At 41.3% G+C, this 144,179-nt stretch overlaps 2 long non-coding RNA genes across 4 annotated transcripts; both read left to right on the forward strand.

Moving 5' to 3' along the window:
• The first annotated feature begins 2,483 nt into the window (after positions 1-2,483).
• On the forward strand, positions 2,484-84,928 carry LOC135309456 (uncharacterized). Its single transcript, XR_010369719.1, has 4 exons — positions 2,484-2,662; positions 45,414-45,469; positions 76,050-76,490; positions 84,037-84,928. It is a non-coding gene; the product is annotated as an uncharacterized LOC135309456 (long non-coding RNA).
• A 33,817-nt stretch (positions 84,929-118,745) lies between these two features.
• On the forward strand, positions 118,746-137,116 carry LOC135309041 (uncharacterized). Of its 3 annotated transcripts, XR_010369346.1 has the most exons (7): positions 118,746-118,777; positions 118,901-119,033; positions 119,439-119,522; positions 120,981-121,367; positions 122,603-122,658; positions 132,640-132,768; positions 137,051-137,116. It is a non-coding gene; the product is annotated as an uncharacterized LOC135309041 (long non-coding RNA). The 3 variants fall into 3 exon arrangements; XR_010369347.1 differs by lacking the exons at positions 132,640-132,768; positions 137,051-137,116 and adding an exon at positions 125,025-131,184; XR_010369345.1 differs by lacking the exons at positions 122,603-122,658; positions 132,640-132,768; positions 137,051-137,116 and having other exon boundaries at positions 120,981-122,583.
• The last annotated feature ends 7,063 nt before the right edge of the window (positions 137,117-144,179 follow it).

A 144,179-nucleotide genomic window follows, 5' to 3' on the forward strand; every position in this document is an offset into this window, starting at 1 on the left:
ACTCAGCAGAAAAGAGGCCAGAGGGAGGAGGTCTCAGACACTTGAGGTTATGCCTGAGGATGGCATGAGTCAAGGAAGGGTTGTAATGTGAAGGGCAGATGTGGAGCTGAACCTGCTCATTTTGGGAGCAAAATTCCTCCTAACACAGTCATTGTTACGCTGACAGCTCCTGCAGAGATCACCTCTGGAGCAGTCTGGGGTTCCCATTACTAATTCTGGGAGCTCAGGGCATGCAGTGTGGTGCAGTAAAGAACAAAAATAAAAGGTCTCAGCTCTGTAAATGACTTCAGATGGTGTGGGCCAAAATAGTACTAGAGAAATAGTACTTAGAATAGTGCAGCTGTTCTGAACAATGCTTACATGGATGAGAGAGCTGCTCTGACTTCAACACTAAGAAAGTTTGCAAACTTTCTGTTTCCTGTTTTGACATTGACATGGTTATTAACAGCAAAACAGACATGAATTTAGGGCAGACATGAAACAAGGCCTGAACATATAATATTCTTTTTGCATTTTACTGAGATAAGACTCCAAAGAATCTCATCCCTCTTCCTGAGGGATGTTCCTCCCTTTTTATTTCTATTTAGCTTGTTAGCAGAAGAATGGGACTGAATTTGGTCCTTCAGTGTAGGCATACCCTGTTCAGCCTGAGAAGCATGTAGATCCATTGTGGGAGTGGGACCCAGGCATTCCACATGATCTGTTTGAGATGGATGAAATAAACTCTATAGAACAGGGAGAACCACAACAATTGCCAATACTGAAATTTAGTTGAGACACCAAAATTAATTTTCTTACTGTTGTGAATAACATCAAAGAAGGCATGCAAAAAGGAAGAAATGAGAATTTTGAGGATTTCCTCCAAAAAAGCAAAATAGCTCTCTTCTCTGTGTTGGGCAAAAAAACCTCCCAAATCTGCCCAAGGAAGACAATCTACAGAATCTCAGGTAATTTCTTGATGGCCCTTGATCCAGCCATTAAATAGGCCTGACATTGTTAATGTATAAGAGCTGGTGTTTTTGCAGCTTGTAGTGGCATGGCTGGGAGCCATATATAGAATTATATAGACAGGATGAAATGTTTCCAAGGGAAAACATGCACAATGAGAATATGCTCTGTTCTTCCCTAAAGCAACAGGCACCGTTGCCAAGCTATGCTCAGTCAAGCTGCTGTACGTACCAGGAAATGGGCTGTCTTCCAATGTAAAGCTATAAAACACGACAGATAAAAGGGGTTGAAATAAAAATAAAGGGAAAGTGGAAACTTTTTTCCTTGCTTATATTTCTCCCTAGACATGGCTAGCCCTTGGAAGATGCTGCCATTATTATCCTCACCATGGCATCCATGAGCTTTCACCAGGCTCTGGCTCCAGTGGCCTTGCCCATCTCCTGCAGCTCAGCAGGTGACCTCCCATTCCACATGCCTGAGTAGCAATTTGCAGGTGGCTCACAGCAGCATTGCTGAGCCAGTACCTAGCTAAATGGGAATGAGAAATTACTCCCCTGGAACAGACCTCTTTTATTCCATGGCCTTTCATCAAGTTCTGAAGGGAAAAAGTGAAAATATTGAAGAGTAGCTATAGAAGGATCGTGTCCCCTCCCCGTGCTTAGTTTCCCCATTATGTGTCAGGTGCAAATATTTCACCCCAGAGCACTGCATGGATGGAACAGTCACTGAGTGCACAGCTCTGTCATCACCACAGGTTACTAACACATCATTGCACATATTGCTGTGTCTTCCCTCAGCCTTGATTGAAATCCAGGATGAAGTGAAGGGACACACACACTGCACACAGACATTCATTCCCTTCCGTCAGAGCTTAGGTGTCAAAAATTGCCATTAACTGCAACAGGTCCAGACAGTGAAGCTGTTTTTGTATGGATGATGATGCCATTAACAACGGGGATGGAGAATGGATGAGGAAGGACAACATTTCTCTATTCCCCCCCAGTTAAAAATTCCATTTGAAAACACCAAAAATGGCATATTTTATCAATGTTAAAACATTATTCTCAAATATTAAATGTAATAACATAAATATGGAATAGAAAGTATCAATACCCATGGTACCTTATGCCCAAATATAAATGTAAGCTGGACAAAAACAAGCTGTGAGTGAACAAATTGAAAAACTTGGAACAAAGTAAGATTTTCTTGCTGCTGTAGCAGCCTGACATTTTTCAGTCACAAATTTACTCAGCGTCACATGTTCCCAAGAAACATTTTGCCTTGAAATGTCCCTTTCCAATGGAAAACAGCTTCTGTCACAACTTTTTTTCAGCCAGCTTTGACTGTGGCCAGCAAGGGCCCATGGGGATCCTCTGGGGATAGCTCAGTGCATTTGCTTGGGAGTACAGCATGCCCTCAAAAGATGGTGCTACAGATTAAGAATAGACAGCATGGGACCCAACATCTCTGCAGCAAAAAAATGAGGAGGAGGAGGATGATTTTTTTCATTAGCTTTTATTCAGCACAATGCCAGGATATTCTGAGAACATGTGTCAGCACTGCTCTCTAAACCTGAAGCACTGGCGCACATGGGCTCATACTGAGGTCTGACATCTCAAGAACCAGCACAATCCTAGTGGAACTGAGAAGTGTTAACTAGAACAGAAGAGGTTTTGAGCCATGGAATTGGCAAACTCAAGGACATGAAGCTCTGGTAAGGGAGATTACTTGAGTTCTGTTTTGTTTAAGGAAGTGCAGACCTGTGTTGCTCTTATCTGTGTCTGGGACTTTCTTGAAGTCCTGTCTCAAGCAGATTTTCTGACATCAGTTATGGTTGTGCTCCTTAACAACCTGTCTTGGGGGATGACTAAGAACATATTCTGGATTTTGTGCTGTAAAAAGCTGTAAACATTTGACATTTCCACTCCTTGTCCCTCCCCACTATAGCACTAAGGAGTTCTCTGGAGATGGACGATAGAAAGATTCGTGTCATACTTAACCTTTGCCTCCCTGCAGATGTGTGAGCAACCAGAATGTGCAGAGCCATGACTCAGAGTGAGGGTAGCCAGTGGAGGGAGATAAAGTTGGGGCCATTTCAACAGTAGAAGCAGGAGGCAGTACAAATTCAGTGAAGTTTTTTTCAGGGGTAAATTATAGGAGGAAATAAGGCCTGCCCCTTCTCAGCAGGACTTCCTCTGCTCTGCTCAGTGTCAGGCATGAAGTAGATGAGAAGTGGGGATGCCTCTCCAAATTGAAGGTGTTTTTAAAAGCCTCAGAGATTTCCAACTTTACCTTTGAAGCAGAGGAAAGAAGGTGATTTGCTCAAAGTCTTCTGGTGAAGGTTTCCCTTGGAAATCCAGCTCCAGCTGGCAACAGCCAAGGTGGCCCTTTGTTGCCTGATCTGCAGGTGAGGGAAAACTGGGCAAGAATCCATTCAAAATCTGGAACAAATGGCCCTACTATAGTGAGCACAGTGGTGTGTCCTCTCTGAGGTTGGTTGGAAAGTGATAAAAAGCACACAGGAGGAGGTGTAAAGCTGAGGATTCCTGTATGCTGATGGTGCAGGCACAGAGAAAAGCACATCAAAAGACATTCATTTGGTGGAGCTGCTATAGGTTTGGGCATGGGGTTATTGCAAAGATATAATTTGCATTTGGAAAATAAGAAATGCACATGCCTGTGGCTTTCCCACTTGCACCTGTGCTCTGCTACTGTGGAAGGTTGTGTGGTAACTCCTTTAACAGGTTTGTGAACCCTCTACTAGCACTTAACATCTCTCATTTTTGAAGCTTCTGGGAGTAGGACAGCAAAGGGGAATTGGGAAGGTGTTTTCTGGGCCAGATGCACACCTGACATTTCTTGCTTGTTCATTTGGCTATCTAAAGCCCCAGCATGCACTTGTAAATGCAGGTGAGGTGCCAAGACTGGGGGTGAGAGGCTGAGCTTTGCTCTCTATGAGTTTGACTTTTAGCCTGATGTGATTATGAAGGTTTATTCAGTTTGTTCAGTTTAATCTGCCAAGCCCCCCCTCCCAAAAATGCCCTCAGACCCTCAAATCTGCCTACTGTTGCAAAATCAGAGCTTGTTATGATACTGAAAGACTACAGAAACAGATGTGAACCCGTTATGAGGGAAGGGTGACGGATGGAATTTCACTTAGGAGTGACTGAATCTGTTAAAAAAAAAAAAAGAAAAGAAAATAAGAACTGCTCTAAGAAAATGCAACCAATAATTAATACAGGGATTGAGCTTGCCTGAGGCTACCTGGAGGCCCAGTGCTTAGGAGAGAGAAAAGAGGATTAGGTACTTCGCTTGTAAGAACAGCACCCATCAGCTGCAGCAGATAAGATAATCGTGCAAGAGCCCTGTGCCTCCTGCCTGGTGGCATTGGCTGGCGGCGTGACTCAAGTTACGTCCACACGCCCACACGGGAGCACAATTAGCGAGGTGCTGCAGGCAGGGCTGCTTTCCTTGGAAAACAGAACTGATCCCTGCAGGTGGAGGCCAGAAGCTGGGAGGTGAGTCTGCTCCAGCAGGGAAGCTGCTGCCATGGAAGGGTATGGCACTGACATTGCCTCCACGCCTGCACAGATCAAAGGGCGTAAGAGTCTGGGGACAGACGCCTTTCAGTGACATGAAGTAGCAACATGAGATTTACGTATTTACTCTGTCCCATGTCCATCAGACCAGGGACAGAGTAAATACGAATAAATATGCGTGTGTGTGTGTGTGTGTGTGTGTGTGTGTGTGTGTTTAACACAGCGTAAAGGCAAACTCAAGAACTCTGCCATGGGATGTAGCTACAAGAACATTTAGCCAGGTTAAAGGGAAAACAGAAAGTCTCTGAATTTTCTGTTGAATACAAGTTTTTTTCGCAGTAACTGGAATGAATTGTCATGATTTTGAAAGAGATGTAGACTCATTGATACCTAGTGTAGGCCAATATTGATTATTAAATAGCAGACAATGACCTAACTTAGGATCTGAGTTTGTTTCATCCCATGAGGGTAAATTCTAGCATTTTACTCCTTTCTGGGGCTCTCCTGGTGCTGCTTACTGTTTGAACCAGGACATGGCAATAGATAAACCTTAGTTCTGCCATTATGTGTGATCCTATGAAATAATCTCCCCTATCTCTCTAGAGAAGTCTGAACTGCATCATCTAGGGCATATGATATGTCTCAATAGTCTCTCCCCAGGGAGCTTCTTACATTTGTCTGGCTCTGCATCCCCAAGACACATCACTGGTGGGAATTCTTCATCCCACTGACAAAACCTTTCCTTGATGTCATGGTGCTTACTCATTGCTTGGAAACCTGCATATGCTTTGCCCTCCTAATCAATTTTTAGAAGTGGCTTGGTGCCATTTGCCCTCCCTTGATCTTTCCAAAAAAAGCAATTCCTTCCAAGCTGGGCAGTGCTGTCCCCCTTTGTCCAGCAAATTATTTATTTATAATTTTTTGAGGGCACAGAAGTTCTCCATCCAGATCCTTGGAGCTATATATACTTGGTGTGCCTTGTTCTCATATTAGGGCTTGCAAATAAGGAAAACATCTTGCTGTGCTGGATCAAGCATTTCACAGCATCGTGCCCTGGCTCCCAAGACAGTTTGTGTTACTGGCCAGCTGCCTCTGCACATGGGTCCAGTTGCATCAGCCCCTACTCCTGCTCAGTAGTCAATGGGCCAAACTCTGCCCTTACTTGGATCCAGGGACAATCTTAGTGGAGCTGCAAAGGTAAAAACAAAATTAGAATTGTGCCTCCTCTTCTGTTCTCCTTCTCCAGGGAGGAGAGGCAGAAGATTAATGGCAGCTTGCTTTGCCCGGTGTTTTCCATCTGTGCAAAGTTATTCACTTGCTGGGATGGTCAGCTCAGGACTGCTCAGATAATTTTGGCCATGCCGATGCTTCCCAGAAAAGTTTATTTTGCATATGTGTATGCTGAAACACCAGTCTTTTAAAAATGCATGCCCCAAATGCTGGTGCCACTAGGTCACACGAAATACTGGTGAAGATGGTGAGATTTGAAAGTTTATTTGAGCTCCTCCTGCAATCAGGAATGTCATAATGAATTTCCATTTTTTATTGGTAGCCCACATAGCTCCAGAAGAATCCTTGGAGGAAAAAATAAATCTTTTGCAGCTTCAGCACCAGCAGGCAAGTAAATCTCTTTCTGCCAAGTGTATTTCTTCTTGAAGTCCTATAGGCATTCTCAGAGTGAAATAATTTTGGTGTCCAATCTATCTGCTTAGTTAAGAATTTACTAGCATTGCATAAGCTTCCCGTAACAAGGTAACCAGATACCAGTTGACTGGTAAAAATAGCTTTCCTGTGTTAGTCAATCCCTAGTTAACTTTCTTCAGCTGTCTTCAAAGATGATATTTAAATCCATCCATCTTCTGGAGGCACGGAGGATACTGATACACAGACAGAGGTACATGTCAGCTCATGATAGTTTGTATTAATTACTAGGCTATATGAGTGTTTGAACACAACTCTGGGAGTGATGGGAATCAGCCTCAAGGGAAGAGTTTGACATCAGGCTTGTCCTGGGATTCTTGAGAAGAAAAGGAAGATAAGCTGAGATACTGAAGGGAAGTTGTTGGAGGGGCCTCCAAGATCTTGTCTTTGCAATGCCAGTAAGTTGAGAGAAAAAGAAATGCTGTGTGTCATACGGGAACTAGATTGCTTTGCAAGGAAAAGGCTGTTCATGTAGACCACATTCTGATCCAGGCCAGAGTAATGTCCCTGGACACAAAAAGTCATGAAAACTGTTTCTTTTTGGACTTGTTCTCAGTATTTCACTTGTCATTCCTTACGATGCAACAACCCTCTCCCTGCTGTATGACTGCTTGCCATGTTTGTGTTCTATAGCCCCTTCATCAAATCCTCTCTTCTTGCTAGATCTTAGTAAGTGATCACACATCTATTTTCGAACTCAGGACCTTCTGTCCAAGCGCAATAAAGAATTGCTGGGAACACACTGCACACTGTAGCTTTTCACTTGTCAAGAGAGGATTAGTCGGCCTCTAGCTTCTATAATCTGCCATTGTTAATTGGGAAACATAATGTCTTAGAGATTATACTGCAGTGGTTGAAGATTCTTGATGGAGTCAGATGATCCACATTGAAGCATAATACAAAAGACAGTAATTTTGAGATCATTAAGATGATATCCTTTTAGAAGGCAAGGATACAAGTATTAGGCAAACTTGGGAACTGAAAGACTAAAACATGGAAAACAATGACTCTGGAAAGTGGTTTGGAACAGTTATTTGAATAAAGGTACCATTTTTTTTTAATGGTCAGGGGAGTAAACCCAGGGGATGCTAGGAAAAAATATCATTGAGGCAGCCTAGGGGAAGGGTATGATCTGCTTAAACTCTAATCTACCACTGCTTACAAGTATGGCTTTTGCTTTAGTTGTCCAGACTTTAAATAGAGCCTTGGAGAACAGAAAGTATTCCAAGTGAGTGAATTGGATGGGCAAAGAATAATGCAAAATCTTGAAAAAACTCCTCTATGAGACAAAGTCACTTTTTTTATCCCGGCATTTCTTGGGTCCTCTGCTTGTTGTCTCAGAGGGTCTTGCTGTGGGCTCGGATCTTTTCATGGTCACCTCTGGCATATTCAGCCAGCACCTTGTTTTCACAGCACAGTTCCTGACTGTCCTGACCCCTGTTTTCAGATGGGTTTGACTGAGACAGCAGGAGGTGGGCAAAGTGACTTTTGGAAGGCTCTGCAGGGTGACTCAGCAGCTTGGCTCGGGTTACATGACCCAGAATCCACTTGGCACAAAATCTGCCTCTTCTCACTGCTGGTCTACTGCTCTGCCTGCTGCAGCACAGCTTGTCCTCGCCCTCACTCACCCTGACCCTTACTATGGGGCTCTGCTTCATCATCCTTTCTGTAGCCACCAAGACAGTTCTTAACTTGGCCAGGGCTTTCCCGTTTCAGCTCCTCCAGGTCTCATTGATCCAGATAAGTCTGAGCTCTGGTCCTGTCTGAAGACAATAGATGGAAGGTACTTTTGCCCCACACTGCCATGTTGCCCCTGGCTAGTCATACACTTCCCACCCCCATGCTCCTGTTCTGCATCAGCCCTTTGGAATTCTTTTCATCTCCAACCCTTGCAACTGACTGCTTCTTCCTGTCTGGATTGAAGTTGAAAGCTCCATTTGTTTAATTTGGCTTTTAATTGACCTCATCCAATGCTTGTTGATGTCTCAGCTAATCTGTGTTTCTCCTCTGCTTATCTGGTGCAGTCCTTTGAAGTCCCCAACACGATAAACTGTCCTGTAAGAGAGAATGAAAGATGAATGAGACAAAATTTCCCATGTAGCTCTCACTGTCCAGTTGATATTTTAGTAGTCCTTCAACTCTGAGGCAAGAAGGAGAAGGAGGCTTCCAAAAGAATATAAAACAATTTATGTTCATCATCACTTAGCTGGAAATTTTTGTGACAACCTCTGCTAAATAGTCACATCATTCACCTCTCCATTTGTCAATAAAAATAGGCACCATGAGCCTGCTCTCCACAGAGGTATTGCAATGCCTGCATCTCAGCATTTGTGAACTGTTCAGACATTGCTGGGGAGGATGGGAGAAAATATGTTGCAGCCAGTGCTGTTTGCTGTTACCTGTTTTGTCTAGGGCAGCTGGGGGAGTCAGATATGAAAATGCCACTGAAATGAGAGTGGGGGAGAAAAGATGAGGGAACATCATGGAAAACACCTCAGGCTACCTCTTCACATAATCAAGCAGAATCACAGGATGGGTGAAGTTGGAAGGGACCTCTGGAGGCTATCTACTCCAACCCCCTTGCTAAAGCAGGTTCACCTACAGTAGATGATATAGGATCATGTCCAGGTGGGTTTTGAACATTTCCAGAGGAGATTCTGCAGCCTCTGTGGGCAGCTTCTTCTAGTGTTCTACCTGATGTTAACTAAGACCAACACCTTCACCTGCCTGTGTCTGCAGAGAACAAATTGGTTTTGTCAGACTTGCTTGCCAGAAGCATGAGCTAAAAAGCCAAGTCAGGTCTGGCTTCTGATCTGAATTCAGACTTTTCAGATAAATGAATTTCTGAGGTCATAAAGCTGGCTGGGACTTGGGGTCCCACCTTAAGTGCAAGTGTCACCATCTCAAGGCATTTGGTTTGCTCTGAACTCCAGGACTTCTACTGGAGGCAGCACAAACATATCTGGAGAGCTCGGATTTAAAAAAGAGGCTCAGCCACCTCAGACTGCTGCTAAAAGCAGTGTTTAGGAATCTGACCTTGGTACCTGAACAGCTAACAGGACTTGGGCTCCTAAGTGGTAGAATGTGTTCTTGCCTTCAATGATAAATCCTTTAAAGCTTCCAATTTTCAAAGTCGAAAATAGCAAGACAAATGCACCCTTAGTGTAATGGATACAGTCCTCATTGATTTCAGCTTTTGGGGCATTATAGTTATGAAAGTGTTCTGTGCAAAGTTTGCAAAGGAATAAAAGACTTTGCAGAGGCACAGCAGGGAGCATTACAAATCAAAGGATAAGTTCTGCAAAGCTATTTGCTCATGAGTCACTGCATGAACAGAGTCCAGGACTCAGAGGAAATAAAAGGGTCTTACTAAAAGCAGCATACCATTGAGTGCGTTTGTATATATGTGCAAAGCCCAGTCTTAGCTCCAGAGGCATCACAAAGACTGAAAAAGTCCATGGCAGGAATTTAACTTGGTTCTGTCAGATACAAGCCTGTTATTTTCATCCTGAGACAGTGAGCTCCACTCTTCACTGCCCAACCCAATTCTGAGTTCAAGAGCTTAACATTTTGAGCTATTCATTGTTAATGTTATTTACTCATAAAAATCACTGTCTGAGAATGCAGAGAAATGCGTTAAAATGTGTAATGCAATGGAAGCTTTGGATCAAACTCAGATCTGTGCCAGCAAAGGAAAAGATCCCATCCCCAGGTACTCTCCAGATGTGCAAAACTAGGCAGTTATATGTGGAGACATAAACTTTTTAACCTTTTTTTCTTAATCTTGAAGTTCCTCATGCAAACTTTTTAATAAAATTGCAGCATAAAAATCCATTGCCAAAGGGCAGAGTGAAATGTTTCAGCTGAAAAAAAAATATTCTAAGAGCTGGTGAGTCACTTAATGTCCAGTTGAGGACTTAGAAAAATTTAAAGAACTGTATGGATATAGAACCATGCTAATCACCTTTGCAGAATGAATATTGGTATCTCCTGTAACAGGTCTTCTCAAAGTGGTCCTCTTTCCAAATTTATTTGCAATGTGTTTCTTGGAAGAAAAAGAGAAAAAGTAATCATGTCTGTCTCCATTCCCCCCTCATAGATACCATCTGGATTGCAGACGAGTCACCCAAATGAAAATTAAGGTTGGTAGGGAAAAAAAAAGCTTCTCATGTGTCTTTCTAAACTGATATTTTCACTATTTGCATTTTGCACCATCTGAAACAACACCAAATTTTCTGGTAGCGAGTGTTTGTTAACATGACTTCTATTTTATTAAGAAGAAAAAAATAATCATGGCAGTCATTTAGCTGTAATGGCCAAGATATAAAATGTCAGTTTTATTTATGGCAAGTAGCTGGGTAGAAAATATGTTCTGGCATCACTTGAGATTTGAAGAACTTTGTTTTTCTTTTTCTCTTACTGCATGAAATAATGCTGTATTCTTAACAAACAAACAAATCAAAACAAAGACAGAAACAGCCCTCCCCAGCAAGAGGGATCATGTTCTTCTCCCCAGACAATGACCTTCAGAGTGAGGGGACCTGCTATAGATGCAAGGACATGAAAACCAAATCATATGCAACAGGGACTTAAACCCATGCTTTCCACCTCTGAATTTACATGGCAATCACTGGATAAATGGGCACTCTGGAACTGCTGTTTTCGGCTCTGTTTTTGAATAAAAATTCCATGCTTGGACGTGAAACTGTTCTTGTCCTAAAAAAAAAAGTGTCACTGAAGTCAGTCCACCCTTGCCACGTGTGCAGCTGTCAATGAACCCATATTTTCCGACAACAAACACTTCCATCGGAAAATTCCTCCACAGTTCTCAATGATGAGCACTAATTTATTCCTTTTCCAAGTACCCAGAGCTGCTCCCAGAGTCAGCAATACCCAGACTGTGGCTGGGAGGATGGCAGCCACTCTGGGACTCATGCATGGCAGCAATCTGGGTTTGTGTTACTGCTACATGAGAGTTACACTGGTGTTGCTCCTGACTTGCATCTCTGGTGAGCCTATGCAGAGGTCTTTAAATCGTTCAAACACCACCTTAATCATCTTCATAAGGAGGTCTGACCAAACTGAAGAACCTAGGATTTCTGGGGGCATATTTTTGCATATAGTTTCATTCTCTCTCTGCTATAATTGATTTCCCTGTGGTTTACCTTTATTTATCTCTTTTCTCAAAGAAGCTTCCTTACAAGGCCACCATGCCACTGACCACAGACAGCTAAAAAGCTGCCCTGGTATGGTCCTCTTACTTGGATGTGAAAAATGACATCAGGCAGAGCCCTGCCTCTTCTTACACTGGTAAATTAGACAAGTCAGGTTCTGTAAGCACTTTTTTTTAGTGCTTCAAAGAGACACTATCTGTCCAAAAAGAGCCGAGTATGGATTTCCAAAAACAGACTTAGATCTTTCAGCCAAGCACATACTGGAGCTCTGGTTCTTCTATCCCATGACAGCAGAATTATAAAAAGCAGGGCAGTCCCTGCTACTTTTTAGCTTCTGCTTCTACTGGCATCCCAGGGTTTCCTTTTCCAATCCAACAGAATTTTGGGACATAGGCCAGAAAATGGATTTTCAAAATCTGGATCTGCACAGCGTGTAGCCCCAGTTTAAATCATCTTTCCCCATTTCTGGACTGGTTGTTCCGGGAGGCTAACGAGGCTTTGTTAGCAGAAGGGTACAATGGTTCTTCTGAATGCTTTTGAGTGGGCAGGCCCTACTTCCAAAAATAGCTTGCTTTTTCTTCTGTTAATTAATGTAGTGTTAATTGCTGCATTTTCCTTAGACTGAGAATCCTCATCTGCAGCATTTGCCAGACATCGTGTGCAAGGGCTGCATGAGCCAGGCATTTTTAGCTCCTCTGGAAATAAAGGTGTTTGAATAAGAAGTGCAACATCCAGAGCAAAACTGTTGGATGGTTTTGCTCCTCCTCCCAGAGGAGCCAGGAGCCCACCTGCTGTCAGAGTGGATTATGAGTTGAGGGTTTTTGAGCATTTTCTATGTAGGTGTCTGTCAGTACCATTTAGGAGAATGGCTCTGGAGGATGTGTGTCTGTGAGAAGGTGGACAAGCAAGCCCCAAAGACTGACAAGCAGGAATCTTTCGACACCCAGGACAGAAGCCCAGCCCAGCACAACTGTATTGTCTGAGGTAGGAGTTCTTCCATGTAGAGTCACCACAGCATCAAAGCTGTTGAAACACATAAAACTCCCTGAAGCATAATGAGATTTCTAGCTTGCAAAGCCATGGGGGAGACTGCAGGAGGTCTTAGAAAGGGCTCAGGCAGAGTGGGTCTTACTTTAGGGTTGGGAGATGGCCTAGGAATTTCTTCCACCTCTGCCTAAAGTGCTTTATTTATAGAAGACTTTGATCTACTGAATGAAGACCTTACTTAAAATACCGTAAATGAATGACAAATCGAAGAAAAATATAAACTGAACATTTTTTTAACAGCAGAACATTTTATCTATTTATTCATGGCCTTGGTTGTCAGTAGCCTGATGCACAAGTCGGGATAACATGCTGACAGATATGTGGTACTCAGTTATAAGCTTGACACAGGATGCGTGAGGTCTATTGGAGCTTATTTTTGATCTTTGAGTGGATTATTGACTTGAATTAATTCATTGCTGATAATGGGACCAAAAAGAGATTGTAGCAGTGAAATATTAGAATAGATGCACTGTGGAAGCCAACTTACCTCTACTGCAGAGCACAAAAAGCACGGGAAAGTGGGATGAGAAGAAAATGCTCCTGTTACCACTTCCTCTCTCAAAAGCTGGACTAATCATGTCACCCTTAAACTTGTGGACCTTAACTGGCAAGGTTGTTCTAAGTAATCATCTAGCAAAACAAAACCCCCCAAATCTCCACATTTCAACCACAGCTGATGTCCAACGAATGCCTGGAATATTTACAAGAACTGAATTTGTACTGCAGCCTTCACAATTTTGTTCCTTGGTATTGCAGTCACATTTACCATGGCAAATGACTGGCATTTACCATGGTAAATGAGTGAAAGAAGAATTTCTAGGGTCATAAAAATCCTGAATGTTCATGTTACGCGTGGTGAATGGTGGGGAGGAGCAAGTACATTCTCTGATGTTACCCCACCAGAATATCACATCCCAGTTTCAAGGACTGATTCAAACTAATTGAAGGCCTATTCAACATATCTGTCCAATAAGTACAGAATATTAATAAATTTAGTGGCAACATATGGGAATGCATCTTGGTACAGAGGGTGTATTAAGAGCTATAATGTGCCAAAAACTACTCTAAATTGTACTGTGTTGGTCTTGAACAACTGCTGAAGTTACTCAGATTATGCTGCGGTCAGAATTGATCATAATACTCAAAGTACAAAAATTAGCATTCCTTGTTGGGCATACACTTACATGTTAAACCAAACTGAAAAATATCTGGGCTAAAGGGTTGCTGTCAGTGTTGCAGACTCATGTACTGTCTCTTCACTGCTGAGGGAAGACATTTTCCTTGAAATTTTATTTTGCGGCTTGAAAAAGACTAAACTCATCCCTGTCCAAAGGCTGCAACACAAACTATGTTGAATATTTTTTTATTTAGAAAAAAAGTGTAAGAAATATAATTCTGGTACCCAGAATAAGGGTCTTCTGTGTTTTTTTCAGCCGAAGAACTGTCATAGTTTTAAGGCCTTATTCTCCTTCTCAGGTTTCTGGTTTAGTAAAATGTTTCAGCACGTGGTTAACTCTAATCACTTAAGTCATCCCATTCAAGTCAGAGCTTAAACACTTTGCTGAATTGTGTTTGAAGTGGGGTATGAGAGCTTGAATTTTCAAAAGTCTCTAATTGCAATTAGCTATGCCAAGGGTAGTTTTTCATCTTATTTCTGTATTTGGTGGACAGTTTGGATTAGAAAAGAAATGGCTGCAACTCCTGTTGTATATACAAAACTCTTCAGACTACATGATGGGAGATTGTAATGCAGAACTTTGTCTTAGAATAGTTTTGTCCTGGAATTTATTCCAACTTTTTAAAATAGAAACAGAAGTTATCTCAAAATCCCAATCTGTTTTGTGAGAGCCTTAGGTCTTGTAATTAAGATACTGTGGCTTAACAAGTTACCAAGCATCAGCTAAGCTGAGGTAATTGTCTGGATGCAAACCTTACAGTAAATACTTAGCCTAAATGCTGAGTCAATTTATCCCTGGGCAAATGAAGAATAATGTAATTTAACACTTCAGACTAAGCTGAAATGAATCACAGTGTGTTTGCCACAGGCAAAGAGAAGAGATGTAGGGAGTTGCCCAAGCTGAGAGGCATGGTAACTCTCAACTCTGGCCACTTGAGAAGTTCAGGCATTTTCACACTGATGGGAATGGAAAACAACTAGTACTTAGCAGTTCTGCCACATTAGTCTACAGGTGTTTAACCACTTACTGGTCTAAGGAGGGAGTTCAAATGTAGCACATTCAGTAGTGACTGAAATGGCCATTTAATGATATACAACAAAGCTGATGGTTCTCAGCCCATTTCTGAAGAATATGTCCATCATAGAAATTGTTAATGTGAAAAGTAGATCTTTGAAAAAGTTAAAAGTAGTAATCTGTCCATCTGTATGAAGCTGATGAGATGGCCAGGAAGAAAAGACAATCAGGGAAAGGTGTGGTAAAAATCTGTATGAATATCTTTGTAAAGATGAATAGGGAATGATTTCTCACTGTCTGTTTGCATTCAAGAACTGGGGTATACCAAAAGAAGCTAAGTGGCAGGACAAAGAAAGGAAGAGAGGATGTGTTTCCACGTGTTTTGCCATTCAGCTGTGGAACTTCATGCTGCAGTTTTATGTGGTTGGGGAAAGTTCATTTGGGTTCAAAAATATTTAGACAAATTCACAAGAGTAAAATACATGAAAGGTTTTAACAAAAAAAATAACATTTTGGCTGAGGAGGTTAGTGAGCCACAAATTTTTTGGTCTTGAAGTACCTGAAAGAGTCTGACAGAAGCTGGATCCACAGGCAAGTGATCACACATGTGTGTTGATGGGGGCACAGTGCACATGAAGTGTGGGTATACAATGATGGATGAATGGAGAAACTCTTGCAACCCTTAAAGCTTTTGGAAGACATCAACTTGTGTATAAAATGTCAGCCTCAGCAGAGAACAAGGGCCAAAACTGGGCCACGGGGGTGAACTCATCTGTTGCTTTAAACCAGAGGCATTTTAAGGAAGTGATTTCTTCAAAGCAAGGGTAAAGCATTCTGATGTGGTGTGTGAAGGGGGGTTAATCTACTGGGAATTTGGCATGTTCAAGTGTGTACAATAATCTTTCAGGCCTCTGGGGTTTGGATTTGAAGGGGGTAAGAGGCAGCTGTATGCAGATTCATGAGGAATGAGGTCAGGAACTGAGGCAATTCTTACCTTTGCCTGGTGATTTTATTACAGCCATGTAAGCAACCAGGGGAACTTAAGACATTTATCAGGAATCATTAGGTTTGATCTATAGACAATAATGACTGCACATAAGATACTGAAAGTAGCAGGACGCTTATTAAATATTCATTTACTATTCAGAAAAGGAAGAGAAGTTGTCCGGTGTGGTTCAGTAACAGACACAGCCAATCCTTAAAATTATTATTTTTGTAAAGAGAAGGAACTGATTTTAAGCCCATGGAAGTCAAGGACATATTGAGTTATGGGAAAGTGCCACGTTTTTTAAGTCTATGGGAAAACAGCTGGAGAACAGAGCATGACATTCAAGCACCTTTTACAATGGTCAAAAGGTTAAAAATGAGTTTAGCTTGAACCTTGAGGATTTTAATGCTCTATCTCAACTGTTGATGATGAGATGGAGACTCAGCAACTTGCAGAGGTCTTTCCCAGTTGCAAGAGCAGACTGAAATAAATATGATTTCCTTCCACAAAGACAGGCGTAACATTTTCTGCTTCTGAAGGAATATTCAATGGCTCAAGAGGGTACTACTCAAGATGGAGGAATAAATGGCAAAGCAGTAGTTCTGCATTGTTCAATATGAGATTGAGTGGGTGCAAAATGGACCAGACAAAATGGGAAACAGGGTTTCAGGTTGCACTGAAAAATGGGTGTATGAAGGAGGACATTGCCTTGCAAAGTGTCCAAAACAATAATCTCCAATTCAGCATCAGTGAAGTGGGAGATGAAGTACAGGGCCCTCACACTTCAAAAAAGGGACAAAGCAACTGGTGAGATCCAGAGAAAAAAAGAAGAGGCTGAGTGTCTAGAAAACTCTAAAGGAAAGACTGAAAACTTTAGTGTCCAACTCACTCTCTACCTTCATGTTTTAAAGAGGAATGTATGTAGAGAGGAAGATGCTGAAGAGCTCTTGGGTTCTGTGGTGCAAGAGAGACTGAAGGCTTGAAAAGGCATGGGAAATGTCAGTTTCGCACTGGGAAGATAGCAAGGGGAGTGAAGCTCTGAATTCTCTGCCTGGTAATTTGAAACATCTCCACAGTGGAAGGATTAAAATGACAAATTAGACAGCTATCTGTGATACAGGCTGAACACAGCTACGGGCAAGGCATGAGCACTTCAGCAACCTTCTCATGGAGAGCTGCTCACTGTGACCTTCCTTCCCAAAGGCCTCCCTGTCATGAACACTTCTCTCTAGTACCCTTTGTAGTGGAGCAAGGGTTACTTCTTGTCTAAGATGCACTCACACCATTCTAGTCCAGAAACCATGCACATACTGTGAGATACCTCCAAAGATTTATGCAGCTTTTGGTCCAATGCCAGGACAAAGAAAAATAACTGCTCAGTGGGAGAAAAGTGCAATTTTTTTTCTGCCAAGTTAACATTTTTAAACTTTGTAATCAACTTTCTGCCACATCAGAGGTCTTTTCAGAGTATCTGATTATTAGAACACTTTTTGATTTACCTTTGTGTCACTTCCTTATTTATGTGATTTGCTGAAGGTTTCAGTGGTTTCAGAGGTGATATATCTAAACCATCCCCAGTGAAAAGTGCCTGGATAATTATAAGTCTCTTTAAATCACCTTCTGTCCTTGGGCACTATGTATTCAGCTCCATAACCAATGTACTGCTTCTGTGTTCTGCATCTGTAAATCTCTTGGTGTCCATGGATCGCTTTTTTTACTGTTTCTTACACAGGGACAATGTTATCAACAAGACTGCTAACATGAGTTGTAGATTCTCTGATGGAAACTCCTTGAGACTGGGGATGTGAAAACAGATCTATGTGTCCTTCTCTAACTCTGGATTCTTATACTAGGATCAGAATCACTGTAGACATTCTGTGCATATGTTTAGGAACAAAAGAGAGGTGCTTCCTAAGGAATACAGGTCTAAGACCAAATTTTAAATGTTAATATCACTCCACAGTCCAGGTAGGGATCCCCACATTCATGACATGGGTACCTCTGTTTTGGAGCTTCTTAGAGATGAGATGCTGAATACAGGTTCATGCAATGCTTTAAGGAAGTTAGACTTCTGTTTGTTTCCTGTTCCCGTCACATCACCTGGAAAGATCAACTGTGTCAGTATACTCTCTCACATGAAGATCTTTCCTTTTAGAGCTTGTATTTCTCTGGCTCCTTTGGGGACAGTATAAAAAGACTTCCCAGAGACCCAACATATTTTCCACTGGGTTCCTGCCACCTACCATTCCCATGAAGAAAACTCTGTGTTTTCTATGTGTTTGGTGAAAAATCTATCAGTCCTTCCAGAGCCTGGGATTGTGGAAGAATCATTGTAAAGTCTAATTTTAATCTCTAATGAATGAATGCAGGCAGAGAGTAACACAAGCAGTAGAGTGGTGAGCAATTTCTGGTGAAAGAGGAATCACAGAGGAAAGCAGAGCAAAGTCACATCTGTATCAAATGTCATCAAGCAAAGACCTTCACTTTTTTTGTTCCTTTACCAGAGGAAATGAGAATGATCTCTCAAATTTCTCTAAAAGTCACAGCTTACCTCCAGGATATGCCAAAACTGACCTTTGGGGTCTAGAGATGCCAAACTCTGTCTATATTGTTTTGGGGTGTCCTGGTGTTAAGTTATTAGAGGAACATTCAGTTTGACCACCCCACAAACTTTTTTGTGTTCAGAAAGCATAGAAGTTGTCAGGTCTCCCATCTGTAGAGTTCCAACAGATAAAAATGAATGGTTATATCTTTCAAGAGGCTTAATAAAAATATGTTTTATTTTTCATCCTTTGAGATGCCATAGGGATAGCATAATAAAAGTTCCTGGGCCATTCAGTTTGTGGCTATGATGGAAAACATATTAAAAATTCCCCCCATGATGATAATATTCACTGGGTTCTCCAACCCCTCTCTTCCCTGCTGTCAGTCTCTGGTGATGAGTTCAGGTGCAGCAGAAACTCAGAAAAAGTAGTGTGACAGCAGGTTTAATTTCAGTTGGGAACTAAGATGAGGTCAAGATCATTGAAGGTGATTTAAGGAAGGTGGAGTTGAATCTGTCACTGGAGTTTCAAAATGCTCTGTTTTTCTTAATGTATGATTACGCTGGTCCCTATGGATCAACACTGGATTTATGTTTGCATAAATGCTTGGCTGTAAATTACAAGATGTTTTTGAGCCATGCTTCACTAGCTGTAAGACATAGATTTGCAGTCCCTGCTGAGCCATCAACCATCCTAGGGGAGATAAGCCAAGAAGAACTTGACTCTTGGGCTCAGAAATAGTGGTGAAACATGGAGGACTGTCAACGTTTCTGGAAGACATGATGTCTCTTTTACAGACTAGCTGTTTTCCTGTGCTAGGGCTGGAACAAAGAAAGAGGAGGCATTTAGTTTCCCCAGGTATCTGCTCTTGTGGTTAAGAGAAGAGCATGACTAAGAGTGGATGGTATTTGAATTTGTATGATTAGAATTGAACCTTGCTCTTGCCTGTTGAGTGAGGATCTTTTCCAGAGGGCACAATTTCAGGCTTGTTGTAGGTCCTGCAAGCTAGTGTGGCAGCTGCTGCTGGATGGGGTGCTCCTTACATCTGTCTCTCAGGCTACAGAAACTAATGCCTAACCATGCCACCCCAATCATCTATTGAGCCTCAGGCAGACCTCTGGGCTATTTGTTCAGCTGGGGCAAGTTTTCCTTCTTAATCTTTTCAGCTTGGCAGGAGCCCTGCTGAGCACACAAGGAAGCTCATCAGCTGCTGGCTCAATGTTTGGACAAGGGGATAACTCCTGCTGGGGCTGGTGAACTCCAATCCTGTCTAATTTACATTGTTATTTATTCTGCAGGCATTCCTGTGCTTCCTGAGTACAAGCTGGCTTTTCAGCACGTTTACCGCCACACTCCCACAGTGAGCTCAGCAGTGACAGGCAGCTACACACAGAAGCAATAGCCCCTTGCATGATGGAGAGCAGTGCTTGTAAACCAGCAATGAGGCCGTCCCCTGCTGTGGAGCACTAAGGAATCTGATTCACCAGCTTCCATCTTCTTCAGGTTCTGGGGCCCTATATTTTGTTTAAATTGCTGTAGTTGTCAAGTCAGTTTTCCAGGTATGCATCACTCCCAAGCAACCCTGAAAACTACAAGGTTGTTTACTCTTCATTCTCCACATGATTGCCAAAGTGACTTGGTCAATGGTATGTGAGCAAAGGCACAATGCATTGGCTAATGTGACCATTGGGTCACTCACAAGTTCAGACCTGCTTGTTCATCTGGAAAGGGCTGTACAGGGTAGGTCTGCATGACAAAATCCTGTGCAGCATCTGAGTGCAGAGCTGGGTGTGTTTGCACCAGCTGGTGCATGGCAGGAGGTCACCTGTAGGGACTGTCTCCACACCAGGATGCAGCCAAAGTCTCTAATCTCTAGACCTGAGAATAAATGCCTCCTCTTTAGGGCTGATGTCACATCTGAAGTTTGATTAAACTCTAAGGAGTAAAAGTCATCTCTCCATGCCAGAGTTAACTATCCAAAAGCAGCATAATAGATTCTTCATGGCTTGAGCTCAGGGACCCTGCCATGATCTCTGTTGCCTGGGGCTCAAGGTAGAGGGAAGAGAAAGGAGCAGCTGTGCCATCCCTCCCACTGGAGCAGTTGTTTCAGCCAGACCTTCAAGGTAATGGGATTAGGAATTTGCACCCCACCACAATCATACATATACTATCTGAGGTTGGACTCCTGCTGACCAGGGGAGGGAGACATATGAATAGTGGGTCCTGGGGTGATGGAAGAGTAGCACTTTGAGAGATCTTTATCTCATAATCTGTACCCAAAGTATCAACAAGCTAGTCCTTGGTTTCTCATCTGTTTGGTGAAATTAATGTCACCTCAGGAGGTGTTCTGTACATACAATCTATTTGCTGTCTCAAAGTACTCAGAACCCTGTGGTGCTCTGCGGTTATTTGAATGTCTGTTCTGACCAAGACATTCTCCTGAAGGAACAAAGAGGAAGAAAACATCACTGTAGACTCCCTCGACCTGTAAACTGTATCCTGGAGAGCCTGATGCCTGTGACACAAACTTACACTTTATCCTTTCACAGTCACTGCCTCCTCTTGGTGCACCCTGCCCTGCTCCTGCAAGTCAGAAATTAACTTGGGGCAGCCACAACCTCTTGTTAGTGTGAATGCAACTGAAATGTGCCACTCACTTTGAGAAAAAATCAAGTCTGCTGGGATGGGTCAAACCTTGGCAAGGACGAATGGCTTTGGTGTCTTCTTTGACAACCAGCTGCACCTGTCTGAAGCATTCCTAAGGCAATCAGGAAGTGGTATATGAAATATCGCTGCATGGACATAGCCTGCTGTAAGAAAAAGCTGAACAAAAATGATGTCTCTTGCAACAGCAGCTGCACTGTGGTCTTTCCACTCCATGCTGACTGCCTCCTGGACTAGATCTGCCTGCCACGTAGTGCTCCTGATGGGCACAAGTCTCAGACTAGGAGGTGCTGCTCTCAATAGAGCATCACCTGGGAGGTGATGAAGACAAACAAAGGCAACTCTAATTTTTATAGCACCACTAAGCCCTTTCTTTTTAAGGGTTGGATTTAGCTGGGAGCCCATGGCTGCCTGATGACGTGTGAATGGGATCTCAGTGAGGAACTGACCTTAGAACTGATGACAAGCTGTACTGGCAAGAACTGGTGTAGCTGAGTGAAGGCTGAAACCGCGCAGCAGAAAAACCAAGGTAGGTTTGGCACAGAGTGGAGGAAGCAGGCACAAATATGTGGGATGGCAACTGCAGATTAACATAGAAGCATTATGTCACAGAGATGATTAGGGCATGGGTGGCTCAGGAGAGAACAGCATCTTAGAAAAAAGCCCCACCAAAATCAAACAAACAAGGTATGGGACTGTGAAAACCAAGCTGAGCTGCCACATGTGCTGTCTCTGTATCACAGCCCTAATTAAAGTGAAATTTACAACAAGAATTATGCTTTTCTCCTTCCTCCCCCTTTTCTTATGGAAGTACTTGTTTTCCTTTACCTGGGAACAGAGGACATCCTGTCTGTAAATCTTTATGGCTTTCCAGAAGTTTTATATTACTTGTGTAGCTCTGAAATACCCCAACTTGGCCCTGCCTTCCCTCAGGAAATATTCTCATGTTCAGATTTATATTCAAAGTGGCCCCAGCACTTCAGGAAGGCAAAGACTATGCAGCTTCTTAAATCCTTCCTGTACTATGGGCAAGGATTTTCACGTCACCTAGAGAATTCATTTATGTGATTAGATATACATGCACATGGATCCATACAGTCATTTGCAAGCAGGCAGGCAGGACATGTTTTGCCTGCACTCCAAACTGGTCCAAAAGCTATGGAAATGCAATCACAAGGTGCTGAGTGGCAACTAATATAATCTACTCCTCAAAAACTGTTATTAGCTGGGCTCGGCAATGCACTTAAATGACTGCTTTAGATCCCACATGGAGCTGGCTTGTGTTGGGTCAATTCAGAGCACAATATTTCATGAAGACAAGTCTGACATTTCATCCGATAGTGGTCTGACTCCTTTTAATGATGTTTATCAGATTCAGATAGAAAAAACAGAATCACAGGAACAGAAAGGTCTCCATGGACCACCAGCCTGGACATCACAGCTGAAGAACCTTTCTGTAAGGACTAGCAAGACCCCAAAATGAAGTGAACAAGACTGATGTTGACAGTTTATTACAGTTCTTGGCTGGATTAGTGAATATACTTTTTTCTTTTTTGCAAGGCATTGTGTTTTAAGCCAAAAAATGCTGTGATTTATATATCATATTAGTTTTGAACCAAGAGCTCATTGATGTGTTTTCAAAGAACTGTATTGTTCTGGAGCTAGAGCATGTCACAGAGAGGTGTCTGTCTCTGACGAGTACCCTGAGTCAGGGCAAGTAAAGCCAGCATAAATTTTCAGGGGTAAATCTACCTACCCCACATTTCTCCCATTCCCTTCCCTGCTCTTATAGCAGCAGAGGCATCCCTGTAGTCTCATGATGAATGTGGTCAGGGAACTGATCTGGTTGGAGCTCTGCATGGAGACACCAGGTGTTGTCTTGGGCTGTGCCCTGTTATCGTCATGTCACCTTCCTTTTTCTGTCCTTGTCCCCGATCTACTGCCAAATCACTCTTCCCTCTGAAAGAGTTGATTTTCTGGGTGGATTATTTTTCTTTGTGGGTTTTTTTTTGTTTGTTTGTTTTTTGGTTTTTTTGTCTGGGCTCACCTCTGAGAAATTCAGCAGGGAGAGGGGATACTACAGATGACTGTGGGGCAGCACATGAGAACAGGGTTAGTGTACAGAAATACCACATTACAAGACATTTCCAGCACAAGTCCTGCAGGAGAAGTTCTTTGTAGAACAAAGATCTCCCAACCCAATTGATCCAGAGTTTCCGACTCCTCTGACACCCATGTTGTCCTAACCTTTAAGTCCTACAAGTCCTACAGCAAGGGACAAGGAGAACAAAAAGCTTGAAATTTAGAACACATTTTGTAGGCTATGGAAACCTAATTGTTCTTTTTGGCTTCTTCAAGAACTTCCTTCCTGACATTTTCCAAGCGTGTAGCAATGCTTATTGACACACTCTCCTCAGTATTGCTTCAACCCAGGCCTGTGAAATGGGGACTCTGTGGCTTTTCTTCTTTTACTTGTTTGTCAGGTCAACTTAGATGAGAAAAGTGTTTGGAGGGTGGAAGAGGAACAACAAAAAGCAGTTCAGCTTGAAAGGATACATCCAGATGGAAAACCTGAACCCAAACATTCAGCCTTGGCAAAGTCATAAACAACTGAAAACAGCATGTGTTGTAATAGAAGCCTTGTGCAAGTGGCCAGTGCTGCAAAGTCCATCGCCAATAAAGTCACTGTGTTTCCTGCACATCATCAACCTGACTCTTGCTGCGGCTTTCCAGTGATGGTCTGATGCCACTACAACAAACTACAACAAACTACGGACAGAAAAAAAAGCAGATTGGAGAGAAAAGATTCTGCATCTTGATAGTTTCAAGCCACTATGCAGAAACCTGTAAAGTCAAAAATCATCTTCAGAATTGGTGTTTTTCTCCCAGCACAGTCTACATGTGTGCTTTTGAAGTTTAAGATCATGTTGTAAAATTCTGAGGGGATGTGAGGACTATCACAAACTCAGGGTGACAGCATAAAGTGTACTCCTGGCGCCTTCCCTTTCAGAGAGAACTTTATTATGATGAGAGTCCTGAAGAACTCTCTATGTCATAGGGAAAAGCAAAATATCTCTAAAATAATCCATGCCAGATCTGAGCAATGGAAAAAAAAATATTATTCAAAAAAAGCCAGATCTGGCAATGGGATTTATCTGGATGGCATGAGAACCTCATGCCTGCTGGGCTCCAGGGGAAATTCTCACTACTTCTGGCACCACCAGTATGCTTGTCCCACACCCTGTCTCTAGTTACAACTCAGCTGGAAAGCACTGGGAGAAAAATGAATAAAATGGGACAGAAGTGTCCCTATCAATCACAGGAAATAAAATCCTCCATTTTCCTCTGTCTAGAGGATGTGAATCCTCTACAACTCTGTAAGCAGCAATGAAAATAGGACCAGCAAAGTGTCAATAAACCACTCTCATCATCCCTTGCAGGAAGACCCATGCATCTCCTTATCCAACTCTTTCTCTTAACCCCGGGTTTGCTCTGATACTGCCACAGGATCCTAACTTCATCAGAGTGGTCTCTGAAACCATACACCTTCCCTTGCAGAAGGCTGTTTTGGATAGGCAGGCAGGCTTACAGCTGTAAGTGTTTCACTGCTTGTTTAGACTGTCACTGACCAGGAAGCATCTGCAATGACTTTGTATGGATGAGGCTTGGCAGCAGCATGTTACCATCTGACCTGATGTTGTGGTTGTTTAGCTTTTTTTCCTTACTGTTTTTTTTTATTTTAAACTTGATTCTCCAAGGAGATCTGGGATCCGGGACACGTTAAACATTATTTTGCTGACTTTAAATTGCTTTGCAATACTGCAGTCAGCTTGGATGCCAAACTTAAGCCTGTAAACTCTATTTTTAGCCTTAAGTTTGTCAGTGCAATGGACACTATCATATCAAAGTATTTAAGGGTTTGTGGTAAAACTTCCTCAAAACAGTTTTTGCTCAGATGAGAATAGTCTTACTGGAAGCCTATACAGATATGAGCTATAAAAATTTGGTTTAAAATTGAATCAGGCTGCAGGAAGAAAACAATCCTTTTTTTACCATGGCAGCATAAAAGCAGGCTGGTTTTGGAACACGGATTGGTTTCGTTTGTAGCAGACACACAACACTAGCCTAACTCCAACGTGGTCCTGAAAGGATCCATGTGTGGAAGCTCCTGTTCTGCAGAATGGTGCTGTATTCATGTAACAGAGCTGCTCCTTGTCAGCTAAACCAGTGTGGTTGTTTACCTTCCTGTGCCTGGAGAAATGAACACACACCAAGTTATATTTTGAGTGCCTTTGTGGCAAGGTTCCATTGCCTTGAGAATTATGAGAAGAGAGGCTTACCCTTAGGCAGGTGGCTGGCTGGGCTCACTGTGGGTGAAGCCAGTGTTGGACATCCCACACGGCTCATGTTGGATGTCTGGGAAGCAGGAGCCACGTGGGCCTCTGTGTGTGAGCCATGAAGAAGGGTCAGTAACACCTGTCTGTAAAATGAGGCAGAAGTTGATTAGCTTGTAGGTATACAGAGTGTTCTTCATGGAGACATTGATCTCTCAACTCCTGAAACCGAGGAGACAACTGCCTGTGGTGCAGGGAGGCTGAGTGCAGATGGACACCTGGATCACCCCCAAGCAGACACCCTCTGCAGCACAGCAAGCACACGCTGCAATCATTTCTCTCAGGAGCCCAGGTCTACTCTCCAGGAAACTGCTACCAGAAATATGAAGCCCACGAAATCCCTGAGCTGTCACCACAGCAGAGTAAAGCTGACAACTGTGTTTGAGCCTATGGATGCTTTAGACAGACACTAGAGGACCAGAGGGTTGCATGTTCTTCATGTCCAGGAATATCACTGGGAAGATTGTTGGGGAGTACATTTATTTTTGTTTGTTGGCTTGGTTCTTTATTTTGTTGTCCCTTCTGCAGTGAAACAAACAATCTATGGAATTAGAAAACTGTGGAAGAACAGATTTAACCTGACAAGCCCAAAGCACCTTTGTGAAATCTGATGGACACTCCTGGACTTGTCTGAAAATCAGGACATTTTTCATGGTAAATGTGCTGTACCTACCTGAGAATGAAGAATATAAATGAGTCTCATATGATTACAGCTGGGTGAAAAAATGAGACATACAGATGAGGTAAAAAGACATTACTGATGAAAAATTACCTTTGAATATCGCAGCAATTTACTACCTACTTTAACGGTGGAAGACTTTCCAGATGGACAAAAGGATCTGCCATTACTAGATTCTTATAGACTATCTTTTAAGGAAAATTATGAACTCAAGGAAAAGATGTTGAGATCATGAGTAGCAACCTGAAATGACATGCTAAATGCTCATTCCCTCAGGCTTTCATTAAGATAGGCAGATGATGGATTGAGGTATGGTTCAGCTTCTCTTGGTGCTGCTGGGACTGCAGATACTCATCTTGGTACCTTAGAGAGCTTTTAATTGCCCATTGGCTGGTGAGCAGCTTTCAGCTTTTCCCGTATACTCTTTTGGCTATATCTCCACTGTTTTAACACAGAGTCCAGAGAACAACCAGGACAATATTATTCCTTTCACCCACATGGCTTCCTTGTGGGCACACTGCAGATTGTACCTATTTCTGCCTTCCAACTCACTAAATCACCTCATGGGCTGTGGTGGCATCACTAACCTTTTTGGTTTACAGTGGTGCTTGGTCTAAAACCCACTCAGGACTTGTTGGTTTCTTGTCTGAGGTGACACTCTGGCCCTGCAGCGAGCACAATATTTCAGGAGAAGACGCTAGTTGAGAGTTTGTAGCATAGATGCAAATGCTTCTTGGGAAGCAGCTGACCCACTAGAAGGAAATGCAGCAATTAAAAGATCTTACCCTGAAAAGACCCATGTGCAGAGCACACTGTGCCCAAACCCACATTTTTGTGCTTGCGAACCGTGCTTACGCAAGAATGTGCTTAAAACCTGGCCCAGGTCAAGTCTCAACTGGAAGAAATTTACTCAAACGATCCATCTGGAGGTGTTCAACCACCAGACTTTGCTTCTGGAATATAAGCGTTCCGGGCTTTGGGCACTCATTCCCAGGCAAGGCTAATGGTGCACAGCTGCATCTCACCCCCATGGGAACAGGGCTCACATCTCACATCTGGACACCAGTTTTTCAGACCCACCACCTTGCAGCCTGGTGCTGCCAGATACACCTTTCCCAAGTTTTCACTATTCAATGACTTCTTGACTCACTCTCCAGCTACAGATGACACAAAAAGATGCATTTCTACATGTTTGTGCAATGGCATGCACTTTTTCTGCCCAATGAAACGCCCAACTTCAGTCCTTTCTCAAAAGAAACTGAAAAATGACCATAGGAGTCATGCCTGGCTCCTACTCTGACAACATCATGCTTTTCTTCATTGGATTTAGGCTCACCAAGTGGTGCTTAATCAGCTTCCAGGATGTGTCTGGTTTATAGCATCTGGATTCACAACAGTAAAAGTGGGTCCCATTATGTGTGGTGCATGATAGCCATATTTAATTTTCATACCAACACCAGATGCCTTAGAAACTGGACAGTTTATGTAAGTGTTGAACCTCTTCTTTTCTTTAACTTCACCACAATTTCATCAGCATCAAACAGGCTGAAGCATTTCTGAGAAGTGACCAATCAAACCACATTAATTATTAAAAAATAAAAATAGACAAAGTGTGCATTTTTTTGTTGCGTCTACTAAACTAAGTGCTAGAAGGAATTTCCACCCCCGCAAATGAAGATTTATTCTTTGAAAATACTTAAATAAAAAAAAAGTCAAAAGACAAAAATAAACACTTTTCATCTTTCCAAATAACATTGCCTTTGAGTAAATTGAAAATAATTCAGTTGTTATAACTTCAGCTGGAGGTGATGATAACTGAGAACTCTTATTTGTTTGTATGGGTCTGACTGCAGGGTCCCAAAGTCTGTATTGCAACTTTCCTATAGAAATGTGACTTTTACTTGTGAAGGGAGAGGGCACAAGTAGGCTATATGGACATATCCTTAATTGCTCTTTTGTAAATAAGGGATTTCAAGAAAGAGCTCTCATTCCTTCTCCTGTTAAACAAGCTGCAGTGATTTTCTTTGTAAAGAAAATGACCTACAAACAATGCTGGGAAAACACTGTTGGAAACACATTCAGCAGGAATGGATGGTCTCCTTTGTAGGACTGTCATTATTAGAGGGGTCCCCTAGCAGGGGTTATTGCATTTAGGCTCTTCAGGTTAATACACACTCACAGGAGAGCAAAAACCAAAGAGAGATGCAGATTTTGGTGAACAGTTACAAAAACTGTGATCACAGTTTTGGAAAATTTGTTATGTGGTTAGGCAGGATCTGAGAATCTTTTCCCAGATTCATAGCAGAATTTCCACAGGATCTGGGAATAATCTTTATTCTTCAAACTCAATAGCATATGGGGAAGTGAATGCTCACCAACAGGACACTGCTGCCTCTGAGATCTTAAAGTACATGCTCCTTGTGAGGTACAGTCAGTCTTTCATAACCTTGAATCCAGACCTTCCTTTAAGAAATTCAGACAAGTTTGCATGTGATGCCCTAAACCTGTGTCCTGTATGGGCTTCCAAGAAACTTCAGCTGATCTGCAAGTATCAGATTTTCAGATGATGGGTTTCAATTTCCACGAGTTGAAGTTGCAGAGAGTTAAGATTCATGATCGTACACCACAGATCAGTTGGATATGGAACAGGCAAACACCTGGGCAAATATTTTACACCCAGGGGAGTTTTCATCTGGATCACTTCCAGAATAGGATACTAAATATGCTACTTTTGCCTTAAAGCTCAAAATATTGGTTTTTTGATTCCCCACCACAATAACTGAATTTAAGAAGATGTGTTTGCTTTCCTCCCTAAGCATAAGCCATTGGAAAACAAAAGAGGTCATTCAGTGAGCATCCCTAGCAGGAAGCATCAAGAGAAAGGGGAATACTACAGACATCAGCAGTGCAAGAACAGAACTGCTCCTGACAAGCAAACATTGCAAGATTTACAGGAAGGCATCAACTGCTTTTATACACTCCTATTCTTCCCTTATGTTTTCTCTTCACTTGGTCACAGAAATCCCAATCCATTCTCTCCTTTACTTTTCACGTCTCTCTGAGGTGGGTGCTGGAAATTTGCTTGATGAGGCACTTTCTATTATTCTCTTTCTATTTTTCCTAAGTTATCTTCATTTTAGTGTGGAATGTGCTCTAAATTATGGTGCTTACAGCCAGTTGATGGTCTTTTGTACAGGTCCCAGGGCTGCCTGCAGTTACTTTCAGTATGAATGTTTAAGTTTTATGGGGAGGAGAAGAAAAATCCTGCTTAATTTTTCTTTCTGTCCTTGCTGCAAGACAAATGTATAGCTGCCTTCCTGTTGGCAGCATTCAGATAACCTCCAGAATATGTGGAAGGGTCGCCAGACTCCTATTACCAGGAATTGCAAATCTAATTCACTGTTGTCCTTCCTAGAAATTTGGCTCCAAATGTTCCTTAAAAAAAAAAAAAAAGAGAGAGAAAACAATCCACCCATTTATGTTGGATTTATGTTGTTAATGTTTTTAATTTGGCTCTGAATTTCCAAGTCTGTGTCATGAATATTGTCCTGTCCCTTCATGTGTTTTCCAATAAAGTAGGCAGATTGAAATTTTACCCTCCCTGACCTACTTGGGAATTTCAGTCTTGTTTCTATTCCTGCTTCCTCATCAAGTTTGCTGTGGGTCTTATAGCAAACTGCAAACTGACCATGGACAGAGGGAAATACATTGAATAAGCATCTGTCCCAGCTATCCAAACAAGCTGTCCCTTTCCCAGCCCATGCTGGGAGCCTTTGGGTTTGCCCACTGAGTACAGGCACTCTTGTGCTCTATTCTGGTTGAATTTTCAGTGACCCAAAGTCTCTTCCAGTGAAAAAATCAGAGAAAAACAGACAGCTGGATGTAGTCATAGGCTAATTTAGAGGATGACTGAATGAGGACATGGTGCAATGTGACATAAAGTAAGTGTGTTTTTATCCCTGAAAAGTTCTTGGCCAAGTGAGCTTATCACTAGGGATGTCAGTGTTTTTGCTTAGGCCACCCTAGCAAAACCATCCTGCTCTTTTTTTGACCCGTATTTCTGAAGTTTAGAACAGAGAAGGGACTTTAATCTGGACTACAAAGGGATAATATGTAAAGATACACCACACAAGTATTACTCCATCAGAAATCTGGAGCTGGATCAGGACCACAGCATTAAGGTGCCTTGTTAAAATGACATTGTTCCACAAGCTCCTCCTCTACATCAGAGCTCTGATCAACACTGTTCACATGCTGCTGGATATAAGGCATTGCTATCTTCAAAACCAGTGAAGTATTAAATGATCAGATTTCTGACTGAGTTCCTTTACTGGGACCATTTGTAATTCTGTCACCAAAGCAGCTTTAGAGTAATGATTAGTTATTTCTCAATCCTGTTGACAATGATCTACCAGTTCAAAGTAGTGAGGCTGAAATAATACTCATTTCTCTAGATAAAAATCCAAACAACCCAAAATCAAAAACCCAAGGAGCTGTCCTGCTGACTGTTCTCATCTGACTTCAAGCTATTGGCTTTGGCAAGTGAAGTGGCTTTGGCAGGCTGCTCTCCTTGGTCATCCTTATTAAGAAGCCACTTCTTAGATGTGTGCTTGCATCTTTGCTTCCTTGAGAAGAGAAATGGAGTTTCTACAACCTCATCCACCAGGCTATATCAACAACTTGTCATAAGTTGTCATGAATTATATTGGATATATTCTTTTTGCTACTGTTACTTGCAGATTCCAGTTCTGAATGAAAATGCTCTCAAGTTCTTTTCCTTCATCACTGCAGTTAAAAAACCTCCTTTGATTACTAGACTCCATATTACTTCTTTTCATTCATGGCATAAAACTCATTAGGCATTAATGCTTTTGGCTACCTAGACATTGACAGGAACTTTGCCATCAGAAATATATTCCCCAAATGCTTTTGTGGGCATCAGTCCTGGAGAAATTAACAGCAATGTAGGAATGAGATTCAAGCCTTAAGCCCAACAATCTTAAACAAGCCTAAGGATTTAGATGACCTTTGTCTAGACTCACTCATCATTACTTAGTTCCTTATCTTGAGTTTCCTCAGACTTTTGCTACATTCTTAGTTTAGGTCTGGGTCAGTTGAAGAGTGTGACAGTAGAGTCCCCTTGGACATGGTACTTTCTAAGCCCCTCAAAGACTGGCATTGTTTAGGCTGTCTGACAAGAAAGAACATAAAAATCAAACATGTAAGCACAGCCCATGAGATAGACAGTAGCAGCATAAAATGGTCACAGACCAGAGAAAAACAGCTTGCAGACAGACAGGACTGTTGGCTGCAAGGGTTTTCAATGGAAAAATGTTTCTGTTCCAACTTTCTCACCACATATCATTTTACAAAAGAGCATCATTATAAAATAAACTAAATCCAAACATTCAATAAAGGTGGGTTTCCCAGCTTGATGGTGAAATTTCTAATCAAATGTAGATTGTTTCAGTTCAGAATAGCTGCTAATATAGGGGATACATGTCTTGGAATAAGTATGACCTGGTCTCAGCTATGAGGATGATGATTTGGGGTCTCATTCATAAGCATAAAAAGTTGAAAGATTATCTTAGGCTTGTGTTGATTTCATGAGAGCAATGGCTCCTTTGCCAGCAGATCTCTGCTATTTTAGTCAGCTGATTCTTTTCCAGAGAGAGATAGTCTTTGTTTGTTTGTTCGGGGAGAAGAAGGAAAGAGAGAGAAAAAGCCCCAAAAATCCCAACTAAATGAACCAAAACCACTACAAAAGAGTTTGGGTTTATACTGTGGTGGGACATGAAAAAATTCTGAAGTCTCAGAGAGCTTCACAGGATGAGAAAACCATTATCTGCACAGATTTATTTGCACAGAAACATTTAAGGAAAAAAAAAAAGGAATCTGAATTAGCTTTTTTCCAAGCAGATTATTTAACTCAAAATAACTTGGAGAAGTTCATTTGTCCCTAAGATCATTGCAATTCTATCCTGAATGCACTTATTTTCCTAAGATTTAAGTCATCAACTTTGTTCCCAGAGTGAATTAGGGTAAATCAAACTGAAACCACATTAATATCAAATGAGATAATCTAACCTGGGGTCCAGTTTAGTTTAAACATCAGCTTCATATTCAGCCCCACAGTTAATTGCATTGAACAATGATGCACACCCCTGTGTAGGCAAAGCTGTGACAGGAGCTTCCAACAGTCTGTGAAAGTCCAAAAGCATCCTTTGATGCTAACACCCTGTGAGGAATGCGCTCTGGAGCCAACACTAGTAAATTTTCAAGTAGTCATCAGGATCACCTCAGAATCTTTTTGAAGCCACAGTTCTTCTGTAAAGGCAAGATGGTGACAACACTTTTGTCTTTACTCAACTTTTCTGATGATTTCTTGATCACTCTTCGGCATGCCATCAGACCTGCTTTACCTTTCATCACTTTTTCTTTAGGATATATATGCCTTGCCAGATTTATTTAGGGTATCTATTAAGTTTATATATTCTAGAGAACATGAGTCATGAACATGAACACTGATATACTCAATAAAAGATTTGACATGTTCAGTAGAAGCTTGAGTATCTGGGATTGTAACAGTTAATTTTAAACAAAAAATAAAAGACATCCTACAACTGTAGGATACAAGCTATTCTGACTATCCAAAGCCTTCACATAACCTATAAATTTTGTCATGGGGTTTCTTGCACTTATCCTAGAGCAGCTGCCACTGGTTAGCATCATCAGACAGAGCAGTCCTCAGTATCAGCAGCTTTTTGTTGTGGGTGAGTGGCCTGTCTTATTTCATGTTCAATGGTAATGCTTTAATTATGTGCACTAGCACTTTATGCGGCACATCTTGGAGGAACGGCCTGTTTGCAAAGGCACATGAATGAACTTGAGCAGTCTCTCACAGGTCTGATCACAGGCTCAGACATGCCTTCCTTACATTGCCAAGTCCAAAGGCAATCAACTCAGTGCCTTCATTGCTACCACAAGGGAACACACTTCCCACTTTTTATTCATAGACTCTTTTTTTATATTACCCCAGCAGCATGCTCTGCTCCCCTCATCTACCCTCCCCTTATTTAAAAGCACAAAATTTGGTCAAGATAAAAGCTCCTCTGGGCCTCCAGTATCACATCCAAACCTTGTTTAACAGGGATTTGACACCTGACTATATTAGCAGAATCTTTGGGAAAAGATGTGTGTTTCTCATGTCTTGGTTACTGTACAATAGTCAGCATATTTTCATGGCTTTTCAGTTTTTCCCAGGTGTAATGCACTTCCTGCTGACAGGGCAGATAGGAAGGGTCAACTCCCGGTCTTTTATTGGGGTTGGATGTGGGATATCCAGACAAGATGTTGTCAGTTTTAAGAATTCAGGCCTTTGTTGGCTGTCCAGGGAATGGCCATGGGGTGTACAGAACCTCAGTCTGAACTGTAGAAAGAGAAATGTCATCCACAGGTCCCAATTGCAACACTTCTCTCTTTCCTAGGAAATTTACACATGTGATCCAGGCAGGGTTAAATAAAAAGGGGATTGCTCTGTAGTAAAAAAGAAAGTTATTAGATGGAATTGTCCACTTTGCTAAACTATATCAGATAAAGACTACTATTTCAAAATATAGAACAAAGGGAGGAAATTCTCCTCTGCCTAAGCTTGCAGACTGTTTCACTGTTTGGACTGTAGGTCCCTTGGCTCTCAGAGGTAATTCCAAGCATCACAACTAGAGTTGAGAAGAAATTATGAATCTCCATCCCAAGGGAAGATCTGACATTTGAAAATTTGTTTTAGGTTCCAAACATGAGGTTGAAGAAAAAAAAAGAAAAAAAATTCCAGAATTTCTAATCTGCAGAAAATGTCAAAAGTGTTTTTTATTAGTAGCAAATGTCAAAACATCTTGTTTTGACATTTAAAATGTAAATAATGGAAGCACTTCATATCTGAGACAGCCTGCAGAGGATCCCTTCCTCTGAGGTAATTTTAGCACTTAGTTTCAGCTTCACCAACCATTATGTTGCCTCCTGGGAATGGTTGTCCAAGCCTGTGTTGTCTTCTATAAGCTAGTAACCAGATTGACTACATCTCCCATTAAACTACCCAAACAGGAGTGGCATCAAGTGTCGAAAAAGTTCCAACTTTTGTTTGCCTTGGGGGATATGTAGTTTTCTAGGAAATCTGCAGTCCTAAGAGGGAGAATGAGCGCCTGATCTTTGCAGAGTACCATAAAGACACACATCATGATACAGATTTAGAAATAAAACACTTTGAAATCTTGTAAGGAAAAACACATTTGGGGTGGAGTTTAGGCAACTGAAATCTAATGAGATTTTCCTCCTATTCTAAAATGACATTTTTCTTCAGAAAGTTTTGATATTCCTGTATACCAGTGGAAAATCACCTTAGCCAGTACAGGTAAGCTTTTGCTGCAGCAGGTCACACCTTGTGCTAGTAAAGCAGGGCTATTGTTCAGATTCTTCTGGTCATCCACTATATAAACTGGGGGCAGCAGAGGGGAAGTGAAGAAGATCTCTTGAGTTCATTCCTTGAGTCAACACTATGATTTCAGTAGTAATGAAACAGTGACATGAAGCAACTTGCAGTCACATACTAAACCTTGCCCCTCTATTGCCCTTCAGCAGAACTTGCTGCTTTTCTAGCAATTGCTCTAATACCTCCATGGTGCTGGGAGTCCAGGGTTGATACAGCCCAACACTTCAGAGGTTGTGTGTTCTCCTCTAGCTTCTCTAGAGCCCGTTTGAGGAGAGGGTCTGTGTGTCTCAAACACCCTCACTGCCTAACCCCTCTTGGGGGCTCATTGCCTCTCATGTCTGGCTGACATGCAGTTTTGCTGTGTGGCCTAAAGTCCTGGGACAGTGATGTCTGGGCTTCAGGTCTTGCCCCCACGCAGGAGCACACCTACAGCTGCACATAGAACCACTGGCTTTTCACAAATATGTGTGGTGGCTGTCTCTGCTCTCCAGGACAGGATTACATGCTCAAGGCATGCAGAAAGCAGCTCCAGCACATGTGGATCTCCCAACACTGCTCAAGGATCAAAAGAACACATAGGTGGAAACCACAAACCACAAAGATAAAGTTAACCAAGACAAGGTTAAGAATCTCCTGAATTTTAGTGTACACCTGGTCTTAGTGTTGCTATTAGTATTGTGTTCTCCAAGGCTTCTTCTCACCCAGGAACACAAATGCAGTTTATAAAAGGTAGAAAAACCAAGGCCCATAGAAGGAGAAGGTGACTTAGCGGAGGGAGTGATCCAGTTCAGCAACCTAGTGACAGGGCACAGAGTCTGGAAAGCTGGAAGAGGGAGTCCCAAAATATGCCACATCTACACATCTGTTTTCATGGTGTGAAAGATTAGAGGAGAGAATGCAAATTCTTTGTCTGCAGTAAAAAACAGGGACTAGGCAATTTTCTCCTTTGAGTAACGTTAACTGTGAAGGAAACATGTCAATGGATATAAAAATTAATTCAGAAAAAGATATTATTCCTTGATGGATTTGGATAACATAAAAAACGTGGGAGAAAGGCCTTTTTAGAGCTTGTCTGTTTTAGCTGGCACGAGCTACTCACTAGTGAGCTGTAGGATTGATTTGTGCAGTAGTAATGACTGTAGAAACACCACTGCATGGAGGTTGGGTCTTCATCCTGTGTGGATCTAAGTGGGATGAATTTAATGAAAAGGCTGAAGATTTCAGCCCAGCTCCCCACGTCTCCATCTGTATGCTGGAAAGAGAAACTTCATTCCCAGAAGGTGCCAAAACCAAAGTAACATAGAACACTTGAGCTAGGTAGAAAATGTAGATGGGTGAAGAAAGGAGATGCCTTGAGCAGAGATTTATTCGTCAGTGGTCTCAGCTGCACTGCAGATGACTGCGCCACCAGCACTTGACATAGAGTTGCTGTTGAAAACAAGTGAATGAATATGGCTTGTAACCTGGAGCTCTTCTTTTTGGGGCTGGGGGAATGAGAGCATTGCAATTGTTCACACCACCTCTCTGTAAAACGAAGAAACCTTTCCCTGTTCCTCAAGCAGTGCCTGAGAACCTCTGCTGGCCTGCTCCAGCTGCCCTCCAGCAGGAGGCCGGGCCACCAGAGGCCTGAAGAGCGCTGGCGGCTCTGAGCCCTCCGCCAGCAGAGCGAGCAGCCCTGGCCTCGCTGGCCGGAGTGCAGAGCAATAAACATCCCAGAGATGCTGCCGAGCGGGTCCGCTTCCTGCACGCAAGCTGCACATTGTAAAAACCGGGGCTCGGGTTCTCTTTCCTGTTTGCACTGGAGCAGACCGCAGGAATTGCACAATCCTCCAGGCCAGGCCCAAGGTGAATCGTGGGATGATGGGCTCCAAGGCAATATTTCACTCTTGTTGAAAAAGTGATACAACCCAGGGGAGAGGGCTGTAATTAGGGGGAGCAGTGACAACGCACAAAGTGATTCCATAAGTAAAGGAGGGGAAAAAAGCTTATTCCAAAGATTCTCACTTATGTGGATTCTCTAGTGTTCAATAAAAGGTGTGATCCCTGAGTAAGGAAGTCTTTCTCCTTTCTCCACTTGTTTATTTTGATGAAATATGATAGTCACAATATTTTTAGGCATTCTTTCCTGCCTGTCAGGTTACAAAGCTGTTAGCTGGAAGTCGTACAGGCTGACACATAAACAGCATGATCACATTAAACTCTGTTTCCCAGGAAAAGCACTCTAGAGTAAAAGTTTTGATTTGGTGAAGACATCTGCAGAGATGGTGGAGAGGAAGGTAACAACTTTCAGATGAATAACAGTAGGGGCTTGAGAAGAAAATAAAGTTTCTTTTTTCTGTCTGTAAATGTCTTCTGAAGGAAATTTTTCTTGCTTTAAAAAATATTATACTGGAAAAGAAGAAGGCAAATCAGATAAAATCAGCAAAACACTCATCAAAGTGTCTGGTTATACATTTCTCATCAAATATATATAGATAGAAAGATAGAAAGATTAAAAGATGATAGATAGATAGATAGATAGATAGATGGATAGATAGATAGACAGATAGATAGACATATGTAAGTATTTGATTACAGCAAAGAGACAACTGTTCTGTGGGACCAATGGTGTCATTTACCTAGCATGAAACATGAGAACTATAAACCCAGCAGTTTATTCCTGGACACAGGAGAGATAAAATTTTAACATAAAGAGAGAAAAGATGCAAGTTATGCCAATAACTGGAACTTGCTTAGGTGAACAGTAGATTGACTCTTGTGGAGGTGGAGACAGTGGACAAGTCTTGGTCAGATGACATTTGTCCATCTAATCAAGAGTGACCCCATGCCCTATGAGAAAATGACTCTGCTGGTGTTCAGGCCTTTTGGTGTGGATCAGGAACAGACTACTAGTAAAACAACAAGACCCCTACCCTAGTTTTTTAGCTAAGGTGTCAGAGCCATCACTGAATACTGTGGCTAAATGGTTGAAGCTACCTTGATCTTGAAATGTCACTGTTTTTTTCTCTTCCTCTCACTCTGGAAAGGGCAGACATCCACAAATCTACTTGGGGATGAAGCAGCAGAATGACTTTAAAAGTTCTGTTTTATTACCACCTTTGCCTCTTTGACTCAGCGGCTTGCAATACTGCTGTGTCTCCATACGCATGTCTACCCATCCCTCTCTGCAGCTCTAACTCCACTTTGCAGATGCAGAGAACCAAAGAGAAGATCAAGGTCTCTTCAAGGCAAAGGACATGTATTCCTCCCAGCCTTGGGGACTTATTTCTGTTTCTTCCCCTTATGCAAGTCTCACCTGTCCATTTTGCAGGGACTGTGTGCCATTCCATGCGCAGGGACTGCAGGGACTGGTTTCCAAGTCCCAGAAGAGAAGTCATCCTGGAGAAAGGTTTTTTGCATGCCTTCTTTTAAACATTAAGCATTCAGCAATGTCAAGCCAGAAATGAACACATGAAGGTGGAAACAAAACTGGTCTAGCACCATACTCAAGATTAATTTCAGAAGTTTTTTGTAACATGAATGAATGGACTTCAGAAGATGTATAGAGTTATTGACTAAGGCTTGAGTGTAACTTCAGTTCTAGGCTAAACTTTTCCTCTTGTCACCTTTGCATGCAAAAAGAACAACTTCTACAATTCACTTTTATTTTGAAAAATCTGTATTTGGCAATGTAACAACAAGAAGTGACTCTATCTCTCCATTGCAAAAAAAACCTAGGAGCAAGCAAAAGCAGTTTCTGCAAAAAAACATGATGAAAAGGAATCTTATGGACCAGATTGCAGGAGCCTGAGAATAAAATTACTGCCATGGACAAGTCTAGTCTCTGAAAAAAAAGGGATTATGGTTGACCTACACAAGAACCAGAGTTTCTAGTATCAGACTGAAAACTGGAAACCTTTTTGACAGGGTCAGTGAAAACTTTCTCTGGAGAGGCGATGTAGAAAAGAAAAGCTGACGCCTTATGTAGCTTCTCCTCTTGAAGGGGAGAGCTTCCTGATGACTAAGGCAACACCTATCAAAAACAGTCATATGGTATCTCTCAAAAAATGTCATATTTATTTCCTTTTACCCATCCATAAAGCCGAGCTATTTTGCAATGAATATTTTCTTGCAAGGGTGCATTGCTAGAAATAAGTAACAAATTTGTAATAGACAAGCCAATACCCTGGCTCCACATCTCCTTTCCAAGATTCAGTGTGAACATAAAACAGATGTGATCCCAACAAAGAGGCATCTTCTGTTGTACCAGATGGGACTCCTGCATCCCTTTCCCATTGGCTAAATATAATTGGAGGGAAACAATAGTACACAGAGCACTGAGGTTGGGTGATATGAGGCAGGATTGTTTCCTTTTTCCTAGAACCTAGTCATTAAGTAGGAAATAAAAGTGTAAATTTCACCTTTTTCCCCTTGTCTGATTCTTCTTCTTGGGCATTATGCACTGCAAAGTATTTCCTAACTTTGTTTTTGTTTTGAATTGTAATTTTCATCCCCCTTTCAACCTTAACTGCCGTTGTGGGCCTTTGCTACTGTTGTATTGTAGACAACAGCAGCAGCACTAAGAATTTTAAAAATAGAACAGGAAATTTAACAATTGTATAAAATTCCTTACTCTGGAGAGTCATTGTTTATACTCCTTCATATATGCTAGCAATAATTATACTAAAGTCTGTATGGAAAAAGGGTCCATTTTACATCACAGGACAAAATGCAAATTTTTTTTTCTTCTAAACTGAATACAAAGACTGTTTCATTAAATGTGGCTTTTTGGTAAAAAAAATGGAACAAAAAGTCTACCCATAAAAATTCCCATTTAAATAAAGTCTTTTCCATCCAAAAATTCAAACAGCTGAATAGAAAATGTGGATCTCTTCCTCAAAATGGGGGAAAAAATCCAAGTTGACCTTAGTTTTCTCTCTGTTATACAGAACTGCTGGTTGGGAGACACCCCACAGACACACCACATACTTAACCTCCTGCATGTGTCATCCAAAGCAGGAGTGCCAGGCTCATCTCTCTCTGGTCTGGTTTCACTGATGAAATTACAGGTTTTTTGTGAATATACACCAGTCCTGGTGAGCATGTGCCCAGAAATAACAGTGAAGCAGTGGGAGGTCTCTGGCTTGAGTGATACAACACTCAAATACAACAGGCTCTCAGACCCAAACTCATCTTTAATGTACCTTCTCAATCTAAGGAAGCTTTTCCCTATCAGGCTGGCTGATCATTTTCCAGCATTTCAATGGGAACTTCATGGGATTGGTTCTTCTCCTCTCATTTCACAGACAAGTTTCACCCTTCTGCAAGTCACAAGACAGAATTTTTCATTGCCTGAATTGAGCGGAAGTCTTCACCCAACATAGCAACCTCTCCTCTAAACCCTAAATGGCTGCCACAGCAATCGTGCAATTAGGTTCTACTTTGGGTGGAATGATTCATGCTTCAATAAATTCAATTTCAACAAGACATAATTATGGTGAGTCACATAATCACAGATTAATCACAGCACCTCCCATTTAGCAGTCAAAACAGTGGAGGATTCCAAATGCATATGATACTTCTCCTCAGCTTTTGTTTCACTTCATTTCGTTTCTGTTTTTTTGGTCGATCCTATACAAACTCTAGGGGAAGGCTTCTGGGGCTGCACAAAGATCTGTAAGGCAGGATGGTGGCCAACTTTTTTTTTTTCCTCCTTTTTTTTCCCTTTTTCCGTGTGCTGAATGAATCTGAAAGATAATAAATGTTGACAGGATCAACTATTTCAGTAAGAAACTGATGGCCTCTTATTTGCTACTGACCTGCCCTTGACACAGTGAATTGCTAGTGGGATTGAAGATATCCAGTGTCTTCTGCACCTGAGACCACACAAAAGGGGCCTCATATTGTGAATTCTTCTGCTGAGTTAGTTCTTCAGAGATGCAGGGGGTGAGAACCTTCTTCATGCTTGTGTCTGGGCTTTCTGTTTCTATCAGCCATCTATTGAAAATATCTTTTAAGGATTCCCTCCTGCTCACTGCTGATCTTAAGCATCTTGTGTCTCTTCTGGGTCCCCCCACAGCTGATGCGTGGAGCTGTGTCTCCTCCCCTCTTCTTACTCCATTTTTACTGTTATTTAATGTGGAGACTGAGAAGGGGTCAGTCACTCAGCAGAAGTTGTGCTCAGCTTGTCTTCTTTGACAAGCTTCTCAGCCTCATGTACGCTTGCCACAAACCAGTGAGGGGGAAATTCCTTCTTTGTGATCAGACAATTTGTGGCTGCCCTTTACCAGACCTCGGGGAGGAACGTATGCAGTGGTTTTTCCAAATATTATAACCAAACTTATTCTGTGAGACCAGCTTATTTTGAATTGCAGTTGGATCATTTTATGGAATTGTTTTGCTTTCAAAGCTTTCATTCTCCAAAATGGTTAGAAAGGGGGCTATTTTATTTTCCTTTTTTTTGCTTTGAAGGTGAGGGTGGTGGTGTGAGAGAAAAACAGGAGGATGTGGGTTTTGACAAGAAGTGAGAGGGAAGGTTGTTCTTTGAGATTTTGTTTTACTCTACCACTAATCAGTGTAACACTTGACAAGCTGAAATTTACTTCTCTGTGCATCTTGTGAGTTTTCCCTAGAATTCAGTTTGGCTTTAAAAGTTGGCTAAAGTTTCTGTGGAGTAGGTAGGGTGTTGAAGGAGATGCCAGTAAATTAACATTGTCAGCAAACTCATAAAACCTTTAAAAGAAAAGCTTTTGAGGGCAAAGAAAATTTTTTTTTTATCTTTTCTTCTTTCTCCCTCCCTTGCTCCCTTCTTTCCATTTTTCTGTTTTTCTTTCTTATTTCTTTTTCAGAAAAGGTTACATTTTTTTCCCTGTGCACAACAGGATGGCAAACACCAGGGGATACCATTTCTGGAAAATTAATAATGTTCTGGCAAACAGCTGGTGAAGGGGAATTGACAGGAGCTGTGGGGCTGAGTGATGCAAAGACAAGCAAGGGGAACACCAAGCAATACACATTTGTCTTGTACGCCCCAAGAAGTACATGAGTGAGTGTGCACATGAGGCAGGGTGGTGAACAAAAGAGAGGAACTTTGTAAAGGAACTGATGAGAATGTGGGCTCTGAGGGGGGCTGGGCAGTCCTTCAGCCACCTGGCAGAGATCAATCTCTGCTGTCATGATGGATGCTCTGTGTCCCTCCTGGGTTTGCCCAGCCCCACAGCCCTGGAGGGCCTGGAGTCCTGGCACAGCTTCAGGGCAGCCAGCAGTTTGCAGGCTTCTCTGGAGCCATGACTATGATGATGACTTTCAGAAATGGCCTGCATGGTGGTCACTGCTGGAGGTGCCATTGGGTACCTCCATACCCAGGATTTCCAAGCCGAGTGGGAAGAAACCAGAGGAAGTTTCCAACTGACTGTTTATCCTCTCCCGCCAGCAAGCGCAGGGTGCGGTTTGGAGTGGAGAATGTTGCTCAGGACGAGTGCAAGCCCAAAAAGCCACATTTATTCCATGGCTCAAGTCTGTATCCACAGTCCCGGGAGATTATATTACTCACAGAAAAAACTTATTAAAATCTCCCATGCATCATAAGATATGCCACCCAACAGGAGATGGTGATTATGTTTCAGTATTAGCAGCATCTGAGTTGTAGAGAAGAGGCATCCCAAAATGACTGGATTGTTACACTCCCAGAGGGACATTCTGATTTTTTTAGTATTTACAGGATACCAGAAGAGACCTCCAGGGAGAGGCCTGCAGCCTCGGTAATTCTGTGGACACATCCTTCTCAACAAGTACTGTCTAAACCAAAATGAATGCCAAGGTGCTTTTGGTAGTACTGTGTAACTAAGAGTTCTGATGGTCCTTGAAAGACAAGACACTTACCTTTTTCAAACTAGAGCTGCAATGTCATTCCAACTGAGCTGTGTGCATTCCATTATAAAAGTGCCCTTTGTGCACTCTGCTGTACTCATGTCATGGGTTATGCCCCTTTATTTCTTCCTAAATTATTTCCTGGGTTTGCTGCACACTACAAACACATTGCATTCGGCCTCCAACACAGCCAGCTCCTAGCTGCATAGGGATAGTGATGCAGAGACCCCTGCTCATCAGGGCATCTACTCCCACTGATGTCAGATCAGTTTGGCTCAGTTTTGCCTGACAGGACTTTTGGCCTGTAAACATTTCGGGTCTACTCCCAAGTCACAGGTTCATAAGTACCATTCCCAATACCCCTGGAAGTGTGCTGAGGGTGGTTAGAGTCACAGAACCAGCTTCACAGCCTAGTATCAAAAACAAGAGCAGACCTGGAAAAATATTACAAAACTCTTCCACTGGCACCAGCAGGTCAGTGTCATTATAGGCAGCGGTGTTGTTCTCAGATACTATTTCATTGGCTTCCTTGTCCTTTTTCCTCTCCCTCTTCTGAAGCACATTTTCTTTCCCTTGTATTGCACGGTAGGGTTGTATCCCTGGAGATTCACAGTGATGAGGAGGAGTAGGCAGAGATCAAAAGCACTTCTAGCTTTGAAAAGATTATTCCTGGCTGCAAACCAAGTACGGCAAGCTCCAATCCATCCATCTTATTCAAACAGTGTTTCAAAACTGGTCACCCAACCCTCTTGGATTCTGCTTCCCTTTCAACTTTATATGGCACACAGAATTCTTTGATTTTACCTTTTAAAGCATGGCACTGAATTATTTTCTAGCACAACTGACTGCTCATATTTTTCAAACCTGAGGCTACAGGCTTCTGTGGTGTTTTCAGTCATGTTCAATGTCTTTCAGGGCCAAAAACTCATAGTTTCTTCACAAAACAACTGTGCAGATTTTACCTTGCCTTATTGACCTTTCCAGAGAAATAAAGCAAAAAAATTTCACTCTGTTACTTTGGAACATTCTCCTCTGACAATTTAAAGTACCAAACCAACAACAAAAGAGCCAATGATAATTGCAAGAAATTGGCCAAAGAATGGATATGTTCTTTTTAGGAGAATGTCAAGATCTAACACATTTGGCTGAAAGAAAATGTAATTTGAACAGCTGGGTGAAGATACTAGTGTTAATAGCAGTAGATGTATGCATTGAATATCCTTCTAGTATGTATAAAATATACTGTATTTTCAAACAACTTTGAGATTGGCAAGATGCATATCGTAGAGGAAGAGATCAGCAGACCTAATCTGAGTAGACAAATCTTGTCCATCTCCAAATTACAAGCTCTGACATTCATGAAAAGGCTCCAGTGTTTCAAAGTATGTTCACTGGCTGTAAGCTATGAGAATTTCTGAAATCACAACTTGGGCGTTTTGTGTGTTAGAAGTATTCTTATCTCTAGACATCCCAAAGTCTACTTGTCCATATCTGACTGCTGTGGATGATAAAAATAAGGAGATTTGACTGGTTAGTTTTATCTGTGTATCACAGTGCATAAACAAGTGCTAATGGAAGATGTGTCTTAATGTCACATCTGCAGGATAAAATAGCAAAATGCATCCTAAAAACTATTCCAGACAGACAGGTCACAGTCTGACCATGCACTGGTGTACTTGGAAAATGAATGATTATCCAACATTGCCTAGTTTTTGGAAAACAACCAGAAAAAACTAAATTGCTCAAGAAAACAACTCCTCTCTCAAATTCAAAATGTTCTGAATGGATTAGGAAGGAACAACATCAGTGAAATCAGTCATTTTATTTCTCTCATATGCCTTGGAAATTAGTAGGTCATGAATAACACTTTGAGGATATTAGGGACAGGGTGTGCGCACACATCTTGGTATGAAAGTTAAAGAAACTCTAGAGAATACAAAGAAAATTTTCAGTGGTAAAGATAAGTCCATCTAATGTGGCTTCTCCAAAAATATTAGTGTATTGGAAAAGAGGAGTGTCTGTGGATATGGGCCAAGCAAACATGGTGATTTTAATGCAAGAGTATCAAAAAGGCCATTCACTGTATACAGCTTTTCCTGCATGACATAAATCCAAGATATTCCTCCACTGCAGGAGGTTACTGTCAGGATATACATACAAACATTTAGCTAAGAGAAGAAGACAGACAAACAAATATTGTCTAGATAGTTGCCACTGAAATTTCTGATTATTTGGTATTGGCTTTCATCAACCCAAAAGAAGACAAACCAGTATTTTCTATGAGAAATTTGCCTTACTAGCATCAGATAAAAACTAATGTCAATAAAGGTGCAGTTTGGCTTGATTTATGACTGCAGTCCTGTATGCCAGTGACGACATGAATTCTATTACAGGAGAACCTGACTTGGTGTCATTTCAGACTTGTTTCACCTAGAAATAAGTAAAAAGAACATATAAATAAGTATTAGTTGTACTAGATAACTTTGGAAGGTTTGTCTCAGCCTGTGACCAGTAATCCAATCAATATAGAGGCGACAAACTTTCAACTAATGCCTATTAAATAATATTTTCCCAAGAGGATTATCTGCAATAGGCAGAAGATGAATGCAATTTGTTTGAAATGCTATTGTGCTATGAAACATCTCACATAGCCCTGATCAGTACCAGTCAGTTCTTAGTTCTAAAGTTTCTGAATCTAGGCCAGAGCATTGGAGTTATCTGCTCTGACTGGTTCATCAATCCTAGGCGCAGTTTTTCTCCTGGTCACCACCTAATAAAATCCATTAAAAATGCTCAGTAAAATTGTACTTTCTAGAGAGATGCGCAGGTCTTATTTGGAGAAGACAAGGCATAGAATCATGAGAACAAGAGAACAAGGCATGTTCTTTGTTTCTACAAGCAGATTACTCTAATTAGCTGATTCTTATCCCTTCCCAGTTAAAAAATGTGCCAAGTTTTAAGTCAACTCCAAGCTACTGGTTCATGTTCTGCATTTCTCTGCTGAATTAAGGATGTCTTTAGCAACTGCTATTTTTTCCTTGAGAAGGTAATTATAGAGTGATCAAGCCACCTCTTGTCTCCCTGGTTTCTTTTATGATTTGTTAAACAGATTGACTTCTTTAACTCTCCCATGGTGAGGGGGTTTCTGCAGAGCCAAAACAACCATGTGGTTCTGTTATGCTAAATATTGTGGTTTTGTATCCTTTTTTAGGTGTGGATTCAGAACAGGATGCAACCAGCTGGCATCAATAAATGTCATCTGCAGAGGTAATAATGTCATCTGTTAGGTTATTATTTCTCTTTCAACATATCCTATGAATTCATCAGCCCTGTTTAGCATGTATTCATAACCAGAATGAACAGCCTTTTTGCTAAACTCTATCTTAAGACATCTGTGGTGCTGACCTGTCATTATAAAGGTATGATGAACTGCCGTTCTCTTAAAATTTTTTTAAGAAATATTTCATTTGAATTTATCAGTTGAATGTTTTGATTATAGATCATTGCTCCAGCAATGCTTATTTCACAGAGTAACTTTTATCAGCAGGGATTTTGTACCCATTATTAAGTTTGTGAGGAAAGTGCAGATCCAAAATGAGCCTCATCCTAGATCAGCAGCACTAAAAATACAGTCATTCAGGCTTTTCCTCTGATTGAAATTTTGAGATGTCTGTCAGTTTTTAAATAATTCCTGCTTTATATAATGTTCAGTGATCATTTGCTTTAAATCAAAACATGAAGCCCTAGAAATTCAGTGAAACTAATGACAGTAATCCAAACATACAACATTTCTAATGAGCTCTCTAATGAGCAATGTTTCATTAATGTTGCTAAGCAGTAACTGGATAGTGATTGCTGGTTTTGGAAGCCATACTAACTTAGAAGTTCGGATAAATTTTTGAAGGATTTCTGTGCCCTCAATGGAAACACAGCTCCTTTCTTAAGATGGGGAAGTGTGTTGCATCAATACCTATATTTTGGAGGTCCCACAGCCTAGCCTCCATGACCATGCCTGGCTCTTAATTGTGTTAAATACCAAATCATAAATCTTTGCCACCATGCTCTAAAAAAGGGTGTAGGATGGCAATGAGAGTTTAGGTGGGTGGGAATATTAATATTTTTTCTGCTAACTTTACTTATGCCTTAGAGTCAGAGTTGAACAATAGCCTACTTTACAGAATGACATCAAATTTGTTTGACAAGACCTATTGTCTGAAGTGTGTCCAAGGTTTGCTTTCAAGATATTTCTTCCACATTTCTTTAATCAGGCTACTTTATATATAACTTCTCTTATTTTGATCAATATTTATTTAGTGAGTTAATAGCCATCTGAGGGCAAACAGAAGGGTTCAAACAGGTTCAGGCAGCTCATCACTAGGAGGATCCAAGGAAGAAAGCTATCAGTTCAGTGCCTGCACATGAAAAAATGCTAGAGTATTCAAGTTACCTTATGAAAGGTCGCCATACCTCCATTGGAGATGAAGTATCTACCTTAAAAAATGTCATAGCAAAACAAATTATAGTAATATATTAGCACTAGAAAGCTCTCAAGCAAATGTTATTCAGAATTTTAAAAGTCCTTGTATTTAAAGACTTTGAATAGTAGAAATAGAAAATGACAAGAATATTTGTGGGAAATAATTCAGAGGAAATTGAACAGAGTCACTTCTGGATGCATGATTTCATAAAGTGATTGTAAAGCCTAAGGAATGAGGATAACTTAGCCTACACAGTAAAAAACAGTAGTGGGAAAAGGGGTGTTTCAGGTTTCTCATAATAGTTTATTCCTTTAGTTTTTAGCAAACCCTACCAGCTTTTAGCCCTGGATGTGTTGCAAGCTGTACCAGCTGCTAGAATGAGAGGCTGCTCAAGGCAATCCATGTCATAGATGAGAACAACAAAATCTAAAACTCCCTCAGGTAGCAGCAGGGAAGACAAAGTCCCCTCCAGATTTGTCTTCATGGTAAGAGGTGTCTGCAGAAATAATTAGTTCATGTTGTGGGAGTTAAGTTGATGTTGATCAGCACTCATTACTCAAACTGTTGAAAGACCCAAAAGTGAAAATAGACACTGGGGAGGATGAAACTGGTAATGATTTCTAGGAAATTATGAGAAAGAGTAGTCTGATTGCCAAGACAGCCAGACCCAAGGATACTGTCAGGTGAGAATGTAAGGCTTACTGTGTAAGAAAATGGAAATTGAGCATGCTTCCTTGCAAAGAAGGATGGAGAAGGCAGCTGTAAGTGATCTAAAGGTGAAAGCTGACACTGTGGCAAGCTTCCTTCCTACATGTACTAGAGCTCTGCTCCCTGCCTGCCGCTGTCCCACACTGCCCATCGTCTGCTCCTTGTGCCATTCTCTACTGATAGACCACCTGCTTCAGATAAGAGGGTGGCTTCCCATTAGAAACCATCATGGGAATGCAGAATTACTGTTGGATGAAGGAGACAGTGACTGAGTTCCACTCCATTTCACTCTGGAATTGAAGGACAGCCTTCTTTCAGTTACTACCATGGCAGTGTAAGTGCTTGCTGAAGGCCAGTGACTTCTTTAAAGGTAGCAAACTTTCCTAAGTGCCTTACCATCTGTTCAGTGCTTTTGACAACGTGTTTATGTTGTCAGTCACGTGGGGGAAAAAATCAAAGCACTTCGTATTTTTGTTAATGGAATATGTTGAGAAGACATTAATCATACAGACAGGCACCTCTCTATATGTAAGTGAATGTACGAGTTAAATACTAGGGCTGTTAAATGGCCCCTGTTTCTGATCATTGCTGTCATAAGTGATAGCAGGCCTGAGGCCAATTAAACCACTTTTCACATTTTTCTCAAAGCAGGAGAGTGCTGGGAAGGGATCCTGGCACTGGCAAGAGCGCTGAGGTGAGGGGCTTAGCACCATTGTAAGGTGATCTCTCTGCTCAGACATGCCTGTGCTCCCTCCACCACATCCTACCCAAGCTCCTGTCTGGAGTCTGGACAAAGGGTTGGCATCTCCAAAGCAAGGTGAGGACTGAGCAGGCAGGGACTGCCAGCTATCAGTAACCTCAGCTACTGATGAAGACATCAAGGGATTCTCCAGTTTCAATGTTCCACCTGAATTTTCCCATTTGCGGTGGAAACCTGAAGCAGAAGCAAAAGTCCTTCTGCTTTGGAGTACACTTGCAGTTGGTCCAGTTATCAGGGAAGCATTTCCTCATGAGATGCTTGGCATGTTCTGAGTTTCTGACTCCAAGTACCCCAGGGCATGTGCTACAAATCCAGACTTGTTGTTCTGTGCAAGAATTTTTACTTACTGGCCAAATTCTCTCTTTTTCCTCATGAACAATATTGGCAGTGAGAAACAAGACAAGATGCATCCAAAGAATCTTAAAACAATGGTCAGCCTGAATTTGTAAGGTCCTTGCATGTAGCTGGCAGTAGAAGACAAGCTATTTTTGAATCAGCAGGAATTTAATATAAGTGTATCTGTCCTCTAGCATAGACTGTGTTTGGATGTAGAAAGCATGGAGCCTCACCCAACACACAATGTACTCTTCAAAATCTCTGCATATTGTTTTTCTGTCACATCTTACCTCAAAATTAAAGTATCTTGAGATGCTATGTCTGATAGACAGCTCTATGGATCCAGGCACCATTTTACTGTCTTTTGTCCTTGCCCTTTACCTGAGGTAAAGATTGTATCTGCCAGGCAAATGCTGAGCTGGGGTGGTAGTGTTTCAGTGGTACCAGGAATGCTGAATTTTTCACTGAGTTGTGAAAACTGAATTTCTCGCCAACTTTCCTTCAAGATTTTAGACCCATATTTGTATTTCTTTTCTGTTTCAAGTGAGGAAGAGATGAGGCAGGCTAGCTAGGGCCTTGACCTGTTTGTAATCCCTGTGGCCAAGCAGGATACCAGGCAAACACAGGAAAATGGTGACCGTCACTTTCTCATGTCCAGCTCCTCGATCTGCATTTCTAACTGTAAAATGTAAGTGTAATATAAATCAAATCAAATAAAACAACAACAGCAAAAAAGCCCTAAACAACGAGAAAGTTAAATAGATTAAAACCATTCCAAATGTTTCATTATATTATGATATTGGGCAAAAACAAATACTGTGATTTTTTAATGTGAGATGTGCATGGGGTTTGTTTTACTTGCCTTCCACGTTCAGAACTTGAGTTTGTTGTTTGAACTAATATAAACTGTTTCTCTTGTGAAGGTTTTACCCCCAGAGATCTTCCAAATCTATTGCAGATTTGAAGAGCCTATTTAACCTTTTCTGACATTTAAAAGAAAACAGAAAGCAAGCCCTGCCAGCTGAAAAGTGAGTTAAAGGAAGCAGTCCAGTTTGTGTCCAACTGGATGAAGAAAGGATAGTCAAATTCCTTCCATTTTACACATAGTTAGTCATGAAATTGTACAAGAGGAAAAAAAAAAGACAATAAAATAGCCATATTGTAACAGCTGAAACAAACCTTGGGTAACTGTCAGCAGTGAAATGTCCAGAGAGCATTTGTACCATTCCATTTCATTAAGCTGAAGGGTGGGATTGCAGACTGTAAAAGATTATAGCAGAGCTCTTTAGAAATTTACAGCTTGCAGCACAGTGAAGCACAAGGGAAGTCTCCCTTTCTTGTGTACTCAGCGGGGAGCCTGGGTTTTGTCTCTTCGATGATGATGTGTAGGGGAAGAAGGTTGCCAGAAGCACCAATGAAAACTGAAATGTGCTCTATGTGCTCTCTTTTTTTTTTTTTTTCCCTTTCCTGTGATTTACAAAATGCATTTGCACAGTCGGCTTTTATTCAATTCCCAAGCTCTTGACTTTGTGGGCTGGATTAGGACAGGGAGCCTTACGGATGGTGTTTAGGGCAATACTGAATGCACTGCGGGTATAATGGATAACAGGAACAACTGCAATGAATACCACAGGAGAGGGGACTCTTTCTCATTTCAAACTGTTTAAGCAGCAGGAACTACTTTGTTTTGTACCCACTGGGGACCTGGCCCCAAGACGATCACTGAACTGCAACAGGAAGCTCAAATTTTGGCTGAAATAGGAACATGTGTCTACTGCAACTGCAATCTCTTGCTCTGTAACAGAGCAAGTACACTGGGAAGAGCGGTTCTCTCTCAGAAATGTCTTTGGTTTCAGTGTCCTCTCTCTTTATATGACAGAATCATCCCCTTACATCAGTGGAACTCCTGCTAACGTGCTGTGGAGTAACACAACATTTAGCAGTTATCTGTCAGCAGAAAAGACACAGGGCTCGCAGGGAGAGGGTGAGAAAGAGAAGCCATTCTAGATAATGAACCACCCTAGGTATTTTTACTGGTGACATTTGGCTATATCACCTAACTTCCTGTGGCTTCTCTGTTCCCGCCTATGTTGATTCACCAAACTCTGGATCGTCCTTGTTGGAGAGGAGGAGGTATCTACCAACAGCAGAGACGGTGCAAGGCTCCAACAGGAATGGCAATTTTCACCAGACTGATTTTCCAAAGTGAAGAATATTAAAAATCACAGTAGGAATGATGTAAAATTAGGTGTTGCAATCCAAATGAAACACAACCCAGGTTCATAAAATAATATTTTTTCCTTTTATTTATACAAAATAATTAGTAGAATGTTCAGTCTTGGTTCACCATGGCATTGAGCTTAGTTTCATTATTTGAGCATTGCCTTGTGGAAGTTTTAATTGGCAACTTTGTTCTCTCCACTATGGACCCATAGTCCTTTGGAGGACTCGCCTCGCAAGAAATAACATGCACTTGGCTTGGCTGGAACTGTGTACTGTGTTTGGTACTCATGTGACTCTAGTGCTGCATGAGAAATGTAATTTGGACAGAAAAGTTTTGTCTGTAGGGAAGCCTGGGGGTTCTGGCCTTTTAACTAAAAAGTCAAAATAGAGACCCTCACAAAATATGAAGTCCAGTATTAATTGAATTTCAGGCAAATGGAGCATGTGTGTAAAATCAAACAAATAAAAGGAAACATTTCAATATAGGTAGTTATCCATTATAATTTTTATTCAAGAATAATTGATGTATTGGCAATTCTTTACAGAAATTATAAGAAATTACTTTTTTTTTTGGTGCAAATTTATTATGTTGAAAGTACTTGCTTCAGCTTAGAATAATAAGTTTTGACACGCTGGAAGTTCCCAAGGAACAGGAATTCCAAATTTCTCACTGCTGCAAGTCCATGTTCATTAATTTTCATGGGTTTTTATGTGCAGGCTCTCCTCTGTGGGTTATAAAGGCTTTAGCAGTAAAGCCAAAACCTTTACTGAGGATTTGTACATGGGTACTTGAAGGATTAATTCTTAAAAGTGGAATTTTGCTCAGTTTGGTTTTATAACCAAAAACTTTTTATATAAATTGCACAGGTCAAAGGAAGTGTTCTTAATTGTGCTGAAGTGATCCCACAAAAAGCAATGTAAGTGGACAAAAGAACCAGCAAACTCTGTAACGGAACAGAGTTTGGACTCCTCTACAAATTTTTTTGGTTTTATGCTGCAAGTGATTAGTGGCACTGGCTTCTCATGCAAAATTGTCGGTTCAGACTAGTTTCATGACTAAATTTTTTATATATAAAGAACATTTTGTGTGTGCAGTGTTCTAGGACTTTTGCTCTCTTTTGCAAACATTGTTTTACTTTCCCCTCAACAGATCTGTTTCCAAATGGCAAAAGTGACCCCCTTGACTCCAGAGAGTTCAAACAGCCTTGGAAATTGATTCCCATTTAGCTTAATAGGAGCTCACCTGCAGATTTCATTTTATGTGAGATAACCTTGATTTCAGATCAGTCCTCTGGAGAGGGAGGAGACCTTCAGAAATGCAGCAATGGACACAAATTTCATGACAGTAGATGATCTACCTATGGGTTCCTTCTTTTCTGCAAGGGGAGTTAAAGGACTTTTGGAGTTGTAGGATCTGATCTGCCTTCCAGCTCCAATCAAGAATTTAAATCATGGAATAGGAATTAAATTATTGAGAAACTAGTAAGAAAATAAAGTTCTCTAGTTCTCTCCCAGGCCTCTCATTTTACTAGTCTGAGTTTTGGGTATGATAACAATCACAGTTTAGAAGACACTGAGGACTAAGTGGTGAAGCAGTTGAACAGGGGAACTGACCTGCAATCAATTATTTTACACACCTTCAGCTGGACTTCAAGAACTGTGCAAGGGTTCCCCTTCACAGCTTCTCTTGGGATACTGTGAGTAGTGACTGTACTGAGAAGAACGGGAAAATTAAAAAAACTCTGAAAAACTAAAAGACTTGAGGATTCTTTTGGATGAAGAGGCAATAATCAAGACTATAATGTGTTTAAGATGTCATGCAGTTCTCTGCACAGGGGTGAAACTTCTAGACCTAGAAAGTCCAAACTTTATTCTCAGTTCATGATGTAAAGAGAGAACATAATTCAGTGATTCTCATGAGGTCCCTAGAAAGAATCTGGCTCAAGGTGGTGCTTCATGTCGTAGTAGGGGCAGAGACAATGACCAGCCTAAAGCAAACACAGGAGATCATCCACCCAAAAAAAGTAGAAAGAATATAAACATTTTTCTCCTTTCTGAAAAGCGAAATGGGTTTTTTGTATACAAAAAAACATGTTAGTTCTTCTCAATCCAGGAAGCATTCTTGTTGGTGCTTTCATCATAATTTTGACAGAATCAAGACAGATGTCCACTTTTTACTAAAGAAGTACATGTGGGTGAAAGCCACAAATAAATATATTCTCCCTTTCTTTTTCAACAGGTTATTTTAAAATCAGCCTCATGGAGTTGCAGATGACAATGTCAGGTCCTTCAGCCTGATATATGGGAAAAGCGCTGTCATTTTGATCTCCCTTCAAGCCTTGTTCAGTCTTGATGGCTGCAGCCATCCCTGCACCTTGCACCTGAGATTTCTCACAACTCTTCCTACCATAAGCCTTGTTCTGCTACAAATTGATTGCCTAGGGTAGGGTCTTTTTTCCTTCAGTGTGAGCAGATTAGAGATCAGTATTCATTTCCTATGTTGTGGGACAAGTTTGATGTACAACCATCCAGAGACCAGGCAAATAATTCTTGTAAAAAAAAAAGCCCTGTTCCTGCTGGCACCTATATTTTGTAAAAGACTCAGTGGGACAGTAAGAGCTGGTGGGTGAAGAGCTCTTTGTTGAGTTAAATTTCTTTCCCTGCAAGAGAAGAAGAAAAAATAGGGGTATTGAGTTTTTGGTGGAAAACAAAACAAAAACATAACCCTGACTCTGCTAGGCCTGGATCCAGCCCTGAGATGGTCTGTTTTTTTCCACTGTCTCTCAACATTCATGCAAAGAATAAGGCAAAGAATGTAACTGTTCTCTTGCAGTTTCTGATCTGAATATGCTTCTAATGAATTCCCCTTTTGAACCCATCTAATTGTCCACCCTTTCCCAGCATTCCCTAGGCCTTTGACACACCGGAGTTCCCAAGACTCTGAGGACATAAAGCCAGTGCTAAATAGCATTTCACATTCCAGGAAGCTCCCAAAGAGCCACCAATTTCCCCTCACCCCAGGAGGCTTTGCAGAACCCAAAGAACAGCTCCCACTTTTCTGGAGAAACAGATCAAACCACAGCACAAACAAGCATGAAATTGGCAAATATTTTCTTTTTATCTTGGAAAATAATAGTATTAAATAATAAAAACACTTCTAGTTTTTCACGACTGTCACATATTTGTAATGCCAAGGGGAAGGGACACTTTTCTTCCATTAATAGAATAGTACCGAGACATCAAACCTAGTGGAGCATTTCCAGTCCCAGCAGGGAGCATAGGATGAAATCCCATTGTGGGAAGAAACCAGTTGCCACATTCAGGATGGGGACAAGGTAAAGCAGTCAGATAAGTAGCTAGTTCAGGTTCTATTTATGGTTTGGGTCACCTCAACAATTTTCCCCCCATTTGTATGTGCCAACAATATGCTAATATTTCTTTTAATTCCTCTACCATTCCATCCTGGCCTATCTCTTCCTTTTTGTCCCTCAGTGGAAAAGGATTTAAAGGGGAAAAAGAAGACTAAAAAGGGGGACTTAGACCAGATTCTGGATCGCATGTATTAATGAGTGACTGGGTGCATCATTGGCTAATAAGTTAAGCCAGGACTTCTTGCACTCTGAGAAGTTGATGTGGTCCTCAGTTTGCTACAGAACATGCTGGAGACACCTGCCCCTTCCTCAGTTGCTGCTGATCTTGCTCTGATCACTTGCCAGTCACACCATTCCAGCACTGGGCACAGCTCCCTTGTAGGTGTCACCTCAGCCTTAACTGCAAGGTCAGCCCGAGACCCTGGAGAGAGGGTGGGCAGCTGCAAAGGAAAGAAGCTGTTGACAGAGGCTGAAAATGCTTAAGTAAGTTTGTAATACCCAAGAACAAAACAATTTTATTGAGACTTCAGTGGGGTCAGATATCATGCCCCAAGTTACTCCATTTTCCTACCAATGAAAACATTGCGTTTCTAAGTCCTTGTCTAGATGGAGTGCACAAGCGGGGCAAGAAATCCTCTTAGTAAAAGAAAAAGAAAAATGCATTAGTTCAGGCAATTGACTTCATTTAGCAAAACTCTGTGTGTCAGATGGCTTCTGGATGGGGGCTGAGCCGTGCCTGTCACAAGCAGAGACACTGTGGCGTGGAGCAGAGCACAAGTCCATGCCCCTGTTTAGAAAAGTGCCCCAAGTGCTTGCAATGAGCATTGCCAATCATTGTTTTCTCTGGTGAGATGTATCAGTCCCTTACTAGGAAAGTCACCCAGTCCCTCTTTTTCTCACGGACTGCAGCACCGGTTTGCAGCAGTAGAGGGGCAAGCAATGTAGTTTCAATTAAGGCCCACTAAAAACAGCTCTTACTATGTTATAAATTCTATATTTATCCTGAAACACCAGACCCATCCTGAGCCTTCTCCCCCTCCTTTAATTGTTTGCAGATAATTTTCCATTGTGTTTTCTTTTCCATTTTTTAGGACCAGTATTGCAATATAAATAGTCTTTTTTTCTTTTCTTCTCTCTCTCTCTATTTTTGCTAATAGTTGGTTTCTCTACTTGGCTGAATGTACATGACTCTGAGGTTTTGCGATATAATTGCATGATTGCTTCCAAATTTTCCGACCAATGGGGCATCTAATCAGTTGAAAAATTTCATTATCCACTGATACATGCTGGAGGGAAGACAAAAATATAGTTTCTTCATGTATAATTTCTTTTTCTCTTCTCTCCTCTCCGCTATTTAACCTTCTGCCCCCACACCTGGAGCACAGACAAGTCAACCCAGCTGCAAAAGAAGTTCCTGTAGACCTGTTCAGGAGGTTTGGGGTTGTGTCATGCTCCTTCACATAGTGATAACCCACTCAAACTGGACTCAGGGGCAGTCCAATTGAAGAACAGCCAAGTGTGATTTGATGTGTGGTATGGAGACAGGTATTGCCCCTATTCCTTATAGAGTTTGAATGACCAGTCTCTGGCTTGAAATGCCTGATTTCAACAGATTTGTTTATTTTATCAGCTTTGCACTTTCACACAAGAGAAAGAAAGAGACATTTTTAACTCTTCCTCACCCAATTTTTCCTCTTGGACTTGGTTACTAATCTCTTTAGCCCTGAATTAGTTTTAATTACCACACGAGGACACCACAGGGGTGCCTGCAATCCTTTCACATACCATCATTTCTTTTGTGAGATCTTTGACTTCAAGGCTCTGCTATTGAGCAAATCAGCTGAGGCCACAGGTTAGGAATAATAGAGGGGGAAAAAGGAAGGAAAGTCATCCTCATCCTTCAACCAAAATAACTTTCAGCTTACTTAAGATATTTAAGTATGCTTGGTGAAATAGAAAAGCAAAATCTCATCTCTGCCTCTCTTTTTGTAATTTAGATAGTGAGCTCTGGCTTTGCTCCTCTTAGGATCACTGCATCCTTCTCCTTTTCCCAGGTTGTACCAAGGGTCTTGCATTTTTGAAGGGGCAGGAACCCACCATCCTTTTTTCCTAGGCCCTCATGCTCTGGCTGGTGCAATGCACAATGCACAAAATCTCTATTCTCATCAAATGACTATTTAAGGATCAAAACCTGAGCTCACATTTTCAACTGGTTTGAGCAAAATACCTAAATGAAATGCTCGCTACCACTTCTAAGAGCTCATAAGTACCAACATTTGTACTATGCTTTGAACAGCCTGAATTATTTCAAAGTACAGAAATCTAAACTTAAAAAAGGAAAAAGAAATCCAAACAGAAAAGCATCCCCTCAGTTAATCTCTTAATTGAAAGCATCTAATGAAAACTCAGTTTTTTCATGTACAATTAATTTGGCCCTTCCTTTCCACTTTCATACAAAAGTAATTCCCTTCTGAATATTTAAGACAAAAATTCTCTTCTGCTCAGCTTCTCCAAGGAGTTTGAAAAATAATAACCAACTTTTTTGGTTAAAGTTAAAAATCTCTCAAAATCTTACTTTAAGTCATCAGCATGTTTTATATGTTTCTCATTTGTGAGGAATGAGCTCAAGTGCATTTATCTACCTACAGTATCAAGGAGTCATTTACAAACGGTCTTTCTAAACAGAACTTTTTTATTTAAATATTCCTTGCAGACTGCTCTTTGGAGTGCCCTGGATCTCATTAGAAGTGTGGTATTTTCCTCTTTCTCCAAAATGAAATTTAGTTTCCAATTAAAATCTGGCCCCTCTGACAGACACTGTGTTTCACTTTCAGGTCCAGATTTCTTACCATATTGACCCTACCAAATACCTCCAGTGACTTGTAAAAATAATAAGTGTTATGCACAGCTGCACAGATCACCACGCCCCTCTCCCTCAGCATTCAATTGCTATCATGAGTCTTTTATCAATCTGCTCTAGAGTAGAGAAGCAATTTTTCACCCCATGAAACTGAGATTTCATAAATGTTCCCATTCCACATTAAGGTGGAAAAAAAAAAAAAGACCTTTCAAAGTTTTTGGGTTTTTTTTGTACAGACAGACTTCCTCACCACAGGGAAGCACTTTCCAGGCAGTTAAGATTCCCCTGGGGTGTGGAATAGCAGCAGGGGCAGGATTTCCACCTTCACTACCAGGCAATGTGAAATGAGAGTATGACTTCAGGAGATTCCTGTTCCTTTGATCCATCTCAGACCTCCTGTGTTATCTTGGGCCCGTCTCTTCAGCCTCCTGTCCCAGCCTCTACACTCTACCTTCCCTCATTTTCCTTTTTTCAGGTGATCTGTACAAGTCCAAAAGGAGAAGTTAAACCAAAATTGTGGGCAGCTGTCACCTAGGAAAAACATAATTTCCAGAGCATGAGTTTGTTCTGGTTACCAACAACAAATCCATGCTAACAGCTACTGGCTTCTTAGTAAACTAGAAAACTTTAATTCATATGTAACTGAGTGGTTCCAGTTACGTATTAGAAGAATACTAGCCTGTTACATAATTGCAAAAGCCTCAGTAAATGTGGTTTGAGTTATTATGCAGTACTTTATTAATGGGCAATAAATACAATGTAAAATATAAATAAAATACTTAGCCTGTAGGAGCTATCAGAATGTGTCACTGATTAACTGAAGTAAAATGTCAGCATGTTTCAAGTCATGTGACAAAAATCCTAGTCCAGATGTTGTTTCAGATCTTGTTCAAGAGACAAGTGGAGGAATGTCCTTGGAGAACAGCTTCTTACAATACAGCTTCATCTGTTGCTCACACGTTTTGTCTGAACATTTAATCCCCACTAGCACATAAGTAGTCTGGAGGTCACTTTTGGGCAATATGCTTGGGAGGATCTCAGAAAACAGTCAGATGGTGTGACAGCATGGTGTTATTTCTAGCTGGATGACCACCCACTTCCTCCTATAAGATCCTCTGAACATAGGAAACAAAACCAGATGGATTTAAAGCCAAGAAAGAGGGAAGTTATTTAAAAATAAAAGTCTTAATTGGGAAAAATAAGATGTAAATTGCTATTTTCCTAAAACCAGATGATCATGAGCCCTCCTAAGGATGCCCTACCTCAGTGCCTTACTCTAGGAAATCAAACAGCATTGTGCAGAGAAAGGACTTTCCTTTCACAGTGGCTGGCAAGGCAGCTCCAGCCATTGCTTTCTGCTGATAGCTCCTTTTACAAAAACTTATGAATTTCCATTTCCACAACCTAGGGTTCAATTATTGCCATCTGGTACACCTGGGTCAAAACCAAGAAAGACAGGGAAATTCTAAGTCTGCACAAAGAAATTAGTGAATAAACCAAAGGCTTATATGAAAATGTAACTGATCTTTCCACATAGACCCGATTTCTAGATTTCCATGTGCTTTAGAAATTTCCTCCAGGCTTCAATTATGCTGGCAGGCAAGGAAGAAGGGACAGAATATTCTTCAAACATTTACTCCCACTGAATTGACTGACTTTGAAGTGCATAATGATTTTCTTTTCTTTGTACATTGGTAGCCTGGCAAGAGAGAACAGTGGCAAAACCTGCAGGTATTCCTACTGGCTATTTGTTCCAGTGCAGCTTTCAGGAGCGTGTCTATTATAGCAGTAAATCTTTACAGGTTACAAAAGATTGCTCTGGTTCTTTAAACGTCCAGAGAAATCATGTAAGCTACACCCCTGGAGAAGGCTGGCACAGATAAGAAATGGTTCTTTAACTACCTAAAGAGGAGCAAGAAAGGAGGCTTCATGTTTAGATGAGTGGAGACTCTACATGGATTTATAACATCAGATAAGTATCTACTGGCTCAGCAGGAGGAGTGGAATACAGGAAAAAGGCTAAAAGCTGGAGCTGGAGGACTGGACTTCAAGGATTCAGAGCTACTCTTTGTAGGTAGAAAGAGAGCATCAGAAAACCAGCACAGACAGCAAAGCCTCCTGGAATAGAATTTTAACAACTGATTTAGAAACAAAGTCTGATTTTGATTGTTAGTTCTACTAATTTAGACCAAATTGTCCTTATCTTGAAGATAGGGAGAAACCAGAAGCCATATTGACACTTTGGTGTTCAGGGGGAGGAGAAAAGGAGAACATGACTAATGGGTAAGACTAGAGAAATGAAAATGTGCATAGAGGAAGCAAAAGCAGAACAAGTGTATAAATGCAAAGTTATACCCCAAGCTCAATTCTGAGACAGTGAGAGAGCTATTGTAAACAAAGTCAAGTAGCAAGATTTTTTAAAATAACATTGACAGCTTTGCAGGTTCATAAGTGAAGAAGGGAGGGCAGGTGGGCAGAGGTGAAAGGCCCTGCAGCTGAGCCATTCTCAAAGCTGCCACAATATAGGAGTTGTTACAGTGCGTGTACACATGGCTGATGGGAAACTTGAGCGAGATGCAAAATGGGCTCAGCAACACTGGGTTTCAAATATATCCAGTGAAATACCTATATTTCAAGGCTTTCTGGCGCTCCTTCCTCCCCCTGAAAAAGGAATCCTTGTATGGTCGGGGCAATACATGCCTAAGAGTGTCTCCATCCACCTTACTGTTGACTGAATGCCAAGTAAAATTTAAATAAAATTTGGCTAGAGGTTAGTGTTTAAGTAGAATCAGCGTCTTCCAGTAGAAATACTGGATATAGAAAGTAATTCTGAATACCAGACATGCAAGATTTATTTTTTGCTAATATGTAGAGGATGCCATTGTTTGAAGCAAAAGAAAAATTTCTTCAGCCCTAGGTTTGTAGGGAGATTGCATGCCAGAGACTGTCAGCCAGTAGAGCTTGTATTAAACATTAAATTTCTGTCCAAAGCCTGCTGTTTAGGAAGGAAGACATTCAGTCTGTAATGCTGCTGTCCTTGTCACTTGCAGTCGATCACATGCAGGTTTGGAAGACATAATTTCTTGCATATTTTGAGCTCTTAATGATCTGATAGGGAATTTACTAAAATGCAGGCTCCTTTTTATTTCTATATACAACTGACATGTCCCTGGCAATGCTTCAAGGCATTAAAATCAGTGTCACAGCTCTTTTCCCTCAGTCCACCACGATCTTTGTCTCCTGGGGAAACTCCCAAAAATGTTTGTATATTATTGAGGATGCTGCTGGCATGAATGGAACATTCGTGAAAGAAGCACATGTTCACATGCAGTAGGAAGGGTTATAGCAAACAGTTCAGGAAATGCACAAGGCATTTTCACTAGGGATCACTAAAGAGCAGTTACAAAGGAGTGTGGAAAGAAATCTGTATTGGTATCCACAGCCTGGTCCAAGGCCTTGTTGAAGCAGATAGGAAAATCCAAGTGGCTTCAAATAAGGCCCTTACTCTAAAAAAGAGCAATAAGTTAGGAAATTAAAGGAAAAAAATTCAAAAGCCAATGAGAAAGAAGAGATAAATAACTTTTACCCAAAACAAGCCATATGTTTCACCTCAAATCCAATTTCTGCTTCCATGAGAATGAAGACAAAGAAAATATGGCTATTAGCCTGTTCTTTGGGCCAAACAGCAGAGACCCCACAGGCAATGGGCCCTGAGGCACATGAGCCTCACACACTTCCCGTGTCATAAATGGGCCATGGCAGGAACATACTCATAAATATATTGGAAAGAGTAATATTAGTCTAAATGGTTTGATTCAAGCAGAGGCAATAAAACTCAAAACATATTTTCAGCTTGCCTCCAATGCTTGTTTCCTTATTTTTGCTTTTTAAAAAGTATATTCATATATTAAAGGAAGCTCTTAATTCCATTTTCTTTCTCAAAATGAGCAATGTGTTTGGGGATGGATGAACAGTGTGGGTTTGCTGCCTTGAGCCGTTGGAGTTACAGTCTCTGTGGAGCTTTTAAAAGTTTCTGAGGAAGCAAAGCCAAGGGAATTTTCCAAGCAGAGATGGCAGAACTGTGTAGAGCTGTGGGTTGCTGACAGAGATTGCTCAGGCTCAGTGCTTTCACAGGAATTGATGAAGGTCACCAAGCCACAAGCAGGGTTCAGTAGAGAGCACCTGAGTGATCTCATCCTTTGGTGTCACCTGGGAACTGAGGGATGAATATAGACTTTAGTCTTTCCTGCAGCTGGCATCAGGCAAGGTTGTCTGTATTTAAATGTACTCAATACCCCTGAAGAAGTTGAGGGCTCTAGAGATCTTTACCTTCCATACCAATCAGTGGCAGGATTTGAGGTGAAATTGGTTTATTCCCACAGAGAGAATGTTTGCATGGCGCTCCCTAAAAAGCCCTATCACCCCATGTTCTGAAAACACGGGCAATAAAGATAGAATTTAACTTTTTTTTTTCCTTTAAGAAAGGTCTGTTTTATCATTGCTTTTAAAACCATCACACAGAAATGGCTTAACCTGAAGTTTTCCATGATACTGCTTCAGAATTATTTTATTTGAAGTTTCAGCTAAAACAGTTCCACTCCCAAGGAAAATTGAAGACATCTTTTTGTCCAAGTGAAAAAAGAAATAAACAACTGTTCCTTTGAAAAACTGTAGCGCCTTTGCTTAGAATAGGAATGTAAAATTTGACAGAAGGACTGCTGTGGTCTCACAGATGGCACTTATACCATCAATGTGAAAAACAAAAATATATATAAATATGGTCAAGTTGTAAAGTTAAAAAAATCACACAGGCTTAATAGAAAATTTGCCAGTGTTTGGCAACTAAATTTTCAAGCAGCTTCAACATGCAAGGAGCCTGCTCCAATCCCCTCCCTGCTCTCATGCGTGCACTGTGCTGCTGCTTTGTGAGCCAAGAACTGAGTGGGGCTTGCTGGCATCAGCTTCTGGAGAACATTGTGGCACTGTATTGCTGCAGGTAGACAGCATCTTCTCTTCTCCCATTTCTTCCCTTGTAAATATCTACCCAGACTGGAAGAGGAGCAGACTCCACAAGTTAAAGAAATACAAATGAGATAGTGTGACTTATTTTATTAAGTGAAGTCTGTGATCATGTAAAACAGTAGCACAAAAAAACCCCCCCAAAAAATGAAAAAAAACCCCAAAAAATCCCCAAACAAACCAAAAAAGAGACAAAAACATAGCTTAACCGTAACTCCTTTAACACCTTTACATCTGGCTTTCTTTAACTTAAGAATGTTTCAGATTTGCAGCTTTACTGTTAAATTTGTGGTTATTTTATTTATTTATTTATTTATTTTTCCTCAGTTTTGGCTGTTACATAGCCCTGAAATGCTGGCAGCTGAAGTTTAGATTGAAACTACAAGCAGTAAAATTTTTGTGTCCATAACAGGTCCCTCCACCCCCATAATGAAAATAAATTATTTATATTTGTTTCAAAAGGGAGACAGGAGTATTCAGGATGTCCCTTGGCCAGCAGTTTAATAGAGAATTTGTCTCTTTCCCCACCCTTTTCTGGGTAAGATGGGTGAAATTTCTTTTGCAAGAACAGCCTCTGGCTGGCCTCCTGGTAGCCTAGTTTGTTTGACTTTGCTCTTGGGTGACTGCCTGCAAGCAAGCAAAGGCATGGAAGCTGAAAGCAAGCAGCAAGCTGATGCAATGGACAGGGCCCTTCGGGATCAACTTTATGAGAGCTAAGCAAAATCAAACAGAATTGAAACAAGCCCTGCCAAACACAGGATTCCCTCATCCCTGCAACTGATTAGAAATGAACCAAAGGCTGGGTGTCCAAAGCAGGATCAGTGACTGGGTGGCAGATGCTGTGCTGGGCACCAGAGGAGAGGCTGGGCATGGAGGGCAAACACGCAGCTGAGGGTTGCTTGAGCAAAGGGCAAACCCACACTTAATTCACAGAGCTCAAAACAGTACAACGGGGAATAACTTGCATTTGATGCTCAAGAAAACATTCTTCCCAGGAAACCCTCTTCTTTTCCAAAGCATCTTTGATAAAATAGCAACCTTTTTAAAAGCATTTGCACTAATCACCCACTATCTTGCTATTTTGGGGCTTATTAAGTTAAGAGTGTTAACACGCCACCTTTCCATGCTGAAAGCACATGAGAAGGTTTGAAGACTTGAGACTGATGATGTTGGATCCCAAACAGTGCCATCCTCTTCCTTCCTTGTAGGATACACAGACAGGTGAAAGCCAATTCTCTCAGGACAACCTGTATGATGTCCAGAGGCAAACAACCCCGTACATACAAGCACAAGCTTTCTTAGGACCAGTTACACCTCTTCTGCAATAGCAACCTTGGATGAGACCACAAGCCTAATCTCTAAAGCTCTTAAAAGGGCATTTAGCCCCAAGGTTTTAGCTCACACAGTGGAGATACTGAAGCCACACATGTTCCCTTCTGTCTGTGGGTCCTTTGTGCCCAAGAAACATCCATCATTCCTCTGTGGAAAGCACATGCCATAGTAAACTCTGCCTCTGCCTGGTCTCATGCACTTCCACTGCAGGCAGCCCTAACATTTGCAGTCTGTGGCCTGCAAATATCCTCCCAAAAACATAAGTAGTCCTATTTGATGCAGGGAACAGAGACATTTCTTTGAGTTTGAAACTGCTTGAGCCACAAACTCCACACCACAAGGCAAAATAACAAGAGAATCCCTCAACAGCTGTGATGGACAGCAGTTCCTCTCTCAGCTTCTGTCCCTGTAGACCATTAACAAAGCCCATTCCAAACTCAAACATTTTCACCTTCAGCTTATTTAAATTTATTTCTTCAGATGGAGTTGTTTTTCACTTTCCAGAGGAAATTCCTGGTTGCCTGAAGACCCTCTGTATAATACTCACTGTGAGCTGCATTCCACACGTCTCACTAGAATTTGAACTTCTTTGTTTTGCCCTTGAAAGCCTGTTCTGAGTTCCAGAAAGGAAGGGGAAATGATTGGGGCATTTGTGTCTTGCAGAAGCTGAGACAAGACATGCTTATTTTTAATACAGGAAAGGGATTCTTTTGACAATATCCATTCATTCTACCAATGACTGGGTTAAAAAAAATCTTTATTACCCCTCCAGTGGCTGCTGCACAAATTATTTTTGCAGGTGTACATGAGTCTGGTTCAAATTGCTACAGCACTACAATTGTTGACAGAGTTGCTCTCATTTTGGGATGTCCCTTTCCACCATAAGGGGATGGATTCATCATTTTCTCCTGAGTTATCCACAAACCTCTTTTCTTAGATTGTGTGCTTGTCACACCTGAGTGTACAGTGTTCTGGCTTGTGGTCTACAAGAAAGAGGAAGCAGGTGCAGGAGATAGCCTACTAAAAATGGAATTAAGCTTTTATTTAGTAATAGATTTAAGTCATCCATCAGGAGGGAAAAAGAGGTATTTCAGCCAGCATTGAGTCAGAGAAAGGTATCAGGATAAAATGTGTCACAAGAGAATGTCAGGTGGAATGTGTGGAGAAAGTTTAAATAACTGAGAGGAATAAAGTTCTTTTAAAAATTTCAAATTGAAAAGATGCAAGAAATTGCTACCTTTGAAAGAAGCATTAGATCTTCACAGATTGGATTGTATGATGCTTTCTGTAGGTAACTACATGTTATGACCTAACATTTTTCTTGGTCTGAAATTTGACATTGAGCTGCCCTTCACTGACATTCATTACAAGTCCAAATCAGGAAGCTCTTCTCCTTCTGGATGATGCTGTGGCAATTCTCCTCAAAGAGTCACAGTGGCCCTTCCATTCCACATCTCTGGAAAGCTGTGAATATTTATTTCCAGTCTCTTGTCACTCCACCAGCCAGCCAGACTGCACCTACTTCTACTTATAAGGGTTTTTCTATACCCATCCAAACAATTAAGCCCTTAAGACAGACCAGTATTGTGTAGCAACCTCAGCACCTCAAAAAGCATTTCTCCAAACAAACAAAAAAATTGACTGGCAGAAAAGAGAAATAGACTATTTCTAAAAATACCTCAATTTCAGAAAAAAAATAATAATTGAGAAGCACAAGTATTAGCTCTAGAAACACAACTGAAATAGTTGTTTTTATTGCCATTATAAGCACCAAACTCAGCTTTGTGGCCAGTCTCCATATAAAATTAACATTCAAGCTATACTGGTTAAGTACACAGAGACACTTCAAATAATCTTGATATAAATGTCTATTGCTATTATTTAGTGTGCTAAATAAAGTGAAGAGTTTTCAAGGGCTTTCTGTAGGAGCCTGCAGACACAGGACAAACCTCACTCAGAGTACTAAAGGGAAACCATTTCAGCCAATCAAATATATTTACATGTGTGTTTATATATTGGCATGACTTTTGAGATACTAAAATTAGATTTAGATCTTTGCCTCCAACTTCCAAGTGAAATTGATTCACTTGTTTCTAGTATGGTACAACATGATCTAAAATACACAAAGACAAACATTCTAGTCTTAGTCCTGGACTCCAAAGGAAGTGGCAATTCAGAAATCACACTGGCCAGCTGTCCTCTTACACCACCAATTTCAGCTAAATTCAACTTCATCTGGCAGAACGATCAGGAAGGCTCCTTTTTACTCAAATCTATGAGTAAAAGCATGTAATCACAAAATGATATCTGGCTTACTGTCATGTAGGGAAGTAAAAAACTCAGTAACATCATGATACACAGAAGAGTGGATTTTGTTTTAGTTTTACAATTTGGAGTGTCTTGTTTTCTTAATGAGCACTGAAAACCAGAAGTACAGCACAAGTCTTTCAAAAAGGAGTAGAGGTGGAGGAGCTACTGCATGAGCACAGCAACACAGGATCATCTTGCTTCAAAAACATTTTACTGTTTTGAAACAGTACACAAAGTCATAAAAAATAGCAATAGTCTTTGCCAAAAAAGCATCCAGAGGAGAAGAGGCAAGGAAAGAACAGAGAAGGAACAGTGGAAATAAATCTTTCCAAACAAAGTGACAAGTCCAAAAATAATGAGAGCTAAAGTTCAAAGAAGAATTCCAAACCAAAGTAGAAAGAGAGAACAGCTCTACACAGGCCGTGGGGGCACTGGGGGTGCCTGTATGCTGGGGGGTACCCAGCAAACACTTTGTGCTGCCTCTCAGCTACCATTGAGGGTTCAAATCAGGACATCACCACTTGACAGACATTTTTCAGAAATTCTTGTTTATGTGTCCTGCTACGATGTCTGACCCTCAAAGTTTTCCAATCCCATCACTCACTTTAACCATTAAGATTGTTTCCCCCCTACACACTCAATTGAATTTCCAATTTTTTTTAAGTTGCTGTGATGGCAACTTCAGCTTACATTTTGACACCTTCCAAATTAGTGACAACTGGGTGGTCTGGCTGATATGTTGTATTTTCCTTTCCTTAGCCACACTTCCCAATGGCTTCCTTCTCACCTTTTATTCTCCTAACAATCAGGAGAGGAGGAAACACAAAACAGCACAAACTCAACACACAACACGCAGAGGATGTGGTTAAAGGCAGAGCTTTAACTATAGCTTCTGAGGCAGACCACAGGGTCACAGGCAGGGGATTAACTCCTTAGGAAGACACAGCATTCCTTTGTTTTTCAACAGAATAAATACAACACAGCTGAGCTTAATAGAAGTGTGTTCACTACCGGATATATTACACACACAGCAAACTCATTTAGCAGCATGATCTGTGTTCAGAGCTTACAGCTCTCTTCAGAGACAGAAAAAATAAAAGGGTGCTGAATCATGGTGCATAATTTTGGGTGCCTCTCAGTTCAAACACCAGATATTTCCTTTGTGGAGCTCAAAGACAAGAAGTAGCTTTCACACATACCAGGCTTGGCTACGTTAGTTGTCAAGGACAACCCATCCTTCCCCACCCACTGCAGCCAAAATCTCTTTTTGCTCACTACTTGTGGATTTTTCATCTTTTCTTGTCCTTCATATTGTGTACTTTGCCCTTTCTTTCAACAGAAGGTATAGAGACATAAAACAGGCATAAGATGAACATATACAATAAAGTTTTTATAATAAGATATGTTAGTAAATAAATAAGAATCAGCCTAAGAGAGCATTCGGACTAATAAATGCAAGTCCCCCTTAGGAGTCATACAGCAGATCTAAGTTAGCAATAAAACAGCAGCAGACAAAACTTGCCTACCAGGCTTTCAGGCATCTAGGACAGACCAGATTTTCTTCTGCTTCCTTACAGAACCACTTCCTTTTGCTACAACAGACCATTGACACAGCTTCGTAGAAAGAAAAGACATTCTTTCTTTTCTTTATTTTCTTCCTGAAAGAAGCACTGCCCCTTCCTCAAAAGTATTACCAGTCCTTCTCTGACAAAAGGCTACAAGGTGGCCTAAGCTGAAGGTACATATAGGAGCAATGAACCACAGGCACTGGAGATAACATTGAGCCATGGATATTGCCAGGTTCAGCTTTGATTTAGAAGGAATGAAGGAGGAAGTAGGGAGCTTTTGGGGCTTGAAAAGAAAATGGAGGCTCTAGAAAATGAGGCTGTGCTAAAAGATTTTTTTTTCTCTAGGCTCTTCTCTTTTGCTCTCAAGTCTGGTTTCCTATTGAGTAAATATGTTGTATGTGCATGTTCTTGTCTGTGCAATTGCTCAGGGACAGAACAGCTCGTCTGGTCCACCACAGCATAAGTTTAAAGGAGTGCAGAGGGTAAACTGGGTTTCTAAATCTGATCCTAGGTTCTTCACCATGGCTTGAAAAGGTTAAATCTCCAAGAGCCTCAGGCTAGATCCTGGCACAGCTGATGGAACAGCTATCTTAGTTGCAGGGGTGAGATAGCTCAAATGCTTGAAAATCCAGGCATGAAATGCAATTTATTCAGGCCAGAACTTTTTCTTTTCTGTAAAAGTATCCCATACCAAAGTGTACTTTTAAAGCAATCCTCTATATATATGCTTGTTCTCACAATGAAACAAGAGACTAAGTGATCTGAGTTTCTAAATCAGCTGTAGAGGGGCAACAGAAGTGTCTTTATTTCTGCTTTGTAGTGGCAGAAGAAAGAGCCATATGTTAGTTGACTTTTTTGTATTGATTGCTCACAGTCCTTGTTATAAAGGCTGGCAGATTTATTATTGCATCTCCTCAAAATAACAATGCTCTGTATAAGAGGGAAGAAAGAAAGACTTCTGACTTGAGAATTATTTGCATTAAAGCAGTGCCCAGAGGCACTGACAAAATCCAGGACTCTTATGCTGGATGAGGTAGGAATGCAGGTTAAGAGACAGCTCTGTTGTAATGTTAATATTTGCTTATGCTATAATGAGTCAAGAGTCACCAGGGGGATTTTGTGTGAGGGGCTGAAGTGTAGGTAGACTATGTGATGCTCCTGAGGTAATGTGAGAGTTTTGACTCAGAATCAGGAGATTAACATGCCCCTCTTCAGGACAACTTTGTGCTGCACCAAAAGACCATTCTTTTTTTCCTTTTAAAGGGCTCTAGTTGTGCCCAACCACTGTCTCAGCTCTCTAAAGCTGGTAGCTGCAAGTAATTCAATAACACAAATGTTCTGACAAAGTAATTTTTAGCCTGTTAATTATTCCCAAACACATTCTTTCCCCTTCAAGTGGAACTAGATGACATCAAAGCCGTTTGAGGGATGGAGGAACACTTGAAGTATTAGCAAGAACAATGGAGCAGACTACCCATTTTATTCCAATTAATTTAAAGGGGAGAAGGCTGGAGATTGTCCAAGTTTCACCTTGAGCACTGATAACAGAAAAAGACAAGACATTGTGGGAGTCCCAAACTACCCATCTCTGCTAGGTTATACTAATATCTTAGAAAGGGAATGCAGGGCTAAAAACATTGCTTGGAGATTGCAGAGAGCTCTCAAACTCAATGGGATACAAAATAAATGATCTACCACACCTACACAGTCTGGTGTAAAATCAGAAATATTGAAATTAGAGAGAGAAATGTGCAAAGAAGAGTCTCGCTTGGAAATGAAGGCTGTATTACCTGAATATATTATTACAATACACAGAAGGCAATAGGGGAATGATGGGATACAGAAACAGTTTCTACAGCATCCAGCTGGGATGGATATTCCGTTCCAGTGATAGATTTGTCTCTTTGTTTTTGACCTCCCTAAGAAAGACCTAAGAAAACTTGTGGACTGATAAAATCCTTCTGGACTAACTTTGCTAGAATAAGTGCCGAGTGAGGGTTGAAAATGTCTTAATTTCAGCCACATTAACTTTCTAATCCTGGATTGAGCCACGCTTTAATTACAGGGCAAAATCCTGTAACGGGAGTTCAGGCGTGATCACTTAGCAGAGAGCAGTATGGACAAATGTGTCGCTCCCTTCCCCTTCCCCTTTCTGTCAGTGCTAATTTGGTGGAAGGAGCATGGGAACACTCTCTGGAGAAGCAGGGATTTCTCTCCTTTCCTGTGTAGCTCTGATATAGGCATACAGGTAACACCTGCCTGAATCATATAAGACCTGAATATAAATCTAATGAAGTCATCACTGGAGCCAGGGCAGGGAAAATAAAGCACTAGGGAGAAGTGGTAGAAAGAACTTTGGAGGAAGTGAGATATGATGGATTGTGCTTTTATCTGTGGTAAGGAATTTGCAGTGTCACATGGAGAAGTAGACAATCATTATTAGAAAAACAATTATGGTTTTTTGACACCCCCACAAGATGCAAAAGAAATTATTTTTGGTATGATTTGGTGGATGATCTGCTCTCTGCTCCAACAAATCAGAGACCCAGAGCACCAGGTCTTGTTGAGAAGCTTCTGCATGTCTGCTTACAAATAACAAACATGCTCTGGCCCAGTGGTCAAAGACTTGTATATAAAATCCTGGTGTACAGCTCATTTACCTACCAAGGACAACAATGTGGAGATCCCTGTGTTAAAGAGACAGAATGTTAATCTGTAGTGCAAGGCATACAAATCCTCCCCAAATGCAGTCACTGCTGTGTTACTTGGGCTCCCAAGGGTAGCAAAGTCCCATATCAGAACCTTTAATCTGGTCTGAGCCTTGGGGCATGAGTGACTTCAGGCTGTTCCTGTGCTCTGCCTAAATAAGGCTATGTCAGGCATTGCCAGTGCTGGCTGTATGCTCAGAAGCATAGAGCAGAATATTATTGCTAGGAAACTGTACTTTGCAGAGTTAGGCTTCTGAATTTAAAGGGGCTAGAACTGAGCTGGAGAGTGGAGCCATTTGTATTATCCTTGTAAACAAACTACTCAGTTTTTATGGAGCATTTTTTTAATAGGGGAGATCTATAAATAGTTTTTTTTCTTAATGTTATTCACAAGAAACATGCGTGGACAATATTACAACTTCATACATCAACAACATTGAAATGAAAATAAAGCTGTGTCTGAAGTAAAGTTGAAATGACTAAAGGCATTTTGATTCTATTTGAGTTCACAATGGCAAGAAAATGTCAACAGCACAATAGTTGAATTTCATAGTCTAGTGGCATCATTTTACACTAATTTCTGAATTTTTGGTTACTGGCTCAACTGTCATAGTAATGTGACCAAAATCAGAGCTCTCCTGCTTTTTGAGCTTCAGGAGATGCTATTTAGACTCCAAACTCTTCAGCTGCTGCTTCAATAAGGATGGTCTTTTAAAATGAATTTGTTTTCCTTAATGAACAATTTAAAATTTCTTTCCAATAAATAAAGCAGTCTCAAAGTAATCAGGACATGTATTAAATGTACTCTAATACCATATAACAAGACCAGATGGGATCTTCTAAACATAAGTACCTGGGAACAGGGGGCAAGTGCCTATGGATATTAAGACTGCTGCAGAATCTCACTGCAATTTGTTAAACAGAACCTCACTTGAATTGTTCAGCAATGATAAAAAAATCAGGGTATTTCGTAATTGTTATTTCATTCCATTCTTCTTGTAGGTTGTCATTGCAAGGGAGGTCAAATTCAAGCCAGCTGTAGGACCTAAACCATGAGTTTAGTCACTTCAGCTGGAAAACTAGGTATAAGGCCTGTATCTATTATAAAAATCTATCATTAAAAAAAGAAATTTTTTTGAGCTTTTTATAACCCTGAATGAATTTAACTATTTGAGACCTACTTCCAAAAGAAACTGGAACTAAGAGAATGGCAACAAACCAAGTCATACTCTTATAGGACTGTCCCAACTAACATGGAGTAAATAATACAGCTCTACAGAAAACAGAACTTAAAGGTCTGGAGTTTTAGTAGGGTACAGACTGGGAACATGAATTGGAAGCAGGACTAAATTCAGGAAATAAAATAAAAGAGTAACTCTATTTGCTCTTGCCAAACCTGGTGTAAACCTGGAGTTATTCCATGAAAGCTGTGGAGTCAAAGAGCCTTTATGACTTTCACTTGGATCTTCGGAATGATGCATCTCAGCGCTACCTCCTTGCATACCAGAGCAGGTCTCTGACACTCACACAAGTTAGGAGGGTTCAGACTAGGAATACCCTGTCAAACAAAGTGGAAGGAGTGGTCTTGACTGCTTTTCATCTTGAAGTTCTAAAAGCTGCATGCCCATCCCAGCCAAAAAGGAGACAGGAAAGGACCATGCCTCTAGGGGACAAGTACCTGATTTTGGATGATGCACAAAGGAGCTTTTAGGTATGAACACAGGATGGTTGGAAGTAAATCTGAGCAAACGGAGGACAGAGGTGGAGCCACTGCAGTGCCCCGAATTGGTGACATGATTTCTGGCAGTAGGGAATAAAAACAAAAAGGAATTTCTGGGAAATGGTTTTCAGTTACTGTCTCTGGATCCTGATGGGATTTGTTTCACCTGAACCTATTTCTGAAATTAGTTTGTATCTCTGCACGTCTGTCCATGTCTGAGAGGATGCTCTGCAATAGACCTGCAAGAGGGTTAATCTCCTCTTGTTCTGGTACGGTTTTCTCATCCAAAAGTTCCTTTTTTTCTTGGAGTTAGAAAAGAATAATATTATCTTGCACCTTCTTTCTTCCCAGGTGATAGGATTATGTTCCACTAGGCACTCTCCTGCAGAGGCCCACCAGAATATTGTTTCTTCAAGAACAAATTATTTAGAAAGATCAAAATATCCAGGAGGAATTATCTTGGCTGCCCTTTAAAAATCTTTCTTCCTCATCTTCTCCCTTTCTTATTTTTTCTCATTCCTCTCGTGTAAAATGAAGCTCTTTTTTTTGGCAGAAACTGTGGCAGATCCAAAATGTGTGAGCTGAGAACAGGATATTGGATCCTTGGCAGGAGAGAGATGGAACCTAGTGCCCATGTCCGTGTCTCTCTACCATGTTGAGCAGGGAAGTGAGCACTATGGAGCCTGAAATCAGGCACACTGTTGTTGCTGTTAGATTTTATTGTTGTTGTTACAATTGTCTCAGGGAAGCAGAGCTGTATAGAGGATGTGGAACAGAAAATGCTGCAGATGGAAGGAAATTAAAAAAAATATTTTGCGGATTAATTTGAAGACTAGGAATGGTCCACTAGGCAGGGTATCAAACCACAGTGAGCTGGAGAGCTTAAGGCAATTTGCTGAAGTATAGTTTATAGTTCCTGTGGCTTTTCCAAGTTGAGGTTTTGCCCAAAAGATAAGAACTTTCTTAATACATCTGCAGGTAAATTGAGGACATCTCAGAATTGTGAAAAGAGGGAAGCAGGAAGCAGCATAAAATTGTAATATGCTGGATTTCAGGCATGACCCTGGAACTTGTTGTGAATTAAGCATCCAGTTCACCCAGACTAGCTGGTGTTCCGTGCCTGAGAAGATTTGAGTCTGAGAATCTACTAGAAAACAAGTTTCCTCCAGCACAGCTGGTCTCTGGCATGTTGTTCAGGATGAGATAGAGACTTCAGATATACTCAGGGTGGCTCACTGTAGGAATAGGTGGATATAATGACTTCCAGATCCGGATATGGAAATGCTGGAAATAGATTGTCCCCACCAAGGAATCTGACCCAAGGGGGGCTGGAACAGCAAGTTGTTTGTTTAACCATGTTGCTGTAACACACCAGAAGGTCACTGCCTGTTGGTTGTAAGTGGATAGCATGGGATCCTAGCTGCCCTCTCTGCTTTATATTGCTAATAGATTGGAAAGGGGACTCCCTGTCTACTGAGGTGGTTTTTCTCTGAATGATGACAAACTTTTTTTTGAGTACTATCTTTTTGTCCTGGGACAAAGTTTATTTTGTCAGATTTTTATTCTGATGGATGCAGTGTATCAGAATGTAACAGGTGAAGAATGAGCAGCTTCATAGTTCTGTCACTGTTTGGCAAGGCAACCATTTGTTGGTTTTTTGATCTCTCTTGACCTCAGCTTCATTGTTTGTAAAATGACAATAATGATATCAGCTGCTTTTATAAAAAGCTGGAAGATAAGGTGTGATAAGAACTATCTGATGATAATCCTTCAATCAATATTATGAATTACCCCCCTGCTTAATTCACTTTTATGCTATCTTAAACCTTGTCACTGATTTCTCTCTTGGTTTACTGGGGCTGTGTACGAAGGAAATGTGTTGGAATTAAGTCAAACCACATGTCTTCATTCTGTCTTATCAAAGTGAAATCACTTCGTAAGACATTTTAAGTTCAGCAAGGCCTGTTTGGTTTTGAGCTCCTGTAATTAAGGCAAACAGGGTAGAATGTGGAGGAGGGGGAGGGTCTCCTTTCTCTGTGCTGTGACTCAGCACAGTGGTGGGTCGAGGAATCCCACCCTCAATTCATCCTGTGTCTCCTCCTGCCAGACACTAGTGCAGAATTTCCAGTGGTTAACTCGGAGAGGAATCTTTTCCTTCTCAGCTTTGTGTCATGTGCCATCACTGGAAATTTCCAGAAAATATCATTAGAATTAATTTAATTTAAATTAGATTTCACTACCTGGATTTGGCTTTTCAAGGCAAAAACTGTTCCTCAGCAGTACAGTTTTTGAAGGCCCAGCTTTGTTCCCCACTGCTTACATAATGGACCTATCCTGAATTAAATCCAGCTGAAAGTCTGCCTTTGAACGACTTGAGGCACATCAGCATTCAGAGAGTCTCAAGGTACAGAGATTTGGCAGCATCTGTGCATGCCTTCACACTCCAGTGTTGTCCCTTGAAGGGGGAAGGCCTGCCAGTTATTGAGTGTTATTCTACAATTAACCCTGTTGGGAGAAATGTCCGTGCCATCGCGGATTGTAACTGTAAAGGTTGTAACAAATCATCACAATGCAATCAACCCTAGCCGTGCTGAAAACCTTTCCTTTTCTCTCTGGGGTATTTAAAATGTCATTTGTTATGCACATTTTTTCCTTTATATGTTTTATTATTAATAATAATGCAATAATGATGAAAATATCTTCGAAGAAGCCTCAGGAAAGGAATTTTATAAACATTACCGTGGAATAAAATAAGCGCATTCCATTTTATCAGGACATTTTCCATTATAAATGGCCAGCTTTCTCATCACTCTGCCAACAGCTATGCCTGCCATCTGTTCACTGATGTCATACTATAAAGTTCACTCACAAAACTGCTCGTTGGGAAGTTGAGGGTTGTGCTAGAGAAGTTTTGTTTATGAATAAATATGCTGGCATCTCTTGAGTTTTTGGGGTTGTTTTAAGGAATGAATTTGATTTGCTTTAGAGTTCAGATTACTGTCTTCACTTTACAAAGATAATGTTTTCTGAAATTATTGTAGATTTTGGCTCTTCATATTTTGGAGGAATAGCATTGATGGAATAACTGTTGGACATCTTGAGAGAGTGAATCCAGGAACTAGGTTTTAATAAAATGCTGTACATTTGTCTTCTGGAAAATAGACTCAGTCCAGCATGCTAAATTTGGCATCTTAAATTACTAATTTATGCCTAAGAAAATACAGGTCAAATCTGGTTAGGAAGTGAAAGGGGAGGGGAGAGAGTTGTATCAGTGAAAAAAGATAATTTTATTTGAAAGAATGAGAGAGAGAAAAGAAAGAAGAGAAAGAAAGTCAAGAAAGTAAGCAAACAGATATCTCTCCCCGCCTCTCCCCCCGCCATCACCCATCTTCAATTTTTAGAAAAACCCACAGAAATTCCAGGTGGGAAATGAAAATGTTATGGTTTCAACACTTCCTCTCTCCCAGGAAAAAGACAATTGTACTTGGAAATGGCAACAAAAACATAATGGAAACTTGATGTCAGGGTAATGTTCTGGCCAAGCTCAGCCTTGGCCAGAGCACACTTTCCATCATGTATCATCACCAGTGTCCGGTCTCTCTGAACTCAGAGGAGCCCACACCTTTCCTTCACCACCGCAGTCACAGCAGCGCCAGGGAGTGCTAAGTTCATCTCCCCTGTTGCCCCAGCCCTGCTGCTCCGCTGCTCCCCAAGTGCTTCCCAAGAACCTGCTCCGGCTGCCTGGTGTGTGGAGACTGCACGATCTGTAAACCAGGCAGGCTGGACTGGTAGGAGTTAGAATGTATTCTGAGTCAGGAGTGGTGAGGACACGAATGCAGCCAGAGGACAAACTCCTGGGCTTTGAGACAGTGTCAGGTTTTGGGTGGCAGAGTAGGAGCAGGTGTCCAGGGTGGGGGTCAGGGTAGGAAGATGTGGATATCAAAATCATACTGGCTGGTGTGGGGAGCTTTTGTCATTCCCACATGAGGTGAAAGCAGTCTGACTCCTGACCCACTCTCTGTGTGTCTGAAAAGAGGGTCTCCCATGGGATTTCCTTGCTAGGGAAGACATGCTGACATGGCTCAATGAGGTGTGGACTCCAGGTACGCACCATGGAGCTTTAGAAGAAATATTATCCAAGGAAGGCAAGTGTTGACAGCTGTTCTTTGGTGCAGACCATAAAACACTGGGCACAGACAGAAGCTCCTTCTGAGTTTCTCCCCCTAGACTTTCAGATCATCCATGGTACCTCAGCCTTGGTGCTGTGGACTTCAGTAGGATCCTATAGCCAGTTTCTGTTTCACCATCAGACTTGCAGACTGTTTCTTTACACACAGAACACTGATGTTAGCAGAGGAATAAAATAGGAGTTTGGGAAGAAAAAGAACATTGGAGACTATTTCTTAAGAGAAGAGAGGGAACTTTGCTTACTTTTCTTTTTTTTTTTTTTTCAGGAAAACAAGGGTCAAGAAAGTTTCCTTGGCTATGCTGAGGTTGGAGAAAGTAAGATGCCAGAAGGGTAAGAGCTGAAGTAAAAATGTTTCATACCAGAAGGCAAAAAGATAAATGTGGCCAGGAATAAACTAAAACTGGAAAGGAGAGAATTTCTGACCATTTGAGGAGTGAAGTTCTGGCCTCCCCAGAAGAGGAGTAGGGATGAAGAATCCAACTTGCCCTCTGGTGGAGCTTTTCCCTGTATGAGAAGAGGACAACATGCTTATTGGAAGAAGACATGTGGTCCCAGGAGGACTGAAAGGGATATGACGTGCCCATGTTTTCTGTTCTTCTCCCCACAAAGCCAAAGTATTTGGCCCTGGTTTCTGAAGCATCTCCCTGCTGAATCCAACATCGTTGCCTATCTAATTTGGAACACCACATTTGTAATTAAGTCTCGGGTAAGATCTTTATTCAGTAAGTGGCCCTAAAAAGCTTTTTTTTTTTGTCCTTGGCCAAATCCCAGATCACTGAAGAAAGCAGTGCAGAATCTAAAAATTAGTCAATTTAATAGAAAATGGGAAATGTTCCTGTCTCAAGTGCCCATCTGTGTCTCTTTATATATCCTAGTCTATATATAGGTGCTCTGAGGGCTTGCTACAGATAACTGGAAAAAGGAAGGTGAAAAGAAAGAAGCCACTTAATTTCCTCTTGCCCTTCCTCCAGCCTTCACAGTGTTTGCAACCCCCACCCCATCAGTGCCAGTTTAACCCCTTGAAGGCTCTGCATAGTGAAGCCACAAACCTGGGAGGATTGGAGGAAATCCCACCTGCAAAGTCAAGTGGCAAGGAAATGCTTTTCTTTTTTAATCGCTGTGGTTAATCCTGCCTTTTCTAAACACTGTCGGAGGCTGGAGTTCATAATTTATTTTCTTAAATTACCATAAATTGGAATTTATGGGCCAGGTGATTCTCTTTGAAAAGGGTCCTTGTGCACTGGAGATGGGAGGGTGGGACCAATCTGTCAGCAGGGAGCTTTTGGACTTCTCCAAAAGCAATTCTTTGTTTTTCTCTCTTCGCATCAATGTTCCCCCATAGAAAAATAAATAAATAAGCATTCAACCTTCTTTTAACAGCTGCCCACAAAGGTTCTTTTCTTAACTCTTTTCCCCCCTGTTTTTATTGGTCCTTCTGATTTCTTGGCACAGCAGAGGAATAAGAGCGCTCTAGAGACAGTAGGATCCTTTTAGAGACACCTTGATTTCAGTGCCTCTTTTTTTTAATGTGAGACATTCTGGGGGCAAGTAGGTGGGCTTTTTTCCCTGAAGGAGGACTTCAGGGAATAGCTCAAGGATGTCTTGGGACTTGCAGTTTACCCCTTTTTACCATGAACCAATTACCTTGTTTATGCTGAGGAGGAGAAGGATATTGTTTTATGTTCCCAACAACACAAATTTCCTTGAGTTAAGTACTCTGAGCTTCTCTACATTGCATGCTGTATGCTTTTTAGTGAGGTTTATGCTAACATGTTTTACCTTGTGCTGCCTAGGGCTATGAAAGGGAATAAATTGCTTTCTGGGTCTCCTATGGATTGGACCAGGCATAATGGGATTAAATTGCACTGAGAAAGATTCAGGTTAGACATCAGGAAACACTTTTTCACAGTCAGAACAGTTAAATGCTGGAATACATTGCCTAGGGAAGGGGTGGAATCTATGTTAATAGAAATTTTTAAGAAGAAGTTAGAAAAATATTTGGCAGAAATATTTTAATATAGCTGAATTCTGCCTTAGGACAGGGGATTGGACTCAACTGGTGTTCCTTAGCCCTTGCTTCTCTTCTACCAATTCATCCAAGGATGACTTCACCTTTCTGATCCGGGAGGAACTACAGTTCACCTAGTGTAATGTTTCTACATTAGATTGCACTTCCAGCCCATTTCAAACATTGAACCGTGTTACTGTCGTCATCCCTGCCCCCTCGGGCCCCCACCTCCACTTCCTTGCTTGCTCCCACATGTGGAAATGAGTGTATATACTGGAAAATTAAGTTGTTCCAAAGTTTCCTGGCTACTGCCTGATGCCTACCAGACCATGGACCACAGACTGAAGAATGTAGTCACTGTAGTGACCTCCTGAGGTCCATTCCAGTCCTAATTCCTCTGCTCCTAGCAGCACTCATGTGATTCATCACCATGGCTCTATTGACGCATGATAATTTGAGCTTTGGTAATAATTATGCTCCTGAGCCCTGGGAGAGAAAGGACTGCTTATTGGTGAGATGGACAGCCTGGAAACAGGACAAATAACTTCAAAATCATGGCCTTTTGCAACCTGCTGTTAGGAAGTCCATTAGGTCCAGACCTTAAGATATTTGAAATCAGATAGCCTGTCTTCCATGCCTCCAGACAGGTGTGCCATTTCTGCCCATGAACAGCAGAGATTTCTGAAAAATCACATGTCAGCAGAAATTACTTGCAGAGGCATTGACTGAAAATTGAAAAAGCCACAGAAAAATTGGTATACTTGTCTTTTTTGCTTACTTATTCACATATCTAGCCAGGTTCTTTGAGGGTTTTAAGGTGTGATGTATTACTTCGCTTGGTTTGCATGAACATCCAGGAGAATAAAAATCAGTATATTATGTGCCATTCAAATTTTCATAGTTTCTCTATAGAAAGACTTGCCAAATAGTTTTAAGATGTATTTGGCCTTCTTGGGACCTAATTCACACCCACAGAGTAACGAGTCCAGTTTTTCCAGTTTCTGACTCCAGAAGAACCTCAGAAAGACCTTGCCATTTGCTCTAGATCTAGCTGAACAGTGTCATCTGAGATATGCTCAGTTCTGGATATCTGGTTATCTTAAGAGGTGGTACAGCTCACACAGTCCTTTGATAGATACTGATTTTTTTTCTGCCAATCTCCCCATCATCCACCCTTAGGGAATCTGCCATGAGCAAATCAATATTGCCTGAAGCATGGCTTTCCATCCAAAGCCCTGGTGGTTCCAATTCACCTGCCCACACCTGCTCTGCTTTCCCTCTACCTTTGTGTTGTGCCCCTCAGTCACCTGGGTGTAATGGTTTGTGGATGTTCCCTGAGAGACAGAATAATACAGACCTAACTCCTGGAGTTTGAATTGAATATACAAAACCAAACAAGATTCTCATGGACTAGAAATGGTTAGTTCATCTAAGTGACACAGAGAACTGCTTCTTTCCTCCCACTCTGGGTTAGGGACACTTTAGATATAGGCTTGCACTGTCTGGGATTTGTTTGTGAAGTCTGTCTGCTCCTTTCTTCCCACATAAAATCTTCCAACTTTAATGCCACAATTCCTGTCTCAGAGATTTGCACTCCTTCATTGTGTTCAATGCCACTGAACACAATTTCCAGTAATTTCTGGAAGAATCACATGCTTGCTCTTCTTCTAACCCAAATCCAAGGTGACAAGAAGTATAATTCTCCTGCAAGTTCCTAGCAGCTAGAGACCTGCGAGATCTTTGCATCCAGCAACTCATTTCCCCCTTGCCTTTGGGCTGTGTTTTCCCTTCACTCTGCATGGGAAATCTGGAAGTTTCCCAAGGACAGGAGAAATGAGACATTGGTGAATGTCTGCAGGCTAGAGAGTGAGCAGTGTCCGAACAGGGATGCCAGATCACACACTCATGAGAAAGCTGACTGAGCAGCTGATGGAGGCCTGTGGCTTCAGGTCTGAACTAGATTCAGGATTATAATTTTAATAAGCAATTTTTCCTAATGAAGCCAGGTTTCTGGGCAATGCAAAGGCTGATGGAATACCCCATCATTTTTGGCATCCAGGAAAGTGATTTTCTGACCTACATAGAAGAAGGATGATTCTATAGGGCAGGCATTTGGTTGGGACACTTGGGACTCTCTTCAAGATTTGCCACAAATGCAAATCACCTAGGCCAAGACTTTCAAAAACAACTAATGAAGGAGGAAGGAGAGTAGCTCAAAACGGCCACGTCCCCACCCATTTAAAGTGGGATCTGGCTTGCTTTGGGGACAGATGACAGAAAAGGTTGGCAAAGAAGCCCAAGGACAACAAGGTATGAAAAGACTTTCTAAATAAAGGCTTCACGCTTTTGCTGGAGAAGTATGATGGACTGGGATGACAGACAGCTTGAAACCATCTCAGTGGCCTTTAGAGATAGAGGGTCCTTTGACGAACCTCTGGCAAAGTTTATTTTTTAATACTTTTTATCTGATGCTTGTTTTTCCATAACAGCTAAGTAATCACAGTCTGCCAACCCCCTTGCTAGATACCAGGAAATACACATGGTGAAGAAGTCATGACTCATGATATAATCTCTTTCGCAAACTTGAATGCTGTTTGTGAAAGTGACTTTTCTGATGCTGAATACAGTGTTGCACTCACATATCTTAGCATTGACTAAGTACCTCTTCTCTAATGGGTCACCTATTTGTCTTCAGCTTAGAGTGTTTTGAGACCTCTGCTAATCAGTTTCAGTTGCTCAGTTTCTCTAGTAATTGACTCAAGGAGACACCACTCAATCGTGTAAGTCTTGTCTTCTTAGCAAAATGAGGTAAATATTTATGTATGTATTTGAGTGCTTTTAGTCATTAGGATCTGAAAAAAAGTAAGACATCCAATAAGACCTGCAGGAGTGTAAAGTCAGTGCTTCAAAAAGGTCAGACTTGGAGATCCTGTTATGAGTCAGAACCTGTAAGTATGATCTGGGTACTCACATCAGTGGTATGAGCCATGGAAGAAAGGGGGAAGAAGAGTGCTTAACAAGAGGGACCCTTTCTCATCCCTCTGCATTGCCTGTCCTGAAAGTAGTAGTCTGAAGACTGCTGCATGATTTAGAGGTTACCTGCACAGCCCAGTCTCTGACTTCCTTCCCAAGCATGAAGCACAGGGGCAAAATCCACCCTGAATTCACTCTGCAGTGATGCAGGACACAGGGAGTTCTTAGTTCCTCCTCTGAACACAGGTGTGTTTGCATAGGAGGTGCCTTTACACCTGCTGCCTTCTCAACCCTCATTTTGTATGAGATTCCCTGGTGGGTAGGGTATGCTTTGCTGGGAAGAGGCAGGAGTGAGAAAAGCAAGCAACTATCTTCCAGACTTAATTTGCATTACATTGCTGGCCTGAATTCCCAGGGAGTTTTCAGATGTGACTGCAGCAGGGTTTTTGTGGTTGATTTCTTATTTGGTTTTCCCAAATTATTGGGAAACTTGCTTGGTTTTCTTTTTCTTCCCTCTTGAGCACTTTGTCTTATGTGTGTCTGGCTTAGTCCCTCTTCATATTTAAACAAATAACAGATTTACTGGGGAATGGGGTATCATCATGACACACAGCCTTCAGGTCTTCTCTGTCAGCCTGGGACTATCCCTGTTATCTCTTGTGAAAGGGAAAGAGTTCCTCAGGTCATGACCTATCTTTGTCCCCATCAGCACTGCACCTGCATTGAGCTCTGTATGCTGATCAGCTCTGAACCATGAGAAATACCTCAGGGCCACATAGTCAGGTGCTGTGAGCAGATACAACCCCAGTGGTTTCCTGATCAGAAGACAAATGAGTGAGTCCTCAAGCCCATGTGTCTGCTTATAGCTTCTGTAAGTAAGCAACTGGTTAAATCCTCTGGAGCGTGCCAATATCTATGTGGAACTATTCTGCTAAAGGAGGGGAGGGCTGGGAGGGGAAGGCACTCTCTAAATCTTTGGGGAAAGAGAATATGTTGTAAATAAAGCTACATGCCATTAATTAACTTAGCATAATCACCCTGTAATTACACCGATAATCATTTATCTTGGGCTCAGACCAAAAACCCTAATGGGGAAAATCCATCATATCCAATTTTTGTCCAGATGCTTAATTCCTCTACTAAACTAATCCTAACAGTTCTGTCAGCCTCATTATGGTGCCATTAGAGATAGAAACTAGAAAGTGTTCTGGGCATCTGCCTCCCTTCCATGCTTGTCCTAAACCATGGGGGAAGAGGGTAGAGAGGAGCTGGGAAACGTGAGCTGCCATATTTCTAATGGACATCATTAATAGTTGTGCAAAAAATTGTTGCCAATGTTTTGAAAGGAGTTCACAAGTAGGGGACTAATTGTTCGTTCTGGCATTGAGTGAGGAAATCTAGGCACCGATGTTAACCCCAGGTGAAGGGCTGGCATGAGGCAAACATTGTTTCAGTCCTTTTAAAGCCTTTGCAAAGATTCAGGGCTGGTGGCATGGAAAGTGGGAATAAGGCTTTCTGGGAAAATTTATTCTCTGTTATTGCAAAATTTGGTCTGAAGTGCCATGACTTTAAAGTAACACTGTAGGTATATGTCTTGCTTTGACCATTTTGCCAGTACAAGGATGTTATAGAACAGGATAAAAAATTGTCTATAGGTTACATGAGAAGTGGATAACAGCATATTTGGACATTCTTCTGTTCCTCAACTTGAAGCTGCTACAATTATCTGCATAAATTTAAAATGTATATAACTATTGCAGGCCCTGAATAATTCAATAATTGATCAAACAAATTAATAACTTAGAATTAAACAAGGTCTTGACCAAAACACGTTAACTCTCGTGGTTTAAATTGTTAGCCTTAAAGATCTTGTCTTGTTATGTGACCAGATGATTTTATAGAAGACTTCCCAGTCTTGTCAGATGTTTTTCTTAGCTTGAAAAAAAATGTAGTGCAAGTCTGGACCAGGCGGGTTGGTCTCTATTTTGCAATGTTCTTTTTTTGGGAAAGAGGCACTGCAGGATGAAGTCCTGCTTTGAAGGTGGAGCTCTCGTTCCACGGAGGAATTTCACTCCTGGCAGCTTCTGTTTCATTTAGGAGCTACACCTAAATGTTGCTTATTATTTCCTGGTAAGCACTGGTAAAGAGGTCATCCACGCTGATGAATGCATTCAGGTCTCTGCAGTTAATTATGGCTCTAACAACGAACCAGCCTTCAAGGTCCTGAAAGGCATCACTGCTTTCTTGAAAAACAGCACCTACTTCACCTTCAAATGCATTCATGCTGTGCTCCTAAAATGACTTCTATTCACCTACTCCCTCATACCTTGCTTTTATTTTATTTAAGGAAAAATAATATTTATATTAAGGAAATCCAAACTAAGCAAAGCACTGCTTTTATTCCCTAAATAGGGTTGCACTGAGATTGTTTTTCTCATCTATGTAAAATCACAGGTCTACCTTCCTGAACAGTTTCTTTGTATAAGAAAATGGTTTCCACCATTGGGAAGGGACATACGGTCCTATGTGCTGCGTTTCAAAGTGGTCCCAAAGAACTGCACTGAACCCCATAATATGAGTCTGTGTTCACCATAGAGCCAGGGCAATAAGGGGAGAGCTGTGTTCATGTGCCTGTAGAGGCAGCACTGCTGAGCACTCTGTGAGCTGAAGAAACACCAGAAACACCAGGCATTGCTGTTGGCCCCTGCAAGTGTGAACCTAGGGAAGGGCAAACATGTAGGAGGATGGAGAGTCACACTGGGAAGTGATCTAAGGACTGATTGAACCAGAAGTTGTCTTTGAATTTTTCTTCCATTGATTTGTCAACAGAGGTCAGCATTAGCTTCCTCTTCATCCCTGCTCTCTCTTCATCAGCCCTTTATGGTAAAAGGCTGAAAAGGCTGGGAAAACCCTCGGGTTTGGCCACGCTGTTTTCTCTATCAGGGACCTTGCTGCCCTTCTGGTTGTTCAGCCCTGGGGTTCCTGCTGTGGGAAGGAGGCAGATGGCTCCACAGGCAGGTCAGATCAGTAGCTGTCACTGCTCAGGCCACCTTGTGGAAGAAGGCAAGGCAGAAAGATGAAAGATTCATGTGTGAATATGTTCATGAGTATGTGGCTTATCATAAGTGACCCCTCTCTCACCTGTTCCAGCTTGTTGGCTGGCTTTGGGCTGCATTTAACTCTGCCACTCCCTGATGCTTAACAAAGTTTTCCTAGAAATTTTCTGGCCTCTCCAGAAAGTCATGAAATCCTCTCTTTCTTCTCTCCTCAGGCACACGCAGAGGACGGAGGTGATCAATGGAGACCTTACCGGTTATTTATTTAACAAGGGAAACAAACCTAAACACAAAGAAGGATGGTTAAAAAAAGAATTTTTAAACAAACTCCAAGAACAGCAGCTGATCCTTCTCTTTTGTAAACAAGGCCTTACTGTAATCTTTTTAACTCTTGCCACAAGCCAGATTTATCTTCGGACATCCTGCCCAGAAATCACTGCACTTTGCAGCAGAATAAACATTCAAGGGACCCAGCCACACGGACACACACAGAGAAGGAGGTAGAGGGACTTGGAGATCAAGAAGGGCTGGGAGAACAAGGTAGTGCAAAAATGTTTAATTATGATGGCACATAAAAGAGAAAAAATTCCAGAGAAATCAAGTCCTTGTGTTGATTGTGTGTGGGTGGATAACTCACTTCCTTCATGCTCTCCTCATCCACTGGTGCCGCACACAACATGCGAGGACTCCAACTCCTGTGCCTCCACGTCATCTACTTAAATCACTGAACTATATACAGAAATAAAAGCTTTGAGATAAAGCTGGCACAGGGAAAGATGGGCAACTTCCCCAGCAGAGCTGTGGCAGTGTGACAAGCACTTGGATCCCATCCAGTGAGCTGAAGCAACTAAGACTCAGGCCTGAAGCTGAACTGAGCTGTTTGGTCCTGACAGAAACCTGCTGCAGTGACTGCAGGAGGTGGGGGAGCCCTTTGCCTGCAGAACATGTGCATTTCACCCACACAGCCTTGGGGCCAGCCCACTGAGCCACTGAGCACCCCAGTGGGACAAGGAAGCACCCAGTACTGCTCCTTTTTATTTTTAAAGTGCAAACTTCTGGGCAAATGCCCAGGAATTCAAAGCTGGGTGCAGAAGTAATAAAAGATTAAAGTTCCTTTGTCATACAGTAATACTGAGCTCTTTCCTATACCAATGGTAGAATGAAGCTCAGAGTTTTTTAAAAGGGTTATATTAGATACTATAATAGCTGTCTTAATAAATATTAAAACAATGGGTGTTAATACAGAATCTGATGAAGGTGAGCAGTTGTATACTGACAGCTGTACTTGATTGATCTGAAAATACTAAGAATTTCCACATTTTAGCAAATTCTAAACCAATCTATTTTGTCTGTCCTATCAGGCAGGTAGGCATGAGGCTATAGAGCAGCAGTGGTTCAGATACCTGGTGGTGTGGAGCAGAGAGGCACTTAGAGGGCTTCTGTGCTCTTACATATGGGGTTCAGGGCTGTACAGAATTGATCAGACAGACAGGTGGCAACATGGGTCTGAATAGGAAAGAGACATGTGAATGAAGCACATTTGCACTGGGTGTAAGTTCTTGCTCTCTCCAGCCTGGCCACAGGCCTGGGCAAAAAAATTCCAAGGGCCAACCATCCACTGCCAGCATGTCATGAATTACTGATAAAATTCATTTGCTGTTGCACTTGTGCCTGGTGCCAGCTTCTGGCCAAGAGTGACATCATTTTGTCTGTGATCAACATCAAAGAAAGGGAAGGGAGGCCTAGGAAGCCCACATAAATCTGAATGAAAGCAAACAAAGATGTGTCATCAGCTCTGGAGATGGCACCGTCAGGAGTAAAATTTTATTACCACTTGTTTGGGAGGACCTGTGCAGCTTGTTGATGGCTCCACATGAGTAATGCGGTTGTCCTGGGTCCCTGACAGTGGAAAAAGAATAATTATATTGCAGTGTCACATATTTCCTCCCTCTTCAGCGGTAGAGCTAAAAAGCAACAGGAAGTTCTCCAGTTCTGAGAACCATATTTTTGTCATTCTTTCATTGGGGAGCTGCTGTTTGTATCAGAGCTCCCAGATTCGTGACATGCCATCAATGGGGGCTTCCTCTGGTTTTCATTTTTTTCAGATGCAAAACTTGGGGCATCTTCACAGGCAAGCCAGAGGAATGAGTCTGCGGTGGAAGGGATGGTGCCTGAAAAATGGTTTCTTAAAATGGAGTCTAAAGACTCAGGCTGTTATCCTTGGGTGACCTGGCAGGGACTGAGCTCCCTCATAGCTGATGAACACGTGATATGATTATTGTTGGGAAAACTGCAGCTGCAGGATAATGGCCTGAAACATTTTACTGGGGTAGATTCTTTTCTGTTAGCATTCTTCTTTACTTTTAACACAAAAACCTTTATAGGATTTTTTTTTGTTTTAATTTTAACTCTTTAGTTTGGCTTTATGGTTTCATGCAACAAACCAGATATATTTTTTAACTTTCCAGATCTCTCCAGTGCCTCCAGAGGATGCATGTTGACTCACAGACATTTTTTTTCTCTTTTAAGTTAATTCTGCCTTTTTTTTTTTTTCCCCAGCACATAAAGCTATAAACAAGCGATGAAGAAATCCATATTTTAAAAATAGATGGAGACGGTCAGGGCATGTGTTCTGCTACTCATGCAGAAAAGAGGAGCATCTGGTTTGAAGAGAAGGCTTCAGTAGATCCAGCAGCAATTTATAGTCATGGAGCTGTCAGCTTGCACCTGCCCTACAGGCAGTAAAGGAGACAGGGAAAAGGATTTTTTTTTTTTTAATTTTTCACTCAGAGCTAGCCAATAGAACTCATTCTGGTGGACCAAAGATTCTTTAAATGGCCAAATTAAAACCTGTCATGACTACACTGAGGTGCAGCATCTAGTGTGTACTTTTCTGCCACTGCCTTTGACTGATCTTGATAATGCCTGGCTTGTAGGCTGGAAATGTGACTTACAAGGGATGAGAAAAAGGAATTTGACTGTGGTGCCCCAGTTCCTTTAGCCTCACAAAACAAGTCTCAGCTCTGCAGGATAGAGGACCCGATCTCTCTCTTTTCCCTGCCAGAACTCTTGCACCTCTCTTCCTCTGCCTGTGCCCATACCTGCACCCTAAACCTGACGTCTCAGCCCAAGACTCAGTGTCTGTGCCAGCCAATACCTTTCACTTGGACAGATTTCCTGCTAGAGAGAAAAAGGAGCCCAAAATATCAACCTATAAGAGAAAAAACCTTATCAGTGGAGCAGGTTTTTCTGTCTGTGAAGAACACAGATGAAGAGCTTTCCACAATGCCATTGGAAGCAATGATGGAACAAAAGGAGCAAACTGGGGTCTGGAGCAGGAGTAAAGTTTTAGTTGGGTCCAGGTTCAGAACTGATATTGAACTTTGCAGGTAAATTTGTCAAGAATGCAATTCTCATCCTGTCAAAATTCCAGAGAGGATTTAAATCAACTATCTTAGATTGGTGCAAATGATTAAAAACTCAGATGATTTGTAGAATGCAACTTCTGAAATATCAAATCAACTACCTGGGAATCTTCTGTTTTGGTATAGTTCAAACAAACAAAAATGTGAAGTCTCTTGTAAAGTCTCTTTAATAATGTATTTCATGCAAATATGTGACTTTTTCAGAAGAGATCTCACACAAGAGATACGACCCATGAAAAAAAGATGTAGTCATGTACCAAGAATACAGAGATAGAGTCCCAAACGTAAAAAAACCCAAGCAGTGAAAAACTAAGTTAGTCCTGCAGAAGCATCATTTCTCTTTGGCCTGGGAAGTAAAACCCTCAATACACCATTTCCTCTCTTAACTAAGAGGAGCATGGATTAATTGGTGCTTGAAAAAGCAATAATTTAAACAAGTGGAATGCCAGCAATGCTTACTTTTAGGGGAAAATTTATAATGCTTATATCCTGTCTGCTTTAATTAAATGTAAAATACTTTCAAATAAACTATATTTAGTGGAGTAGAGATACATATCCTCTGGCACCTTTTTATCCAAGTTCTCATCATGGTTGCTGTATAATTCCATATTTTTTGTGTTGTGCAGTTTCGGTATTTGCTCTATCCTACTTTGTTCTTGGGGGCTGGATTTCATGTTCAAATAGTGCAGTAGCTTTGCTCCTCTGGAAAGCAATAGTGGTGAGATTGAAAAGGTCAAATCTGTATCCCACAGACTTGTTTTGCTGTAGCTATATCTTTTTTCAAAGTTCACATTGTTCTTCATCAGAGAGCACTAAACCCCATAGACTGGATGCCAACACAAAAGTGACGTGTTCATGGTTATGTTCTTTGTCAAAGATAATAATAGAAAATATAACTGGTTGACCCGCAGTAACTGACTGGAAGTCACACTTCTGCCCTCAAGATTATTTACAGATCTTATTTATTATGGTTGGATTCAAAAGAGACCAGTGTGCTTTTCTGCTAGATCCTGGGGAGGCCTTGAGCAAGGCAGGGATACCCCAGCAGTGAAGGGAGCTATCATGGTGCCTGGTGACAAGACTGTCATGCCAGAAAGCCTCTGGGTCACCAGGGTAGGAAGGCACAAGCACCAGACTTGAAGGTGCCTTCAATGACATCAGAGGAAAGATGCATGAACTGCAGGATGGAGAAGATCTCAGTAAGTCTATGAGGTGGTATCATCTACCCATGTGAATGAAGCCTCTGCAACTGGCTCTGCTTTATTCCAGTCACTTTAGTTTTAAAACCATAGAAACCTGATGTCTGTATTCAGCAGTTGGAACCCATGAGTGGAAATGTTTTGCAATTGGGCAGTGGGGAAAACTTTGTTGGCTTTTTCTTCTTCTTCTTCTCTTTTGCACAACTTGGTTAAAATACTGCTCTAAACCACTGGTGACAGCTCATCACTTGAGAACTGAGAAAAGCAGATGGTTCGATGCTCTTGGTAGACTCACATTCCTGACACGCTTGCTCTGTGCCTGGCCCTTTGTGAGTTTGTCTCCTGAGCATGTGATGCACACCCAGATCCACAGTGTCTCAGTGTGGTGTTGCCTGCAACAACAGGCACCCTGAAGGGTCTTTCCCAGAGAATTTGACTCCTTTACAGCATCAGAGGAGATTGGTAGCATGCCTACATTGCAAGAGTATACTAGCTACTGATGAGAACTGGACTGAGCTCTTTGCTAGCATCTCCACATTCACCTAATGGGTAACATGCAGGATCCTATATGAGTATGCAGCAAAGCCAAAAGAATTCTGTGGTCAAAAAGGATGGTTAGAAAGTCAGACTGTCCTTAAACCCTTTATCCAGTTGTCTGTATTATGGGAAACTCTTTGTATTTAAAAGAAACAGGGAGGTGAGTGTCTCGTTTGGTATCCTGGAAGCCTTATCATCTCTGTAAAGAGAAGAAACAGAACCGCTTTGAAAGGCAGTAATTGTTTATTTCATACTCTTCAGAGAGCTGTTAAATCTCCATGCACAGGGAGGTTAGTCCCTTAGGCTCTCATCTGGCTATTTTGATGAATTAGCAAAGTCATTGGCAGATGCTGGCTGTGAGGTAAACACCAAAACTCTTCCTCTGTCCTGACGTCTTCACTGCTGTGCTGTCCTCCCCAGGTGCTCTGCACCCTAAGCTGGAGAGGTTTTTTTGCACATCTCTCTTCTCAGGTTTGCACCTCTCATATCTGAATATTATGTCAGGTTTTATAGAAGTCATGGCTTCAGGTAGAGAGTATCCCCACTCTGCTTTACTGTCATCCCAGATCTAAACAATCCAAGGGCTTCTGGAAGAGACTAAGGCAAGAGAGGCCAAAGATACCTGAGGGTTTGGGTTGTGGGTTTTTTTCCCTTGTGACAGTTTGAAGAAGAGGAGGACAGCTACTTGTTGGATGTCTTCAGAAAAGTGGCTTGGGATGTCCTTGGAGTGGGCTGAGAAAAGGCATAAGGAAGAAACTGAAACCTTGGGAGTCTTTTGCAGAAGTGTAGGAAGTGACTTTTGGTTCACTCACATAATCCATCAGTGAGGAAACTGAGGCAAATTCCACATCAGATGAAGAAAGGATGATCTGCCAGTGGTCAAAAAGAAGATGTTATAAGAAGAGCAGGACAGCAGACAGCAGGTGGCCATGCCAGTCTTTTATCATAGACATGCCTGTGCTGGGAAAATGGAAACTCTTGGGCCTTCATTTTGGTGATTCTTCTAGCATAAGACTGATATTTTCTCTGTTGAGAAAGATTTAGGCCAGGTAATGTCCAGCTTAGTTCTTGCCAGCTCTCCGTGGCTCTGCTGCTGCAGATGGGCACGTAGGGTACATGTCTCTTGCCCTTTAGAAATATGTTGCCCAGAGAAGCCAAAATATAACTAACAAGAAAAAAATGCTCTGCACAATAAAACAGAATGCCATAAAAGTGTCAGCGCTTCCAAACCTTCCCCTGGTGGGTCACAGCAGAAATATCCATCGTTCCTCTGGGGTGTATCTCTGCCATCTGCTTCTCATTCACTTTCCTCCTCGTGTCACCCCTTGGAAGGATTCTGGAAAGGAGGGCTTGGCACCCATTGCCAGGAGATTTGCATCTTTCATTTTAATTTGAAGGGTTCCCTCCTCTGAGAGAAAAGTTGGCATTTTCCAGTGACACAAGTTAAAAAAGGAAAACAAAGGAATACACCCAGTTCTGCTGCAATTCTCATTGATTTCTGAGATTCAGGTGAAAGGCAAGCCAGAGGTTTTCCACTTGATGGCTAAGAAGAGTTTCTCTCCAAGGTCAAGTGGGAAACTTCTGTCTCTGTGGCTCATTAGTTTCCAGGCTGGCCTGGCCCGGCCCTGTGCTGGAGCCACAGGTTCTAGTGCTTATGAGTGTGACCTGGTTCTTCAAGGCAGCTCTGGAAGTGTGAGGGCTGTTTCCAGGACTGCAGATTACAACACTCCAAAATCCCTACTTGTCCCCATTGGTGGTGCAGTGGCTCCCTCACTGCCTCATGCCAGATTGGTTTACCAGGTGCCACCACAGAATGGTACCTGAAAAAGCCCTGGGAAAGGATAGGGTGATGTGGCTTTGGCAAACTTGAGCCCCACATTCAGGGAGGCAAAGGGGGATTTTAGGCTGCCTTTGTCCCAGACTAGTCTGGGAGATCTTCTCCCTGTCATCACTGACAATACTGTTGGTCCACTGCCCTAGAAGCATTCCCTCCTAGCCCTTCAGCTGACCAGAAGAGGGGATTTCCTCCAGAAGAGGTCAGTCCAAGAAATCCTACCTTTTCACCACCCATCCTGTCACTTTTCTGACCCCTGAACAAATGGGCATTATCTTCCAGATGGATTCTGCCTTTTCAATTTGCTGTCACATTCTGGGGGCAAGGCGGAGTGTGTGTGTGAGGATTGATAAATCCCAGCACTGCCTGTAGCTACACAAGGTCTTCCTGTGTTGCTGCCCACATAACCTTTGTGATTAGAGAAATGACGAGGACGTGCTCACAATACAGTCAAATGTCATCAGCCTTGCCATGACTCCTGCAGTTTATCCATGCATCTGCAGGAGCATGGCAAGGAAGGGGGATGTAACCACATGTCTGCAGTCCAGTCCTTGCTGTCTACTGCTGACAAGGCAGAAACTTTTAAGGACAACTTTTAGGTGTGGCATTAATGCAGCCTTGGATTGCTGATTTCTTTGTCTCCCGGATGCATGAGAGCATTTAGATTTAGCTCAGCATGGAGCTCAGCAGTGTCTCTTGTGGAGCCGGGCAGCTATCCTCCCCCCAGAGAGCTTCTCCCTGTGCATGAGCCAGCAGCTTCCAACAGGAAAAGGGGAGGGAATGGAGATAGAAAGTCTGCCTAGCAAGAAGGAAGGAACACAAAGGAGGAAAAAGGAGGGAACAGATGCCATCCATGAGCCCCCACGGCTCCTCTCCAACATGCCGTGATGAGCCCCCATGGCACATGCTCCACTCCTGTTCTCAAGGGAGCTTGAGAGGGAAGCCAAACTCTCCTACAAACAGCCTCCATTCTGGCCTTCCCAGAAGCTGTAGATTGGTCTCAAACAGATGTCAACAGGCCAGGCTGGCGAAAGAGGACGCTCTCTCTGCTGAAGAAGGACTAATTTTTGCTTTCTGATCCCAGAAGTTCCAGGTTTCCCATAACTGCCTTGCAAGGGAATTAACTCTAACATCTGACAAGTGGTTAATTAAGGCCTTTTGCCTCATTACTGGTCTCTCTGGTGAGCATAAGGGTGTTATGCAGCTGAGTAAGTGCCACTCATGTGCACTGAGAAGCCAGGGCAATCTTTAACACATCCAGCAGGAAAGATGTGTTTTACAGCTATCAGGAGGTTTTCCCCTGCTGCCTGTGAAACAGACAAGAACCACTTTCTACACCTGCCTCAGAAGCTAGGCAACAGTTTGGGATGCTTCAAGCACTGCAAATTGCAAGCTGCAGCCCTACCCTGCAGCTGAAGTGCATTTAGCAAAGGACCTGAAACAGTTTGTTCAGCCTTGCTGCAAATAAGCCTCCTCCCTCCCTCCCCTTTTGGGATTTTTATTTTAGAGCTAGGGGAAAATGCACTGAAGGAAGAGAGAATTCTTGGCAAGATCTGCAGCTGGCTGCCAACCAGAATCTGGGCTGCAGCAAGGTGACCAGTTTGAAACCAGACTGTCCCACACAGAGGACAGCACTCGATGAATCCTCTGGGATTGCATTCAAGTGGCCAGGCAGGGCAGGCTCACCAGATGATGCCGATTAGCATAGCTCAGCATTGCCCCTCTTTGTAAGTGCCAGGAAATCTGTCCTTTATTGTCTAAGCAGCCAAATGCACACACACACACACACACACACACACACACACACACAAGGTCTTTGGGAGGACTGGTGTTGATGACAGGTTTGAATGCTTGGTGCAAAAGCTTTGTGCCCAGTAGACTTCTGTGGTGTTTTCTGAGATACTAATTTATATGTTTGTTTCTTTGCTTCTATGAAAAAGTTCAAGGACTTTTTACCTTGGGCAAACAAAAAAAGATGATGTTATCAGCCCGTGTTTGCATCATACTTTCGTGTGGCTGTGTTTCTTTTTGCAAACAAACTGTTTCTAGGTCTGAGTCACCTGCCTGCAGTTTGGATACCACAGTACACAGTGTCTGGACAAATATTTAGACCTCTAAGGTAATGACACAGGCCCCAGTATCTCCTTTTGTGCCCAGACATTGGGCTATCTTTGCTGTCATGCAGCTCCAATCGTTCATCCCAATGCTGAAGTTTTGGATGAAAAAATAATTAATGCATATAAACATTCAGCAGAGAAACTAGTAACTGCATTAAGCCATTGATGATGCAATTTGCTTTCAGGCATATAAGTAGTGGAGGTTTCTACAAGAGGCTTTATGGGTCAAGAGGTGTTGATGAGATTTCAGAGCTTCTCTCACTAGAGAAGAGAGGAAATGCTTGAAATTGCATTGGGACTTACAGGTGAGATATTACTTTTTATTGTGAAGTTGCTGAAAACAGTCACAGTCTATCAAGGTCATGAGCAAAACAGAGACCTGGACCTCAAAAATAATTATTTTACTCCTAACTCTTCTAATGCCTGAAATTCTTCTGACTTCTTCTGACCTCAGTTTCCCGATCTGGGACATCAGGACCCTGTTCCTCACCTCCTTGTAAAGCCCTCTGAGATCTACTCATGGCAAGTGCTATAGCCAAAGTTAGTACCAGCAATATTTTTGCTCCCAAGTGCTCCCATTTTTGCTCCTTAATATATTCAACTCAAATATTTATATATGTGCAAAAATAATATATTTGAATTTCACAAGCTGCATTTTTTCCCATGAATAGTAAAAGAAAAAAACTAGTTTGAACACACTCTACTTCTGCTAAACATTTAGCTGTATGCAAAATACTATAGGAATTTCAGCATTAATTACCTGTTTGAAAGTATTAATTCCCTTTAAAACCAGATGTGAGTATCTAGACTTAGTCTGGGTTTTGAGGACACTCAATTTAACAAATGTAAAAATGGTATTAAAATTAACATTGCTGTTTACAGGGATTTTATGGAGGAAAAGAAAAAAATGCCCCTTTTCTTTAAGTTGATACTGAGGATCCATTTCAGGCTTTTTTTTTTCCTTGCCTTCATCTCTGCACTATTTTCCTTTATGCAATATGGCAATGTCCAAAATACTGAACATAATAGTGATTGCTGCTTTGCACAGCATTTGGTCTCTGGACAAACCAGGAATATTAGAAATTGGTCATCCAATAAAGTCAAGGGATAGAACTTGGATAAAGGCTTTCCACCTTAGTTTGGTTGACACTCATGTGTGCTATTAAAACCAGTCCCAAAGATCTTACAGGAAAAGGAGCAGTAAAAAAGAGCAGACTCTGAGATTTTTGAGTGAGTGAATTTCTGTGCTTGTTTTGAGTTCCTAGACCAGTCTGTAACCATTGCTTATGGGAGGAAAAGCTTTGAGGGTTAACTTTTATGGAAGTGAAGGGAAAAAGAAAAAAACTTTTGCTTACTGGGTAAAATTCTTCCTCTTCTCCCTTCTCTCCAGTCAGGACAAAATGCAGACTATAATTTCTAATGAAATCAGGAAGGGGGTAATAGTTCCTGGAAGAGGAAGAGAGAGATTGTGAGGAGATCCCTGCCAATGGTGTTCTGTTACTACAGAGAGAGCACTGAACAGCCCAAGGAAAGCACTTTGTGGGACAGATTCCTTTGGCTTAATCTGATTGGATTTTGTTTTCTCATTGGGCGACAAATTTTTTCACTTTCTTGCTCTGAAACGTGTTTCTACTGTGGATTTAAAAGCTGTTCTATCACAACAGAACACTCTGTCCCCTATTGCACATCTGTGGAATGAAACACAGTCCTGTCCCCTTTTCTCTCCCTGCTGAGGTGCTCTGTGGGGTATATTGCCAGGAAGCGGCAGCACTTCCTCAGAAATGTTAATGATACCAATCAAAGCCTTGTTTTCAGGCCCCACACTGAGCCCTGGAAATTCTGGGAGTCAAGTAATAGAGATGCCACCACTAAAGATCAGAAGAAGCATCTGGGAGGGGCTGCAGTGAGGACAGCAGCATGATCTACTCTCTCTTTGTAGTCCCTGAGTGCTCTGACTCCCAGCACTTCTAGTAAGTGATGCTGGAGCATTTCACCTTGTCAGCAGACTCCACTGACGTCCCTACATCACTGCCCACCAGCAGACAGGCCTAACCATTTCTTTTCCAGTTTAGTGGCCAGGACCTGCAGCATGATGAGGAAAATTCAGATCCTAGCCCCTGTTGTTTTGCTGAAGTGCTATTTATTGCAGTGGCTGGTTTGAATTTGTAGAGCGCCCAGAGGGTGCTCAGCCATGGACCATTGTGTCCCAGATGCTGGAGAAATGCTAGAGGGAACAAGACAGACCAGGCCTCAAGGGGTTTATGGCTGAAGCAAAAAGCAGGATTAAGATGTTCTATAGATAGATGGGGAGTAAGCACAAACAGAGAGCTACGTGTTGGACATTGCTCAATGCGTACTTGGGAGGACGTGATGCACACAAAGATAAAATAAAAGCCATTGGGAGAGCTAAAAGTGGAGTCTGGATACCCTCACTCCTTCTTTTGCTTTAACTCCAAAGTGAATTTCCTCCCTTTCTTACCTCCTGGAATTTCTGTCACCCATAGTGATTAGCTTCTCTGAAGCCATGGAGATTTTCAGTTCAACTGGAGCCATGTCCCTACGTCTGCATCTTATGGAGTATTCCTGGCCCAATCCAGTGGCTCCTAGGCTGACAATGCATCCTTTTCTCAAATATTTGCAATGGATTCCCATGTGCATGGAAACATACAGAGGTCACAAGGCACTTCCATGAGCCTGGTCCTCCACTTTTCTTTCTGGTAGCCAGAGGCATAAGAGGGGATCCCCTCCTTCCACGTTAGAACATATTGCAAGATGCAGGCAATTCCTGGGACAGTAGGAAAATGGCATGCTGTAAGAAGGAGGCAAAAAGATGAAAAAGAGCAAATTAAATGTAGAGATGAGGATTTGTGGATCCGAACACTGTGAACAGGCAGGGTTTGAGCCCTGAGCTAACAACACACAGTCCAGTAGGGCACAGCCCTCAACTGCTGAGGGATCCTGCAACTGGTGGGGGTGACAGTGTGCTGAGCTGCTCAGGGAAGGCAGGGTGATGAGGAGGAGGGCTTCACTCCAACACGCGTGTGCAGTGCACACACACACAGTCACAGTTCAGAGCTTTGGAAAGGGATAGAGACTCATGATTGTTCCATTAATTGAAGTACAGGAGAGGGAGGTGTGTGTGCAGGAGCAGGGATGGGAGGGAGAGCAGAAATAACACAGTGCATTAATAAGATAAGAACTAGACAAGGACAAATAATGTATCGTTACACCCCAGAGACAAAAGGGCAGCTTCCAGAGGGCTGAGGCTTACACTCTAATCATCTTGACTTTGTAATGTTATACAAGTAGAGGCATATTCTGTGGCTTGGGAGACTTTGCTGAGTAAAACCCTGCAAGCCACAGAAAAATGCTTAAGCAGCCTTTTAAGGCCTGGCAATGATCCAGCTCTCTTCCCTTCCCTGTACCCCCCTTCCTCTACCTCCACCCCACTGCTGTAACCCAGCCAGAGAAGCAGGAAAACCCTTGAGACAGGCAATCTTTATTGGTGACGATATAAAAAGCTTTTAAAGACAATGGGAGGATTAAAGCGTTAGGGTCAGTTGCTACATTCTTGTAAGTGATGAGGGCGCAACAAAATATTTAAGCTCCCATGTAGCCAAAGGCTTTGGATTCAGTGAGAAAAAGGGGAGCTGTTAGGAGGGAAGGGCTTCTGACTGCAAGGTTTGACTTGGCTCTTGATGCAGTGGGGCTTGGCCCTTGCATGCTTTCCCCCAGCTCCTGGCAAAGGTGGGGAGAGGCTGGAGTGAAGGGTCAGGCAGTGATGAGCAGCATTTTGATGGGCTGTGACCTTGGCACTCAAAGGCCATCTTGCAGCAACCCTCACTCCCAAATGTCACGCCAGTGCTCCTGATCTCAACATGCTGCTCTTGCTGCTGCTGCTGCTATTTCAGGAGACGGCAGCCCCCTCTACATTTGCCTGGAGCCACCAGCCTGTAATTTGAAACAGCAAAATCCATTCTGGTTGAACTTCCCACTTCAGGATAAGGCAGGAACTGTTCTCTCTCAGCAGCACAGTCACTCAGCACTTCCCCAGCTCTTATCTGCAGCACCCCAGCTCTCAGCTCCTTAGGATAAGTGCAGTACAGGGAGCTCCTGACTGTACCAGCAGCTCCCCCTGCCCTGACATCGATTAAAGCCTGCTCAGATCCCAGGGCTGATGTACACCTCCCTCCTGCTGTCACTGGCACTGCTGGAGGGAACCATTGCCAAGGACAGGCAAGTTTAATGCTATGAGGTAGAATTGTAAACTTCTGGGGGGAAAAAAAAGAAGAAAAAAAAAAAAAAACAACAAAAAAAAAAATCCAGGTATATGCTGAACTGGGCAGAATATGTGCAGAGCTGGCTGGAGAACAGAAACCAGAAAGCTTGATGTGGTTCTTCAGCCCGACTCTAATGCTGAGTTAGTCTGGCAGGACTAAAACTACCCCAAATGGTCATCCCAGATGAGTTTCCCCACAGCTCCTGATACCAGTGCTGCTGCAAGCCAGGATTGTCACAGTTAGCAGAGTTTCCCATGCCTGTGGGACGTTTGTTGATGCTCTGATGACCCTCTTGGTAAATCCATGAGGGAAGGAAAAGAAGACAGAGCATAGCTTTGAAATTGTGAATAGGTCTCTAATCAGGGGAAACAGGTCACAGGTATCAGGGACAGGGCTGCTGGACTGTAGATGCACAGAGTGTCTGGATTGTTTTTTATAATGGTAAAAAAGGCTGTCAAACACTCCATAAAGAGAAAAGGAAAAATACAAAAAGAGACTCAGAGTCAGACATACTCCATGTAGTTGAACATTTCACCAGAATTCTTGAAGACATCTGTGTTTCTTTGGTCAGGAGAAGAGTAGATGTTGATTTAATCCTGCATTGCTACATTTTCCCTGGTTTCAGGCCCAATGTCCTATTTTCTTAACACCCAAGGATTTCTTGCTCCTGTGGAATACAGCCTGATTATAAGGAAGTAAAAACCCCTAATTTCTCCTTGATTTCCAGAGACCTAGTGATAATTTTATTTATTTTTTTTTCTTTCTTTCTTTTTTTTTTTAATTTTGTAGGAGGAGGAAGGGGCCTTTTTCTGCTTTTGGACTTTGGTTTGTTATAAATTGTCAAATTTGTCTTTTCTGAGCTTTCATGGTGATGCAAGCTCTAAGTTCCTGATCTTTGCATAAATCTCCTGTACAGCACCAGGTATTCAGTGTCTACTTTTCTCTTTTTTCTTCTTTTTCTTTTCATTTGTGGGTTGATATGCCCTAGAGTCTGCCTCCTTTCCTCCCTTCTTTCCACTCTCCCTCCCCATATTCTTACCGTCAGCTGAGCTAAGAATACTTATTTCTGTTGTCTATTCTTTATTCTTATGCTCATAATAAAGTTCATAAATGCTGGCACATTTTCCAGTTATGATTAAGCATTGCAAAGAGCAGGAAGAGGGGTGGGAGCAGTGGAACATCTTAGCTGGGTAGGCTTAAGCAAATATGCAAGCAGTTCTGCATGTTTACACTGCAGGAGGCAAGAAGGAAATCACTTGATGTGCAAAGGACTTGAAGGTGGTGAGGTTTTGGAGGGTTCTCCTATCCTATGAGGATTTGTTTCAAAGTGTTGGACGCGCTCCCGGAAAAAGTTCTGTGTCTCTTCCACATGAAAGTTATCCTTATAGTAGAAAGCTCTGTGGTTCCAGAGAAACAAAGTTGTCAGATATCTTTCATCTTTTGCTAGTAGCGTTGCTATGGCTGTGATGGCAAAAGAAGATCACTGAGACAAGATTTGTCCGGAGAGGGAGAGGTTTTCCAACTATAACTAATTCCTGATGCTACGTGTCTGACTTCTCAGCCCCAGTCCTCCAGGGAGACTTACAAAATACTCTAGAAATCTGTGCTGAAGGCAAGAATCCATAATTTTACTGTATACCAAAACTGGTGACTCCAGAAGAGGTTCTTGGTGTGTCACATAGTATGCGTGCATAAAATCATATTTTAATATGCACATGGCCAATATTAAGCCTTTAGTATCTCTAAGGCAATAATTGTGTGCTAGCAGACACACAGAGACCAATGCCAACCTAATCAATTCACTTTGCAAACTTCATCTTTTCCTCAAGACGTGAAGGTTCCCTTTCCTGAGAGAGGGAAACCTGACTAACATGTGGTAATGGTTCAGAGAATTTGCATGGCCCACTGGTGATTGAGAAATCATTGGCATTTCTGAGGAGATGGCCACAGTTTTTATTCCCATCTGTTCAGGTCAATGGCTGCTTTGTGCCAGTGTTTCCCAAAAGATAATGGCTAGACACACCCCCAAGATGAACTTCTTTAGTTTGAAACTTCCAAAACTATGAAGCCTACCTATCCAGGTATATTGCTATAAAACAATCCATCTGATATATGGTGCAAAAATGATTAACTAACACCTGGTTGTTTTCTACCAGCAGCTTGCATCTCCTGAGTGAGTGTCAAAAGTTGAAACTCTTACTAGTGTTTAGTGCTAGATGAAGCTTGCAGTCCATATGTCCAAATTTCTTCTAATGAATTGATTATTGGTCAGTGCAGAGTTCCAGGTGCAGAAAATCAACATGGAGGCTGCAAACAGCAGTTATTTCTTGTTTGCTGCCCTCAGCTTGGTCTTGAATTAATTCTGTTTTTTGGGATTCATCCCCAGTTCAGAGACATTGAAATGGTGGGTTCAGGTGTGATTTGGACTGAGAAAGTTTAGATGAAGGTCTTAAAATTTTTGTTTAAAGAGATTGGCAAGCTATACAAGAAAAAAGTAAAATGGCAAAAGTCTCATGCCTTTTCTCAACTAGAATGAAGGCAGGACATTAATGTAATCAAGATGAAGACTAACTCAGATTTTTGTAAGATTAGGAGAGGACAACATCCTCCTTTTTGATATGTGAGCTGGGAAGATCAGGACTGAAAACAGAACAAAGTAATAAATCAAAAGTCATGCAGTATCATTTTTTTGAGTTATTAATTCTTTTATGATCATGGCTATGTCTACAGTTCTAACCCTGGATCCATTCAGAAATTTAAGGGCAAACATATCAAGGGGCAAAGAGTACAGAGGCATCTTTTTGGTAAGTGACTCACTTCAGGCAAGATGATTTATCGTGTGAAGATCACTGTGACACAAACAGCAAGGAATCAGCAGTGAGATATTGCATGTGAAGTGTTTCCATATTTTCTTAGGCTACCAAGTGCTTATGTGCTGGGATCATTCTGTTAACCAGTAGTAGCTAGCAGGGTGAAAATGTGTTGCTATTTTTTAATGGTGTTTCAGAAATCAGACATACTGGTGACTGAGGAATGATAGTTGCATCAGATCCCTTTGAAAAGGTTAGTCTTGCTATTCTTAAGTACTTTATTTTGAGTACCTTTTTTTTATATATATATATATATATATATATATCTAGCTCCATGCCAGAGGTTCCGAGGCTGTGCATGAAAATACACCACTATGTATAGTACATCTCCACAGATATGTCCCACACTTTCCTTTCTAAGGTCAGCACTGGCAACACACAAAGCCACGGTAGCTGGAGATGGAAATTAGCTCATCTATCTCTTTTGAAGGCTAACTCCTTGCCAAATTTTAGGAATTCAGTCCAATCTAACTGAAATGTTCCAAGCATTTAAGATCTCCTCTTATCTCTTGGGAGAGCACTTACAGGTCAAATACATATCAAGAAGCACTATGATAATGTTTAAGGCCCAAATTCCACTTCTTAGCTTTACCTCTTCACTAAGAGCTCTGCTTCCCTGGGCTACCCTAAGTAATTCCTTTCTTTCCTTGACCCTTTCATGCCCTTCACAAGATTAGTGTAGTGCTATTTATAAACTCTCCAAGGCAGAGACTGGATTTTCATTTATCTTAGTGCTAAAGAAAAAAACATTTAACTTATCACCACAAAATGTCTAGAATTAATAGTTTTATCTCCCCAAATATGGTGAGATTGTTTTCCCTCCAATAAACTTCTTAATTGAACATTTTATATGAAGGTAATGTAAAATTCAGAAATAATCACTAAGTGGGTCAGTGGAAAGAAACATGATTCCAGCTTCCCAGCTGCTGGCTGCAGATCCTTGTTAGTGCTCAAAGTTTCATTTGGCCTGTCATGAACCATCTTTTCAAACTTCTCACTGCATACTAAGGGCAACAGGATCCCGTGGATCTTCAGATCACTTAGCCTGACCTGGAAAATTACTAATAGTCTTTCAGTGACAGTCTGGGAATCAGCTTCCATCTGCAGATTTATTATCTAGTCAGCTCCATCACAAGGTCTTGCTTAAACCTGACTCGTTACACACAGCACTCCTGTCTAATTTTCCATCTGCTTTCCATGATTTATCTTCTTGATCCAGCTACCTGCTGCAGCTGGATGCACCCTGAAATTTCTTGTTCAATAGGTAGTATTTAAAAGGGGAAAATATAGCACTGAGCCTGATGTTTCCTTCCTTTTCTTTTTTCTTGGATATTCAGGTAATGCTAAAGTACCTGGGGTTACAGGCACTTGGATACATAAGGGACTTTGGCTTGGGTCCCTGCCTGTTGCCAGAGGTAAGGCACAATGTAAATGTAATCAATGTCCAGCCAAGCATCTTCAACCTTATGTAATGTAATCAATGTCCAGCCAAGCATCTTCAACTTGGCTACAGCTCTGGAGGTGAACTCCCTTCCTTTTCAAGGGATACTTGAAAGAATCCTAAAAGGCTAATGAGGGCTGCTATTACCACCCATTTCTCCTAGAGAAAAGAGGAGATGAGTGGATGGATGGATGGATGGATGGATGGATGGATGGATGGATGGATGGATGGAGACAAACCAGGTGACTAACAGTGGAAGAGCCCTTCGTATGCTTGGAGTTGAAGCATGCGCCATGTCCCAGTTTTCAGTACTACCTGGAGCAAAGTCTGCTGGAACCATGAAATGTGGTATATGAGACCTCTGAGGACGGGAAAGCATTGTCAGTAGGGCTCCTCACAGAGTTATGGCTTCATTTCCGTGGCAGAATCATAAACCCTCATGTGTAATAGTTCCTCTATAAATGATCGTAAGTAATGGACCCGTTTCTGTGCCATTATCAGGGTGACTTTTCATCCACAGCCAAATGGATTGAATCCATTCCTATTGGATTGTTGGAATGCTCCTGTGGCACCTGATTTCTCATTGCAAAGAGAGGGTGTTAGTACACAACTCCTTTTACTTTTTTGCTCTGTTTTCTATGTGAACTGTTTTAGAACTCATGCTTAAATGAACTCAGAGAATTAGTCACGGAGCTGGAGGAGTCAGCTTTTTCCTTGCATTCTAATATTTGGATGCTGGAAATATCAGGAGGTGATTAGATTTCATATCTATTTCTCCCTGTGCATAAGTTGCTGAGGTATCAAAAGCAGTTATGGGGAAGTACCCAGTCTTGCAAATACCAGGAATGTGGTATTTTACTGGGGTTTGTCCAAATCAGTCTATTTCTGGCCTCATTTTCTTCCCTTATGGGAGTTCTTTAGGAATCAGGAAGTTCAGTCCTCAGAGAAACTAAGTGAATTATAATTTTGTATGGGAAAGATGCACATAGGGGTTAATTAGAGATAACACAGGCATTTGTTTTCTAGTGGCACCTTTTTCAGCCCTCTAGAGACAGGGAAACCAGAGTTCATCACCTCCTGCACCATTGCTGAATGCATGGCCTTCACCAGCAAACTCCAGAGAAGCAAGACCATGTGAGGACTCCACCTGAGGTGCAACTGCAGGAGACACCATTGTCACACTCTGTCCAGCAGCAAGAAAGTGCTTTTAAATAATATTACTATGAATTAACATCAGAGTTGAGCCAGAGACACAAGGACTACATAGCCTTGTGCAGGGCTCAATTACAACTGCAGAGACAGAGGCGCTGTAGTAATACTTTAAAGCTTTTTATGAATTCAGGAAAAGCTTCTTGGAGAATTTCCCAAAAAGCAATGATTATTATTTTAATTTGTAGATTTATCCAAATTAATAAATTTGGAGAAAAAGAGCTGGTTTTGACTGTGCTCTGCATTTGAAAGTGAAAAATACTTTTGGGATTGTGTTGAAATATCTCATTCCAGCATTTTCAAAATGAAAAGAAGGTGGAAGGTTTTTTTGATTCAAAACTACTCTCTGGCTGAGCTGTTTTTATATATTAAAGAAAAACAAGGTTTAAATTGGAGTAGAACCAACTTCGAAACGTTTCAACCAATTCCATGTGAATAGTTCTTAAATAATAGTATTTTGAACATGAGAATTTTGGCTTTGTCCTTATTTAGAGTGGGAGGGAAAAAATTAGAAATCTTGAGAGTTTTGAGGAAAGAAAATTCCATATGTACTCTGTTTACAGACAGCATGGAAATGCTGCTAAAATCTATCTTGAAAAATGCTCAAAAAATGATCAAACATTTCTTTAAAAACACAGACCACCACTGGAGACATACATACTGGATTTTTGTATAGCATTCAACCTATAAAAGCCATAGTGTGATGCTAAAGCAGCTTGCCCAGATAGTAGACAATACTAAGAGTAATTAAGTTACTAATACTTAATTTACTTTTTTTCAGAACAAAATACTTCATTGGTGTCTGGATAAACAGCAGCCATTTATTCAATAACAGAAAACCATCTGCTGCCATTATTTGTGAGAGTGCTCACATGAGCAATCTGTAAACAACAGGTGAAGGTACAAGGTGTGCTTTGGGTGACTTTTCCACCTCCTCTTCTGTTGGGATCACTGCCCTGGCCAAGCAGTGCCTCCAATGTCTGAGTCACAGCACAGAGCTCTCCAGATGCCTTCAACTCAAGCCTTTTATTTCAAGTTATTGAAATTTTATTTTAGAGACTTTATGGAAGGAGTTCAGGGAGTCTTAACAATGCATCTAGTGAGGATTTTAGTCCTGTTCCCAGAACACCCTCTCATTCCCCTGCCAGAGGCCCTTAGGATTTTGTGCAAGGTCATGCCAGAGCTACCCAACATCTGTAGCACTGTGAGTTAATGCACTGAGACAGCTGAAGCAGAGAAGTTGCACTTTCTAGACCAGCATGGACAGATGGAAGAGCAAGGAAACCTTTGTAGAAGGGTGACTGCTCTCTCCAGGCTTTTACTCTGGGCAATTTTTCTCTTTTTCTAGTCTGTAGGGTATCTCAGCAGGACAAAAAATTTGTCTGTTCTAGGTTGGGATGAGACATCACAATAAGAGAATAATCTCTTACTATGACTTTTCAGGGAGCCCACTTGAGTGACTGAGCCTTCATGCCTAACCTTGGATTCATTAGTGTATTATGAAATAAAGCTGAAAAAGAGAAACCTTTTCCAGCCATCCTGCCATGAAAGGACTCTGTTTAGCCACTCTGTTATTTTCTTTTTCCAATTCTCCTCAGAGAGCTCTCTAGAAACAGGTAGGCTCAGTCTGACAATATAATATCATACTGAATTTACAAAACTCTTTAAACATAGTATTAGATCCAGAGGACTTTCCATGCTTTGGGAGAAATGCATGTCCTGGCTATTCTAACTGAACTGAGACTTTGGGGTTGAATCACACAATACTTAGAGGAAAGAGAATTTTATCATTAACTGCAACAGGGAAACCAAAGCCTTGGTCATGGGGAGAAAAGCTATCTGTCCACAGGGATTACATCCTGGAAAGTGGTGACTTTCAGAGAAATTATCGGACATTTGTTGCCACCACACCTCTATTAGGGTCTTTGTGGTCAAATAGCTTAGATTATGAAGGAGATAAATAGAATATCCAAGGAAAAGGGGAAAGTGGTATTATCATAGTAGAAATGATACTGAAACATCAATTTCCCATTTGGGGTTAATATTGGACTTTTTTTTTTAAGGAAAGAAGAAATAAGGTTTCATAGCCTGTGCAACATCCATTCACAATCCCAGAAGGACTTGTGAGCAAGGTGCTCATCACTTTGTGTTGAAAAGGCAGTGGAGGCTGTGCCAAAATAAATGGCAGGACCTGCATGGCTACAGCACTCTGACCTTGCCAGATGATGCAGCCACCTGTGATATTTCTATCAGTGCCACTGGGATACCTGTGGGAAACCTCGTAAATGTTCATGGAAGATTTTGGCCTAGATGGATATTTTGGCTTTTATCGGACATAGAACTAGGGTGAAATAAACTGAGGAATGACTTAAAGAGAAACTATAATAGGAGCACAGGCAAGATTTTCTTGTTGAATAATAAAATTTGCAATGGAGACATGAATATTAGCAAGCAGTATGGGATCAAAGAAATCTCCAGCACTCCACACAACTCACCCATTTGTTATGTTATAGCATGGGTAGGGAAACCCTAGCCTTTGCAAACAGGGCAAGATTCTGATTAGATACTGGCACTTGGGTTCTATAAGAAATTATAAGCCTTTGAGTTCCTCAAATGCCAGGTCATTGTTCGGTGTTACGATTTTCTTTGGAATCAATTGATTCTTGCTAGCCTGGCAAGATTAGAAATTAATTACGTGAGAAAAAGCAAGCAGGAGAAAAAGAAAATTTGGACCACCTGTTTGCTTGATTATGAGACTGGCCTTATCCCACTGAAATGAGTGAATTTACTGGCACATGGCAAAATGCAAATCTGGCAACTTACACCATCACGTGTCTCAGCACCCACAGGTTCCTGCATCACAAATACACATGGGGACAGTAACAATAAATTGGGAGACTTTCCAGATGAATTGTGTCTTCCTCTGAAAGCTAGGGGATTTACTCTAGAAAAAGTACAAGTATCAATGAATATAATATAATTTATCATATCATATGTCATAATCTTATCAATCAGTTTTGTTTACTTGTACTGCAATTCTTTTTATGATTTTATAATTAAGAACATCTGGATCCTCCAGGTTTCTAGGACAAATTTTCCTCAGTGATAACAAATAGCCTAATTGACTCAGGATATCAGAAAACAAGGTACTTTGTTGTGCTGAGAACAGAGTCTGTGATATTAAAGCAGGGAGATCTCATGACTGAGAGGTGGGTTGGAACAGAGCCCTTGTAAGATCTTTCTGAGCTTAACTTGTTCTGTGTTTCTGTGATCCTAAAAATTCAAGTACCATGAATCCTTTGTAGCTCCTGTGCTTTTATTTCATTACTCTGTTGCTCTTGCTGCAGCCCACCTTGCTCGGAGACTGATGATGAAAGAGATGCTGAATGTACTTTCTTACTGATGTACAAGGAATTGAAGAGAGGAAAAAACGCCTCTCTGCGATCCTCAAAGTCAGATGCAATTGCAGTAGGAGATATTTGAGCCCAAAACTGTGCAGCTATCAGTATGTAGCTGCTTCCTTGCAGGAACACCAGGCACCCCAGGGATGGAGCTGAAGGAATAGTTTCTAGCCCTTTCCATTTCAGAGCTGTGTTGCTGCAAGAGTTGATGAATAGCCTTCATTGTGGACGCTCCTTCCCTGCTGTGGCTCCCACCCTTGTCTCAACATTCCCATCTGGATATAAATCTTGCTTTTCCCTGTCCCCTTCCCCCGCTCTCCTCATCTTCTCCCCCTGCAGCCCCCTCCAGAGCTCTCCCTCCCCCTTATACTCTGTGGAAAGCTGGAAAGCTGATAAATAAATCATACCTGCCTCACTGACCAGGGTGATAGTCACCCAATCCATAACTACTACATGATTTCCTTTGCCAAATGCTGGAAAATGAAAAACACACTGTCCTTTTGAACAGATCAGCATCTGTGTACATATAGAACAGTTATTATGGGACTACCAGCATATCTGTGTTGGGGTCCCTCAATTTTCACCATCTACTGATCCAGGCAAAAGCTTTCATTGAACATGACTTACAATTTACTAAGGAACACACTGTTGACTCAGGCCATTACTATTATTTTGTAGATATTCCCTGGTCTCTGCCAAAAGAAAAAAATCCAGGAGAGAAACTGCTTTAATTGAAGCTACATTAACTTTTCCAACTTTGTCACCACACTGAAAACCATTTAAAATATGAGCTTCAGATAGACTCCTATCCAAATTTTTGGGGTTTTTTCACTGCAGACATGCGGGAGGCATTTGAACAGGAAAGGATGGATTGTGGTCTTTGAGTCAAATTTTTGAACTAGCCTTGAAAATTGCATCTACACTGTATTTTTGATCATATCTATAGCAAGTGAAAAGCACACTTTTTGATCATATCTATAGCAAGTGAAAAGCACACATCTCTGATATTCTGATGCAAAGATCAGAGCCAGGTTTTCAAGTTCCAGACCAGTGTCTGGTGATGTGTGTTAGTTAAATAGTTGAAGGGAATTAAAGAAAAAATGAAGGGCCATGATGTGGAAATGTGAAGGGCCATGATGTGGAAAAAGTGTAAGTTGTAAAGGGACATTTATATTGCATAATTTCCTAACTGTGAGAGATGCCAGGCTGCAGAACAGTCTCTGGAGATAAGTGGTGTATGAGGTATTGGTTGGGCTATTTTAAAAGATGACTGAACACTACCATGGTGGAAAGAGAGGACATTTCTTCCCACTGATAGATCCTGCTACAGTGAGTTACGTGCTCACATACAGCTTATAACAACTCCTATTCCAGGAAACAGGGTTAGTGTGTACTTAGGAAATGAACAAATTGCAACAATTTGTGATTCCACATCAGTGGTGTGCTGCATCATGTGAGAACCTGGCTTACACAGTCCCGAAATCTGCTTCCACTTGCAGAGAGAGATAACAGAGGAAAGTACAGCCAAAGGGAATATGCTGGTCTACACGTCTAACTGGGATCTGGCCTTGGGCCTTTCCTCTAATTATGTGACATTCAAATGTAATGAGGCAAAGTGGAACCTTGCTTTTACTCAGGGACCCAGCAAGGACAACTTTCCTCAATGCCTGTGAGGGAGAGACTGGCAGCCGAAGAGGCTTCAATTCCAGGTAGACTTGATCATCCACTGCGAGTGTCTCTCTTCCCTTTTAACCTGCAGAAGGAATATGGGACAATTACACTTCCAAATTGGAAGCTGAGGTATGTTAAATGAGCATGAGTAAAAATTCTGTGAAAATTTTCTTTCCAGTGTAATTTCACCTCCATCTGGCCCCAACTATCCAGTATGAGCTTTTCTCAACAGTTCTTTGCTCAGCACTCTGCACATTTTTTTAATTTTTGGTTTCAATCAGAATTTATTTAGAAAGACAGAGATGTGGTACAGATACAACATCAGAAGGTGAGTGGATGCACTGAGACAGTGACTGAGCTAGCACAGCAGCCCAGGCAGCAACATCCCCTAAGGACTGGGTCCAATTTAACAGGACAATACTTCCCTGGTTTAGGAGACAGGGAAGAGGGAATGTGATTTTAGTTTTCGTTCCCTGGTGATGTATGGAAACAGGCTGTACTTTTCTGGAATGTGTGGGATCTTTAGCATGGCGACTTGCGACGTGATCTTGAGCAGGCAGAGGAGTGCGTGCATGCGAGAGCACACACACACACAGACACACACACACACAGACACACACACACAGAGACACGCACACACCTCAGCCCGCCGGCAGCCTGCCCACCCTGCACTTGATGCTGCAAGTCACGATCATTAGCAGAGTTTCCTCCTGCAGCCTGCTGGATAACAGCGAGATCAGCATATACAGACACACCTCTGGTGTGAGTGGAACAGTATTTACTTTGTTCTGACCAGGCCCTTACAAGAACTCTGCTGTGACAGCTGACAAAAGGAGGGAGAAGGAAATCATTAATAAAAAGCGATGCTTTGAGGTGAAGGTGTCAGGAATGCAAAAGAAAAAAAAGTTTGTGAATGCAGCTGTAAGGAAATAATGTACGATGTAGTTTCTGTGTCCCTTCCTGGTTAGACTAGCAGGCATTTTATTTCTGCCCTTAAGGCCCAGGATGTGATCTCAGTTGTGCTCTTACCACTCTGGATTAACCCCTCAGCAGTCAGGCAGTCACTGGAGTTGCTTGAGGCTTATTTAGCACCAAAAGACACTGAGATTTATTTCCAATCTCTTCCCTTACATCCCCTTGGCAGTTACCTGACATCTGTCTTTAACACCTCCACATGAAGAAAACCAGCTCCTTCCTTCAGCTACACTTTCCATCAAACTTACTGGTCCAGCAAGGGAGCTGTAGATGTAGTTGCTGGTTCACTTGAAGGTATCCTGCTTAAAAATGCAGGAGCACACTGGACATTTGAGGTCTGGACGTCCTTCTGGGGCTCTGAGGAAAGGTTACACGGGCAGCACGTGCGCACTGCTGCAGAGAAGGATGAGGTGTTTGGAGACTTGAGGCTGGTCTCAGAGCATATGCTGACCTGGAGCATAATTTTAATTAATTCCATTTTCTGTTAAACTTTGATTTTTGGTGGTTTGTGAGCAGAAAGGTTTTACCCCATGATGTGCTAGAGTCATTTCAGCTTGGTCCAAATCTGTGGGATCTACAGCAACTCTCCAGATATCATCTGTAGAAGCAGGCAGTGGAAGGACAGAGATAATGATCTTCCAAACCTCACAGACATGTGCTGTGTTGAGAGGCAGCACAGACCTACTGGCACAGAGAAGTAGAGTATACATGCACAGGTTTCTGGGAACTACAAATGTGAGGACAAGTTCCCAACAGCACAATCTGCTGGTTGCGCAGTCTTCTAAGGGAAGTACTGAGATCAGTATTAATAAACTGTACTATCTGTCCTTGTGCCTATGATAGATAGCATCAAGCTTACTTTTACTGCAATCAGAATCATGCAAACAGAAGCTCAGAACCGATTTTTTATCCAATTGTATTGTAACAACTGCCCCTCCCTCCCTCTCCTCCCAATCCCCCAAAACAGCTAGGGTCTATATTTGATTGTGTCTGGGAACTCATGACAGATTTGAGTTTCTTGGTTGCCTCCAGAGGACACTTAAACTGGCTAGAAGTTCTCAGAGCATAGGACAGGCTCATCATGAAGGTGAAATTTCCTGCTCAAGGTTGCATTAATACAGTTTCCAGGTCTCCTTCAATCTTCCTACTTTATTGGCATGCCAGTTTCAGGTGTTAGTCTTAAAGATACCTGTTCCTACCCTCTTCATCACCTTTTACAGGATCAGAACACCCCAAACAGGGCTTCTCATGCTAAGCCAATATCTCCAGAAATAATAACTTGTTGCGTGAGCAGCTGAACTATTGAAGCCAGATTTCCTGTGGAATTGTGTCCTCTTTTCCAGATGTTCCTTTCTTCTACCTCCTCCATAATAACCTCGTGTTTCTTATGTCCTTTCCACCTGGCAAGAGATGATGTGCACTGAGGCTAATCCAGTGTGCCTTGAGAAAGTCAGAATGATATGATCTCTGCATTCCACTCAGTCTTGGGGAAATGATTGCTCATAAAGCAAATTGCCATGGGAAAAGAAGATAGCTCTTTCTGTTGAGTTGGTTATAAATGACAATTTGATAACTGCTCTTCCCTGTGCTGTTCCCTTTCATTTTGCTCATATAAAGTGTTAATGTGAGATTTTGGTTATCTGATCATAATCAAACATATTTACATAAATGTACAGATGAATCAAATGATTCATCTGAAGCACAACTTTTATTTTTACATTCTTGAAATATGTTCGCATTTACTGGACAACATATTTGGATTTTATGACAATGAAAATTTCAGTGGTCCCCTGTAGAAATTTTTACTGTGTTCTTTTCACCAGAAATGTCACGATGTTGGCTTTCTGTTCCAGTTTGGAATACAAACCCTTCTCTTTCAAATGCCAGAGTATCCTAAGGAAAGGAAATTCTGGTTTCTGACTAGCTATAATTATAATCCAAAAGCAGAAGATATTTCATCAGAAAAATAATACTATAAACATTGGGTTTCTAGCAGGGAAGAGTAGTTAATAAAAGCAACTGGGAATTGATTGAAAACCAACTAGTATAGCCAATCTAACTTCAATTTTTCTGGTATAACTCTGGGATGAAGATCATGGCAAAACATCTCACAGAAGGCTGATCTTAATATTTCCTTCCCTTTGAAGGTCTTGGGATGGTCACCCAAGTCTGTGTTCAGAGACCCAGCTTCAGCTACATCCTTCCAATTTGGGACTCACACTTGAAGTAAGAGAGGTGGTCTTGATGGGAATAACCTCTAATCAGACCAAAATCTATATTTCCTGAACTTCAGAGCTCTGCAGGCATTGAGCTTCATCTTAGTGGTGATATCCAAAGAAAAACAGGAGTGTCAGGGCACTTTGAAGGAGAAAGAGTGCTGGGATTCTCTGTTGTCATTGTGCTTCCTGTACCCCATGGATTTTTAATTCAGGATTTGGGTTATGGTGGGTTTTTTTGTTTGTTTGCTTAGTTTAGGGTTGTTTTTTTTTGTTTTGTTTGTTTTTTAGTACAGTCTTAGTTTACCCAGGGCAATGAATTGTAACTTTGATTTAATTTCTGTATTTATTACCAATGTAGTGTGTAAGTGTTTAAACATTGCATGCAGCCAATTAACATTTTTGAGTAAATCTTCCTGCTTCCCATCTGGAAAGGAGGTTCCGAGTTTTGGTTGAAATCACTGATACAGTGTTCTGTAAAACTTCATTCCATGTATTCTTTGCCCGTGTGCTTCTTTCAAGGAATCATATGAATCCTCCCTAACTGAAAAAAATGTTCCTTTCCAACCCAAACCTTTCTATGTTTCTATGATAAATATATTTTTAAAAATATTGACACTTGATTTTTCACTGGAAAATTTGGAAACTGTAGACCAAAAGAGAAAAAAAAAAGCTGTGCAGAAATTCTCTCTGCTTTCCTCTTAAGACTCCCAGAATGTATTTTGAGAAATAATAATAATAAAGCAGTCCTTGAAACTTGAGTTCAAGAGCATATTTAAGCTGAAGTGAAAAATTCAATTTTTGAGTCTACTTCCTGCACACTGAATTATTTCTGTGCTTCAGAAACCCATCATAAAATACTGTGGTCTCTTCCACAAGACAGGTTGAGGAACAATCCAGCAGGTTTATCAGTCAGCAGGACAAATGTCCAATCTGTTGACAGCATAAAAATTAATTTTGGAATGGGGTAAGGGGTGGTACCCTTTATGTTTGAATGAACATCAATTGGCAACATCATACCTGTGGTTTGACATGGTGTGTGCAGGTGTTGGGAGGAAACCTTCTGCCACCTCATGCTCAGCACAAATGACTGCTGTGCATATTTGTTGCTTTCAAAGGGTTATCTCTGCAATGTTCCTTATAGCAAATCTTATTTATTTATATGCAAAATACCCATCTCAATGCCTTATTGTCCCTGATTTCTAAAACTAGATTAATTAGAAACTTTTCTTACTTCTCTGCAAGAGAATGTAGTGAAGCCCAAATCCCTTTTCAAACTCCGTGTTTTCATGTATGACCTGAACAGAAGTTGTAGATGCATATATGTACTGATGCACAAATACATATTTCCTTAGAATCATAATGTGCAGAGCCAGAAGAGACCTTTGTGATTGATTGTATAATCCATGTGGATGTATATAAATAGCACACTCACATAAGTGCCTTAAAATCTCTGACAACAGGTCAGCAAACCTCTAGAACTTATCAACATAACACATCTCTTTGGGCTCCTAAAATGTTTCTAATCTTAAGCTTGTAGCTGCTCTTTGCCAGGTCAGTGTATGGAAGAGGCTTTGGACGCAGCCTGAGAACTCCACTCCACACCCATGTGGTGGCCCTTTCTTTTAAAGCCAGATGCTAATACTAACAAAAAGACTCTCCCAAACCAAACCAACCAACCCACCAAAAAACTAAAACCAACCAATCAAATAAAAACCAAGCCCAGAAAAAAAAAATACAGCATCTGCTAAGTGGGATTGAGCTTTAATAAGCTCATCCTCCATTTCCAGCATTTGGACAGCAATAGGAAACGGGAAATAGACTTCACACCCCCAACACACCATCCATCAATGGAGTGTGAAAGAAATGTAAGGATTACTGCCCTAGCCTTTAGGTGCCAGGCATAATCATCTAGAGATTGCAGAGTTCAGTTTTCACTCTGCTCTGCTTCTATAGCTGAGAGCTCCCCTTCCTCCCCTGCTTCCTCCCCAGCACAAAAGTGCTTATGGGGGTGGGGGGGGGGGGGGGCAAAAAACAAATAAAAAGAACACTTCAGTTTTGAAAAGAAAGCAGATGTTTCTGGGATCCTGATCACAGTGCTTTAGTTATGGGTCTTGCCTGGGACTTCCAGAAAAGCAAATACCAGAGCCCCTGTTTATTGGCTGTTTCCTTGCTCACACTGCAATATGGCTTCCAAATGGAACAAGGAACAGGGCCAAAAATCAGCAGAAAATTGGCTCAGGAAAGGGGGATTATTTTCTTTTCAGGGGAGTGAGCAGAATTTTGCTTTCAGAGAAGGAACCCTCCTACCCCCTATGAACCTGAAAAACAAATTCAAGCCCTTGGCACATCCTGCTCTCTTCTTGTGGGAGGGCTGTGGTAAGGGAGATTGTAATTGAACCACTCAATAAAGATGCACATCATCACTCATTTTATTAGCATCTAATCAGTGCAGCAGTGAGTGGAAAGAAAGCAACGCCCACCAATGGCAAGTCCCATGAGCTTGGCTTTTGTCAAAGAAGGAAGAGATATTTGGATTGTAAAGCTGTGAACATCTTACCAGAAGCATTGTTTTTTTTCCTCTCGTTTTTAGTATCAGTTTCCCTTCCACTCTGTTTTTCAAAGAGAGCAACAACTACGACATCTTTGGGCTGTGAGGGTATTGCCTGCTGAAGCTTCTCCAAAGAGATTGCCATCTGTGCTCTAAAATCAGGTCATTTCTGAGCAGTTTAGGGCTTGGCAGATAACAAGACAGAGCCTTCACCTCAACTTTGTTGCTGATGGGGTCACATCAATAGCTCTTTTGGATGCATCTGCAGAATATGCAATATTTTAGAAATGGAACTTGGTTTTCCTCAGGGTGAGGCCCCTTTTTAATGCCTTGTTCTCTCCTAGAAGGTATGCAGTTTTTTCTCTTGGCACAGCTTTGGTCATCAGGAGAGAGTCTGTTGGAGAGGGGAGAGTGGGGTGTGAAACTGTCAAACCACAATTTTCACAAGACACCGTGGCACCTGAAGAGGCAGTGGCTGAATTTAATAAAGCAAATGAAATTAAATGTTTCATTTAAGTAATGTGGAAATATGTTGTTTTTGTTGGAGGCTGTGGCTGTCCACTGAAAATGTCCTTATGGCAGGCTTGCAGTGACTGACAAAAGTTGGTATTCTTGATGGAAAGCAAATGATTCCTTCACAATCCAGTTTTCCATTGAGGCAAAACTTCAATTTTCTCACAGAGGGAACGAGAACAGTTTTGATGGAATGAATATAACCAGATCTTACAAGCAGCTCTGCTCTATGAAGCACAACTAACTGACCAGTCTGTGTGAGGCTGCTCTGTAGCAAACAGGTTCCAGCCCAGCCTGAATCTCAACACTGCCTGCTGCTGAAAGACCCCTGCAGAAAGCTGGGATGGTGGGAGGCTCCTGACTTTACTGTAGTCTGCTACTGTTCACTGGGAAAATACAAAATGTTTTCCAAAGACTGCTGTTTTATGTGTTCCTTGAAGGAACAAGCCATCAATGGTGACAAGCTCTTATGGGCCAGCCTTAAGGACAGATATGATACCACCCCACTTTGCTCTAGAGAAGATAGAGAGATATTCAGTCCAAAAAGGAACTTCAAGTCTATGTTGTCATCTTGAGATAGGCTGAAAAAAGGCAAAGGAAAACTGACTTTCTCATTCTGAGGCTGCAAGACAATTGTGCTGTGCCTGGGTGTGAAAAGCAATTATGTACTTCCCAAAGCAGCAGACTCCAGCTTTCTTTATTACAGAGCTCTTCTAGCACCAGAGGAAGAGAGCAGTGGTACGTCTTGTGCAAAACTAAACAATAGCCTGGGCAAAGTGATAAAGTGTTTGGTAATTGGTGTGCAGATGTCAGTTTTGTTTCTTCTGTTACATCCCTTTGATGACTACAGTTTGTGTGCTGCTGTGTCATAACTGGGCTGAGTTCAGGACAAGTTTTTCCAGTTATGTTGTCTTCTAACAGCTAGGAAATTTTGTGGAGGCCCTATGAAAATAAATCTTTAAATGGGTGGAAAACATTATAATTGGACCTCTTTTGTCAGAACCTAATATACAGTGTACAGTGGGTTTTTTCTTTTAAGCAGAAGACATACTCAGCTATGGTCTCTGGGATGCATGTTATGACTAACAGGCTTGCTCCGTTGACATATATTGGCTTTAGCATTTTATTTTTTCTTCTGGCAGAATAACTTCTGATGCAGTCCATACTCTGTTTGGAGGTCTTTGAAAACAAAGTGCATGTATTATTCAGGTTTCCCAAGGCTGCTTGGTTTCTAGATCAAAGTCAAGGAAGCTTTTGTTTCTATTTGTTTCTTTCTCTCTCATTACCTTTAATTTTCACTAATATTTTCACTGTAAATTTTTTTTTTAAATAAAATGCAATTAAGAAGACTGTGCACATCTCAGTAGTGAAGGGTCATGTTTTTTCTTGATTTCCAGCGCAGTTTCTTCAAGGAAATGATATGGAGTACAACAGTTGTAAAGAGTCCTAAGGACAGAGGCCAAGATATCTAGATAAAAATACACTTGAATTAAATTGGAATTACTACTGAGGAATAACTCGCTGCCTCCTGGGTGATCATGAAGGACTTGGGTCCAGTTCATGTGTCACAGGTCATCTTCAAGACCTCAGGCTGAACCTCAGGCAAAGATGACTCCATGAATGTCTTCCAGAGTTACAGTTACAACATGAATCTCATTCCCAGATTTAAACCAAAATTTATTGTAACCCTAGTTTACAAGCATTAGAATTGCAGAACTGATTGTTCTGGCAGCTTATATACACAACTTCATAAGAGACAACTCTGTGGTTTAACCCCAACCGGCAACTTCCTTGTTGCATCTAAAATATTTTTCTTTCCAGAAAATAAATGGACTTCTGTTTGTAATTGATAACCAGAAATATGTAACAGGAGGCTGCATCCAGAGTTAACTGAAGACAGAGAGAGCAGCAGGGAAGAGAGAAATCTGCTGGGGCTTGGCTCTTTTCAGTGCATCTGCAATTTTTGTCAGACATGGGGTTTAATACAGCTCTGCAGATAGGTGTCCCTTGGTGGGTGGGAATGCACACAAGCACACACACACAGACTGCTTGGAGACCTCATGAACACTATCTGGTAGTCACTTTTCCTCTAACTGTTTCCTACTTACTTGCTGGCAAATAAATTGTATTTAGAATCTCAGAAAGCTCTAGAATATAAAACCATAAAGAAGCAAATTTTTAATGATTTTTCTCTACTTGTCTCTCTTTTCACCTTTATATTCTCACAATAGTTTTAAGTCATTAGCCTAGCTGTATGAAATTTGTCAGAGGTGGAGATTTCAGAGAAAAGTTACATAAATTTTAGTGAAAATTTGTTGTTGTGTATAGCTAAAACTGTAATAAAAGTTCCTGTTATGAAAAAAAAAAAGGTTGCAATACTGTTCAGTAGTTATGTGTGGGTGTGTGTGTGTGTGGTGTGTTTTTTCTCATTTTTTTATCTGACTACTCAGCTGGTACATGCCCTGTACATTGATATATTGATACTTTTCCCACTGCTAAGAGAAGACCATGGAAGGAAGATTTAACAAGCATATGGGTGAACTGGTAGGTGTGGTAAGTTTCAAGGATGTGACAATATGAAGGTACTGTGGGGGTTTGAGATGAGGGGAATGGAATTGTTATCAGGAGAATTTACTGGTAGAGGGCACACACCTGGAAGGAATCAAATGTCATTTATTTGAGTCTGGCACCCACCAGACTATTTGCTTCATTTGTCAGGGAACTCCCATCCTGGAATCTCCAGGCTTTTTTTGGCAGCTATTGTTATTGGTACTCTGGCAACATCAAGTCTCTAGGCAAGAATTCTTTTGCTAGCTGTGGTGTATACTAAAACTCTGAAAGTACCAAAATCTGTGAGTCAAAACGAAGGTACGGCATATGGACCAGAGTACAGAATCTGAAAACGGCTTTGCTGAAGTCTTCTGGGGCATGGGATTAACAAAGGAATGCCAGATTCATAGTTGTCTCATTTGAACCATGTTAAGTATTTGAAGTTGGCCAAAATCACATGGAACTGGTTGGTGTTTACTAGAGAGAGGTGCCTGAATGACTTGGCTGGTTTTTTTTCTTCAAATCTGTTTGGGGTCTACTTCCTGCCTATTCAAGGGTATTAATTTTACTTACTGAGAAACATTTTATAGGTCAATGAAATTTTACATAAATATTACAAAATAGCCACTGAGTGAAAAATTGTTATGATTACTTGTGTTTATGTTTGGAGGCTAATACTATGGGCCACACACAAGCACTGCCACAAAACCTATATATTGAGTAATAACAGCTTGGATCTCTAACCTCAAGTACTGATGGTGAGCAGGTTTAATGAAAAAAAAAATTCTACTAATAAGTTGCTCAAAATTAAACAAAATGCATAACTAAATCCATTCAAAAGTTTCCAAGAGACTTAATACCAGAAAAGTAAAGAATTATTAGAAATATTCTCAGGCACTGAAATGTGATTGCTCATATTCTTACACATGATTCTCATATCCTTCTGCTCAATGGTACAACACATTACATGGTATCCCTGTCAGCATTCTGCCCGTGCCAGCTAATACTCTCCAAAATTTACTTCCAGGTGCTGTTCAGAGGCTGATCCAGAAACCTTTCACAGAAGGCAGTGTTCAGGTAGCCAGCCTATTTTGGGGGTCTGAAAGACGCGGCAGTCCAGTTATTTGGTGCCAGTTGATTTCAGTGCCAGTTGATTTCAGTGCCAGAGAACATTCCTGGGCACATGTACATGCTCTATTTGTATCAGTCTCATTGTGCCTTGGGTGTGTCTGGCTCAGGTGCTTACAGTTAATCAAGTTGCTGGGACTGGGAAGAGAGGTGAATTTTTCCGCAGCTCAAATCTGCTTTTACTCTCCTCTGTAGAAAAGGACAAGTTCTATTTTCCAAGTATCATATGACAAATTTATTTTTTAGAACAGGATTTTTGCAATGTCCTTCATGGACAGCTAACAGCTTTTGTTAGCTGTTGTTGCAGCTTCCCAGCCTTTCCTACAGTCTCCCCTTTGCTGTGCACTGGAAGAATCCTGCAGCCTGTGCTGTGTGGGAACATCAGAAGATTTGTAGTCCCCCTAAGTAAAAAGCTATTGAAGAGCTGCTGCAATTGTGGAGACAGGGCATGGTAACCCAGGCAATTCACCCAAGTTCTCTGTTCCTAACTTCAGGGGGAAAAAAATAATGATCTGTTTTTCCTCAAGTCACAGTAGTTCAAAACAGACAGGCTTAATTCTGTTAACAAGTCAGCTTGAAACACACACCAAAGTCTCTTTGCTACCAAGACAAAAGCTCAAGGGAAGCAAGAGGTTTTGTGTAACACCATGCTTTGTAACCAGACCAGGTTTACCCCTACGTACAGTAGACATCCTAATTTCTGAAATGCAGCACTTTGGGAAAAGTTCACTTAACGCTTACATTTTGCAGCTGAAAGCAATCAATTAGCATAACTGTTATTTTTGAGTCGATAAATACAGGGACTAATGAAATGAAACTCTGATTTTTCTGAATTACCTGTGATTTGGGATTTCAGTGATTACTCAGTGTCTTAAAATTTGTGTTTAATCCTCTAACCACCATAGCTGCTGATTTGCCTTTTGATATTTGCCATCTGTGAAAACAAAGGCAGGTGTCTGAAGTTGGCTACTTAAAGCTTTAAATAGTGGAGCTTCCATGGTCTCTGCATCAGATTTGAAATGAAGGAACAGTGATTGAAGTAAGAAGGAGTCCCTATGTGTTTTTCAGCAGCTGATGCACATTTTCTAAATTCTCAGCTTATGTTTTTTGTTGGTGATCCCATTTAAAATTGAATCTCTTCTTGTTACCTCTGTGTCAATAGAAAACATGAACAAGTCTGAGTAAGATATTTTTTGTGAAGAATCTCTTTGAGCACATAGCCCTCTCCTGCTCCAACTGTCCTATAACTGAGGTCTATCTCAGGCTGAGTTCAAAAAAGGATGCTGCACTCTAGGGTGAGTTTTTTGCTAGTTTTATATTTTCTTTTTCCTGTTGCTTTAAACTTTCCAATCAGTAGAGGAAAATATCCAAAACTTTAAAGAAATGTGTAAGGGAAGGCTTAAAATCTCCCTCCTAAAGAAGCTGATTGACCTTTCAAGGTTTCAGGGTGTTGTTCCCTCTTCTCCTCCTGCCATGCTTAAATTTGTCCTTCTAATAAAGTTTTTATAATATGCTATTACACAAAGAGCACAGTAGAAGCCCATTCAGCTCAAGCCCAGCTGCTTATAAAGGCTGGATGAGCAAGCTGTTTTCTTCCTCCACTCTGCTCAATGTGTTTCTCAATACCTCTGAATTAAATTCAATTTTATTTTTTTTTTTAAGGGAGGAATGGGGACAGGATTTTCCTTTCCATTTTATAGGTCATCAGCTTTCATCAGCTCTGCTCCAGAAGTGTGAGGAATATCTCTTGAGCTCAGTATCTGGTGATCCAACAGACCTTTAAGGTATAGTCCAGTCTCTCGTAAGATCACCAGAGGAATTAATCTGAAGAATTCATCTGACTTCCATCAGTCCTGTTTGTAGCAAGGGAACAAAATGTGGGCACTTTTGATTCACTCAGATGTTATAGTAAGAGGAAATTGCCAGAGATCAAAATGAGTGCCTGTATGCATACTGTGCATATAGTACAATTTGGATGCCATTTTCTCTGAAGTGCGTGTCTTCTGCTGTCCTTCATCATACCCATGATCCCCAAGAAGCTGTGTTTCCTACTGCAGGCAGTACAATAAGGTCCTGTGTCTGCCCCATGTCTGTGTCTTGGGTATCTGAGCTATTCCTACAGTGCTGGGGGAAGGTCAGTCTGGAGTGCATAAACAAAATATATTCAATCACAGGTCCCCTGTACACATTTGGTTATAAAGTTCAGCCTCCTGCTAAGTAATAGTATAGAAACTATAGTTTCTCAAGAGCAAGGAGAGAGCCAAAGCAATTGCTCAACACCTCTGCAGGAGCAGAGACCATGCACACACAGGCTTTCCCCATGGAAAGAGAAAAGCAGCTGTTGGCATGGTGGTGGTGAGAAAGGAATGATTGTGCACTCTTTGGTTCAATGCCTTCTGCTGCTAGAAAATTATCAAGAGGAAACTGAAACAATCAAAACAAAATACTTTTGTGCTCAATGCAGAAGCTGTGTAACCCCTGGCCAGAGGATGCTGTGAACAGTAAAATTTATGCAGCTCCAATGAGGGCTGAACTGAATGAATTCATGGAGGAAAAAGACTGTTTTAGTCTGTTGAAGGTGCTGCTGCTAGTTTGGGTGGACAGAGAAGAACAGATAGTAGGAACTGAAGTACTTGGCCCCTCCTTAGGCTGTGTCTAGGCACTGCTTTAAGTTCTGGGCAAAGAAAAGCACCAGGTGACATGGATTTTCTTATTTTTTTAAAGCTATGTCCAAAAGAAAAACTGCATTTTGAAATTTAAATAGTTTAATTTCTATTTGCCAAATTAAATCTGATTTGTTTTACAGCTGAGTCAACTTCAGTCTTCAGAAAACATCAAGAAAAGGCTTTAATTCACAGCAAATGAAATATTCTGTGTTTTCTTCAAGTGGGGTTTTTTGTTTTGATGTTAGGGCCCCCCCCCCATTTTGGAAAGCAAAACTGATATTTTTGTTGGAGTGACAAGGAACGTCTTTTTCTTTCTTTCTTGACCCCCCAAAATTGATTATCTTCTTGCAGCTGTCCTTGAGAAAAGAGCTGCCTTTTTTCCCATGCTATCAAATTTGCTATTAAAGCAAAACAAAGATATAAAAGCAATGGCCTAGAGAAATAGCCATGGAACCCTGGAAACCAAAAGGGAAAGCTTGCCAATTCCAGTCAGTTTTCAGCCTTGAGGGGAATGAGGGGGTGAATATTGTTGTATAGTTTGCTAAGTCACTTATAAAGTTCTTTGGGTTCTTCCAGGATGAAAGGCATTGAACACAAGTTGCTGTTATTAAGACTTCTGAAATGTGAAGATACTATTAAAGGATGTGGTCAAATTTCCCTAGGCAAGAAGAAATTCTCCCTTCTCTTTGGCTCCCTGCAATTGGATGTTTATAAGGTGCTTGTAGCTGGCTGATTCTCTCCTCAGTGTTAAATCCCACTTTAATGGTAATGTTCCTTTTTGTTGGGTGATTTTTATTTAATTTCTCAGAAATTACTTTTACTGGGCCGTTCCCAGTGCTGCTGGATGCCAGATACTCTGTCTTAATCATTTTCTATTGATGGGTCTTCTCTTGTACTTGAGGGTCAGAGATGGACACTTCTTCATGACTGATGTTTTGCCATACAGGAATATCAGTATATGAGGTGAGTGTGACTCTAAGGCAGACCTTTCCCATCATTTTTCCCAGCATGCAGTAATCCACGAGATGGGGCAAAGACAGTGGCATCAGCTTGTTCTCCTCAGGCTGCAGATACAACAAATAGATTGAATCAGAAGATAGAAATTCACCTGGTTTTCTTCCTGCAGCCCATTTCTGCCTACAAGACAAATGCTAATGCTCAGGATGCTCTTTTTGGTGTATAGCAACCTTTCTTCTACTTGCCAAGCGCTCCCATTGCACCAAACCTTCCTGCCCTTGGCTCCATCCCAGACTGCAAAGACTGACAGTGAGGCTCTGAGAGCCCTTCTTTGAAAATTTCCTCCAGCACAGAAGATAAAGGGCCTGGATTCCCATGTTTACCTGACGAGTCACACACTTTGATAGTAACTGCCAGAGATAATGTGCTGCTCAGTTTTACAAGCAAATTCACACAGCCTGGTTTGTGGTTTCTGGGCAGATGCCTAAAGCTGCTCTCCCAGAGGGTCACAAGAAGTGAAGAGCAAGGGAAGAGTTAGCACCCAATTTACAAGCTAGGCTGGGAGGGGAAGGATGCAATTTACAGGTGGGACAAGGAAGGACTGTTGCACTCTATCAGTTCAGGGAAGTTGAGGAGGAAAAACTGGTCTGTGCTAAAGGATCACAAGAATCTGCAGGTACTGAAAGAGTGAATAGAAGGACTCTTCTGGTACTCTTACCAATCCCTGGAACTTGCTGGATGCAGATAGAAATTAGTATGTGTGTTGCCCTAATGAAATCATTCTGCCTGTCTTTGCACTGTCAGTTTTTATAATTTTACCACGATGAACACATTCAAGAAGCCTCAAATCTCTTTAAAGTGCAATTCACTCAAAATGGAGCAGCGGCCCAGAAGACAATACTGGCCTTTGCACATTTTCCAGTCTGCTGGTAATGACTTCAGTGCAACCCCACACAGATGTGCAGCAGGTTTCTAAAGGAATTGTGCAAAAGGGCCAGCAGGTTGGGCAGCACACAGGCATCCTTGTTCCAGCAGATGGAGAAGCAAACATCTTGTCACATCCTGGCCCAGGGTGTGATTTTTTGCCAAATCTGGGGCAATCTAAAGGCTGCTGAAGCAGAAGCCACAACAAATGACACCGTGTTCCTCTGTGTCTCCAGCTCCCTCTTTGAAAGCAGCAGCTGTCCATTCATGGAAGCAGTGATGTTTCCCATGCCTGACATCCACTCTCTTTCATCCAGGGTTGAAATGAACCAGGATGAAGGGTAGAGGACTGGATTGGCTCCAGGGTAGAAAGGTGGGTGAAGAATGGGAGGGGAATATAGAAGAGGCTCATAGTTTTAATTAATTTAAACTGCTGGTTTAGGGTCTTTGAGGTGGGGATTCAACAAGCTCCTACAGTGCTCTTCCCATCTTTGAATACAAGCACCTTAGACTCTGTGAAAGTCTTTAAGACACCTTTAAGACCCTGTGAAAGGAATAACAGAGCAGCATGTAAAATTTTCTCAGCTGACAGGGGAGGAGAAGCTGCAAGTAAGGAAGAAAAAGCCTTTGAAAATTCCTACCTTTTCCACATTGAGCCACTTCCAGGGTTAAATTGCATGACCCACAGTGCTCCTTGCATATCTGTGGAAAGACCCCTGAGGTGCTTCATGAAGATCTGCCAGAGCCAGGCATCCATCTAGGAAGATGGTGCTTTGCACAAAAATTTCCCTGTTAGAAGGAGCAGCAATCCCTCATACCTTGCATTTAATTTCTTCACTTGCTGCTCCTGAGAATGGTGCTCAAATGCGGTCACAGATCTTCCAGTGCCACTTGCATTTTTATAGCACTCTGTCCCTGCATTCAGTTCTTAGAAAATGGAGACGTATACTTTCTTTTACTTGTTTTACATTTAGGAGATCTCTGTCCATGTTCTCACATCGGTATGACTAAAAACTGACTGTATAAATTTAAGAAAAAACATACCAAACCAAACATCCAACAATAAACAAGTAAACTGATTCAGAAAATTGCTTAATTGCCTGTGCAATTTCATCTCAATTTTTACTCCTGTTTAAAAGTTATGTGAGTGTTTAAATATGGAATTAATTCCTCAGCTGTAATATCTCCATGGCTTATTTAATAGCATTCCACTGAATTAAGGCTCAGACTAGCCCCTAATTTCAGGTTCAGCAAGTATAAGATTTCTCAGCCTTCTTAGGTCATAACCCCTTTCTAGAAGTCAATCATTTTTGTGACTCTCCATAAAAGTAAGAGTGAAAAATCTGCTGGTGATAGCATGGTGAAGTCTCTCTAACATGTTTGTGCTCAGGTTTTCTGAGATCTTGGCAGGGAGTATTTGACCTTGGAGTTGAAGGTGGTACAGGGAGGAGAATAGCAAGATTTTCTTGGCCTTGGATTGTAATAACATTTCAATGCCTTACAAACACCCCTGATTGCCTTTCTGACCCCTCACTCCCTTCTCCTCCCCTATCTCCCCTGGTTTTGCAATGCACAAGTTGAGAAACCTTTGTTGCAGAGGCAGTTAACCTCAGTGCAGTGGTTTCAAGGGGTCGGGAATCAAGCGCCTTGGAACTAAAAAATTCTTGACCCTCCCTGATGGAAAAACAAAACCAAACCAGGACACTTCATCTCTAGATTGGACAAAGCAGGGGAGGGAGGAGGAGGAAGGTAATAAACATCCAGGCTGTGCCTGTGACTAATAACTGAAGTAAGGAGTCTTCTGATATTGTCCCTATGCCCCATGTTCTCCCCTGCATCATATGAGATCAAGCTATAATTCAGGAAAACAAACTTGCATTTCTTTCACCTTTAAACAGGTTTTCCAGATTTCAGATAATTCCTATTCATTATTAAAACATGGGTATTGGAGCTGAATGCTAGATCAAAAAGTCTTCTAAAAGCAATGCATGAAACGAATTTGGGTTTCCTAATCCTAACTGGCGTTTCATAGTATAGTGTTGTGGTTTATAATATGTGTGATATGTGTTTATGCTGCCCAGCTACCCTGGTCACTCACTGCTCTCTATAAATGGCAATGTAATTGGGAGGACATGTTTACAAACTCTCTTCACACCTCTCTGACTGGTTCCAGCTCTGCCTCACTCTGAAGGTTTCCATTGTGCTGAAACTGCCTGGCAAGAACATTTGTTCACATAAGAGCCAAGAGTTTTGGCTCAGTTTTGGAATAAATGGATTGACTGAATGTGATAAGATTTCTCTGGTCTCACTGTCTGACACTCGAGCATCTCTCTAGCCTTGACAGTGGTATATCCCAGAGGTAAAAAAGTGCTAAAACTTCATTTTTGACTGTGCCGCCATGTCCTCTCAGAAGAACTTGCTCAGACTTAGGAAGTGCTTCAGCAAAACCAGGACCCAAACATGGGTTTCCAAATTCCAAACTCTGTCCTAAATGCAAGGCCACTTTTCCTTTCCTGTTCTTGCTTGGCAGGAGCAGTATTCCCCCAGTGACTCTGCATGCAAGTTATTCATCCTCACAGCTTGCTCTTTTCTATTTCATTTCCATGCAGTATTACCGTACAAAGACCCTTCCTCTTTTAGTGTCCAGCTCTGATTTGCAATTAGGTAAATTTATCCAGACAGCATTTATGTGGCACTGGGGTTTTCCTGTGATATGGTTTCCATGTCTGTGTTCTGCAGGTCATCCAAGGTTTTATAAGCTTGTACCTGTAGTGCATTTCTCAGCTGTGACTCACGAGCAACCAGCCAGCCTGTTCACTCCCAGGACACCATTCTACATTTGGAAACCTCCTTAGCTGTAAATATGTCTGAGGTTTACTGTGGATCTGTCAGTCACTGACCAGTCAGGACAGATGTTCACAATTATTTTCTCAGCAAATATAGTCAAAAAACTGCAATAAAAAATATGAATATTTTCTGTGACCAGCTAATCATTTAGGAATAACAGAATCAGCAGTGTTAGTCTTGGAAACTTCTAGTTAAAACTTAGTCATTTGAATATTCATAAAAACCTGTAGTATTTAAAGAAAATTATTTTTTGATGGTTTGTGAGCAAGCAAGAAAATATTTGTCACTTCACTTACGCAATAGACTTATAGCTACTGTCACACCTCTGGATTTTTATTAGCATATATCAAAGAACTCTTAGAGCTGCAAGGTATGCAAAATATTTTATCACAGTACAGTAAAAATATTGCAAAAACCTCCAAAAAATCTGTCCCTAGTTGAGTGTGAGAGGCTGATGTCACCATCCTGTAAATCTTAAAGCTGAAAACAACTAATGTGTCTCTTCTTTTCACACATAAACACCTTCCTAATAGAATAAGGTTTCACCAGAATATGCAGAGTTTGAAATTTCAGGAGGGTATTAAGTTAGTTCTTTGGTACCCTGACTAATGGTGGAAAGAATATCATAGACACTTCTTTTAAATACTCTCCTCTGTTTTGCTTGAAATCCAACATATTATTTAGTATATTATTAGTGTTATTATTGATATTATTTGTTTCTATTTGATTTATCTCACAAGTTATATTGAAAATCAATTTATTTTCAAGATCCAGTCATACAGTGAGTTTCTTAAACATGAATGCATGATTCATAAATTAAGTTCATACTCTTAAACTTTAACTGTTATAATCCTGTTTGGGGCAGAGGTTGGTTAGTTTATTTTGGATGTTTTTCATTACTGTCAGTGATGAGGGCACATATGCAATGGACTGTGCAAACGTGGTTCTGAGTTTTATTCCTGAGGCTGTTTGGAGAAATGGAGACAGAGATCAATTCAGTTGTCCACCATCATATGTATAATTATTGCTGAGAGTGGGAAACAGAACCAGAGATCCTGAAAGGAAAGCATGTTACCTACTCATGGAGGAGGGCCATATAAGCTTGTTCTCCCTGCTTTGGAATCAATGAGATAAAACACTGAAGTTCACTTTATTTTTGACATTCTTGGTAGTTGTGGAACTACTGCTAAAGGCAGACACTGTGTTTGGTGCTTTCCTGTTTATTTGCACCTGCCGATTTTTATCCTAGATTCTTTTTATATAAACTCTCTCCTCTTTGTTTGCACAGAGCAGGGACATTTTGATCTGAGATTAAAGCATGGCAGGAGCTACAATAGTGTGGACAACTTTCAAGAGGCCACCATAGTTTCTTTTGCAGCTACACTGCCTTTCTAATAAGCTGTCCTCTGAACCACTTTCCTGAGCTCTTGAATGTCTTCCAGCCTGTTCTTATGGGTGTGAAACCTGATCAGTGTTGGAGTCTCTGTACAAAGGGATGTAGAGTACTGGTGAAAAGCCCATAAGCTTCTGATGTACTCTTTCTCAGCTGGGCTCTTTGACAGCAGGAGGATCAGAAGTTTGATTTTGAATTGGCTTCACAGAAAGGAAAGAAGAACTTTAGCATCACTTGATTTTCAGATTGAACAAGACCCTTTAAATACCACATACTGTATTCTTGGGGAATACGTATATCTTAGTGTACATTTCAGCAAGCAGTTCTGCCTAATCTTCAAGATCTCCTCTAGATCTGACTCTCCTCAAACTTGCCTTCCTTTGGAATTGAAGATGTCAGCCACCTGTTGAACCAGTTGATCAGTGTCAACCATATAATTTTTTTACCTGGAGGAGGCTATTTCAATGAAAAACTCATTATGTGCTTCCCCACAAAAATAGAGTGCAGCAGTAGGAATCATGCCTGGTTTACTACAATGGTTAAGCTTTTCCAGATGCGAGATCCAAGTTATCATTTCACCACACTTACATGCTAGAGTGGCAAATGTCTGGGTGTGGCAGTAGCCATAGGAGCAGGCAGGCTCTTGGGGGATGGTTGTGTAACACAGGGGTCATGGCCCCTTGAAGCTTGAAGTTATGGGGTCACAGGGGTTTAGGGTTCTTGTGTTTCAAATAAGAGAGAGTCACAGTCTTAGGACTAGCCAAAGAGTAATTAGTGCTTTTTCAGATTACAGAGGGTAGGTTCACCACTCTGTTCAGCTAAAAGGGCTTTTGGGGTCAGTCAAAGTTCACTTAGAGCAAACCCAACCGTGTCTGATTTTTATGCATGTCCCTAATGGGCGCTTAAGGAAAGCAAATATCACAGCCATTTTCCACCTCAGCCTTCTTGTCTTAATTATTTATCCCTCTCTGGAGCTGTTGCTGGTGCAGAAGCTGGAAATCTTGTGCAGGTGGAGACTTACCTATTAAAATGCAAGGTTCATTACTCCTGTATCCCATGTGTTAGCTAACCAGATGTTTCTCCATCCCTCTTTTACCCCTGTTCCTTCGTGGTTTTATGAAGGTGAATGAAATCAGGACAGAACATAGCTGTGCTACAGGGATTATTGTGGATGAAGGCATATTTAATGTATTGCAGAAAGCTGAATAGTCATGGAAAAAGAGCAAAAATTATACTTACAGACACTTAATTTAGACTACAATAAACGGGAATGGAGGCTGGGATGTTTTTCTGTAAAGTCAACTGCAAGATAGCTGTTCAGGCTCCTTGCACATCGGTGGGGAGAAAGACCGACTGATTCATGTGTCTTGCCCCTCTATTTTTGGTGTTTGGTTGGTATGTTTTGGTGTTTGGACAGGGATGAACACTGTCCTTCAGTGTTAGGAAAGGAAACTGTCACTCCTTGTGCACATGTACAATATTACTGCTCTGGAGTTCAAGTCACAGTTAAGGCCATGGTTGAAATCTAAATAAGAACAATAGCTGGTTACAATTTGCAATCTCAGCAAGGAATCTGAAGACTGTCCAAGTGAGGAGACTGAATGGGGAATCTGGAGATTGTCCAAGCAAGAAGACTCAATGATTAGCTCTGTCTAAAGCAGATACAGCCAGACAGGCTGGGGGCAGTGGCCATGGGTAATGCCATGAAAGCTTTGTTTTGAGGAAGGAATGGCTTTCTCAGGTATTCAGCCCAGCTCCAAATCTCTTTAAAAAAAAATCCAACCTGGATCTGGGAGAGGGAGAAAGAAAGAAAGAAAGGCCTAATTCTTAAAGATCCCATGAAAACAATAAATAGAGTTTAACAGTCAATAGGCAGATTAAACTGGCTGTGGATCAAAACACATCAGGAGTAAAGATTTATTGCAGAAAACTAGACATGGAATAAGCCCTGCTCTGTTGCTGGAGCTCTGACTAACTGGTTCTAGTGAGGAAAGGGAGGGGGAAAGAAAATTACAGCCTTTATAAATAGGCATCAGCAAAGCTGTTCCTGGCATGCTTTCCTGCCCCAGTCCATACCACCCAGTGGGGTAAATATCTCATTCCAATAATACCACTGATTAAATGGCTGTGGGATAAGGAATTTAATAAATTCCACACAGCATGTGAATGGTAATCAGGCCAGGAGCTTTATGCACTTTGGCTTGTGACATATACCACTGGGATATAGGATAATTAAGGGAATATTCCCTCCTGTCTCCAGATCTCTACTGACTGTAGGGCATGCTGAGCCTTCTGTTTCAAGGGGTATAAATAGAGCAAATGGGATGAAATTAGGTGGGATACATAGTTTGAATACCAGTCAAATCTACAGGGCAGGGGCACTGTCCTCTACAGCCTTTCACTTAAGGAGCTCTAGATGTCCTGGTAAATGACTTTATTAATCCTGCAGCCAAGGTGTGTAATATATATATACTTGTTTGATGGTTCATTCTGACTCCTCAATACAAGGCTAAAAGCCTTTTTAGATCATACATGCTCTGTGTGCCTGGAGATGAGAGTGAGATTTTTTAATCCCCTGCATTGCTGTTAGTCTGTTATAAGGTTTTTTTCATCTGAGACATTCAGTTCTGGGCTGGACTCTGTCTAGTAAGAAGGTACTTCTTCACATTTCAAATTCATTGAACGTGTCACATGATGTGAAACCCAAACTTGCATATCCCATATTTCTGATCAGAATTCCCAGGCAGAAGCGTGACTCATTCTGCAGCCAGTGCCTATGGAATGTGCCTGTGGGAGGCACGCTCCTGTAGGGAGCTCCTTGCAGTGTCTGGTTCTGATGGAAGAAGCCTGTCCAGACTGCCAGCCCCAGTCTCCTGTGCACGCTGACTGACCCTCATTGAGGAGTTTGGAAAATATAAAATATAAAAGAATTGTTAACATCCCTTTTGTCTGAGCATATGCCAGAAAACACAGGTCAAATGCAGGGATTTCATCTTCTCCCCAGAGAAACTGCCTTCTCAGGCTGCTGTGAATAAGCTGGGGCATGCTAAACTTTTTGGTATCTCCTTCCAGCGGACTCTAAATTCTGAAACTGTGTCATGATGAAGATAATGCCCTGAAAGGCAAAGATGTAGAAGAATCCAAGTTGTTTTTTTTCTTTTAAGCTGTGTTCCTTTTGTATTTTGGCAACAACTTTTAAAAGTTGTGAGTTGTTAGGTGTGTCTCAAGGCAGTTGTATCTATCTATTAACCAGAACCCTGATGTTTTTACATCAACAAGCTTGCAATACAGACTTGGTGCATTTAAATGGGTACATCTAGATGTGCATAAAATTGGAGGACTGTTTCTGTAATAATAATAATATTAATAATGACAATAATAGTAAAAATCTGTAGTTTGTGCAAGGCATGTTGTGGGCTCTCAGAGGTCTCTTTTTTCAGAAGGCTCTCTCTTCCCCTACCACATCTTTCCCTTCAGCTGCATGAGTGGCTGCTACTTCATTTAGCCTCTGGAGAAGGGGCTGACACGTACTTTGCCAGTGCATTTCACAAGTCACAAGACAGGAGATCATGTATCTTGGTTCTGTCCCTGGCTGTGAGAGAAGAATGTGGCTTATGGGTCTGATAGGGGGTAATCAAAGCTCAATCAGCCTGAAAGACATTACAGCTGACTAGTGAAGATATAGACTTACTGTGCTATAGTCCTGCTTTCTGGCCAAGGTGACCTCTGGTAACCCCAGCGTTAGTGTTGCTCTGAAATATGGCAACAGCTTGAACTCAACTGTCTTCCATAATTGGGATTTATGGCCTTGGTCAGTAATAAGGACAAAGAAATGTGCAATATCAATCACAGGAAGTTATGAGTACGTGAACTAGAGTTAGCTCAGGGAACTGGCTCAGAGGTTACGCAGGTTTGGTGTGGGAGCAATGTCCTTTTATTCTTCCCACCTGTCCCTAAAACAATCTTAGTCATTACTGTCATCGCTTCTTTATGTTGTGTGTCTTTTCAGCCGTGCTAGAAAACGGGTAAGATCAAAACATGCTGAATGTTTTGTATTTGTAATGCTCTTTTTTTTGCCAGTATTTGGGGATCATCTTGCAAAGTATGGTGGTTTTGAATAGATCTTTAAAAAACCAAGGTAATCTGTTTAAAAATTTGGGAAAAAACTCAGAATTTGTTTTGGTTTTTGTTTTTAGTTACTATCATTATCTTTTTCATAAAATGTGCTGTCCTCTGCACTTCCTCTGAGGATGGTGTTTGCCATTTTATGAAAATCTTCATATGACAGAAGATTCTGTAAAAGTGAGAATTTCTGAAACAGCCTTTACTCTTGAATGGAACTCATTATCTCTGTTACCACTGCTTCCCAGTTATTTTCAATAGTTGATAAAAATCTCTTCTGTTTTCCAATGATAAACTATATTCAACCTCAGGAAACTGGTGCACAGCTTCTCAAAACCACTGGTATGCTTCTCAAAACCTTTGGCTGTTTTATATTCACTCTAATTTTATTTTTTTTTGAGGTGTCTCTTGGTGTATGGAATGATAAACACAGGGTCACTCTGTAGGTGTGGACATTGGTAAGATGTAGCCTCCATGGTGACTAATGGATTTTTCTAAAATTATGTTAGATTACTTCTAAAACACTAATCTGATACACCTTTTCCAAATAAATCTAATGCTAAATTTGTATTTTAAAATGACATATTTGCAGCGCTGTTGAGAAGCATCAGTTCTGCTTTGAAACTATCCAGTCTGTCAGTTATTATGGAAAGCACAATTATTATGGAAAGTTCTTCAGTTTCTATGGCTTTCTTTTTTTCTTTTTTTTTCTTTCTTTTTTTCTTTTTTTTAATTTACATTCTTTCCCTTTACTTTTGAGTTGTTTTACATGTAAATGCCTTCACTGTCACAACAGCTTTCATGAGACCAAAGGGAAAAGCAAGCACCTCTCTGCCAGGTGTTTTGAATCTACTTCTTCTCTCTTAATAAAAAGCAGTGCTCCATCTGCTCTTGAACGTGCACATCTCCACTGCCAGTCCTACCCCAACCTCACACCCCTCCAGCTGTGCACATGTTTCTTATTACGAGATAAGTCTGTGGAGGAGGATGGCAATTATTGCTTGGTCCCCATCTGAAATAAATTCCCAAGATGAAGGATGGCTTCTCAGATTGAAAGTTCTTGTAAGAATAATAATGCCTTTCAAGCCCTTAGCAGTTTAGGTTTCCTTCAAGAAGGAACATCTCTCAGTAAAACATGCCATAGAAAACCTATGTGTTTGTTTAATTTTATTTTTGGCAAATCTGGTTATAGACAGATATGATTTGAGTGGTATTTGTTATGACTTTGGTATGGATGAAGAATGCACCATTAAAAAAAACAGCCAGTGGTAGACAGACCCACCTACTATTTGCCCCTGAAATCACCATGTTTTTGCAGTCAAACCTATTTATTTATCTATTATGTTTACTTTTTTTTCCTGATCATACAGGAGAGGTAGCACTATGACAGCACTAACTTTCTTACATTATTTATTAATGTGAAAAAAAATCTGGAAAAGGGAGCATGTAGTGTATGTGTTCATATTTATATACAAATATTTGTCACTCTTGTCAGTGACACCCTGAAAGGGACCTGTCCTGCAGGGCACTCAGCAGAGCCACTCATGTAAACATGAAGGCAGTACAGCAGGTAGATGCCACAGGCATCTTGTTGAATCAAACTCTTTGAAACTGATTGGTCAACTGTATATCCACAAAGTTTCTAATGGATTGGTATGGAAGTAATAAACTTGTATGATTACATTTGGGAAAACTAATTCAGTTAAAATTTTACATATTTGTGCAGTTACTCAACTTACTTTCTCCTGTCTGTGTTGTAAAGTTAGATAAGTTTCCTTATGATGTTGTAATATTTAATGCTTGTCAATAAAGAAATGCTTTCCTGTATCAGGGGATATTGCACCAGAGAATAAAGAAGTTTTCTCTCTGGGTACCACGTGGAGACTGAAATAGTCATATTTAAGTGTACTCAAAACTGTTATGAGAGTGTTGGTGGGAATGGAATTATCACAGTGGAAAGGAGTGGTGCAGTGAAGATCTTCTATCCTGCAGAGATGGGAAATGTGTGTTATCAGCCCTGTAAAACACTGAAGAGACAGATCTGGACGCTCCTGCCAGTCACAGAACAAATGAGAAGACCAGAAAAAAGAGCTGGAAGAGATGTCAAGTCGTGTCTTGAGTGTAAGTTAGATACTTACAGGCATCCTTGGTGGTCCTGGGAGCCTGCAGTCCTTGAGAGCTCACAGTTATGTGCTTTTGGAAGCCTCCATCTACTACTCAGATGGATTTTGCAGCAGTACCTTGCTGCTTGACCTGTGATTCCTGTTATTTATGACCCCCATTTCACTTTTCTTGGCTGGATTCATTCCACTGTGGTCATTCTAATGGGATTCAAATTTCCTTTCTAAAATAAATGCCTGTCCTCCCTCAACTTTCTTCCTTGTGTCCACCTCAGTTTAGCAAATTACACAGCCACAGAGTATTCCCCTGGTTGCTGCCTTCTGCCATCCACCACCTGCTCACGTGACAATTTTGGGTTGAAAACATTGCTTCTGTGTCCCCAACTTCCTCCTTCAGTACAATGTTTTCCTCTTTAATTTTATTTCTTTTATGGAAATGGCCCTTCTGGAGGAAGGTCTTGTTGTTTCTACTGTTTTAGGAAGGCAGGGAGGGTGTTTGGTTTTACCCACAGCAGCCAGAGTGCAGTATGCTGTTTCTATAAATGGACTGCTACAGTGTTTTGTTATGAAACAGCCTTTGATATAGGATGGCCACAGTCTTAGAGCTTCCAAATATATTTCAGCCATCTATAAAAATGACAAATATTTCTGTGCCCACAGGATAGGAACATATATGTTTCCAAGAGCTCAGTTGTGCTATCCTGAAATTAAACTGAGAACTGCTGTCTTAATGTTGAGAGACAAGTGTTGACTGCATCTCTTTTCCATCCCTTCTGTCTTTGAGCTTTGGAGCTGGATGCTCTGGTTTCAGTTGGGATAGAGTTAATTTTCTTCCTAGTAGCTGGTACAGTGCTGTCTCTTTGGATTCAGTATGAGAATAATGTTGATAACGCACTGATGTTTTAGTTGTTGCTAAGCAGTGCTTACTCTCAGGGAAGGACTTTTCAATTTCCCAAGCTCTGCCAGCAAGCAGGTGCACAATGAGATGGGAGGAAGTGTGGCCAGGACAGCTGACCTGAACTGACCTAAGGGATATTCCATACCACAGAATGCCATGCTCAGTATATGAACTGGGGAAAACTGCTCAGGAGGTGCTGGTAGCTGCTCAGGGCCTGGCTGGGCATTGGTCAGCAGGTGGTGAGCACATGTACTCTGTATCACCTGCATTTCTTCAGTTTTAGGTCCCTTTCATTTTGGTGCCTCCATTTTCATTACATTTATTATTATATTTTTAATTTATTAAAATTATTAGAACTACTCTTATCTCTACCCAAGGATTTTACCTTCTCTCTTTTCCAATTCTCCTCCCCATCCCACTGGGTGGTGGGGTGAAGTGCACATGATATTGAGGTGCCAGCTATTGTTAAACCACTGCACTGAACTGGCCAGTTCTGAGGAAAAGGACAGCAAGTAGGCTCAAAGTTGTCCAAAAGTTTTGTCACAGATCATTCAGCAGTCTGACACAAAAGAAGGGAAGCTATGCAGCAAAATTCTCTGGTCCTTCCAATTTGTGATGTGCAGCATTGGGTCAGGTCAAGGTGTAGAAGAGCTCTGCCTAATCTTAATCCAAAAGGACCTGAAGGTACCAGATTTTCCAGGACCACTTCTCAAGTGCAAAAATGCACCAGTTCCAAAAATGTGGCAGGGATTTATATAGATTGCAGTTTGTGCCTCTTTAATAGACAATGGGGTTTTTTATTTGTTTGTTTCATTGCTTCCTGTGACCAGCAAGATTAGGCAAGGATGGGGAAAAAAGAAGACATCAAAACGATAGGCAGAATGCTGAAAATTTGTAAAACAATTTTCCTGGCAGAGGCACTAAAAAATTCTCAAGACTATACTCACAGAAATGTCCAAGCCTTTAAGGGTTTGCTTTTCAAATCCATTTTTTAGTTTTATGTGGTTTGCTCATCTGTGCCACAGCACTGGGACATGGCATTTCCCAGGGATAATTGAATATTCCCATAATGTTGCCAGATGACCTGTAGGTCCCACAGTAACATTACTCAGAGAGACAGAAATGGGACCTCAAGACAAAGGCCTTCCTTCAGCTGTCTTTTTTTCTGTTTTCAGGAAAGCAACAGGTCATGCAAAACAAGAGACTCATGAGCCAATGAGGAATTTTGACATGAAATGATGGATTCTGGAGAAATGATTCAACCAGTCAGGGTGCAAACATTTATTCCACATGATGTATGTGGCAATTGTGATCCAGAAAAAAAGCCATATGCCACAGGACTCTAAATGTATACCTAATTTTCTGTTTTCATGATATAAAAATAGCAACAATAATCTATTTATAGACAATGGCAAGACATTTATTAATTAACCAAAATCAGTTTAGAGCATCAGCTCCTCCTAGCTGGGCATTAAACCTCCAGGAAATGTCTTTACTTCACTGTTACTGCTTCATTATTTACACTAACTATCACAACCATTTGTCTAAATATTTGCTTTTCTGATACCGACACCCTGAAGGAGTTCAGGTCAGGACATTGTTTGCCTATTGTATAGCATTGCAACATGCAAAGATTTAAGTTACTATGGAAAAGAATAGGAAGCTTAGAAACTGAATGAGAAATGAAGGGGTCTGGCTTGGAGCACCTGCTCAGTACAGTTGTTTTTTATTAAATAATACAACGTGCAGCTCTGCAGGAGGTCAGAGCAGATGATCTAATGGATCTTCCTGCCCTTGAAATGCACGAACTCTTGTTGCTGTGCAATTAATGTCAGTGGAGCCAGTGTAGTGAATGTTGGCTTGTCCATTTAGATTATAGCAAGGCCGATATTTGGTGAAATAGTTTCCTTAACCTCTCTTTTATTTCCAATAAAGGCAATGCTGTTATGGGAGGGGAAGGGAGGTATTTGGAGTCACCCAACTGGTCCACATTCCCAAATGCAGTGTCAGCGACCAGACACAGATAGGCATCGAGTGCCCTTTGCTCTTACTCGGTTTCATTTCCTGGGTGTTTTCCTTATTAGGCTGAATGATGAGCCAACTGTACAATAAAATGTGTCCTAAGCATATCAGCACCTTGGAATTTAAGAACTCTTCCACATGTAATGAGCTGAGGAATTACAACACAAAGCACACCTTTCTCTCAAATTGACTGATTAACATAATAAAGTTAGACTCAAAGCAGCTTGTTCTCAACCTGTATTTAGCCTGAAGTGTTTCTCTTGTATTTCAGACCTGACAAAGGGCTCATGTGCCTGGAAGCACGTGCCTGCTATTTTCCAGGCATATCAGATGGTCTAATTAAAAACCTTACCTCTTCCTACAAACTTTGCCTCAGGAATGAATCTACATGGCTAAGCAGGGGGGTTTTTTGTAGGTTTCTTTTTTTCTTTTTCTTTTTTTTTTTTTAAATTTTTTTTTTTGTTTCTGGAACAATTCTAAACCATTAGAAGCATCTTACATATGAATGGCCTAATTTCTGATGACATTGACCATTATATCTATAGTTTAATGTTGGTTTCAATTTCACATATGGTAAATATGCCTTCCAGGCAGATAATACAGGAGCTAGCTAAACTTACTTTATGACAAAAAGGATTAAGGGGTGACTAAAGTACTGCCAATAAACAGATGTGCAGGCAGAAAAATTGGATGCCTCACTGAGTAGTTGAAGAAATTGCAGGACCCAGTTGCTGACACAGAAGCCAGAAATCTGTGAATATTAAATTGCAGAGGTTCTTTTAGCTGCTGTTGGGTTTCTTCTTATTGCTGTAGGTTCGACTTTGGGGTTTTGTTGGTTTTGGGTGTATTTCAACTTTTTCTTTCCTTAGAAAGTTTAATAAAGTAATTAGTTTTATTAAGTAGTAAATTCACATCACTTATCATCTGCACAGAATGTTTAGTAACTACCAACCCAGTTTTGAAGTTACTGAGCTTAACAGAAGCAGGAGTGGAGAAGCTGGACAGTCCATGTTCTACTGTAAGATACAGCAACTGGTCAGAATGGACTTTTAACTCCTATTTAAATAGGTTGGGACAGAGAAACTCTGAAAGGCAGTGAAAGGCTATTTACACATCAAGGTGACCTCTGCTCCAATAGATGTGTTTAAAAATGCTGCGTGGTCTCCCAAGAAGAGCATCCAGCTGATTGCCTTAAGTCTTTGGAAAGCAGCAAGGTGCCAAGTTTACCTACTCATTGTGTGTGAGTCCAACATCAATCCTGAATTCAGACAAGTTGGGATTGGCCTCATTGTGGGTGGGCACATTGAAACCTTTGAGTTTCACTAAATGGTGGAGTGTTTGATTTTGTTTTCTTTTCCACTAGGCTGCCGTCCTTAGCAGGACTGTGTGATGTGAAGAATGGGTGTTCCCAAGAGCCTGCATAATACTGGTAATTTTTGCAGAAGCAACGGCTGTTTGTTTATATCTGTGACACAAGGATAGAGCAAAATCTTGACATGGGGTTCCTGGTCAGATGAATGAGGTTGTCAGAGCTGCTTTGCCAGCCCCAGGTAGAAGAGGCTGCTGAGCAGATCTCTGCCATGGTAGAAAGAAAGTATTTAATGACAAGGTCTCTGATTGTCTGACAGCAGTCCAGAGAAGTGTGTGCTCTGGGAATATGGAGGAGGAGGGAGAAGAAGGTTTGATTGTGTGAGGCTGTGATTGATGTAGCTTTGGGTGGTTGCACTCTTTCTTCTACTCTGACTCAAGAGCCTGTTGCTCAGATCCTCAGCCTCATGAGTTTGTGGACCCATGCATACTTCCCCTTGCTAGTACATCATAGCTACCTAAATCTAATGATAATGGGTCATTTTTCTTAGTTTTGTTTTGTTAACTTCTCAGGAGTCACCCCTTGAGCCTACTGGTTGGTTGAAAACTCTTAGAGCCCTGCAAATCCCCTTTTCATTAAATTCTGGTTCTAAGTGCTGTGAAAGTAACATAAAAACCTCTCCTCCAGCAGAGTTCTGTGCTGTAACTCATCTGGTATGTGCTTGCTAGCTGACAACTCCTGCCAGCTTCCACTCTTATGCAACAGAGCAGGAGACACTTTCTAAGTTGGCACCTTCTCTGACTGCCAACAGTCACGTCTTATTATCCTAACACCTGATCAGGGGCAAAGCTGAATATAAGTTACAAACCAGAAGTCTGAAGCTTATCCATAAAGGTTCCTCTGGTGCACTGAAGATCCATGGCTCAAGATATTAATTAGGCAGAACCAAAAATTATAAATTAATTACTGCCAAAAACTTGACAATCACAAAGCTATTTTTTTGTAGAAACATTTGGTTCTTCTCAAAAAAATAAAAATAGAAAGAGAGTTAAAGAATAAATGAGATTTTAAATTATTTTTTTTAGGGCTGAAGCAAATTGTTAAAAGAAAAGATAACACAAGCAGTTCTGACAGTGTTTCTCTTAGGAAATGTAACTTATTGATGTCTAAACTTAAATTCACAGACCAGTGTTTTTAATAGACCATTTCTGTGGATCTTCCTGAGGTTTATCCCTTAACAAGAGCAAACCATATAATTATTATTTACCTAGATGACTGTAATTGAGAACAGCACCTTGCATTCAATTGTTTGTTTTTCCTCTTCCAGATGTGAGATGGAGACCTGATCTGACTGACAGATTAAATGACTTTGATCCTTATAATATTCAGATAAAACAATCATACATAATTGAAAATATCTGTTCTAATCAAGAGTCTTTGAGAAAAATTAGTCTTCCCTTCTTCCCGCTTCTTGCTTGGTGAGTTCACTTTCAAGGTATGATAATAAATCTGTCCAAACTCAATCTTTCGTCTTAACCCTTTCCCAGAAAGGAGTGAAGGAAGAGTTGTTCAAGCCAGGCAGAATTCCAGGACATGAAGCACAGTCTATTCTTTTAGGATACTTCTTCACTTCATCCCTTGGCAGCTTTCATTGAGGCCTCACTGACATCTCCTAGATGGGAAAAAGGCTTTTCAAGCTTAACAGAAACTAATTTACCCTGGAACATACTGATGCATAGAGGTATTGTCCCCTGACTAGCTGTTTTTCTTTCTCCCTCCACCCCCCTATTAATTAGTACATTTTCACACTTCTTTTGGGAGAATTGGCTGCATATGGTATAATAAAATATCACAAATCTTGGGTGCAGAAGACACAGTAAGACACATTAATCTTCAAAGAATCTTGTTTAATTTTGTTGGAATGCTATGTCAAAATTTGACAAGTAAAAATTACTTCAGCACTGCCTTAGTAGAATACAACAATCAAATAATTTACACAGAAATAGGATTGAAAAGCTGATCTTCACTGGGATCTTGATAAGTGACAGCATTTACAATATATATGCAGAATAATGTAATGAATTTTTTATTGAGGAGATTAAGACTGGTTCATCTGGTTCTTGATTATCTTTTTTTGTTTGTTTGTTTTCCCACAAATGGAAAGCACTGACTTAACAACCTGCCTCCAGATATCAGTTCTTCTTAAAACTGTTCTGGTTAGCATTAGGTACTTAATGTTAGTTGACATGAGCATCTAAAAAAGGGTGTACTCATATGTCTGTGTGAGCCTGGATCTTAGAAGCTTGTTTTTATTGCCTATTACTGCTGTCAATGGCAGATAACACACTGCAGTCTCTGGGTGCTACATAGAGCCTTGAGTTGTTTTTGTCCCAGGCAAGCAGAACAAATCAGCTCATATGCTCCCAGCCTTATAAATTTCTAAAAGAGACAACTGAATCTTCCAAAACCAGAAAGGATACAAAATTATATTGGTCCTTTAATACGGATAATAATCCCTTGTGCATCAGCTAGCTATTCATATTTGTGCACACATTGTGAAAAGGGAGATTTTTGTAATGAACCTGGAGGGAACTATGATCTTGTGGAGTCATACATGGAGTGCTCACTGTATTTCTGGCATGGTGACAATTGATATTGACATCTATATGATATCCAAAAAGATGGAAGTGCAGAGAGCCTGTCTCAACAGAGAGGTTCCTTCTCCAAAGGCAGCTAGAGGGAAAGCAGAGTCTGGCATATGCGGGTGAAAGTGAATTGTTTGTAGATGACACAAACTATTTGTTTCTCTGGGAACATTTGGGCACAATGGAGGGATGGGTAGGAGCACCTTGGCTCTTTAGCTCAGGCCCAGAATGGCAAACTCTCTTTAAGAAATTGAGCCCAAACTTGTTAACAAATACTTCTGCTCTAATCTTCCACATACCTTAGCACTCAAAACATACATTGAGACTAAAAACTCCTGTTATGACAACATTCAATTTACCTGTTTTGGGTCGTTTTTACACGGAGCTCCGAAGGACTGATTGGAAGTTTCTCCTGGTGAATATTCTGACTAGAGTACTGAAAGATACATTTATTAATGTGTAAAGCCAAACACAAATAGAAATGTTCCCAAACAGATATGCATAGTCTTCAGTGCCCTGTGAAGCTGCTTATGCAGATAGCTCAAGAACTGATTGCACTGAATATAATTCAATTTTTCACAAATTAGGTCAGATGAGAAAACTGTGAGGAAAAAAGTATGTGAGTGGGGAGTAGACTTGTAGGAAAGAAATAAACACCAGCCCACGGAAAGGGGAGGGGGATCTCCTGCTGGCCACAAGCCCTGCATTTCTGTAGGAATCTTCCAGGCCCAAGGACAAGAAAGAGTCAGCCTAACTTGACAAACTGGGTGTTAGTGGATAGTAGTGACCTAAAGGTGAAAGGACTGTAATGCCTCTCTGGCTTGTGAGTATTCCCCATGCCACAGCTCCTGCTTTTGTAATTTGCTCTTGTCAGTTTTATTTATTGCCAATTGTTCATTTGAATGCATCGGCTGCTGTTAGTGACAGGAGAGCCGTGCAGTGAGAATGCTGGATGTGCACTGTGGAAATATGTTTTACCCATTAGTGTCAGAGCAAGACGATGAAGGAAACATTTGTACTAATTTTGAGTGGGTGTTTATGCTCTTAAAAGCCACTCTGTTAAAATGACATGAAGGGGATGCAGGCAGGCACAACCCCCAGTTCTTCTTTCTTCGTGATATTAAAGGAAATTTGTTCCATTTACAAGTCAGAGTATGAGTGCTCATAGGCTTTGCAGAGAACTATGTTTGCAGAGACACAGATTGAGCTAAGTCTGGTCTGACTCAAGTGTCATTGGCAGGGATCAGCACAGTCCAAATCTGTATTCAGATACATGCCAAACTTTGGAGCAGGATAGATCTCTTTTGCTGGTCTCTTATCCCATGGGACACACAGAGAAGATGAATTTTCCATGTGATTTAAAAGAAAAACTCGTCTCTTTCCCAGCACATTTCTTTTTAAATCAAAATTTTGACATAATCTTCAGTCTTAGTTGCTTGTATGTCCTTTCCTAAATACTGATAGCCAGTACCCTTTGTCTTCTCTCCTGGCCTTCTTACTTTGTTCCTTATTCCTTTGCCTCCTGATGAAGGAAAGAAATTACCCATCTCAGGGAATCAGCTAATTCTTTAGATGATGGCTGGCTGGACATCTCCTTGCAGGGAAGCTGGGGCAGGTGGTGACAGTGCTGTGTGGGAGCTCAGAACAGGCATGCTTCTGACACAGGTGAGGACCAGACATCCTCAGAGCTGAGCAAATGCTTCCCCAATTCTAAAGGCAAAAACTGTTACGGTGTCAATGATTGTTCACTACTGCTAATGATTGTTCACTATGTTCTACACCCAGCTGTCATTTCTTTGCTCTTCTTTATCAAGTGTTTCCAAGGCAGTTTTGTCCAAGAGATGACTGCAGCAGCCTTGAGAAGGGGCACCTGATAATGTTATCACTGCAGCTGAACAGTTATTTTCCTTTGGCTGGAAAAAAAGGTAAATAGCATTTCTAAAGCCATTGAGATCTGTGGTGGTGATTCCCTCCCAAAGTCTCTGCTGGATGTGAGGAGCTGTAGACCAGACCAGCTAAGTGCAGACCACTGGCAGCCTGCTTGGAGCTCATCACATGCAGTGTTGTTGAAACAATTGTCATTCATAAATCATTCTGGGACAACTCCCACTTGGCTGTACAAGGTATTTCACCCAGCTGGTCAAGACCCCCGAGATGGCTTGCAACCACAGACAGCACAGCAAGTGGGTGGGATAAGATGTGTTATTTTTCTCTTAACATTACCTCTTTTTTTTCTTTACAGTATAGCCCCATTAAGCTGTTGAGTGCTTTCTTGACCACAATTGACTCAGGATAATCCTGGTCTAACAGAAAAGGCATGATGAGATTTAGCAGCTGGAAGTAAATTTGACACGAATTTAGTCTAGAAATAAATTTCAGATTACTACTTCTTTTAAACAATGGAAGGTGTTTAATCATTCCAACAAACTCTCTGGACTTGTGTTGGGATTTCCCAAACTTGGAATATTTTATGAATATCTTAAAATCTCTGCCTTAGTTTCAATACAACTTACTAGCTCAAGGCTAAAAGCTTCTTTTGAATTCTTTGGCTTTTATACACAAGAGATCAGATGAGAGCTCAGAGCTGCCCTTCTGATTTTAAAATTCACAATTATTCAGTTCATCTAAGCCTTGTTGGATTTAGCTCATGCCTGCTTGCTTATGTTTTTACTTGTTGTATAAAGTCTGTATCTATACTGAGTATGAAGTTTATTGTTATTTATTTATGAACTCCCCAAATAGCTTCTAGATTAATATCTGTGAGTGAATATAACTCTAAAGCTATTGCCAGTGCTGTCCTTCATATATTCTGTTCAGATATCTGAACACTTTCTCAAACTGAGCAAGGTAAATAGAACAAGTTGGAGCAAGTCTTCCATGTTTTATCTCTGTCTCTGTCTTTTCTAGAAGGGTGGATTGTATTTGTAGTAAGAAAAAGCTCAGACATGTTGATGTCAGAAATGGAGGGTCAAAGTTTTCCCCCAAATCTTTTTCAGGCAAAGGTGACTGTTTTTCCCTCTGTACTACACAAGCTCTTTCTCAAAGTTCCTCACCTGTAATAAGCATAGCTTTAGGTTTGAGCTTTGCACAGTTTACTTAGGTGCCCTTGAGTGGGTCTACACATGGTTTGAAGCAGGAAGGAGCTTGATAAGAAAAAAAAAAGGCTCTGTGATGCCTTCCTGCTGTTCCATGCACAGCTAAGCAACTTCACACTCTGAGAATGAAATGGGAAACGGGACTGAGAGGGACCTAAAAAGATATAGAGTATCTCATTGGCTCGTGGCCAGATTTCCACTCCCTTGCCTGCTCCTGTCAGATATCAGTCTAATTGTCACCTTCCTCCTCATTAACGTCTACCCAGAGATCCTGGCAATAAGATAATATTTTGTTAATGTCCAGTCCACCCCAATTTTGTTCATGTCCAGCCCTCCTTAATTCCTGTTCCTTTATTGTGTCACTGGGCTGCCTGTTGCTCTGCCACCTCTCCTTCCCTGAGCATCATGGCTGGTCCTTTATGGGAGCAATAACCTCCTCACATCCTCTTGCTTTCTCCTCGTGGTACAGTGCACACCTGTGTGCTCTCATGAGGACAGTGATACTCTTCTACACGTTGCTCTGTAAAACATCTTGGTCTCTTTTAGCCATTGTGACATCTCATTAAAAGAAATAAAATAATTAAAACAAATAGTCCTCCCTGTATCATTTTCTGCTGAGAACAAGAGTTGTAGCTGAGTTTCTTTTGGGGGATTATTGAAATAAGGGAGCCTGAGAATCAATTTATATCTTTAAAGCCTAGACCATGCTAGTTGTTAACTCAATATGAGGGCTTAAGGTATTAAATATGTCTCTTTAAGCATTTTGCAGTTCTTCATTTCCTTACCACAGGGAATCACTTTTCAGTATCAAGTCTGAATAGCCTTTCTTCTCTGGAAAAACACTTGAGTGCATCTTTCCAATTTTAATAAAGTTTGGGTTAGAGAAGAGATGTGAGCAACTTATTGAACAATGGATGTAAACATGAAAGTTGCCACTTCAGCTGTGGGACTGACATCACATCACAAATTCATTGACACATCTCTGCTCACCAATGGAAATGGGCAGGCTGAGATGTTTGAGAAGGGTTTTTTCAGTGTATTAATTATTGCTTTAGATATAGTTCCTGCTGTGACTATCCTTTAGGATAGTACTTTTGAATTCTCAAGAAGGAATGGGGAGAAATGGATTGGTTACTGTATTTGTATGCTTAATTAATGGTTTGAAAATTGATTTTTTGGTAATTTTGGCTCTTTTTCAAAGAACAGGCTTATGCATGTGTGTGTGTATGTGTGTGTGTTTGTGTGTGAAATTTGTAGTGCTAAGTGTTTTGCCTGCAGATGTCCCCAACCAATTATGGTTCAATTCAGCCCCTGGGTTATCCAGACTGACAGATTGAATCTCAGTATTGGTTCAGTGGAGTCATGAGTGTTTGTGATTCACAGAGATTAAAGAGCAGAATAAAAGGGAACATTGGCATCAGCAGGATGCAGGAATGGGATGTG

Source organism: Passer domesticus, chromosome 10 (genome assembly GCF_036417665.1).
Source record: "Passer domesticus isolate bPasDom1 chromosome 10, bPasDom1.hap1, whole genome shotgun sequence".
Lineage (NCBI taxonomy): Eukaryota > Metazoa > Chordata > Aves > Passeriformes > Passeridae > Passer > Passer domesticus.